General features: G+C 36.1%; 2 protein-coding genes, 1 non-coding gene and 4 pseudogenes across 12 annotated transcripts; 2 read left to right on the forward strand and 5 right to left on the reverse strand.

Annotated features, from left to right (window-relative positions):
- Positions 1 to 295: 295 nt before the first annotated feature.
- On the reverse strand, positions 296 to 52,214 carry PPP1R21 (protein phosphatase 1 regulatory subunit 21). 2 transcript variants are annotated; one of them, XM_039887198.1, is made up of 22 exons: positions 51,992 to 52,214; positions 43,358 to 43,426; positions 40,523 to 40,669; positions 38,263 to 38,364; positions 36,800 to 36,964; positions 36,556 to 36,614; positions 35,455 to 35,549; positions 31,718 to 31,770; positions 31,069 to 31,218; positions 28,655 to 28,756; positions 28,479 to 28,567; positions 26,187 to 26,323; positions 21,946 to 22,038; positions 18,162 to 18,289; positions 15,547 to 15,699; positions 13,266 to 13,358; positions 10,571 to 10,813; positions 7,674 to 7,706; positions 6,386 to 6,502; positions 4,163 to 4,261; positions 3,005 to 3,133; positions 296 to 930 (listed from the first exon to the last, which is right to left on the reverse strand). In XM_039887198.1, exons 1-22 carry the CDS (start codon positions 52,046 to 52,048, stop codon positions 901 to 903), a joined length of 2,343 nt encoding a protein of 780 aa, XP_039743132.1. In that variant the 5' UTR covers positions 52,049 to 52,214; the 3' UTR covers positions 296 to 900. The 2 variants fall into 2 exon arrangements, with proteins under 2 accessions (XP_039743132.1, XP_039743133.1); XM_039887199.1 differs by lacking the exons at positions 40,523 to 40,669; positions 43,358 to 43,426; positions 51,992 to 52,214 and having other exon boundaries at positions 38,170 to 38,294.
- Positions 52,215 to 63,793: 11,579 nt separating this feature from the next.
- LOC120622503 (uncharacterized) lies at positions 63,794 to 63,909 on the forward strand (annotated as a pseudogene).
- A 17,443-nt stretch (positions 63,910 to 81,352) lies between these two features.
- FOXN2 (forkhead box N2) lies at positions 81,353 to 136,693 on the reverse strand. Of its 9 annotated transcripts, XM_039887210.1 has the most exons (8): positions 136,564 to 136,689; positions 135,368 to 135,462; positions 129,643 to 129,709; positions 105,582 to 106,132; positions 94,211 to 94,335; positions 92,007 to 92,071; positions 87,035 to 87,103; positions 81,353 to 85,720 (listed from the first exon to the last, which is right to left on the reverse strand). In XM_039887210.1, exons 4-8 carry the CDS (start codon positions 106,116 to 106,118, stop codon positions 85,182 to 85,184), a joined length of 1,335 nt encoding a protein of 444 aa, XP_039743144.1. In that variant the 5' UTR covers positions 106,119 to 106,132; positions 129,643 to 129,709; positions 135,368 to 135,462; positions 136,564 to 136,689; the 3' UTR covers positions 81,353 to 85,181. The 9 variants fall into 9 exon arrangements, with proteins under 9 accessions (XP_039743144.1, XP_039743145.1, XP_039743146.1 ...); XM_039887211.1 differs by lacking the exon at positions 135,368 to 135,462 and having other exon boundaries at positions 136,564 to 136,693; XM_039887212.1 differs by lacking the exon at positions 129,643 to 129,709.
- On the forward strand, positions 97,227 to 97,345 carry LOC120622257 (uncharacterized; annotated as a pseudogene).
- LOC120622610 (uncharacterized) lies at positions 100,343 to 100,461 on the reverse strand (annotated as a pseudogene).
- LOC120622537 (uncharacterized) lies at positions 108,866 to 108,984 on the reverse strand (annotated as a pseudogene).
- On the reverse strand, positions 122,292 to 122,410 carry LOC120622557 (5S ribosomal RNA). Its single transcript, XR_005658493.1, has one exon. It is a non-coding gene; the product is annotated as a 5S ribosomal RNA (ribosomal RNA).
- Positions 136,694 to 144,179: the final 7,486 nt, after the last annotated feature.

Raw genomic sequence — 144,179 nt, forward strand, 5'->3', positions numbered from 1 at the left:
GACCCGGGAATGGGGGGGGTACTGGGAGAGACACCCTGAAGTGTGCACTGAAATGGTATAATGTTTATGAAATAAACCAAGGGGAGCCTGAAAGGGCTTAGGTTCCTAACTTGTAGAAGGGTTACAAATATCTCTCAAGGCAAAAGTCAAAGCCTTAATAAAGGATTAACCAAGTTATTCCAATTTGGTGGATTAGAAAGATTATATCTAAATCAATTGGGATTTGGTAAATTTTGTAAAGCCTACTTTAATAGGTTTCAGTTTTCTTTATCAAATTTTCAAGAGAGACTGAAGGTTTGATGTAAGTACGAATTTATTGACAACAATTTCCTTAAGCTATTATCCCAACACAGGGTACCGAGTAGCTGCAGACAATGATAATAAACCCACAAGATCTGGAGTTTGCAGAGAGAGAAAGAGGAAGAGAGAATGAAAAACTCTTCAAAAAGAATCTGGAAACGGCTTTCAATTATAGTAAGAAGTAATGACAGTTTGACAATGTAAGCATTTTATCCAGAAACATAAATCTATTCCATAGATACCAAATCGATTACCATATAGAGTTTGAAAATATACAAAATATTTGTTGTTCTTACATACTGAAATTAAAACCTAATCTTAAAAAGTGCACAGTAAAAACAGCATAAGGAAACCTACAATATCCATGGTATGTGTATAGTTTTCCATTTTACTGTCAACATCAAAATCTGTATTTGCCTTATTCGCCTAACTGGTTACAAATATATTTTAAATATTTCAAGGCCATTTATAACACTGACTAGTTTACTAGGTCCAACAACACTCCGGCTTCCTGAAGGCGGCCAGCGCTGAACATCAAGTCTCGGCCCTGCAGCAGTAGCAGCAGCTCTGGAAAGAAGTCACCAACCAGCTATGTGTAAACTATCGACTCTTGTTCTTTTTAGAATTTCCCTGTGCAAAGAAAAATATCAACAATAAGAACACAAACTTCAAGAACAATAACTCACATAGTTTATAGACCAAGCTGTCTCGAAGCCACATTTCACTTTGGAAAACTTTAGCTTCCAAGAGAAGAGTTGGCAACCTTGCATTGCTAAAATCACAAAGCAATTAGTTACTTTGTACTCTTCCCCACTCTCTAAAGTTCATAGACCCTATCCCACTGGGGGCTGAGGACAAGCAATAAAGAAAGAAAGGAAAGCTATCTTGGATTTATCAAAACTCAAATATTCCTTTTGTTCCAAAGACAAGGGAGTCTATGGGTTCATAAAACTGAAAAGAAATTTTTAGCCTGTTTCTCTGTTGTTTAATTAAACACCTTTTAAAGGCCTTAATAGGTACTAATTTTGCATATGTGCCAAATAACAACCAAATGGTAATGATTTTCTGTCAGAAGGAAGCTCAGATACTGGTTGAGAACAAGCTAGAGGGAAGATGTCTTAACTTATTCCCAATTCCCTCACAAATGGAGATTTGGACTTTCCACTTTCGCATAACTTCTTCTTTCTGGAGAAGTTCACTTTTTAGGAAAACATTCTAATTAAATTCCTATTCTTAACTCTTAGTACAAATACATTCTTTTCGTGTAAGTGGGAAATGTTTGCAGAATACAAACATTAAGAGCAAGATAATAACAAACAAATGGTTTCAGGATGTTTACTTGGTATCCAGTGGAGACCATGTCGACTCAGCCATAAGATAATGCTATAGCGACCTGAATTACTAATAGACATGGAGGGGTGGAAAGCAATAGGGATGACAGAATGATCAAAGAAAGGTTAACATATAAACTACAAAGTGAAGAATGATCTCTAAGTCAGTGTTTTATTAATTACAGGTATTTTAAGGACTAGATTAAAGAGTTCTGAGAGGGCTTGAAAATTCTCTAACTTTTTAAGTAGCGCAATGAGCTCTGCTGTACTCAAAATTAACCCTTCTAAATTCAGAACCAAATGGCCACTGCCGCTCTTGAGGCTGAAGTTTCCCTGTAGTCACTGCTACTTTCTTTCATATGTTAGGTGCTAAAACAGGCTTTCTCATACTACTCATTCTAATGTATGTACTTTCTAATGCCCAGCTGGAATATCAAGAGGCCAAAAGGGTTAATGGAGGCATTCTTCAAGAGGACCAACCTCCACCCGCTACTTCCAAGCTCAAGTTTCCTAAAATACAAGTAACTGAAGAACCATAATCAGAACCATATTGGCTGGTTACAATCATCACAATATGTCCCAAAAAAGCATCACAGATACTCTCTGAAGTATCCAGAGGCCAATCAATATAATGAAACTACACTGAGAAACAAAACTATATAACAAGATTCCAATATGTTCACGTATGTTTTCCAAGAAGATGCTAACTGAGCAGAATGCTGCCCTGCACCATCACTAGCAGATGCTAAAAGAGAGCTAGGGTTTATTCAACTCTCTCTCCTCCCCAGTGCCAGCATATAGCAGGAACTCAATAAATGCCTGCTATATCAACAAGGGGCAGCAGCGGATTTCAAAGAACACAGGCTGGAGACAGTAAATTCAAGCTGGTTGTGGTACAATATTATCTGAGATGATGCATGGAATCAAGTCCCTGGCCTCCTGAAACCTACTTTTCATGGTAAAGGAGTATATACATTATGTTACAACAATAAAGACATGAGATATGGATATGCATTTCAACATAAAAATAGTACCAATATCTACCAACCCCAGCCTGGAAAAGCAGAGGCTTTATGGGAAATGAAATCAAAAGAAATGTTTGGAATTAAAAGGATAAGACAATCCTACGTTATACAGATATATGAAAATAAATTTGCTAAAGAAGGTTACTACCTTCTCTTAATTTATAACTCAGCAAAGAAACTTAATTTTACTTTTGGATAAGAGGACAAATGATATTAAGAAAAAAGATTTATAAACACTTTAAATTTCCTTAACCTTTTGCTCCTGAAATGCACAGCAATTAAATACATTAAATACATTAAATATTAAATATTATACTGCAGAGAGACCACCTCCCTCCATTCCCTTACCTTACTGGACATCTTTAGTGTATCAATCTCTTCTCTCTGTTTAGACAATGTCTCATTCATGCTGCACAGGTGGTCACTCATCATACTTAACTGATCTTCATAACTTCTCTTGGTAGTTGTCAGCTCATCCTAAATGGCAAAGGAAAAGAGGAAAAAAAGAAAAAAAACATCAAAATCCCACTAGTCATACAACTCTAAAGCTTTTTTAATTTATAAAAAAATTTTTTAGAAAAGCAAATTATCTAAATGACCTATCTGATCAAATAACATTAAGGTTAAGCCACAGACCTATAACAAGAGAACAAAGATAAAAGAAACAGGTAAAAGTTTTTTCAGCCTTCAAAGTATGTTCTGAATTTCTTTGCAAAAACGAGTTTCCTTTTATGCCAGGAATAAAACTGTCATAAAAAAACGAGAGGGCTACTTGATTTTTCAATCCCCTCAGGCTTTCTAGAGCATTTGATGAGGTGGGGAAGTCAGTTTCTGGCACATTGCCACCAGCTCACACCTGGATGTCCCACAGTCCTCCCGGTAGGACTCTTCTTGGAAGAAGCACCTTCCTTTCTCTTCCCATCTCTCAGGCTCTCTTCGGCCCCTTAAAATCTAATCCAGTGCTCTCAGCTAATCTAATAAACTAATCTGAGATGAGGAGGAAGTGGGTGTTGCTGTGCTCATGTATTTTTTCTGACTGTATCATGTTTATAGGAGTTTTCTGGAAACAAGGCTTTAAAACAAAGCAGTGAGCAAAGAGGAATATTTTGCAGCCCTACCTTTTGGTTTAGGTCAGTTTTATGAAACAGTAAAGAGAATGAACATAATAAAAGTAATGTGAACAAAAGAAGCTTACAGCCCACAATGACAGGGATTAACAAGGAGGAGAAGAGAAAAAGGACTATGGGTAAATGCGCATTATTTAAAGAAATACTGACTACAATACTATTTTAAATTAAAATCAAGTCAGAGAAACAAACAATACAACCACTTTTTGCCTGACATAAGTAAGATGTTACTTTAAAATGAGTTAGTTAGAAATAAAGGGGTTAGAAAAAATATGTCCAAAGGTCGAATGCCACTGTTTTAGAAAGAAAATGCTGACCTCACTGCCCAAGAACTTTCAGTGAAGTATGAAAACTGCTTAGATAACACTTGTGAACTTACCTGAAGTCTGCTGATGTTCTGACTGGCCACTTTCATCTCTTCTGCCAGTGTCTCTTTAGACTTTTCAGCCAAGGCCAGTCTTTTAGAGAGTGCTCGGCACTGTTAAGTCAGAATGCATTCTATTATCCCAGGGAGAATTTCCCAAAAGCAAATTTACTTCAGGGAAAGTTAACAGAAAACAATCCCCAAAGCCAAAGCCCTTCTTCCCTCAATCCCTCCCTCCCCACTCCACTTCCTTTCTTCCACAAATATCTGCTAAACACCTATAGGCCCTGTTCCACATACTGATGTGCACGTAAGAATGATGTGGTCCCCACTCTCATAGTTTTAATAAGGAAAAAATTCTAAAATCCCAAGCTCATTGATGTTTTTTTCCATGCTCTAGTCAATGACCAGTGATTACGAAAAAACATTACAAGTTTTTGCATTTACCTAGGATTTATTTATACTCACACTAGACAAAAAGAGAAGTGGTTATTTCAAATGTTATCAGTGGCGTCAGACCACATAACATGAATTCTAAGATATTTTTCTTGTGTTTTAAGTCTATTATTAAAGACTACTTTATAGGAACAACAAAAGCTTTACAGCCCTACTTTATAGATTATGCTCTAAGCCACATGGAAAAAAAAAGTGAGTGCAAGACTCTAAAGATCTCAACTCCTTTTGGGAGGGTGCTACCAAACCTAGGCTTTCCAGAGACAGAAGAAGGAAAAAATCTATTCCACATTCTTGTTCAAAGAGGGTGTGCCATTAAAAGGATCACTAAACTTTCTGATAAGGCCATGAGACTGACAAGGAGGATCTGTTGAGACATTTGAATGCTGTGTCCACATCAGACTCTCAGACTAACCATTCCAGTAAAGTCATAAAGGGGGTCACCACTTCCTGTTTACACATGAGGGAAAACTAGGACAATTTAAAAATTTTTGTATTACATTATGCTGAAGACATTTACTAAGATAAGCAAGTCTCCTGGAATTAAAACAGCCTCAAAAATTCCCCACTCATTTCAGAAAAGTTCAGCCAACCAAATCAACTTTCCTCTATTAATCAAACAACTGTATGCTCAGCATTAAACCTAAAAAAGAGGGAGAGAGTTTTGCAAGGCACTGGTCTTCATGAAGATGACAATTAAGTCTGGGACACTAACTCAGAAGGTAGTTAGAGATCTAAATAAGGACAGGATTTTGTGCTTCGTCCTATGGCTAACATGATAAGTAATCTAGCAGTTCCATGTTAAGTCATCCAGTCTGCTGTTCTCCCTATTTTCCACAGCCCAACAAGCTGTCACTATTGATCCACTCATCAAACAGGTATGTTAACGATTACTTGTGAACAACATTGAGCTAGGCACATCATTTTTAGGAAAAAAGAAGCAAAACCCCTCTCCACTTCTAGCAATTGGCCTCCTATCAACTTCTCCATCTCTGCAGTTAAAGGAGAATATCACAAAGTCAGGTCCTAATAAAGGGTATTTATCTTTTTTTTCCAACTTCTTTAACAATTAAAGCTTTATAATTTTCTGTCTGACATCTATAACTGACCTTTTAATATAAAGTTTCAAATCAGAGACCTTACCAGGTATTCTTATATGTTGAGCAACATCCATTCTATCTTACCATTAGTTTCTTACTCTTTGATATCTGTACTTTCATCCTTTATTTTCTCCCCTTCTAATCAATGAATTGTATTATCTTGCATAGTGTTTTTCTAATTCTCTTAAAATGAATTATTTAATGAGCAAAGAAGAAAATGTAACAAAAAGATTTTATATATTTTCAAGGTTGAAAAAGATTTTTATCGTTTATAGGAGCTCATTTCCACAAATTGTCATTTAGAAATGGTAAAGTATAAATAAAAAAGAACCAGGCATATTTTGCTTTTTAGCTTCCCATAAAAATTCTTTGATCTATGAATGTTACCTGCTTATAACTCTCTAAAACAAGTAATCTGTAATAATAATGTTTCAATACATATGTTATATGACCATAAGAAAGGCTACATATGTCTCAATTATCTTTCAGTATCTTAGAAATGACAATGCAGTCCTATATTACTGAAATAAAGATTTCTTGGTATATAAACCAATCAAAATGAACTCCCACCATACGAATAAACACGGATTTCTCTCTCCTAGTGAACAGCAAGAGATGAGGACAGTGACCTAATTCCTAAAAGGGTTAGAAAAAAAACACCAAATCTAATTGACTCTCCACTCACCTCAGCATAAAAATGCACTGACTTACTGTCAGCCAGCTGCAGTTGAGACGTCAGTTCCACTATCCTTGCCATGTAGTGATTTTTAATTAAGTCTTCACGAGATTCCACATCTGGAACCTAAAGAAAGCATACATAAATAAATAAGTGCCAGTGAGATGAAGCAGTTCTAGAAAAAAAGGTTAGCATAACTTTAGGGAAAAAAAGGAACAATATTTTGTACATTTTCATTTGAAATGTGATAGGAAATCATAGTTTTCCTACCCTTTGAAAAAACCAGAGAGGGCAGGTACATAAATATTCCAAATTTCTTTTTTCAGCACCCTGTCTATCTCAGAAGGAAGCTGTGGCTTCAAGAGAATAGAGAGCAGAAGTGAAGCATCAGGAAGCCGTGGGGGCACAGGCTTTTTTTAAATAGCCACAAACCTGACTTCCAAAATCTCCATCTGTCTGACTTCTGAATATCCTCCTCTAATTAGAAGACGGCAGAGAAAAAACGACCCTTTATTGGAACCCTTAAAATCCAAACATTCTTTTCTCCAATTATCTTAAGACAGCTTTAATGCTCTTAAACATACTAACCAATTAAACTATTTCTATAATAGTTTATCAAACTTGTCCCAGATTAGTATTTCTTCTAGTTACTCTAGCAATGACACAGTATTGAATTTAGTTAAAAAAGATACGCAGAAGTTCAAATTACCTAAAGAATAAGGCCAATAAAAGAAATCAAAGAATTTACCAACCTATTTTAACTGTATTTACCAGTTTGCCATACTGAGTGGTTAGCTACATGACTTCAGTGTTCTTTCAATGGTTATTTGAAAGTTACATCTTATAATATTTCAAAACTCAATTGGGCAAACCTATGTGACAAGCCAAATCTGACCTGGGTTTGTTCACTCGAGGGCTGGAAATAACTAGCAAACAGATTGTTGACCCTGAGAAGCCCTGCTTTCCCAGCCTGCCCACTGGGAGGGCTAAAAGCTCTCGGCCTCACACAATATGTCAACTTACAAAGGAGCTCAAGCCACACTTTATCAAACTTCCAAGTCAAGTCATTCAAGGAGGCAATTACAAAAGCAGGCTATAATTTGTTGGTGACAATCAAAATAGAACCAGAGAGAAAAGCAACATGGATCCACTGATGGAGGGGGAAAACACTGGTTCCACACTTGCTAGAATGGTCGTCAGGAAACACAATTAGACAAAGTTGACTTTTGTAGGACTTTGTCAATAACATGCGGCCAGATATTTACTAACAGACAACATGATGCTAAGTACACATTACCTCATTGTCAGATGTCCTGGTTAAAATCCCAATCTAGAACATAGAGAAAAAATTCTTTAGAACAGACTGTTTACATTTCAAATGCAATAGTTTAAACATTTGTAATATCTTCTCTTCTTAGTTCATACGGTTTTGAAGCTCACTGGGCCTGAAGTACTACATCACCCCCAGACTGTCCTTTACTACAAAGAAGCAGTCCCTGAAGATAGGTTAACAGCATTTGCTCTTTCTGCCATGAGGCAATAATAAATAATGATCACCACTATTTCCTCTATCAAGATACTGTTAGCCATTTGCACCATAACCAACAAATTTGGAAGAGAGAGAAAAACTTATGACTTCATTTCCATGCCTACTTCTAAAGCAGTAGCCAAAAAGGGATATGTACAGGTGACCATAATAACAGAACATTCCAAATGGAAAACAAATGAACACTCTGGCTGAAAATTCAAAAAGAGAAAGAAGAAACACATTCTTGATACAAGGTTATTGTGATATCAGTATTAATTTCAGATTTAAATTAATGAAAATGTAATTTTAGACACATTAAAGTGCTGCCAGGTTTTTAAAGCTTGCTTTTGTGGATTAAGATTTAAAAAACAAATAGCCATGATTACTGAATTCAGGATATTGTTCAAGGTGGAAGGGCATGTGCTTGGGCACAATAACTGAAAAAAACTATTGAAAACTCAATTTCAATGGATTTTGTTAATCAAAGATGACACTCAGTAAACAGTTTTCACAGATTCTAAATAATATCTTCAAGAGTATTACCTCTGAACAGTGAGGAGTATTATCAACTGAATGTGTGTTAATGAATGTTATGCCCACCTAGCTATAAAAGAGTCTTTTGTAAGGCTTTTTTATATATATATATATATATATATATATATATATATAGATATTTTTATATATATATATATAAAAATATATATATATATATAGAAGAGCCATAATTTTCTACTCACAGAGGCAGGAGTAGCAATTAGTCTTTCTCTTTCAGTTAAAAACTGTTTACAGTAACACGCCAATCATTTAGTTTTATACATCCAGATATGACTACAATTGGCATCTATTCTGCCTCCCCACCCTTACCCTCTCACTCTCTAGCTATGGTTTGAGAATGTGGAAAAACACACAGTTTCTCTATATAGATGTCTATCTAAGCTCTGATTCCATTAGATTGAGAACAACTAAGGGAGGGGAATAAATTCCATTATACAGACTAGATCATGAAAAATGAAAGGAGGCTGACCATATTTTGGAGACTCTAATCCTGACCATCTAAAAATAATAGCCAAAACTGGGGTTTCATGGAAAAAGGTTGCAAATGTGGCATCTCAATTGTACCTTAAATGAGAGGTGATAAAAAAAATGCTGAAAAGTGGAAACATCAAGGAAAGCAGAAAACGCCATCTCTTTTTATCTCTAAAGTCTCCAGGTCATTTCGCCAAGAATCTACCATTCTTGGGCAAAAGCAAGGAGAAATCCATGGAGAGACCCTTCTCTCATCCTGGAATACTTTTCTCCTGCCAGGGAGTCCTGCTCATTTTCTAAACCCACTCATGTTATCTTTTCTGTGATAGCCTCCCCAACGTAATGATTATTTAGGAGAGCCCTCCAGATACTTTTGCTGTGATTCTACATCATTCTATACTGGGTTCACTATAGGATCACCCTGTGAGCATGGTGTCCATTCAGTCAAAACTGTGAGAAGTCTGGTTTATGTTTTTTGCTTTTAAAAATGTTTTAATTTTTTTCTCCCTTAATATTTTATTATGAAACTTCTCAAACATATAGAAAGTTTGGGGGAAAAGTATAAAAAGCATCTGTAAATCAATCATCTACATTCAATAATTAACATTTTGCTAACATTTGCCTTATTTATCTGTGTGTGTAAATTCATTCTGAACAACCTGAAAGTAAACTGCAGACTTTATAATACCTTACCCTAAGCACTTTGGCATTTATCTTCCCTAATTAATATATTCTCCTAAATAATCGTAATACCATTATCACACCTAGGAAAATTAACAATAATCCAAGTTTCTGATACTGCTAAGGTGAGGTCTGTATACATTTTGAAAGTAAAAGCTGGTTTGCATATTTTACCTTCAGGTATGCTCTGAATCAGATGCAAGGTAATTCTGAAGAGGACCATGACTTCTTCAATAGCATCGGTGAGCTGCAGGGGTACAGTCACACACCTTGGAACAAGGCCTATCAGAAGTGCCATGGCTCTCAAACTCCTTGAGAAATGCTTGTAAAAATACATCTAATGAGACCCTTCTAATCACGAGGGGTTTTATCCCCCCTTAGATTTTCTAATTTTTTTTAAAAGTGGGCAGAATATTATAATTACTAAACTTCTCTCAAAGTAACTTTGAATTCTTTAAGTCCAATAGAGATGTTTCTTCACTTTCTAAATCACTGCAATTAAATATAAGGTAAGAAACATAACGTTGCAAGATAACCTGTCAGTATACCACTTTATGAAATATAATTAGCCGGATGAGTCTCAGTATTAAATGTATGTCGTAAAGCTTACAGAATCTAAGAATATATTATATAATTGGTTTAAAATTATACTTGTGGTCATTTCAATAAAGATCTAGGCATTTAGCCCTCGGTCAGAAACATAATAATGTGTCTATGGAGAAACAGAATCATCTTAAATTTGACTTATTATATCTTTTCTAGGAATATAGCCCTCACTGTGGGGAAGTCTCATGCAAAATCAAAGGGAATTTAATGGAGATGCTTTTCGAAGGAGGCACCCTGCTTCTTCTAGAACACGTGGACTATTCCTGTTATAAATTGATGTATAATTTAATGGTTAACATTGAACACTATGTTAGCTCCTTACCGATTAACATTAAAAAAAAGATGGCACTTACCAGATTGGTGCTGTGAACTGGCTCCTGCACAGCTTTAGCTGAGGCTTCTTCCTGGCCCGCAGCATTCACCACAGACGCATTTTCCTGGGCCAGCCCAACCACCTGTCCACTACTTGTACTCTTCAGTTTATCTGCAATTCGCTGGTTTTCTTTCTCCAGCTTGATTTTGGCTAATTGTGCTTCCAACATCCAATGTTCTTTTTCCTGCTCCAGTTTAGAGATCTTCTCCAAACTCTGCTGAACCTTGAAAGCAACAGAGAGTTCTGCACCTCAGAGGATAATGCAGATAAAACTTAGTGGCCAAAAAAATACTTTATAAATATAAATCAAAACTACCTCACAGAGGTGAAAACAAAAGGCTTGACCCTGGTATAGGGAAAGATTTATTCAACAGGAAACAAAAAGTACTATCATAAATTAAGAAACTGAACTATATAGTAAAATCAAAAATCTCTATGCATCAAAAGGCATCATAAAGAGAGTAATAAGGAAAGCCACAAAACAGAAGAAGCATGTATCTAATAGAGGACTAATATCCAGAACATATAAAGCACTTTTATATATCAATAGAACAAGACAGACAACCCAATAGAAAAAAACGATAAACAAAAAACTAAAAAGGCTTGAATAGGCACTTGAACAAGACTATAAACATAAAAAAGAAAGTACTCAATGTCACTATTTATCATGAAGAAGCAACTTAAAACCACCCAAATGACTAAAATTGAAAAGATAGAAAATATAAATGTGGGCGTGTTTGTGGAACAATTTTAACTATGTATAGTGCTGAGAGGAGTGAAATTTGGGACAAACATTGAAAAACTGTTGGGCAGGATCTTTTCAAACTGAACATATCATGCCCTGTGACCTAGCAATTCCCCTTCTAGGTATATACCCAATAGAAATGCATGCATGTTTACCAAAAAATATGTATAAGAATGTTCATAGAAGCATTATGATAGCCAAACACTTAAAACTACCCAAATACTCATAAGCAGTGAGGATGGATAAATTATGTATATTCACATGATACTGAACAGCAGTGAAAACAGACAGATTACAACTACAATATTCACAAATGATGAATATTACAAATATAATGTTGAATGAAAGAAGCCAAACCTGAAAGAGTATATACTGCATAATCTCATTTTATAAAAAGTTCACATCAGGCAACGAAACTAATTTATGATATTAGAGTGCAAGATAATGGTAATCTTTGGGAGAGAGGAGAATAGTAATGGGAAAAGGGCATGAGGAAGGCTTCTGGGGTCCTAGTAATTTTTTAAAGGTATAACTGACATAAAGAAATAAAAAAATTTTTAAAAACTTTATCTAGGTGCTGGTTATATTAGTGTGTTTACTTGTGAAAATTCGTTGGGATATATATTAATGATCTGTAGACTTTTAAGTATGTTATACTTCAGTAAGAAGTTAAAAAACTAATTCTCAGGGCCAAAAAAAAAGCTTGAAAATTACATAAAAATAAAATTTTATAGTAAATTCTAAATGCTTTATCAACTATCATGGTTGAGCAATAACTAAGTAAATACCAGGCACTGTTCACAATACTTTCCTCCTGTTATTCCACCAAGACTTCCTAAAAGTCCTACAGCTCTCATCTCTCAGAGGAGAACCAAAGCTCCCAGCAGCTCAACCATCTGCTAAGCTAGCAAATGACAGAGCCAGGGTTTGAGACCCCATCTGTCTGGCTCACATATCTGATTCTTTTCACTATCACACCGCCTCCCATTGGCTCAATTCATCCTTACAAGACCGTGAAAGGGAGACAATATCCTCACTTTAGAGAAGAAGGAAGTGAGACCTAGAGTGCTTATCAGACTAGCCTGCAATGGCAGAGTAGGAAAAGCAATAGCTTTGAAGTCAGACAATTCTGTCGCTAGCTACTTTGGGTAAAAGTTGCTTTATTTCTTTGAGCCTTGTTTTTCTCACATAAAATAAGAAGAAATTCCAAAATAACTGCTTTAAGTATTCCACATTTTATTGTCTGTCTCAGGAATTTTGTTTTTCAGGAATTATCCTGTGAATAAATTTTTTAATTCCTACATCATAGCACACTAATGTTGAAAAGATAAGTGATATGTATCCAATGAAAACAAGGTCAACATAGACAAAATATTGTCTGAGATGAATTTCTGTTCTCTTTAAAATAAACATTTCCAAAACTAAAAGCAAGCCAGTGTTAAAGTGAATAAACCTCTAACAAAAACTAAACTGGTGTAAAGCTGTACCAACTTATGAAAAAGACAGTACCTCTTACCTCCATCTGCCCCCAAATTCAACTAACTGAATATTGTTTTCAATTTTTATTCTTTAATGTTTCATTAAGAACTAAAATAACTCATTGAGTCTCTAACCCCTCCCCGCTTTTGCCTTATTATTTCAGACATTTAAATCCAGTACCTAAAGAAAGAATTAATCATTGTGGCCCATGTGTGTTGATATTACTTTACTGGCAATTATAACACCAACTGACTCAAGAGGACTTATTTAGAGTACCAACAAATGTTTTTCAAATGAATTATGCTTATAGTGCTTATGGTGCGTTAAACAACTAACTTTACATGTTTACTTATATAGCCTTTTAAATCACTCTACGTATATTAAAAACCTTTTCCAGGGGATTTAACATTTGTGCTCTTTAACAAAAACCATGATTTTTCAGGTGCCATACCTGTTGTGCAAGGCCTTCTCGACTTTCAGTAGAGCTGAGAAGGACTCGACGGTTTGCCAGTGCTTCTTCATAAGGCACAGACTCCGAGAGGGGCTGTGGAAAAGCATCATAAGAATTAAAGAAAAAGATCTTATCATCCTCCTGATTCTACACACACAAGTAAGAATGCTAAATGAGATTTGATAATAAATTCAGATGTATGTCAACATACACTATTTCCTTTAATATATGTAAAAAGGAACTTCTTTAAAAAAAATAATAATGAAGGGGAACTTGTTACAAGCTACACTAACTAAAATTATATCGACTTGCACCAAAATAGAAAAATAAAGGAACAGGACTGAAAATCTAGAAACAAAAGCACATTTAAAATATATTATGTTGCATTTTTAAGTCAAGAAAGGATACACTGGATAAATGGTACAAGGACAACCAGTTAATAATTTAGAAAAGTATTTAGATCCCTATTTTTGTATTTTTTAAAATTACTACAGCGAACTAAGGTAAAAATATTTCTAATATAAATAAAAGATTAAAATCTTTAATATAGAAAGTGTTCTCAACCCTAATTAGGAATATTTATTTAAAAATAGCAAAATGACTTGTAGGGAGTTAACAAAATAAATATTAATGATAACTTTATGAAAGGATGTTCAATTTCAATAATAAGCAAAGAAATGCAAAATAACAATAAGAAGTCTCTTATCTCTGAGATGGACAAATATTAAATTTCTGGGTTAAATTTATACTTCTATTGATGATAAACTATAAATTGGTAGCCCTCCTGAAGTACAGTCTGTAAAAATGTGTCAAAATCTGCAACAGTCACAGACTTTGAACCAGCAATTCTATTTTTAGGAATTAATCTTAAAGATATAATTAAAACAATTAGACAAATACAGGGAGATAGATAGCCTTATACATTGCTGCAAGTGTAAAATAGTGTAGCTACTCTTAAGGGCGATTTGGCAGTAAACATTAAAACTTAACATGTGCAAACCACATGATCCAGAACATTCCTCTTCTCAGTATTCCACACATGTGCCCAAGGAGGCATTTACAGAGCTATCCATTGCAGTATTCTTGTAAAAACAGCAAAAAATTGGAATCAACCTAAATGACCACCAATAAAAAGGTAGACCTAAATGAACCATGGAACATCCATTATTATAGAAGTCTATGCTGTATTTAAAAGGAATGTAGTAGCCGTCATATTAAATGATATAGACAGATCTCTAAAACATATTTTAAATGAAAAAAAAGTAAGTTGCACAATAAAACATGCATTTAGGTTAAAAAAGAGAGAAAAGAAAAAGGAAAGAAAATTCTGAATATTGTATTATTATCTGTAGGTTTATATAGATGTGTATAAATACGAAAGAGTCTGGAAGGTTACATACCAAACTGATAACTATAGTTACCTCTGGAGAGGAAGTAGAATTAGGGATTGTAATTTACCTATAATGTTCTAATGTAAAATAAGAATGAATTTATGCATTATGTGTCACTAAAAGTTAAAAAGAAATGAGAAAAAGGTAAAAACAAACACGCAAAGTTGCATATACAAGAACAACAGTGAAAAACAGGAAACCACCTAAAAGTCCACAAGAAATGGATTAATTGAAATATTACACTTTACAGAATGAAATACTATAGATGAAATTTATATTTACAGATATACATTTTTTGATATATAAAGATATCCACACTGAATTAAGAGGGAAAAAACAGATTCTAAAACAGTATACATATCCAGATACACTGATTTTAATAGCATGTGTGTCTGTGTATGTATAAGCGCATAAACACATTAAAATTTTTTAGACTCAATATACTTTAACAAAGTTAAGAGGAGTTAGCTTTGAGTGGTGGGATTTGGGGTGACCATAACTGTCTTCTCATGTACTGTTACACCTTCTGATTTTATTTTGTAATGATTGTGTATTCTTACTATATTCAGATAAAAATTATAAATGTATTTCAGTTATTTTCTGTTTCCACAAGTTTAAGGTTTTCTGAGGTCTGACATGTACTGGCTGCCTGGCTACCTCACCCTAAACACTCTGACATGAATCCGACATGGCCTATGCATATATCGTATATTAGGTGAGGTTTGGGTCTCTGTCACTTCCTCCTCCATGGCCCCCCAACACTCATCAAGCACCTGTGCCTCAAATTTGTATAAAACCTAAATAATATAAACTGTGGAAAAACTCTTGTCATTCTCTGGAATTATTCCTGATTTTTCCTCTGGATTAAATGTTAACAGCAGCTCACAAACCTTTCTCAAAGCCTTCATATAGGCAGCAGCTTTTTTCTTGTACTGTAGCATGCATTCAGCTGAAAGAGGACTAATGAATCCGCTTGCTGCCTTAGGCCCATAGCTCAATGAAGCAATGAAGTAGTCCACGTTGTTGCTGAAGAAAGATGCAATCTAAATGAAGTGTGACAAGAAGATAGATTTTGTTTTCTAATAATATATCTAAAATATATATCTAATAGCTTTCAAAGCAAAATTAAAGATACTGAGAAGGGAAATAAAATTTCAGCACCTGCCCAAAAGCCCAAATTTATTTATTTGAGAAAGGCAATGATTTATAATGAAAAGATAACACCGGTATAAATATTGAGACCAGACTTCTGACAGGTTTTAATCTAGACAATTTTTATTCTTCCTAAAAACCAAAACCGATTCTGATTTATTCAGAATATTCCTAGATGATGCTCTTAATCTCATTAATTCTGCCACTGCTTTCAAAATATATATTTAGGTTCATACATTCCATTTGTATTTTAACTTTGAATGTTTCATATTCCAACATAAGACATGGCACAAGCCATGTCTTATGTTGGAATGAAGATTACACATCTTCAATGTGTAATCTCTACTTAGATTTAATTCTGTAAATCTCAATCTGTACTTTACAAACATAATATAAAAGACTGAAAATTAAGTAGACCTTTGACATTTTCCATTTAACATTTATTAAATCTACATAAGCAGCCACAAAGATCCATGACTGTAATTTTGCTGAGCCATGATTCTGAATCTACAGCATTCTATAAAATGGTGGTATAAATAAAAACGTCTAAGAAAGTTTTTAGTCGGAAAAGTAAAGTCTTGGGTATCTTAAAGAGTATTCTATTTTGATAAATAAGAAAAAGTGACTTATGAAACAGAGTATTCTTCCTTGGCAAAAACTGCTTTAAAAGTAGATAATTAATTACTAATGGTCTGAAAGGTTATATTTTTCATTAATATTTCACTTTGTCAAATGAAATTCTATGTTAGGTAGTATCCAAGAAAATGAGGATCTGAAAAATCTTGAGCTATATGTCCCTTGTAAATGACATAGACAATCATATACCCAGTGTTTGCATTTAGGTCATGGTAATATATGGTGAGGTTTATTTTCTTTCCTCTTCCTATGTCTATATCTCCCAGATGTATTTTAATATGCGTGTTACACTTTCTTACTGGTTTTTTTAAAATTACAAACAATAAAATTTATTTTAATTAAATCACATTAGCTAAGTATTAAGCAACCACAAATTTGCATCAGTTCAGATACTACTTTAGTTAAAAAGCACTTATAAAAATTCAGACTGAAAATCTAATACCTTTCCTTGAGACAAAATTTTAAGGTTTCAGGCAAAGCAAGTCTAAAATAAGTTATGAGTATTCAGGTATTTAATATTCCAGAGTTCTCATAAAAGGTGGCAAATGCAGAGACGCCTATAAAATGCCAACATTCTCTTTCTCTGGAATTTTTAAAACTGAATCAAAGTTAGAACTATCCTCAGAAAGCTTCCAGCATGCCTGCAGATAAAAGCCTTAAAGTGGAGGCACTGGGGTTGGTGTTCTGGTGAAGGAATCCTGTGGGCACAGATCTGAAAGCTGACAGAACCTAAAGGTAACACCTTTTAATTATGGCCCTAAACTACAGTGAACTGTCATAAAGACCAGTCTGAGTTTGGGAAAGATAACATTAAATCTGACATAATCTATGATCATTTCTGATTAACTTAAATCACTAGACAAAATGTTTCTATTATGGTCAACCTGTCAGAAAAATAATGGTATATAAACACAGATAGGGATTAGCATTTCCTTGAGAAATGATGTGGAGTCTGTTAAAATAAATGGACTAAGACAGTTCTGAATACAGTCCTTTTAGTTGTATACATGTGGGTACTTCTCACAGACATCTTAATCTCTAAAGGAGTTGACGGCAGCTACATGAACATGCATTGTTAGAATGTGAATTCTGCTGAAACTTCCGCTTGGATAGAAATGAGTTTTAAAGAAACTGCACTTTGGTCACTTTATAATAACAATTAAGAACTTAATGATCCACATGGTCATGACCTAATATTGAGTTCAATGAAAAAATACATATCAAAGTCACTTTAAAAGTACTTAAGATACAAAACCACGGAGGTAGACTTACCACAAGTGTTACCAAAATACAAATAAAAAACTTGGAAAGAAAAAACCAAAATATTAACAACAGATATTTTTTTCTTTTGGTTTTTTTTTTCTTTTTATATATCCCAATTGTTAAATAGCAGACCTTTGATATACACAGGATCAATATGGAGACCATCTAGAATCTTCAAATCATCAAATATCTCATTAAAACATAGTGAGTGATAATATCTCATTAAAACATAGCGAGTGATATACTTACTCATCACAAATGCTTAACAGTTAACTACCATATCGTTGTAAATATTGGGTAAGAAGAAGGAAAAGGGAGACAACTTTATTTTACAAAAAACCCTGATATCCCAAAATCCTTTACAGATCAACTTTCCTATGTCATTTAAGGGGGAAAAAAAAAGAGTATATTTAAGAATTGAATTTAATGTCAATATAAACTAGAGAAAAATTACCTTTCCTGCTCCACTTGTTAATGCCACTACTGATGACAGGATACAGTCATTTGTTGTTATGAGCTTCTGTGTTGCTGTTGGAAGTTCATGCTCTATTGTAGCTTTCTGACTATAATGTTTGGAAATATCTATAAAAGCAATCAAATCGAAAATCATTACTATCTATATATAAGTGGAATATAGATAACTAGCCCATTAACTTCTCATATCTACTCTTACAAATTTACAAAATAAATTTCACAAAAAAAACGGTCCCATATATCAAGACTGTGCTGAATAACAATTAGGTCACAAATCCACATGGACAGAACAGAGAAAAGTGAGGTTCTCTTAATACTATCTTGCTATCTCTGTTACAGCCACCAGCTTGTGGGTCCGACTCTCCTTCATTCGAATTCAACACTCTCCCTTAGTGTAGTGTTGGTAAATGAGCCTGACCAGTATCTACCAGTTAAAAGCCCTGATTTGATAGTCCAGCAGGCACAAATGAGAATTTATCCTGCCAGAACAGGACAGCAACATAGGCATGTTGTCCCATAATCCCTACTGGATCTTAGCTAGTTTGCTAGTATACACTCTAACTAACAATGAGAAATGTTTGCACAGACAAATAAGGATTGGATATTCCAGTGTCTGCCTTCACATGCTGCTGCCTCCAGTCCAAGAATATTACAACCAAGGCCTGTGGTTAGAAAAGCATAGAAGAAAGGTTTAGACATAAAAGTGCTAAGAGAAACTGTAGTAGGTGAAACTAACCAAACAGTTAAGCTTGGGGTTTTCTGGGTCTCTCAGAAATAGAATGATTTTGTCCTGGTAGCAAGGGAAAATAGGAGAATTATTAAGATAATGTTGATTTACAAGGAAGGGTAATTATATTTTAAAATAATGAAGTGTTTACAATACAGTCCCCTTTAAATTTTTTTTAGAATACTTCTAACAGCATTATCATTACCAAAAAAGCTGAAAGTAAATCACGCAATATAAAAATTAACTTTTATAGCAGGTGTGTATACAGAGATTTTCATTTATTCAGAATCAAGATAGTTGATTTTAGACTGTAGCTAATTAAAAAAAAATAAGACTATTTACAAAGAAATAGTATTTGAGATACCTGATGTAATATTTTGACATAAAATTACTGTTTTAGAAATAAAATTATTTTTACTAAAATTTTAAAACTAGGGAATTGTTTTATTCATATATTTTATACGCATACATACACATATAAACTTTTAATTTCATATAGTTTTAGATTTATAGAAAAGTTACAGACAGTTTCTGTATACCCTTCAGCCAGTTCTCCCTATTGTTAACATCTTACATTACCATGATACAGTTGTCACAGCAAAGGACAACTAATTGGTACATTGCTATTATGTCTAATATATTTTTTAAAATAAATGATTACCCTTTATATATTCATAAGATACCAAGTGAATAAAAACTTTATTGCTAAATGTAAAAAAATGCTAAACTTTTTTTGTATACTGAACTTGCTAAACCCTAATGCAGACATTTTCTTTCTATATACCAAAGAAAGTTTTATTCAATATTTTACAGGAAGTGTACGATGCTATAATACAACTTGGTAGGTAGGCAATCTTGGTTGATTGGAAAGTAACTGAGATGCTTATGAAAGATGTACAATACTAAGAACACTTACATGGCTTCTATTGGCTAGTTTGACAATAATAATGCTCCCAGTCCAATTGGTTACTCTTTACTGAGTCCAAATATTTTAATTATTTAGGGTCTTCCTTGACATTAAATTTAACTCCAAAAAGATCAAAGAAATTGTGTGACCTGGACCAGAGATTTATTTTTCTTTTGTTTCCTATGAGTCTACCTGCTTTAGACCTGAGACTAAAGATCAACAATTCTCATCTACAATGCCCCTTGTTAAAAGATTAATTCACTCTTATTTTAAATCTATGTAGAATACACATTTTTATAAATTTCTTTCTTTTTACACTGAAACCAGCCTGCCTTGCCTGCCTGCCTGCCTGCCTTCCAACTGAGATCAAGCCATTGTTCAGGGCAAAGCAGGAAGGGAAGAGGTTTGAAACAAGAGTTCTCTTAAACACATAGATTCTTCTGTTAATGCCAGTTAATGCTCACCCTGAGTTTTCATGACATACATAATAGTATTCCAAGCAAGGAAAAGAGATTTGAAATGTAAATCTAGCAACAGGACCCCATAATCTTGCCAACCAATCTTCATGTTTCTCAATATTCTCTATTTATATTATGTTCATTTTCAATGACAGAAACAAGTGGAGGCACAAATGGGGCTTAGGAAGCCTCTAAACCTCCCATAATCTCCATCAGTTCATGCTAAATAATAACAGTAACAGTGTTTGATTTGGACCACTTGGCATCTTTTCAATCTTACGTAATGTATGAACAAAAGCATCCTTAGAAAACTTTGTATATTGTAGATTAATTAAAATAGTAATAAAAATAAAAAGATTTTTGTAATATAAATGAAGCTTTAAGACCCCTCTCATTGAATAGCTACCCTCCACTGCTCTAGCCTCTCCTTTATAGGAATGTGGTACAAATCACTAGCAGAAACAAATCATGATATCAGCATAGGAAAATTTAGAAAACAAAATTTAAAAACCTGTAGCCACAGAGCCACTTGTGGTTTCCATAGCCTAGTTCTAGGTTAAGTAAAATTCTGGAATAGAGAACTATAGCTAAGTTTGAGCTCCCCAAACTAAAAGCTTCACAGGAAAAAGGCACCAATCCCTTAAGTTTTCTACAGACCAGACTATGTTCTGCAAGATTGTGGGGTTACTATCGTCCCCTGCCACCAAGACTGTCTATTCAAGCTGTGATTCCTGCCACCAAGGCTAGCTCCAGAGGTAGAATGACTTTTAAAGTTCCTTATAATTAAAGACAAGCCACAGGAAAGATCATTCTCCAGACTACTGCTGAGACTAAGAATAATTCCCAGTGCCACAAGTAACATGCCATTCCATAGAAGGGCCCCAAACATACCCACCTAATACATGCTACCTAACATGGTTTTAAGTTTTTAAAAATTATTTTCTGTGAAACTAGCAATTGGTCACTAATTGTTAACTAAACATCACAATGAATAATCTAGGCCCCTGGGCTATTTCCAGTAGTCCTTAATTAACTGCTGCAGCCCTCTTCTTCTTCCCCTACCTCAAAATGAAAAGAAAGAAGCAAAGCTATGCAGAGCTATAGATTAATCAGAATCACATGCTCCAAAGCATATGAAACGCCCTTGAGCAGACTATGGTCTTAGAAGCACAGGCAACTAAAAACTGAACAAAGCTTAAAAACAGACCTTCATTTCTTAAGGCTTAAAATGGGACTTAAAATGGGCACTTTACACATAAAAATGCACAGGTTGGTGGAAAGTTAGTGCATTCTTTCTGAGAACTTTAAACTCTGCTTTCCTCAATTCTTTCATGCTTGGCCTCTACCAAGTGCAATGTATTTTTGCTAAATGCCTCTGAATAGCATGTCTGGTTTAATAAAATTCACACACCTGCCTTAAGTCAGCATAATGCATTTTTGGTTAAAGTACTGTGCACAAGGGTTTCTCTTCAATACTTTTTTTACCTTCAGAAACAAAACAGATGGGAAAAGCAGAAGGCAGTGAGCTATGTACTTCAACATAAGCCAAATGCTACTAAGCCTTTAGCTGGGTCTATTAGCCTTGGCAGTATTTGTTTAAATCTCATTCAGGCAGATCTGAGAAAGTGGGATGAAGGTTTTAAGCTTATTTATGTTCTTTTTCAAGCCTTACCTTTCATGACATCATGAAATCCATGCAGAGCAGCACCAACATTTGTTAAGACAGTACTGTAGTTTGTCCGAAGCAGTCCATCTGGCTCCGTACCTAGGAAACCAAAATCACAAACCTAAGCATTTCCCCAGAAGACTGTGTCTGAAAAACTGACAGCCCACCATCTCCCTCTACTTTTGGAAAGAGGGAGAATGAAGACTGCTTGTGATATGTTGAAAATAATGGCTCTTAAAATCATTGCAGGCACATTCAAATATAATGGTGATAAATATAGACATATCTAACTGATTTGCATCCCCCACATCAAATATTTTTAAGTTAAGAATCAAAATTAAATTGCTAAGTGGGATTATATTTTTCATGGTTCCTTTGGAAATTAAAGTCTTTGTGAATTTTCACCTAGTTATTATATAAGACATTTCTCATTTTATTCTTTCCCTGCTCATTATTTTTTGATAAACATCACTAAAATCACTATTATTCAAACATCACAGACTTCCACTTCTGGCATAACAGCATGAGTAGCTCCACAGATCCACTCTCTAACACCTATGTGAAAATTATTTTAAAACAACCATTTAAAACTCTGGAAATGGTCCTAAGAACATACAGCAAACGAGAAAACATTTACTCAAGAAAAGCTATAATAATTTGGTAAGAACAGAGTGTCTGTGGTGTTTGAACTCACTCCCTCCCTCCCTTCCCCACCAGCTCTTAAACTAGAAATCCCACTTCAAACAGGTACAGCCAGTACCACAGGAATCCCTTCCCCCTAATTCCCAGCTGGAGGGCTTCCTTTCTCATCTCAGGTACCTATTGCTGAGGCTAAGTTCTGGAAAAGCGTGACTGAGGTACAAGTTCCCTTCTTTCACCCAGCCCCAACTCATGAAGTAGAGGCTCTACCTGAGCACAGTGCTGTTGAGAATCTGGGGCCCTGATCACCCATGTCCTGCTCATCGACAGGAGTTCCACGCTGAAAGAGGCAAGCCAAGGAGACCTGGAGCTGCTGCCCTCCCTTCTCCACAGAGTGCACAGCTACTAATGCAGGGGTGTCACTCTGAGAGAAGTAAATCACTGTCCCCACCCCAACACCAGAACCATGGCTCAGAGATTTAGCCCGAGTGGTAAACAGGCATTAAAACAGAAAAGCTCTGAATCTCTTCCTAAAGAAACTGACTTAATTCGCAACAGAGTATGGAAAAGTTCAAGCCTAAGGGTGCTCTAAAAAATGACAAAGCTTATGGTGAAAGCAATTAAGAAGGTATCAGAAGAGTCATTAAAGATATAAGCTACACTGTAGGCTAGTTGGTTTACTAGAGAACCAAAGAAAGAAACAGCTAAGAAGAGCCCTACTAGGGTCAGAACAAATCTTAAAAACTATACCTGCTAGGCACATGCTATATCTATAACTAACTATACCTATAAAGGAGCCCAAATTTAATTGGATCAGTCTGTGGAGCAAGTTTTGCCTCTAAGGCATGGTTGAAAACAAGAGCGTCATCAAACAGCAATTAGTGGAGCTTAAATCTGGGTTTAATTAGGGAAGGAGACAATGAAAGAGAGCTCTGTCAAAACCACTGTAAAAACCAGTCATGTGACTGTGCACATGCCCAAATATGAACCCACTGAGAAGCAACATCACGGTGTAAAACTTATACTCTGAAAACTACAAAATAATGTTTAAAAAATTAAAGACCTACATAATTAGAAAAACACACCGCGTTCACAGATCAAAAAACTTAACATTGTAAAGATGGCAATACTCCCATATTAGTTTCCCAGGGCTGCTGTAACCAAATATCACAAATGGAGTGGCTTGACACAACAGAAATTTATTCTCTCACACTTCTATGAGGCCAGCAGTCTGAAATAAAATCTGACAGTGTCATACTCCCTCTGAAGGCTCTAGAGAGGAATCATTCTTTATCTCTTCCAGCTTCTGTTGGATTATGTGGTGGCATAACTCCAATTCCTGCTTCTGTTTTCATACGCTTTTTCCCTTGGATCTCTGTCTGTCTTCAAATCTCTCCTTACAAGGACACCAGTCATAGCACTGGTAGGGCTCTCCCTAAACCAGTAAGACCTTGTCTTAACTCGATTACAACTGCAGAAATCCTATTTCCAAATAAGGTCACATACACAGGTACTGGGGAACATATCTTTCTGGGAGACATATGTAACCCGCAAAACTCCCCAAAGTGACCTACAGATTCAGTGCAATTCACATCAGAATCCCAGCTGACTTCTTTGAAGAAACTGACAAGCTGATTCTAAAATTCATATGGAATTACAAGGGGCCCACAACAGTGAAAACAACCTTGAAAAAGAACAAAGTAGGACTCCTCTCACTTTCTGATCTCAAAACTTACTACAAAGCAACAGTCATCAAGACTGGCATAGGATAGACATATAGATCAATGGAATAGAGCAGAAATAAATCGATATATCTATGGTCAAGTGAGTCTTAACAAGGGTCCCAAGACCATTCAATAGGGAAAGAACAGTCTTTTTAATGAACGGTGCTGAGACAACTGGATAGCCATATGCAAAAGACAAGCTGTACCCTTATCTCACACCATATACAAAAATTAATTCTAAATGAATCAAAGACCTAAATGTAAGGGCTAAAACTATAAAACTCTTTGAAGAAAACATAGGGGTTAAGTCTTCATAACCTTAGATTTGACAATGGATTCTTAAATATGACACCAAAAGCATAAACAACAAAAGATAGATTGAATTTCATTAAAATTAAACTTTAGTGCTTCATTATCAAGAAAATGAAAAAAATAGCCCACAAAATGGAAGAAATTATTGCAAATTACATATCCAATAAGGGACTTGTATCTAGAATACATAAAGAACTCATACAACTCAATAATAAGATAAATAACCCAACTGAAAAAAATGGAGAATAGATCTGATAGGCATGTCTCAACAGAATACATACAAATGGTCAGTAAGGACATGGAAAGATGCTTGACATCATTAGATATCAGGGAAATGTAAATCAAAACCACAATGAGATACCACTTCAAAATATCAGTTAACAACAGGTGGCTGAAATTAAAAAGTCAGATGATAACGACTGTTGGTAAAAATGTGGAGAAATCGAACACTGTTGGTAAGACTGTAAATTGGTACAGCCACCTTGGAAAACAATCTGGCAGCTCTGCCAACAGTTAAACACAGAGTTACCATAGACCCAACAATTCTACTTCCAACTATATAATATGCCCAAGAGAAGTGAAAAGATATGTCCACTCAAAAACTTGCTCACAAATGTCCATAGCATCATTATTTATAAGAGCCAAAGGATATAAACAACTCAAATATCTATCAACTGATGAGTAAATAAATAATACGTGGTATATCCACGTGATGAAATATTACTCTGCAATAAGAATGAAATAGTGATATATGCTATAACATGCATGAATCTTGAAAACATTATAAGTGAAAGAAAATCACAGATGACCATATATATGATTCCATTGATATAAGATGTTTGAAATTGGCAAATCTATAGAAAGAAAGTAGATTCTATTGTTGCTTAGTGCTGGGGAGGGGCAAAAAGGGGAAATAAGAGGGCGACAGCTAAAGTATACAGGGTTTCTTCTTGAGATAATGAAAATATTGACTGTTGTAATAGTGTACATAGCTTTGACTATACTAGAAATTGTACACTTTAAGGGGTAGGTAGTATGATACGTTAATTATATGACATTAAAGCTCTTATAAAAAACCACAAATCACAGCACCAGAAAAATCACAATATTTTTAAAAACATCATTTAAAATGAGGTCCATTTAATTACCTGAAAATATTCTTTTCAAATTAGACCAAAGGGAAATACATGGTATTTTTACTATTAAACCTCCCCTATGCTACTTGTTGGAAAGTTTCTACAAATTCTTTTGCTTGGCCCATCTCCATTTAAAAAGAGGAAAGAAAGAAATGGAACTAAAATTCACTGCATGTCTTCAATGTCTAATATTGTACATTCTTAATTTAATTTAATAATCACATTTGCCTCTATATTATTAATGAGAAAAGAGGTGCTGAAAAGGTGATTTGTCCAAGTTCATAAATGTGTAAAGGGCTGGAGGATTTGAATTTGAGCTTTTCTTACTCCAGATCCTAGGCTCCTCTCACTCACTCAAGCTAAATCACCTCCCTTCTTCCAGCCTCTTATACTCTTAAGTTCTTCAAGCTGAACCAAGAGTGACAAACACACTTACTTGGCAAGGCGAGAAGTTTGACATAAGTCTGCAGCTTCTCAAACACAGCTGTCATCTTTTTCATGTCCTGCGACAGCTCTAGATTCCTGGCTCTTAACGCAGATGTACAAAGAGAAGATTCACATTCTTCTTCTAAACTAGGAATGGGCAGATATTTTTAAAGTGAGCATCCTGAAAAATTTTCAATTAGTTATTTTAAAAAAATCTAAATTCTCAAAACAACTATATATCCAAAAAGAGACTTTATAAAAAATTATCTAATTTATAAGGTTCCATTTTTTATACCATGATATATACACTTGCTTGGTGCAAATGTCAATGGAGTCACAAAGGACTAAATGAAAAAAAGATAAAGGCAGGGGCCCATTATCTTTTCATCCTGAGAACAGCACAAAAATGCTTCCTTTAAAAATATTTTCAGGACAAAAATATTTCATGAACTAAATTCCTAAGAGAATTTATTAAATAAGAACTAGTAAAGAAAATCATTAAGAACTCTTTTTAGTATATTAAATTGCTAAAGCCATACAGATCGGAGAAAAACAATCTGTAGACTCAAATCTAAAAGTAAATGGTTAACATTCATAAAATACATCATATTGTTTTCATTTTTATATGGTTACTGTGGAAAACTAATTTATAAGGTTAAAAAAATCATGTGGACTCTTAAAAAAGAATTCATAAAATGTGCAGGTAATCAAGTAAAATGCTTTTTACACAGCGCTAGAGGAGTTATTAACACGAGAATGATAATCATATCCATTTCCTTTACCTTGCCAATTCTTGTCTTCTACTCTATTTATAGCAGACAGTTTCATTCAATACTAAGCCCATCTACTACTAAAGAATATGTCATCTTGTCAATTAGAGTGGTATTCAAACCAATGACCAAAAAACTGCATAAAAACATGAATACCTGATGAGGCTGGGCAAAAAGGAGATGGGACAGAACATTCTAGAATAGAAAACTTAGATCAAGAAAGGACTTATCCAGAATTTTTTAAAATGCAATAGTGAAAAAATAAAGAAAAAAAAGACATAACTGTTTCAAGCAGTAAATATCACTTTATGATGGTTCTTAAACAGATTCTTCTTAAACATAAGCCAAATCAATGATATATATATTCAATTTAGTGTTATTTAAACTCCTAGAATCAATTTTCAAAAAAAAAAAACTTTAATTATACTGAACCATAACATGTAAGGATCTGAAAGAAACTGTAATTCATAATTATTAAGTCACAATTTCCTGATTCCTAAAATTTTGTCATATGCACAAATCATAGAATACAGTTACTGAAATACCTTGTTAGGTTAAAATTAGGAAATGAGATGGCGCTTAACACGTATTATTTTTTTAATAATAAAATTTCATTTTTTTTAATGCCTACAGCACTTGGTATTCCTAGATGGTCTCCCATCCAAGTACTAACCAGGCTCGACCCAAATTTCATATTTTTGAAACATTAAAACCTACTACTTTAGCTTCATAAGGGCTTACAAACTATAATTACTTATATATTTTCAATATCTGTAAGCAATTCATTTACATATTTTCTAAATCTTATTTTGCAATATACTATAATACATGTATGTTCTTATTTCTCTTATGTTCTAGTCATATTATTCTTTGATTTTTTTCTTAAGGCTAAATCTTAGGATGAAAAGATTTAGAAGAATTAGGCATCTTGATAGTTCTAAACTAAAAGTATCAAAACTTTCAAGCAGTATATCAAACTTCTAGTTACATAAATTATTTTCTCTTACCTTTCCAGAAATATTTAGGATGGAATATTTAAGATTACTAAATAACATATCCTATGAGTGCTACAGCAGATGAAGTTTTTATTTTATAGCTTAAATAAATGACTAATAATAAAAATAATGTACCATTTCAAAGAAACCTAAGAATTATATATCCGAATGTAGAAGTTAGCTTTTGTAATCCCCACCTAGATGTTTACTGCCAAAGGATAATAAACATCCCAAGCTGAAGTATTTTTTTCAATAAATGTGTCATTCACAATCATTGAAAATACTGATTCACAAAGCCTTATGTATTTATAGTAGTAACCACTGTACATAACTAAAAACAACTTAGCTGATGGACAATTTAAATAAAAGTTTACAATGCTTAAGCATGGTTTTCCTTTTTCACAGGAGTCCAAATTGGTTGTGCTACAGAAATGTCAGGCAGATCACAAAAGACACATATCACTATTTTATTAATTCCAGTGCAGGTCGGGTGACACCCACAATTCCCCAAGCTCCCTGGCCTTGAGAGGTAAGTACCTTTTTAACTGATAAGGAAGAATCTTCCTAAGAAAACATATGTAAGAGGTTAAGTGCTCTGAGAAAGTTTTCAATTTCACAGTTGTTTCCTAGAAAAGAAAAACAATTTCAAGGTTAACAATGTTATTTGATAAAGAGGAGCTCCCCGTTCCAGGAGTAAAAAAGAAGAAAATTACCAGGACAGTCACAGTATCCTCAGTAATACTTTCAAATAAATGAAGCATTCCTTCCTCAAGAGGGCGGACATAGGACGCATTTTCATGGAGGTATTGTGAGAACTATGTAGAAAAGAAGAAATAGTGAGTTAGATTACTGAAAAATAACAAATATCAACACATTTGTAAATGAACTTACTAAGTTACAAACCTAAATTCTTTTAAAAACTTTTTTTTGGGAAATTTAGTCTTCATACAGAGATTCTCCCCTCTAACAGACCTAGACACTATCCCTAAGTTCCCATCTAATTTCGGACCTAGGAACTAGAAGAGGGGTGACAGTTAACAACCAGGCAGGGGAGGAAAGGGGGAGTGGATTACAATCCAGCACCAACAGGCCTTCTTTCCTAAATGCCTGCTTTTCCATAAGGGTACTAGTTTTAAAAGAAATAAAAATTAAAGATTCGAAAACCAAAACTCTATAACAAATTTTTGTGTTGCGTACCTAATTTTTTAAAAACAAGTCTATTACGGACGGCTTCTTATTTTTACTGTGTACAATGTTCAGGGTTAACAAATTCTAGGAATGTACTTATCCAAAAGATGATATAAAAGCATTAATGACTATCACTGATACTTTAACATTTACAAAAAACTAATTCAGTATGAAGAATAATTCAGAAGAAGATCCTATAGGCAGTTAGACAATTTAGAAGGAAGAAATTAATTTTCATTTATGAAATATCTCAATTATCTAAGTATTGTATAATGGCGCAAATTTCAATTTCTCAGGTTAGAAGTATAAGGTCTCATTCTGCAGAAATGTGATTTAATTGGCCCTACTGCAAACTACTCAAACATATGCCCCTGAGCAATTCACTTAACCTCTTCAGGCTTTAATCTTTAGGGTTGTAAAGATGGACTCTAGGCTTACAGTTATAAATGTCTACTTTATGATTCTATGAATAAGATTAAACACTCTGGTTACCTTTTAACAAATAATTTCTGACTCTTCTTCGATATTATAGACTTACCAGAAAAATCACATAGGGCTTTTTACAGGCCAAAACACCAAAGGTAAAATATTGAGAAATATATGAATTTTTCAAAGTAATGAAGTATTTCAAACAAGACTAACATATTTGATTCTCACCATGTGGGCATAATATGACAACAAGTCAAAATAAAATTCCAGTAATGGACAAAAGAACCAGTATCGAATAGAAAATATTTTTTGATATTATAAGAAGTATAAAAGAAAACATAATTACATTAAAATGTTGCAGTATTGTTTTTCCTATCCAGATCTTTTGACAGCTTTTTCCACAGTGATACTAAAGAATATTTCAAAGATCCAGAATTTAATTTTTATGAACTTCAAAAGATTTGTGGAGTCAAAAACTGATGAAAACCAAGCACCTACTAAAGCTTCTTATGTGTAAGCCGTAATGATAAGGATGATGTGAGCTAACTTTTATTAAGTGTCGTTCTTAGTGCTTTACATGTATTATCTCATTTAACCTTCATATGTATATATCTGTAAGGTAGGTAATCTCATCCCTCATTTGAAAGATGAGGAAACCAAAGCACAGAGAGATTAAATAAACTGCCCACGGGGCTTAGAAAGTGGCAGAACTGGGCTGGGACCCCAAAAGTCTGACTTCAGAGTCCAAGTCTTTGCTATACTAATACAAATGGCAATTAGGGGATCCGTGCACATATACACTATTCAATCTCTGGAACTACTACTGCTTGATGCACAAAAATAAGCTGGGAAGAATCAGTTAAGTAGAAAAAATGGCATGACTCATTTCAGACTGCCACATTATGAGGCACTTAGAGCACACATTTATAGCAAGATCCCTCAATTTCTTCCTATGGGGACCATCTACAGATGGCCCCAATGACCTCTGCCTCCTGCTTTTGTGGCTCTTTGCAGTTCCCTCATGGACTGTCTAGGGTTGGTCTGTGTGACCAATACAACACAGCAGGAAGTGATGGCATGTGACTACACGAATACTCTCTATGCTTTCCTATTCCATGATTTTGCTCATGTCTTTCCAATTCTTCTGGGGGTAAAAATACCTATCCCATTTCTCTCTTCCTATTCAAATCATGCTCATTTTTCAAAGTCTATTCAAATTGCCAGACTCTCAGACACTGCCAACAACAGCAATCTCCCCTCCTTGATGACCTCTTATCACTTACTGGCCATACCACTCACTCACACTAAGGTCTTTTAACAACACCCTAGTATTTAACTTCTTAAGAATCTCTATGTTTGTCATATTTTATCCTGAGGGTAAAGACTACGACTTAATTTTTTTTTCCCATGCCCTCCATAGTATCTGGTTGATACAGAGAAGTGGTCTGAAAATAGACATGATCTCTCTCTATTTATTTAGGTCAGATAAAAGGTATCTTGAGTTGTTTACCTTTTGATTCAAAGGCGATATAGTGTCAATGGCAGAATCAACAGGAAAAATCTGAATCCTCTGTTCTGTATAGGTATGAAAGTTCAGAAGAGCCATCACAAGATCTTGAACAAAAGCCAGGGCCTGCCCGGCAATGTCCCGCATCTTCAGCTTTAAAATGAAAAATATATAATCAACTATCAAATTTTTATTCTCAAACTACTTTATTAAGATTACTTTTAGAGAAAACATTTTAATTCTAGCATAATTATTCCTTAATTTATATTTATTTGTTCCTACTTGGATTTTAGTATTCCCATCTAAGTAAATTAGAAAGCCACCAGTTTGGGCAAATACCCCTCTTCCACTTAACCAAGACCTTTTAAGTGAAGGTCCACCAACCTAGAAGGAAGGCATGGCTCATAAAATTAGTGCATTCCATAATTCAGTTCTAATGTTATCAGAAAAAGAAGATAACAAAAATCTATATTACTTATTAATTCAATAAACAGCAGGTTATGCACTTTAAAAAAAAAAAGTATGAAAAAGTAAAGCAAAAGTTAAACACAATGGTTTAGTGTATTAAACAGAAGCCCAAACAGCTAATTTTTGTTTCTGAGAAGTTTGAAATGCACATTGCTGAAAACAAAAACATGTACTTCATCTTTACCTGATGTCTCCTATTATGGAGTGGAACATTCAGAGCGTTATATTGACTATATTCTACAAAACAAAAATGGATGTATGTTAAACCTCTAATTTTACATTTATAGAAAAAAAAGCTTAGTTACAAAATAACGATCTGCAGCAAAATCATCTTTACCTAGAATTTAAAATTATCAAAGCCACAATTACAGTATAGGAGAATAATAGAATTTATAAAGAATTAGTTGTTTCTCAGATAAAGTAATACTTATACTTTACCTTTAGAATAAAAAAAAAAAAAATGGAAAAAAAATCCCTGTGTTTCTGTTTCTAAGAAATCATTCAAAAAGTTCTTTGGGGCCTAGCAAATAGATTACTTAGAAAGGCTCATGATCATGTTATCTTCACTCATTCTTTCTTCTGAAATACCCTGCACACAGCTGCCACACTAATCATCCTAAAATACCATGTTGTCATGACACTATAATATTTGAAAATCTATCACTGTCTGCTACTGGTAATCCTAACTTCTCTGGGTTGGTTTCCCTATCGTTCTCACAGTTCTCTCCTCTACCCTAGTCTGTCATCAATCTCTGACAGCTTCCCAATACCTGGCCTCACACTTCTTTGTTCTCCGTATTTTAATGACCTTCACCCTCTACTAATCTCTGCACACCATTTCAACCACTCAAACCTTCACTCCTCTGCCTGTAGTGTCAGTTAGAATGATCCCAGTGCCAAAATCTGATTTGGAAAGTCGCTAAAACCATTCTTATCTAATTCTCTTATGTTTTCAATTCTATTAAATCAAATTGGTCTCCAGTCCACAACCAGTCTCTATTTTCCTATCAGTCTTCTTAGAGCCTTGCTTGTTTTCCTTCCCAGCCTGGTCCACCATTTTCAACAATGTTCTTGCTAATGCAAAACCTGATCAGGGTCCATATTCTACCTAACTTAAGGGGAGTTTTGACATTATTTAGCAATCCATGATTTTATCGCTGTGTCCCTATCATACTTCCATGATTTTTACTCCAAACCTTTCCCATTTTAAGCATCTAATACCATTCATTCCTCTCCTTCATGAGTGAGTTGGCCTTCCCTACAATGCCAAGAAGACTAAAGCCAAAGCACAAGGGGTTCCTTCACTCCCTACCCTCCACCTCAGAATCTATGGCTTCATATGTCCTCTACTCAGCTAACCTTCCTCCTAACCCCTAGCAACAGCTCCTCCCTCAGGGCCTAGTCCATCAATAACCCCCTCCTTCCTACATCTTCAAAATTACCTCATGACAAAAAAAAAAAAGAAAGCATTAATTGTAACTTTATCTCTGCAGTGATTTTTCCTACTTTATTTATATCATACTTAATTCTCTGCCCTCCCCCACCCCTTGCACACACGACCTTTTCTTTGACTCCACTAGAGTACTGAGCTCTCATCCTTTCCCACCTCTTTCATTCCCACTGTTCAAAAAACAGCATGTCTCTGCCTGTTTCCTCAACATCCATTTCCCTTGTGCTAGCAAGCTAGTGTCCACCTCTACCATGCACAGAAGCAATTCTTTCAAAGGCAACACTAGTTCTCTCGAAGTCACCAAACCTAGTCGCCTTTATTGTCATTACTCTACCTGACTTCTCCACAGCAATGAGTAGAAGTGACTGGCACCACCAGGGCGAACACTCCCTTCTCCAGCTTCTATCTCACCTCCTTTTCCACCTCCACTTCAGCCTCTCCTCTTCCTGATCACTGTCAAGGAGAACTCTCTGAGGATCCTACACAACCCTCTTTGCACTTAGTACTCCTTAGTGCCATCACTCTCAACAGGGGAGATCAGCCATCCTAAGAGTGTCAACATCATTTCCTCTCTGAAGGTCTAGGCTTTTATTTGTTAACGCAACACCAGTAGATATATACATATACAACAATCTATCTGACAGAATGTTAAACACCAAAAAAGTTAACCATATCATCTTTCCCATAAACCTGCTCTTGTTTGCCTCTTGATTTCTGTCAACTACACTGCATCTTTCCACCATACTGCCTTCTCCCTCTCTGCTGCCTCCTTGCATCTCCCTGACAACTCGGGCTCAAGTCTCCATAACAGCATATCAGGACTATCATCACAATAGTCTGGGTCCCCTTTCCCCATTCCAGGTTAGTCCCCATTCTTGCTAGATTTACCTTAGAAGTACACAAATCTCATAATGACATTCCCTGGATCAAAAGGTTCTCCAACAATACCCACTGCCTTGTGAATTAAATCCCAGGTCCTTTCCCCAGAAATCTGGGTCTAGTCCACCCACCCTTTTAGAACCTACTGTCATTGCCTTCCACATCCCACTCAATTTGGTCCCCTTTCATACTTTACTATTTACTGATCAATAGGCCATGACAACACCTTTTGTCCTATGTACCACAGACCATGCAATTCCCTGGCTCATTCTCCCTCATCTCTGCCCAGTAAAACCTACCCATGCATCCAGGCCCAGGTCGAAGCACAGTTATTCCAAAAGGCTTCTCCCAAACAACCCCACCAGCAGTAATCTGTCCTTCCACTGAAACCCCAACAGGTTCTCTATGGAATAGTTTAGCTTACGTTATAGACATTTCTATATATTATTTCTCTTCTACTGGACTATGAGTTCCTTGAGGGTATAGATTTTTGTTACAAATTTTTGCATCTTTTATGCTCCCTATCCATCTGGGCAAATGATCTCTAAATATTTCAGAACTAAAACAAGTAGCCCACAACAATATGAGGATCTAAAGCAGAGAGAAAACTAGTATTGGAAAAAGATAAACCCAAAAAGAGATTCAGAAGAAAATTATTAGAACCTGATGACTAACTGATACAAAAATTAAATGGAAAATAAAACGCCAAGGTTTCAAGTCTTGTAGATAAAAGATTGCTAGTGCTATTCACACTAATGTAGAAATTAGGAACAGGTCTATTTCAGAGGAATTTAGGTTTCTAATATAATAATGACATGAGCTGATCTTAGTATTAGATCAAACTGCTACTTTTATTTGGTGTCTTTTCTTTCTTCTTTTTTTAGGTCTTCTCCAAGAAAAATTTTAGGGGAAGTAAAAAAATTAATTTCAATCATGCGATTGTAAAAAAAGAAAGCTGTACTTATTTGAATATAATTTTCAAAATCCAAACAATTAAACATTTGTTTTCAAGGTTCTGATTTAATTCTTGTCTAATGGTTACTATTATACATGTAAGTTGATTTTTTTTAAGTCCTTTTTATTGCTCTTGGCTGTATAAATTAGCAGGAAGAACAGGGAATGGGATTTATCCAAGTCATCTCCCTATCACTGGGGATTGTCCAGGGGGCAGCAGATACCAGGCTCAGAGGATCCACCTCCCACCCGCTCCACCATGAACAACTTTTCTTGTACAAATTTTCAGGTATTTTATGTATAGGTTGGTTTTTACCTTGGGATATGGTAAATATACACAATTTTAAAATGTGAATTTGGGTTTTTTCCAAGAAGGCTGGTTTTGGAGTAGTTACATGACAATTTAAGATTTCCTATGAAAAAAAAAAGAAAAGAGAAAAAAGAAAACAGAAGAAAATGAACAAAAAATTTTTAAAAACTCCCTATGAAATATGAGGGCCCAAGCTAATCAAAAGAACAAAAAGAAAGCAGCCTTCTGTTTGGCCAATGAAGTTTTTTGCTAAATTGATTAGAAATTATTTTAATTAGTTGGCTACCACAGAGAGGTTCAAAGTCACAAATGTACACATAATACCTACTTGTATCATTAAAAGGTACTTTTTCATTGATGATGGATAAGGATTCCTCTAATCTACCTGACAAATCTTCATGAAGATTCTTTAACTGTAATTGGCTGAGAGAAAAAAATATAAAACCACATTATCACCAATCAGACAGTGGATTCTCATTTGCTTGTTAACTCAACAGTTAGCACCAGATTTTCAGAGAACTGAGCCTGACATCTAGGATACTCTTGGTGGTAGAGAGTTATTAAAAGATGAAGATAAGAAAAATAGTAAGTCTTGATTCTAAATCCCCTGGAACTTCTGTTTAATGATGTTGAAGTTGAAAAAATTTATCATAGTCTCAGTATCTTATATAATCTTAAATTTATTTCCCCAAGCGCAAAGTAATCTCAGAGTCACTTCAAAATCATAAATGTTCTCTTTACGACACATTTGTTCAAGCATTATAGTAAAGTTCTTTTTTGAAGTATTATATAATTTTTTCCGTCAGTTCAAAATCAGCTAACTTTCTTGATTTTGATTCAATTATGAAGTATACATCTAAACAATGCATGTTATTCTACCAAAGCAACTAAATTGAAGAAGCTTACTTGACCGAGTCTATTGAAACCTAAAACAGTGTATCATTTAACAAATAAATGTTTAAATAAATAAATAAATAAATAAATGTTGGAGTAAGCTTTTACCACCAATGATAGGCAGTATTTTAAGATTTAGGTATCTCTAAATTAGATCACATAACTTCTATCTTATTCAAAATGGGCTGTTAAAAGGTTGGCACAGTGATTATCAGTCAGTTTTCCTGCCTGGGATTACCAGAGGGCTCTCTCTTTAGTGTAGTCTGAAACAGAAAGTATCCGGTCCTTAGTACAGAAGCCCCAGAACACTATCTGCCATGGCCCAAAACATCTGTAGGCTCAGGACTAACACACAAGCCACTCTATCCAGAATGCGTAAGGCCCAAGAGATAACAGAATTGAAAAGAACCCTGGAGATTACCTACTCCCATCTCATTTCAAATGAGAGAAAATAAAGACACAGGAGCAGCTAAACCAAAAGTCAGGTCTTCTGATTCTTACTTCAGGGCCCCTTGGAATTCACGTTTCCACATACCATTCTTCTGTTCGAAGCCGACATTCCTTGGCCTCCTTTTCTAGAGCCTGAGATTTTACCTGAATTTTAGAAGAAAAAGAAAAGCAGATGGCTTGGGCTATAGTTGAGAGCACACTTAGGAGACACTGCAGGCAACAATCTCACCTTTAATGACTAACTTTGTGCTCTATTAAGCGCACAAATGATTTATTTTACAAAAGCCTTGACTATTTCTCAAGGTGCTCTCACCAACAGTGGGGCTTACTTCTAGTTTAGCCTTGTCGTTCTGCAGTTTTTCAATGGTTTCCATGTACTTCCGTGTCAGGCCATCAACCACAGCTTGGTGCTGAGCTGCATCTGTCTCCAGAGTGGCCAGCCGACTCCTCAGCTCTGCTTCCACATGCTTATGTTGTTCATCGGCTTCAAAAAACTGAAAAGAAAAGATCATTTTCTCTTCTCACAATATCCTAATATAAACAAATGAAGAGAAAAACAACAGCAGGGACTATTCACTGAGCAACTTCCATACGGTTCCAAATGCTCCCTAAGCATGATCGCAAAAGCATGATCACACTGAATCCTCACAGTATGTCAGAGGTGGTGCTATTGTTAGTCCTCCAAAATTTAAGGGGGGCGGCTACATAACTTGTCAAATGTTACCAAAATTTAAGGGGGGCTACATAACTTGTCAAATGTCTCACAGCTGAAATATAGTAAAACTGAGATCGGAACAACGGAGACCTATTCCAAAGGCTACACCTCTTTCTTCTTAGTCTCATAAATTTCTATTTCAAAGAGTTTCTGGCACACAGATAATTCAACTGACCAAGGTATAACCTTTCTACTAGGCTAACCTCCATAATTAAATAATCAAAATTCGAACAGATTTTACGTCAGTTTAACGAACTTTAAAAATTAATAAATACATCTAATTAAGTTTTAAAAAAAAATAAAACGTTTATAAGATGAAAAAAAATTCGAACACATTTTATTTCTAAAAGGTAAAGGTCTTTTCCTTAATGAGCATTTGATACAAATTAAGAATTATGACTACCTAACACAAAATGCACTGAGGTCAGAAATTCATTTTTTTTAACACTTCCAAAGATTGAGAATTAATGCATATTTTCCACTATTTGACTATGTCCATCATTTTACCAAAAAAAAAAAAACAGGAAGCATAACTGGATACACTACACTATGACTCTTACAATATGCTGAATGTTTAGAGGCAAACATTAATTAGTCAACATTACATTAATATTTGAGGTCCTGCCCTGAGTGAGGCCCTATTCTAGGGCTGGGCATACAAAATCAACATTATCTATACCCTAATAGGCCTTACAGACTAATAGATGTACAGATAAAAACCAACTAAACAGTAATAAATTAAAAAGCAAACACTACTTATTGATAAGCCTCTATCTAAATGATCCATCCACTTATTTCCTATATAAAATGAACAGTGCCCAGTATATTTCTCTATTGTTGTTACAGTTATTGTTATCCTCTAAACAAATGTATACTTCAAAGCACATGTCCATATTAAAAAATATATGAGATTTAAGAAATGAATAAATAATAGTGACATATATATCTAGCAACCATAGGAGACATTAAAACACCCATACATACACGGAACATTCTATCTTGAATTGGTTTTTCCACATTCCAGATCATATGACCCATTTTTTTAATTCATATGGAAAAACAGAAAGATCTTCTCACTTGTATATGCAACCGTTCATTCTCTTCTATCTTCTTTTGCAGATCTTCATCAAAAACACTCTTCTGCTCTTGACTCAGCTGAGAAGAAGAGTCTCCACTTTTCTGATGGAAAGAATAAGTTATGTCCACATAACTTTCATCCTTTAGAGAGAAACATCCTAAGGTACACAGACTCTCTATCACCTTATTAGCTTGTCTCTTCTACATGTTCACCATTCTCAAACAATTCTGCAAAAGGTATACAGTCCATCATTTTTTCCTATGTGACATACAGTCCATCAAATTTTCCTATGTGACACAAGTTGAAACTGCAAATATTGCAATGGGCAGGAAAGCTTAAAAAGAGAGAGAGGAAAAAAAAATAGAACAGATAAGGCTCGCTATTCTTTGCAGATGAATTCAGGAGTAGTTCTATTGAAAGACAAAGAAGACCCAAAAAGCTAGCGATATAAATATTCTTTTGGTTTGGGCAATGACAATTTTTGCAATTCCATTAGTCTTGAACTGTTAAACTCCTCTAAGATACTATAATAAATTACTTAACATTCACAAAGATAAGTTCATACAAAAGTTCAGGTAAGTTTCTAGTTAAAAAATATATAAAGCTGTTATAAGCGGAAGGAAAAAGCTCAAAGATGATGAAAAATACCTTCCTTTTGCTTTTTTTTTTTTTTTAACCAATATTAACTTTTCTACACAGAAGAATAGCACTATTTAAAAGAGCCAATAATGAACATTTGTTTTCATGGAATACAAGAACTGAGACTATTCAAGGGACAGCCTAACAATGAAACTGTGTTGAGACATCCTTTCTCTGCTTTTCTTATGCCCTCACTCCTCACTTCAAATGAAGTCACTTACTAATCCAATGTGAACTAATGATTAGACTAGCTATATTTTTAAAAAAGAAATTAAATATCCATCCTGTTTGGGACATAAGAGGTACAAAGGAGCACTGCTGAATGACATAATCTGGGTCCTCGGTGCTTCCAAACTTGGAAAAGTTTAACATGAATTCAGAAGTGCTACCCTTACACCTCTACTACAACAACCCTGGGAGGGGACCTCGCTAAGCTGGGAAGCACAAGTGAAGTATAGATAGCTATTCCGTCTTCAAGGGTCTTTCAGAATTTCCAGAGCATGTGTATTTTGAGACAGTTTTCTAAGTGATTCTAATACATATCTGTTTTGCCCTCTCAGTTCCCATTCGAAAATTACCACTCTAGAGAATTCTTCCATGTAAAGAAAATGCATATGGAAAGGCACTAACATATAATTACGTCAACTGCCAATCATATGGCAAACACAGTCCTAGGCACTTTTACATAATTCCATGATCACAACAAAAATGAGAGTATCATCCTCATTTTTCTGATAGAGAAACTGAGGTTGCAAGGCTAAAAAAAAAAACAAACTGCCTGAAGTCATAGAACTATAAATGGCAGACAAAGAATTCAAGGCTGAGCTTTATTTCAAAGCCTGCACTCGTCCTTCCATACTGTGCTACTACTAAATTACTGTGGGTCTTCTTCCCTCCTACCATTCTATTATTACTGTCTTGAATCTACATATTTGGGTGGGGTTCTCTAAATACACAAATACACACACACACACACACACACACACACACACACACACACACCTTAAAGATTCAATCACTAGCCCTTACCCTCAAAAAAAAAGTAACTTCTTAATCACCAAATATTCAAAAGTATCAGATCATCCATCTTAGAGCAGTAAGAATCTTGCCTCACTATATAAACCATAGGGGAAAAGCTTAATTTCTACATCTTTGGACAAGAATACCAAATTGGCCTCATAATAAAAAGCAATAAGAAAAAATACCTGCAGTGAACTTACAAGCCTAAAGTATATAACTGCTACTTTCACATGAGCAGTTACACTTTGACAGTATTTTTCATTTTACTTGCCCTACCTTGAGTTAATGGAGATTTGGTATTAACTGAAAGGCATCAATAATTTTGACCAATCTCAGATATTCCATTCAGTTTTCTTAGCCACTAAATCAAATAAGTACGTTTATTCCCAATAAATTCTTTTAAACTCACACTCATAGGAAAATGCCTCTAATATTCAGTACATATTAATAGCAAATATCTGGTTTCTTGACCCAAAATCTAGGTGTAATAATAGAACATTAGAGAATTTGGAGATAGGGTCTTCTGTTACAACCATGATGGCCTAGAGAATGTCTGTAACTAATGACAAGTTCATACTAACTTGCTCTTATCTGACCTACCTTGTTTTTCTTGCCTCGGGGTTCACTTAGAGCCAGTTCATCTTGAAGCAGTTCTACTCTCTTGGCAAGCTGCAGATTTCGAAATGTCAAACTGTCCATTTCCTGCTGTAATTTTCTCAATGACTGATCCTTCATTTTTAGCTGTTCCTACATCAAAGTAAAAACAGATCGTTCTTTGTAATTTAGCCTGAAGGTTTAAAAATAATGAAAAAATTATTGTGTTTCAACAAAATATAATCAACACCAATTTCTTTAGGGAATTCAAGTTGTATGTTTATCATTTTAGTTCCTATGTTTTTAGCTTTATTTTGTGACAAAATTGTTTTTTGACCAAACTAAGTAAATTTAAAAATAAAAAAGTATGTATATCAGTTTAGTATATACTAAATTTATAGTCATCAACTTACAGTAAAATATCCACAACTATACGTTGTTATATAATGCTATTACATATGAGTTTGGTAGTGAGAAGACAGAAAGCCTGAGGTTACAATTTTATAAACTTGAAGTTTTAAAGAGAATCTCACAATTATGATGCCCTTCAGTAAACAAGAACAGAAATACAATTGTACTCATTTTTTTCTATAAATCCTCCCTGAATTTTAAGTCAGTTGAAATGAAGTCTTTTCTTAATTTTACTTTGAACTATTCTAATTTGTCAAAGATAAAAATCATTGTTATCCGAACCCAAGAATATTTTCAGTTGCTGTTCTGCAACAATTCATTTTAAAATTAAGTGAAAAGATACACAAAATCTAAAATCTAAACAACGCATCTTGTGCCTACCATTCTGTACTGTTTATACCATAACAGGATTAAGAAAATGGGAGTCTTGCAAAATATCTAGTGTCACTATTTTTAATAAAATATTATTCTAACTATATTTTACTTAGGACGTTCTGACATCTTTGTGTTCACTGGTAATCAAACACTAATGGTGATATACTACTGTATATTTAAAGAATCAAACTTTTATTACTTTCACTAAAAACCACTGTAAAGCTAAGAAGAGGTCAAGTTTAAATGAATAGGTTTACTAAAACAGCAAACCTAAAAACCATCAGCTGGTATCTGAAGTCTACTGACATTATTTACATGTTGAGAACAGGACTAGAGGGACAGAATAATGTTTCTATTAAGCAGAAAGACGCTTTTCTCTTCTACTGTTTGTTTGTAAGCCCTTAATATTTACCTGAAGTTCAATGGTAAACTTAGGCCCACCCCATGTCTCAATTATCATATATTTCAAATTAAAGAAATTCAAATGAATGAATGCTACTGTCTCCAACAACCCACTGAAGAGGCAAACCCAATATAATCAAAAGCCTACTATAACAGAAGACATCCTAACATTCCTGTTGAGCAAACCGGCAAATTGTCATTCTTACTATAATTATGATGACCACTGCAATGAATAGTAAAACAAAAAATAATTGCTTTACATTCTTATTATTAGTTAATCACCCACTGACTAATGCTCCAACTCAATTAACCAATCAGTTTCAGAAGACATCTATCCCAATCTCTCTGCAAATCCTAGTTTCTGCAATGGGGATGACAATGTTATCTGCCCTCATGAGTTGCTCTGTAGGCTGAGATCATGGATGTAATGTGCTTATTTAGGACAATGCCTGACAGTCAAGTGAGTGCTCAATAAATAGAGCTGTCACCATCACCAATGTCACCACCATCAGAGTTACTCAAACACAACCAGCAACAGGGGAGTATGATATACCAGAGTGGGGTACAAAGACAAGCTAGGAAATACTTTGCCCAGGAATAGGTTTTAAACATCATTAAGAGAAATAACGATCATTCCTTTAATGATTTAGGCAGAATAATAAGTTGACTAACACATCTTGACTACGAAGCTTATTTTTCATTATCTTGGTTTGGGCGCAGAGAGCTTTGGAAGTATGGGTAAGGTGTCCTGAACGATCTCTGCCCTGAGTCTGTGGAACAGCACCCAAGGAGGGAGCACTCCCAAGAGGCAGATTTCTCCAGTAAAAGGTCCAACACTGGCTAAGTAAAACAATCTGCTTCTGGGTCTTGATTACCTGAGTGGAACTACCCAGCATACACACCAGTTGGGGGCAACTCTACAAAGAGATAAGGGTAAAGGGAATCCTAATCCCTTTGGTGTAAAGAAGGAGCAAGAGAGAGAGAGCAAGAATGAGGCAGGCAGTATATTTAACTGAGAATTGGCCAAGAAGGAATCCATATCCTAGAATTAATTTATCAAATTCAAAATATCACTAAGCCATATTTATTGCCTACTAGAATGAGGGAGAAACAAATTCCTACATATTTCTCCCCTTAGTTAACAAAGATGCTGATGATAAAATGCATCACTCAGTGTCTCTTGATTAACACAGGTTATTACTATTAAATAGCTCAACCCAAAAGCAAGATTAATGGACTAAATGATTCACACTTTCGAATCCATTTATTAGGAGACAACCATCTGCTGAATGCAGGATATAGAAACATGAATATGATATTGCCCCCCTCAGAGTGCTGTCTACTGATTTAAACAGATAAGAAGCCCATTAATTCAGATGAATTTAGCTAAATAAAGGCCTTGAAATATAAGAGAAATGCATTAGATAGTCAAATAATACATTTTTGTAACTTTTAGCTCAGGAAATCGAAGCACATCATATTCATACTGAAGCAAGTAGGAAAGTTAAACACAAAAAATATATTACTCATTCCTGTACCTAGTGAATCAGCATCAGAATTGCGACTTTAACCCAAACAACCAGCCAAATTCCCCGTTTTGAGCATTACCACTCACTCGCTTAACCCTCACAATACAACTGTCTTGTTGCATACCTTTAAAGCAGCAGAATTTGCCTGTTCATCCACAACACCTTTTTTCAGGACCTGATTCTGTGCTCGAAGCTAAAACAGAGTAAGCGATAATTAATTTTTAATATAAAGCAATCACTTAAAACAAGAAAATCACTTAACATTACAGGAATCGTTATGCTGAGTAATTATCTTCTCACATATAGATTTAAAAAATATTAGCCTGGAGGAGGATAGTAGGTATTATCATTCTGCCATTTTACAGATATGGAGAGTGCCTGAGCTGCCAATAGCATAATACTAATCTGTTGCAAATTGAGACTAAAATCGAGGTCTCTCAACTTCCAGGACATGGTTCATTCTAAGAAATCAAGTCACCTCCCTAAATAAATACTATTTTCCTTGAAACTCTAGCACACCATTCATCTCTAAAACACATATAATTGGACCAATAATAAGAATTCTACAGAAAATCAAAGTGTAGGTTATCAACATACCCGGCAGGACACTGGGCCTCATATTAGTCATATAAATGTCATCAGGAATGGAAGACTTGTTTTCAGGCATCAGCTGAGGCAGTGTATGAAAGCAACTAAGAAGCAGGCTGAATTCAGAAATTAATAATAACAGCAGCTAACTTCTGAATGCTCATTACATACCAGGCACTGTTCTAAGAGCTTTACATGTATTATCTCATTAATCCTTATAACTCTATGAAGTAGGTACTATCTTATCTCTATTTTACTGATGAGCAAACTGAGGTACAGAAAAGTGACAATGCTGAGATTCAGACTCGAGTCAATTTGACTCCAGAGTCATAATGCCATTAGACAATACTACCTACTATTTTATAAAGCTACATATAAATGAGAAAAAGAGTGAGTTGGGGCGGGGGGGGGAAGCCTTTGAAGAGATAGGACTTGGTTATTTTTCATAGCTAATTTTTAAATTGAGGTCTAACTTTATTTTACATAAAGTAGGCAAATCAAAAATTATACAGCTTGATGAATTTTCATCTGTGTATGCATCTATATAACCACCACTGGCAGGGCTTTGAAAGATAAAACTTGAGCAGTAAGTAATCCACTTCTGCAATAAGAGGAAAGTTCTCAGCAAAGATAACACAGAGCACAGAAGTATAAATATACCAGTTCAATGTAATTAAAGCAAAAGGTTTACAGACTAATAATCTGAGGGTTCAGACCATTAAAGACCAGGTTCTTCTCTGAGAAACTAAACAAATGGGATGATTTTATTGAAGAGCTTAAAAAAATCTAAGTCTGCAAGCTCAGACCTGTCTCCTGAGAACAGAAATGACCTTTTTCTATGTCAAAAGAGCAGGAACATTTGAATATTAAAACAAACTGAGTATCTGAAATGCAACAGAAAATTTAGCTAAGATTTTTATGAAGAAAAGCAAAATACTGCAAGATATTCAGTTTAAATGAGTGACTCAAAAGATGAACTTCTATTTCTAGAAAGTTAAAGATCGCAGTTCACTAACAACAGAAAGAAGGCCCAAATCTTCCATTCACTAGAAATATAAACTTGGGAAATTCACTTAACCCTCTGAGTCTCAGTTATATGGTCTATAAAATGAGTAAACACACCTACCCTATCTTCCTTCTTCTGAGGTTGTTGTGAAAACCAGATAAGAAACCTATGTCAAAACACTTCCTAGACCATAACGTGCTCTACAAATGGAAACAGAGCTCTTATTAGAATAGAATATAAGGGAGAACAGATATATTTATAATAGTTTGCCTGTGTAAGGCATTGAGCTAAATGATATTGGGAAGAGAAAGAAATAAAAGTGGTCTCTGTTTTCAAAGAGCTTACAGTTTAAAAGGGAAGATAAAAAGGTAACTAGCAATCCTAGTATGTTCACTTAAAAAGAAAAAAAGCAGTACAGACATTAAATTCTCTAGAACCAGGAGTGGCAAACTAAGGCCCATTGGTCAAAATGGCCTGCAACCTATTTTAAAGTTTTACTGGAACAAAACCACACTCATTATCTAGGTATTATCTATTGTTGCTTTTGAGCTACCATGACAGAGACAAGTAATTTCAACAAAAACCATATGGCCCCAAGCCTAAAATATTTACTATTAGGCTCTTTACAGAAAAAGTTTGGGGACCTCTGCTCTAGAAGTTAATACCCCTTTAATGTTGACTTATATCATGCAGTATTTTACTTTTTAAGCAATATCAACATACTCTTGGATAATGTGCTAACAAAGTAACAGAATTCAATAAAAACTTTCAAACCCATTTAGCCAAAAGACAGCAATACTACTTGGATATTTAGGTTTCATTTCATACCCCTGTTCTAATTTTGATCTATGGTCTCTTACATGTCTTCTTTGTGTGGTTTTCAGAAGCTCCTAATGACTGCTTCAAGGCTTAAGGATGAAGCTTGAACTCAGCTAATTTTCTGTAGGACCAGAACTACAGCAATTAAAAAAAAAAGTGGGGGGAGAATCATGGTTCTGAGGTCTGGTGTGGACACTGGAATGACAGCACAGAATAATCTACGACTCCCAGTACCTTAAAAAAAAAAAGGCACACTTAAAAGATACCTAGAGCAAACTGAACAGCCTACTTTGTTAAAAAGCAAAAACAAACAAAAAAATGTTCAAATTACTGTGGTTTGGAATTTAATCTGATAACAAGAAATGATCTTGATCTTCCTTTGGAAAATACTTTTTGCTACATTAGTAACAATTCAAAAACAGTTTGAATGAAACTGCTTAATATGAAATGCAGCTTTTAGAAATATTTATCTAAAATGCCTTTCTAATGTTTAGTAGGTAGACAAGGATGACGATAATAAACCATATATTCCATTGCCATGTTAAGTACACTTTGCTGCATTTGGTGTTTTCCTGCATTTCAGCATCACTACTGCCACACTTCTGCATTACTGAACCAGCAGCTTGTCAAATGCTGATGCTGCTGTGATCGGTCTGGTCTTTTAGAATCTGTCTCCTCACCAGCATTCACCAACAGAGGGGAGGCAAATGCCCATTGCTCCTGTTTTAGAAACAGATACACCATCACCAAATGGTTCCTAATGCTGTTAGGAGACTCCAATGCACACGGAGGTAACTGAAAAACAAATGCCCTGGTCTCCATTGGGACAGGAAAACTCTCCAGAAGATGATGCTGCCTATTTCCAGCAGCTGTGCACCAAGCTATTCCATTTCCTTCAGCAGAGGAACAGTACCTTTGAATCCCACGCTAAAGCGCTTAGTCTGTTTACACCTTATTTTCCATTGTGTTGTAATCTTATGATTAACCTTACCTTTACTCTGAAAGCACAGCCCTTCCTCATTTTGACCAACCAAATCCCAGCTGTTTAGTCTACTTCCTACCTCTGTCCTACTTCCTCCATAAACTTTTCCTAACTACTCCCTGTGGTCTCCCTATGATCTACAGTGAGCTCGCCCCTCAGTTCTCTGGCATTTACCAGTATAGTAACAAAACATCTCTTATTAAACTGGTTTTAATTTTACTTTTTAAAGTAGTAAATTTTACATTTACTAATTTATGTATGATTTATGATTAACTTATGATTTCTCTACTTATCTCCCACCTGCCAACTAAACTATCCTTCACAGTAGAGACTACAGTATAACTCTTCTATCTCCTGCCTACAATGAAAGATCAATGCTATGGATAGAGAAGGTATTCAATAATTTTTTAGATAATCAGATTAAATACTGTATACAAAAGGTGTTTCAACATAATGCATTATACAACTATAAGAGACTGTCATTACTTTAACAGTCCCTAAGACCCTTCTCCAAATACTTTGAATCTCATGGTCCTACTGGACTCAAAGTATGCTCAAAAGCCCTGAGCCTAACTCTCTAACAACCACTGTCCTGACCTCTTCTATGAAACTTTGGTTCAGGAACAGCTCAGCCTCAGTGAGGCTTATCACAAAGCTGTTTCTCTAGGGACAGAGAGTGGCAGAGAGCCAAGTATGATCTCTCTCATGCCACTTTGACAATCTGTGGTAGGATAATTGGTCCAAGATTAAGGATTTACAAACTTCGATCATAAATTGTTAGAAGAGTTTGTGGGGAAAGCAATGAATCATCTATAAACATTTTCTCATCTAGTCCTCAACAATCTTCTGTGTAAGAACCACTCTTACATAGATATTTTCCTGCAATGGACATTTTGATATTTGTACATGTTTTACAACCCTATAAAACAAGTGTTTAAACATACAGCTTTTCTTCATTACAAAGTAATGTGTGCAACAGACAACCTGAAGCAAATCCCTAATCTAGGCCTCACCAAAACCTTGATTTGCAGCTTCAGAATACTGAAGTCATCTGCAGGCCCTAGCTTCAGTATTTCTGGCCTGTATGATCCCTAAAACTCATTCCAGATCTAATATTTTAAGTATTCCAAAGTGCTGGGAATATCACTTAGTCTTTCTCTCTCTACTTACTTGTTCCTCCCCCTGGAGGGGTATAAAGTATCTTTAGACTATGTATTCTACGCATTAGTGGCTGAGGTTATTTTGTCATTGAGGCAGGAAAAAAAATCCCTCTCCTCTCAGACTTACCCTTTTTCTTGCTCCTGCTCCTGTTCCTCTGCAGGGAAACGCATTGAGACAAAACCCCCAAGCCCCAGTCTAGATGCCTCATCAGCGACTTGGATGGGTAAGTCCGATGAATTAAAGAGGAAGACTGGGATACTCCTTGTCTTTCTAGGGCCTTGCTAGTCCAAGTGTGGTCTGTGGACAGCTGCAACAGCATCACCTGGGAGCAGAATCTGAGGCCCCACCCAACCAACTGAACCAGAATCTGCAGTTTAACAAGGTCTTCTGTGAGTCACATAGACATTCATGTTTGTGATACACTGATCTAGGAGCTAAGCTAACAGAGCAGCAAACAGCTACATGTACCTATTTAAATTTAAATTATTTTAAATTAAATAAAATCTAAAATTGAGTTCCTCAGTAGCGCTAGCCACATTTCAAGTGCTCAGTAGCCCCACATGGTAGTGGTTAGCCTACTGGACAGCACAGATACAGAGTATTTGCACTCTCATGGAAAATTCTATTGGATAGCACTTAACACAAAGCTATTTTCCAATCCAACTTCAGTAGTCAATCCTATACATCAGGGTGAAAAAAAGCTGATACTTGATTTTAATCCCAGCTCCTGAATCTGTTTCTCTTAGGAGGGAGAAATTAATCAGGTTTCCAGGCCCTACTATCTGGAAAGCAAACACATAGAATCACACCTGGCCCTTTCCCAGTATGAGTAGTTCTATACTAAAAGAATAATCTGAAAAGTTCCCAAAGGTGATATCCTTTGTAACTAAAAGCATCAATTGCAAAGTAAACTGTTAGAGAAATAAAGGATGTCTGATTTTCCCATTGGTTTTTGTTTTGAAAAGAGTTTTTAAAAGATTACTTTTGAGCAAAAGCTACAGTACTGATATCATTCCTTGAGCAACCATTCTCAAACTCTGATGTGCATCCAAATCACGGTGGAGGTTTATTACAACATAGATTGCTGGTTCTGACCACCAGTTTCGGATTCAGTAAGTCTATGGTGGACCCCAAAATTTGTATTTCTAACCTGTTCCTAGATGTTAATGATGCTGATCCAAGGGCCACGTTTTGAGAACCACTGACCGAGAGTAACACAAATACTGGAAAGACAGAACTTGAAATGTGCTTACACATGTAGTACCAGGCAAGAGTGCAGGAGCCCCTACAAAGAAAGCAGGCTGAAATCAAATGAGCCAACACTGAGTGCACTTAGCTTCCCTTCTCTATAATGAGCTATACCAGAGCATCAGAAGAAAAGCAGGTAATAGATGAAACACCAAGTAAGAAATGGTCTTTGATTCATCTTCAGTGTACTAAGGCCCTAAACAGCTTTCCCTCAAATCTTAGAGAAGTAGCATCCATCTATTACCTATTAAATTCATAAACCTCTGAAAATCAGCTTCTACATATCTTTCCCTTTCCCCAAACTCCATTAAACCTGAAATTTTAAAAGTTTCCAATGATCTCCTAATTGCGATTAAAAAGGATATGTTCGGAAATTTCCATCACATTGTCATTAAAAGGATGAAAAATGGTCTGGCCCAAAAGGGGGAAAAAAGCTCAACTCTGGCAGACCTGTTACAGTCTCTTTAGCATCTTCTCCTCCTCTTGTCATGTCCTTCCCCCAAGTGTTCCTCAAAAAGTCTATCTAAAATGTTCTTCCCTAATTAACTCTTAAAGTTCCACTATTGTCTTTATGGGAATTTTTCCAAAAGCTCTGGCCTTTGTCCCAACTTTTAGGTAGTCCATCTACACCAGAAATTTTCAGCAATTACTCCAATATTATCCCAAGCTACTAAGCAAGTAAGATAGCTTTAATATGCACTCCAACCCAAAAATTCTATGATCGCATCTATCTTTTAATCCACCCTTTCGCTTCAAATTGATTTGCCTCCCTACCCACCCTCCTCTGTCAGTGTCACTCATGTTCTGTCATCTCAGAAATTCGGGGTCAACTCTTAGCCTTTCCCCACTCATCACGTCCTGCAGAATGAATAAAACACAAAGATGGGTACCTCATGCATTCCTTGTATCTGTCTTAAGTTTAATGCTATGCAGAAAGCAGGTATTTGGAAAAGAAGCTAAAAGTATTTTTAACCATGATCTAGGCCCCTTCTCCACCTCAACTGTCACTATATTTAATCCTATATTACTCTCCCCAAAACTATACCAACAAACTACAATCTGGTCTTCTTTTCACCAATCTTCCCTAGTACAATCCATTCTCCAAATTCACCAATTTCCCTCCTAAAAGTATTGTCATTCCTGTTTAAAAAGCTGTCTCTCTATTACTCAAAAGATAAAGTTCAAACATCTTATTTGACATCCACAGCCCTTCATGATCAGGTCCAATTTACCTCTCCAACCATATTCCACCACTCTCTGCCATGTATCTTAATATGCTTTAAGAATGTCAGCAATCATAGCCTGTTCACTTTGCTTATAATGCTACCGTCCCTCCCTCCTTCCTACTTCCGTACTCCCCAGAGTAACTTCTACCCTCACCCTCCATGTCTTCTGTGCTCCCACTGAACTATCACTTGTCACACTGTATCATAATTATGTACAATATTTGACCATTCTGTTAAAGGGATCTCCTTAAATTGGAACTCCACCTCACTCAACCAACTCTGGAGGACTGTTCGCAGGGGCACCTAAGTGTTGAATGGAACAGCTTACATGTTCAAAAGGATAAAATCTTTCAAATTTTTTATTACTTTGAGAGGTTATACATTTATTTAATTTTTGGCACTCTTTCGCCATTTGGAATTGCCTTCTGAGTTTGTTTACTCTCTGGAGAAGAAAATCAGTCCCCTTACTTTATACTTATGAAACATTTTCACTCCAAAATAGTAGAGCCAATTTTGTATACTACTGCCATTCTCCACCCATCCCACTTCATCATAAGGGTTTGTTCCAAACAACTTCTGGCCCCTTTCAAACAAGAAAATATTCCTTCAAAGGATGAAAACTTATCACTGGCATTGTGCCATAGACTCTCAAGACAATTTCAAATGGAAACAAAGTTTTGCCAATGGGAGCACTGCTGGAGTAAGTGTAGTATCTCAACAGGCTCTCATTTGTTGGTGAAAAGACTAGTATGGTTAGGCACAGGTTTTATTTTTCAAAGGATATTTCATTTCACCATGCTGAATATTAAAGTCGTGAGAAAAAAATTTGTCTGTTTCTCCAAATTGTAAAAAGGGAGCTGTCTCCCCACTGTCTCCATAAATGCCAACATCACTGAAAACTAAACTTAATAACTGTTGACTCGACTTCTGAAGATGTAAGATTCTGCTTTTATAACTTCATTAGAATATTCTTAAGACAGAAACACCCTACCCAGAAGCAGCACTGCCTTTTTCCAAGGAAAGAATTCCATCATTTAAAAGACTGATGGCATAAATACGACAAAGGGACAGGTCCCTATTTTGCTTAATTCAACATGTATTGAACACCTGCTGGGGGCTCTGTCCCACTCCAGGTGACCGAGGGAATAGAAAGAGAAAAGGACACAGCCCTAGTACTCAAGCTTTCAAAATCATTTCCAGACAACATCTTGCTAAATCACTGAATATATTCATAACCATCCATGCCTGGTGAAGCAGTTTACATGCATGACTCTATTTACTCTCCGAGATTGACTGGGGGCAGATAAATTTCTTTATCCTCATAACATCCCTGTGGGAAGGTGAAAAGCTTGATCTTCCCCATCACTCGGCTGGGAAAACTGAGGAAGCAGCAGACGAGGGGTGGTCCTCACCTTCCCCTTCCCCTCCGGGCCAGCACCAAAGACAGAAGCCAGATTTCTGACATCCCAGTCCCATGCCCACTAGTTCAGTGAGAAGGAAGAATCAAACTCCTGCTCCTTCCCGCAGACACGCACACGGACTCAGACACCGCCCGGCCCCATCTCTTGGGAGCTGCAGGTGGAGGCATGGTAATGGTGGACATGGGCGGCGGAGGAGAGAGGAAGGGTGCGCTCGTGGCCCCTCCGCAGTCCCCCACCGTCTCGACAAGTCAAAGCAACCCGAGGCCTCAGGGCCGGGGACCCCGTAATCCCCACCGACAACGGGTACCTTCGAGTACTCCTGAGCCAGCTTCTGGTACTTCCCCTGCAACTCTGCCGAGGCCATGGCCTCTCCCGCCCCGTCTAGGCCAGGCTGCCCAGGCCGCTCAGCCCCGCCCCCCGTCCCCAAACCCAGACAAGCTCCAGGGTACGGCTCCGCCAGCGCCTGGCCGCTTCGCCACCGCCGTCGCGCCTCCTCCTCCACTTCCGGGTTCGCCCAGTGGGAGGAAGGTGGAGTGGGACCAGGGCGGAGAAACTACCGGGGGCGGAGCGACGTCTTAACGTCACGCCCCACCCACGGCCCCCGAGCACGTGCGTGCGCAGCCTCTCTGGCGCGCCTTGGCTCTTCCTCTGGGACCAGGGGGCGCCATTTTGCATGGCCCAAGATGGCGACCTAGGACGTAGGAGAGAATCAGAAGGGGAAGACAATGATGAGAGACCACAGAATGGGCGGGGAACCGAGGAAAGGAGCGGTGGTTGCGAAGAGCGGAGGCCCGGAAGAAGAAAGTCTAAGCGTACCAAGAATTCTGGCTGATCCTCCCTCCCCTCCCCGCTGGTTACCAGGGCAACCGTCTGGAATTTGATGGTTACATCTTTCAGAACGCGCACAGAGAGAAAGACCACTAATTCCGCTGTCTCGTTATCCGGATGTGGTAGCATGCCCTGCGCAGTAAACTCTCAGACCACCTCCTAATTTATAATGCTTGCTGCTGCCACCTTCCCCTGCTCCACATTAAACAAACCTTTGTTGTCTTATATTTTGACATTGAGATTTCTTTGTATCCTTTATCTATCCACTCCATCTGCCCACTCCTCCCATTCGCAGACCACAACAGAGCCTTGGGTAAAAAGCGGTGGGGGAAATATCAGGAATGACGCCTGCCACACATGCAGATAGGGTGAACATTAACGACAGATGCATGGAGAACTAAGACAAAAAAAGAGTCGATCTGAGATATTTTAGGCCACTTTTGCTTGTATTAAAAGCCTGTCTCCAATAATTTCTGAGTACCTGGTTTATGTTTAATGTTCTAGGCATTTCATTTGTTGCTACACAGAAATGTTCATTGATAGAGGAATGAATAAATAAATTTAGAGCATATGTTTGCCATAAATTACAACATGGCAGTTAAAACTAATCTAGATCTGTATATATCTGCATATATCAGTAGATATCAACATGACAAAACACTTTAAAATCAAGTTGCAATATAACATGAAAAGATATTTTAAAAATGTGAAGCAACATTTGTATTGTTCATGAACACATGAATATGTACTAAAAACAAGAACTGGAAATGTACACATCAAATTTGGATATTGGTTGCCTCCATTAAAAAAAAGGAGGGGGGAATGAAACAGGAGAACAAAGGAACGTAAACTTTATTTTGTAGAAGTAAATATGACAGGATGTTAACATTTATTATCTAGGTAGTAGGTACCAGGGATATTACTTATATAGGCATTTTAGAATGCTTGAAATTTTCCATGATTCGAAAAAACCACTTGTGATTTCCTGGTTTCTTGTTTGGCTGTAAGCCTGATATTTTATAGTGAAAGATTGAGCCCATATGCATTTTTCAGCCACTTTAATATGTAAAAGGATTACAAACTTTTACAAATGTTGTTTATATTTTTCAATTTGCTAATAGCCAAGTCCTATTGTTCCACAAACTTTAAGAACAATTTTTGTTATTATTAGTTTTCCATGGCACCACCAAGCGGCGAAATTAATTATTGTATGTATATTTCTGTGGTTTGAAATGTAATGGAATTTTCAATCATTTAAAAATAAAATGCCATCTCAGAAATAACATCTCAAAGGAAGAATGTGAAACTTTAGCTATAGAGCCTGTATGAGTTCATTTTACTGATTTGAGAAATTTATTTTCCATTGCTTAATCTAGTTGTTCTATCAAATGAATTAAGTTCAAATACCAATTGATAAGTCTGAATACATTAAAGACTCTCTTCTTCAAAAGACACCATTTAGGTGAGTGAAAAGGCAAGCTACAGAGTGAGAGAAGATGTTCGCAACATATGTATCCAACAAAGGTCTTACGCAGATACATAAAGAGCTCTTACAAATCAAAAAGGAGAAAGATAACCAAATAGAAAAATGGGCAAGAAAATTCAACAGGCATTTTACAAAAGAAGATACACAAACGGCCATTAAACGTGCAAAAGGGTGTTCAGTTTCATCAGTAATCAGGAGGAAGTGAAAGTAAAACCACAATGAGATACCATCCACACCCACACAAATGGCTAAAATTAAAAAGACTAACAAGTATTAGTGAGGATGTGGAACAAGAGAAACTCTCTTAAAATGTTGGTAGGAATGAAAACTGAAACGATCATTTAGGAAAACAATTTGATATTATTTTCTCACCTGAAAAGATATATACTCATGATCTAGGTATATATATACTCAAAAAAATGTGCATGTATTCACCAAGAATATTCATAACAGTGTTATTTATAAAAGTTAAAAGATGTCTATCAACAGAATAGATAAAGATTATACATTCATATTATGGAATACTAAACAGCAATTTAAAAAAAAAATGAACTGCAACTACAGTTAACTACTGGATGAATCTCAAAAAATAATTTGGAACAAAAGAAGCCAGATCCGAAAACATGTGTTATACACATGTATGACTTCATGTGTATAACATTAAAAGGGGGGGCAGTTTTCAACTACAAATTTTAGGGATATATGCTTGGGAAATAAAACTAGAAAGAAAAATAAAGAAGTGATAACCATAAAAGTAGGGAGTTTGATTACTTTGGAGAGAGAAGAGAATGATAACTATTGAGAAGGAGGACGAGATGGGCTTCAAGGGTGTTGGCAATGTTCTATTTCTGTGAGATAGTTACCGGGGTACTAACTTTGTGATAATTCCTCATGAGATACATTTTTGTTTTGTACACTTCTTTTATGGGTGTTACATTTCACAATTACAATTTTTTTAAAAATCTCGACTCTCTCATATACTTGCCAGCAAGTAGTTCCCAACCTATAAACATAGTATACTTGTGGGGAGTGGTGTAAATGAAGGTTGCTTGGAATTATTGTAAATATACAAGTGCTGTGATAATCATTAAAACACTTAAAATCATACTGTTTTGGTTTTTTTTTTTCACTTGCAGGTGTCAGAACTGATACTAGATTGCACTCAGAGTGGGTATTTACTAGAAGGATATATGACTAAATCACAGAACAAAAGGAAGAGGACGCTGAGTGAAGCTTAGACCAGAGATCTGAATGCCTCTGTAACTTTCATACTCTGTGCATCATCCTGCCCATCTACCTCTGCTTCTTCTGGGTATTAAGCATAGCAGCCTCAAAGCCCTGAGCCTCTCATCTCATAATTTTGCCTCCGAAGAGGAACTAGGTTGCTTAGTTCCAGTTTGAAAAATCCCAAGGAAGTTCCCTGCTGGTCCCTGCTCGGTTGAGGTACATCCCTGGGTCAGTCAGCTCTGGCATGAGGTCTCAGTCACATTAGACAGGCCTGTCTGCTGGGAGAACCCCTAGGCCCTGACCAAATTGAGAGAGACTAGATCATTCTTTCCCCAAATGAAGACTTCTGTGGCCGGTCAGGCAAGAGACCATCACTACAGAGGCCACTGAGGACCACAAAGCAGCACCAGGACCTGCTCGATATATATCCAAGGTTCCCTGTGCTGCCCTCAAAGGCAGTGTCTTCTCCACAACCCCAGAAGTCATCTTGGAAGGTTAAAAGGGAGGGAACAAAACTCAGAACAAATAAGCATTTCCTGAAAGGAGAGACTGTTGTAAACTAAAGAAAACTGCTTTGACTGAACAGACTAGGGAATTAATTGATGAATTAGGCTTTCCCCTTTAAAGGAGAGACTGTGAGGAAAACCAGAATTGTCATAGAGAAAAGAAAGGCTCCATTTTCCCTATACATTTAAGTATAGTTTGAGACAATTATGGTCTCACAGAGTAAGCAAGAAAAAGTTTGAGGTTGCGTCATTTATACTCCATCCTGAACAATAAAAGATCTGGCATAAAACAAGACTTGAGGACTTCTTTATGCATTGTGAAGGAATAACGATAGAGAACAGAGCCATTGGCCATTAGTTCAATGTTGATGAATTGACAGTATATCTTAAATAAGGCATCTTTAAACAGAAACATACCTAAAATAAAGTGTTGATTGGTTGATGAGAAGCTCATAGAAACCTGACCCTTTATTTTCTCTTGGAGCAATATTATTTGCTAATTCAGTGTTTGTGGTGATTTTATAGATTTTATGAAACATAACTACTGCAAATAATGGGAATCAACTGCATGTAGATAGAGAACAGTGTGGAATTTCCCTTAGTCATATGACAGTGATCAATTATGCCAGCAGGTTACTTAGATAACATTGTCAGTCTCTGAGTGAACGTTATTTCATGGTACAATAGAGTCATGTGTTTTCCACCTTTGCATACATCTGAAAATCAAGAACTTCTTTCAAGTTTCAAAGCTCTGTCTTTTGAAATTATACATTCTACTTCATAATAACCTGCAGGTACGTAGCAGCTACTACAGTGATGTCGGAAGACCAGCTAGCCCCACCAGCATCTCCCTACACAGTCATTAAGATAACTGAGTAAAGATTTTCTCTGGCATGGTTTCACAACCCCCATGGCTGGTCACCACTCTTGATTACTGAGATAATGGACAACAAAGAGTGTTTATATAAGGAAAGGATTAAAAAAGGCAACTTGTGAGCCTTTTATTATGACATATTGTTCTCGTCATTATTTATATTTTTAATCTGGTGGAAAAATGCATATCGCTCTACCACGAAATTAAAAGAAGGAGGTTGAGGGTAAAAAGGAACTTTCCTCCACATGATTTTCTCTTGAGCAGCTGGCTCCAGAGTTCAGGTTTTGTAATGAGTACGCAATGAAGCAAAATCTTTAGATTTGCAACTTTGAGGAGCTCTACTAAAAATAGAAATTCTGGACTTTGAGATTTTGCAACTTCTTCCTTTAGCTGTGCTCCGATGCTTTGCCTATCTCAGTCACAATGAGACAGAAGAATGACAGAATAGGCACAGAGCCCGAACATATCTTGTCAGAGTCACACATAGCAGACACTGGCAGAAGCAAAACTAGAACCCAGGTCCTTTGCCTTTGCTGCAGTCTGTATTTTCTCTGTTAGGTTAAGTGCATACACATGGGAAACCCTTTACCATTTAGCTTAAATGATCAGAAGGTGATCCTCACACCTAGCCTAGAGTCCTAGGCTAGGTGTGAGGATCCAAAAGGTGCATTATTCTCCTTGATGTTTGTTTGGACTTGTCCCTTCATGAAATAGATACCATTAGAGCTGTTTAAAGTGAAAGGAGCAGCAGCAAAATGTTAATCTTGATTATCTCGAAAATCTCTTAAATGTTAATCTTAATAATCTATTACACTTTGATATTAAAGAATTGCATTTTCTTAAGCATGGTGCCTTCTCTTTCTCCAGTTTTCTACCTGCAAATCTTGATTTTTGCCCTCTCTAGTGGCGTGTTAGTCTGTAAACTGGCTGTTAAACCAAGGAAGTGTACTGAGGAACGATGGGTGATAAAACTAGATATAGGAAGACAGAATGTATTGGCTTTTTAAGTTTGGCCTTTGGACAATGGGGTGGAGGGAGGTACAAGAGGAGGAATGTAAGGATTTAACTTTCATATTTCTGGAAGTCCACTCCTGAATTCTACGGTATGAGCATCATCAATTTGTGTGTCTGGGTGTGTGTGTGAGTGCGTGCATGTGCACGCACGTGTAGTAAACATGTCTAACATAAAATTTACTATTTTAACCGTTTTAGGTGCACAGTTCAGTGGCATTAAGTATATTTACATTGCTGTGCAATCATTACCACCATTCATCTCCAGAAGGTTTTCAGCTTTTCAAATTGAAACTCCATATCATTAAACAGTAACTCCTTATTCCCCTCTCATCCAGCCCCCAGTGACCACCATTCTATTTTCTGTTTCTATACATTTGACTACTCTAATATCTCATATAAGTGGAATCATACAAGCTTTGTATTTTTGTGCCTGGCTTATTTCACTTAGCAAAATGTCTTCAAGATTCATCCATGTTGGAGCCTGTGTCAGAATTTCCATTTTAAGGCTAAATAATACACATTTTATTTATTCATTAATGCATAAATGGACCTTTTTTTTTTTACAATAGCAGTCCTATTGGGTGCAAAGTGGTATCTCACTGTGTTTCTGATTTGCATTTCCCTATTGATTTGTGATGTTCAACATCCTTTCATGTACTTATTGGCATCTTTAATTATTAAAGATGTTTTGCCATTACCCATTGTTTATTTGCTTACTCTATTGCAAATTTAAACATTTTATTCCTTCCCAGTACCACACAAAGGAACAGAGTAAGGGCACAGGCCTTTCTGACTCTTTAAGTGGCCCTTTTGGAACAGCCTTTCTCCACAGCTCTGCAAATAGTACCAATCATCAGTCCTCACCTGAGGCAACTGGTCTACCTAAAAATGGCCTCCTAACTATCTTCCTTGATTCCAAGCCACCCTCCTTCTTACTACAGATTGCTAGCTTCATAAATCAAAAATAGCTTCCAATTTCCATAGGAAAACACATGAATTCCTGGGCCCCACTTACCTTTCCCACATTCTGTTTCACTGGTTGTGATTTCCCATCAGCTTTTCCAGAACCCCTCTGTCTCTGTGCACACCCCCTCTCTTGCTCTAAATGTCTTCCTTGCTCCCCACCATCTAGACAAATGCTTCTCCACATTGACTTCTTCTCTTCTGCCTGTTATCCTTTCTCTGATGTCCTTTAGCATCAGATTGCAAAAATCTGGACCATTATTGGCACTTATTTTCTTTAAATTGTTAATTGCTTATTATACCAGGTTTAGACATGGGCCCTCAACTAAACTGCAAAATCTTTAGGATGAGAACTATCTCTTATTTAATAGTCCTTTAAGGCAAACATCATTTGAAACCATTAGATGAAGGGTTGATGGGGAAGTTTACACTGGGGGGGATCAGGCTGTCACCCCCTGGGTCTACTGATCAGTCTTGGTATCTTAATTAAGAGTAGCCACTTATGTGCTTTCCAATGAGATGTAGAGGAAATTACACAGCATTATTTCTCAAGCATTCTCACCAAAGTATTTAAACTGAATCTCATCCAGGTTTTAGACAAAACTTGTTTACAGAAAACACAGGGGTTAGAGGAACAAGTTAAGAGATACCACAATGTAGAACTATTGGACAATTGAAAAAGTGCAAGAGCAGGGAGTGCTTATAAGAAAATTTTGTAAGAAAACCCTAAGTTTGTAAGAAAACTTAGGGTTTTAAATATATACCTTCACTGTGACCAGTTATTTTACTTTGGAGTATTTACCCAAGAGAAATGAAAACGAATGTCCACATAAAAATTTACACAAAAATATTTATAGCAGCTTTTTTCATAATAGCCCAAACTGGAAATAATTCAGATGTCCAGCAACGGGAGTGTGCATAAGCTTATTGTGGTACACGCATACAACGGAATACAGCTCACGACAAAAGGAATGTGCAACAACATGGGTGAACCTCAAAAACATTATGCTGAGTGCAAGAAGCTACACACAAAAAGGTACATACTGTATGTTTCCATTTTATATAAAATTCTAGAACAGGCAAAACTTATCAATGGTGAAAGAAGCCATAGCACTAGTTGGGGGTGAGGGGAGAGTTGGCTGTGAAGACACAGGAGGAAACTTTTTGAGGTGATAGAAATGCTCCCTATTTTGATAAGGATGTAGGTTATCAGACATATGCATTTATCAAAACTCTTCGAACTATATACATAATACCTGTGCATTTCACTACACATAAGGATAAGTCAATTAAGGGGGCAGGGGAGTGGGGAGGAAGGGGTAGAGAAACCAAACAACTAAATGCAATGGGTGAACTTGGATTCACAAACAACTGCAAAAAGACAGTTGTATATTCAAGGAAACTTGAATTTAAACTGTTTGTATGGACATTTAGATGCCTTCAAGGGATTATAAATGTTTAGATGTGATAATGGTATGTGGTTATGAAACAAAATGCCCAGGCTTTAGAAATGCATTCTGAAGTACAGCACAGTATTTAGGGTAAAGTGACATAATGTCTGGGTTATAAAATTTATGGGGAAAAAAGCAACCAAAAAATTAATGAAATATATAATGCAAGAGTGACAAAATCTTGATAACTCCAGAACCTTAGTGGTGAGTATACAGAGATTTATTGGTCTTGTCTCTATTTTTGTGTATATTGGAAAACTTTTGTAATAAAAAAAATTCAACTGCCCTAGATAAACAAAGAGAAACATAATACCCAAAATGCAAAAGCAGAAAGTATATGGAAGCTCTCAAAGTTATGTTCTCTTTCCTTATCAGACCAGATATCAATTCTCCCTGCATTTTTCTCCCTTGGTATTTTCACTGTTGATTAAAATTCACACATTCCAAGATCACAATTACGAATGGATTATACTAATCACTTTAATTTTATATCTCAACCAAGAAATGTTTGTTGAGAAATAATCATTAATATTCCTCTCTGAGAACGTTCCAAAAACATCACCCACGCTTTAAAACACTACCCAGAGGAATCGCTCACTCAGCAGAATGGGTTTTCTGACTGGTATAGCCTCTTCTTACCAGTAGGGGGCGCGCCTTCACCAAATTTGCTTTGGGAGAGAGGAAAATCAGATCCACAGACTGAGTAGCTGGTTACCAGCCTTGCCGCACCCATGACCAGTGTTTGTAATCGTTTAGGCACGTCTCTGGTGACTTCATCCTAGCTACACCTGAGTCTTTTTGAGGAAACAATTAGCCTGTTTGAACAGAACAGGTAAGGCAAATTAGTAACTGGAAAATTATTAAGTTGTTCTACAGGACGTGTTAGGACATCCTGTATTCCCTTAAGGCTTAGAGTTTGGGTGTGGACACTTCTTCCTCACTTGATGGCTGGGAAAAGAAACAAGTCACCTCTCTCCACCGGGTGCAGCCCATTCTTTGTCCTGAGTAGGCAGAGCAGGAGTAGAGGGGCCCCTCCAGCTACCAGCTCTGGGGCCACAAGATACAGCTTTCAGAAGCCTCTGTGGAAGAGAGGACCTCAAAGAGGTGGGGACTTCTCCACACTGCCATGTGCTCTGAAAACCCCAGAAGAACCAGCTCTGGTTCTGTCTGACCATGTGCTGAGACCAGTGGGTTCCAGGCCACGTTCCTGCTCCAGGAGTAAAGCCTTTGAGAACACAGGGCTTGAGAGAGAGGACGAGCAAAGGAAGACTCTCTCAACTGCAGTTTGATCCTGCTACTTATTCCTCAAGTAAATCCTTCAGTGAAAATGGGATGCTTTGATGGCTCCCATTTAGGGTAAGGCTTTTAGGGTAAGGAACAGATCCTTGTCATGGTCTGCAAGGCCTGCATAATCATCCCCTTCCTACCTCCTCAGTCTCATCCTAACCACTCTCCCCAAGTTCCCTGCAATCCAGTCAGTGTGGCTCTCAGTTCCTGGGCTGCCCTGTGCCTGCCAATATGCAGCTTCCTCTGCCTGACACTCTTCTCTGCCCACTCCCTGTCCGCTCTCCCAGCTGAGCACCTCCTGGGAAGAATTCTTCCCAGACCCAAGATTTTCCTGTAAAGCTTTTGCCGCAAACCATAATCCCCTACTCCTGATTCCTCCACTAGACTCTAAGCGACATGTAAAGTATTTACATAAGATTTTTTGAAAAATTAAAAACACTTCATACACCCATCACTACCCCAGTGGCAAACCAGTAAGTGAAAATACTGAAGGATCCTGGCTGCCCCCCACCCCAAAGACTCCAAAGAGACATGGAAACAACCTAAGCGTCCATCATCAGATGAATGGATAAAGAAGATGTGGTGTACATATATAGACACAGTGAAATACTATCCGTAAAAAGGCTGAAATCCTTTCATTTGTGACATGAGTGGAACTTGAGGACATTGTACTAAGTGAAATAAGTCAAACAGAGAAAGATAAATACTATAAGATCTCACTTATATATAGAATCTTTAAAAAGAAAATCAAACTCATAGAAAAAGAGGTTAAATTTGTATTACCAGAGGTAGAGAGTGGAAGAATTGAATGAAGGTCGTCGAAAGGTACAAACTTTAAGTTATAAAATACATAAGTCCTAGAGGTGTAACATACAACATGATGACTATAGTTAATGTTGCTATATAGTATATTTGAAAGCTGTTAAGGGATAGATCCTGAGAGTTCCTACCACAATGAAAAAACATTTTTTTGTACCTCCATGAGACAATGGATGTTAACTAAACTGACTGTGGTAACAATATCATAATATATGTAAGTCAAGTCATTATGCTATACACCTTAAACTTATCCAGTACTGTATGTCAAGTATACTTCAATAAAACTAGATTTTAAAAAAAGGAAGACGCTCAAGGAAAGTGGCACCAAAATAAAGTGTTTAGGAACAGAGAGCCTTCCCAAAGGGCCCAGATCACACCACTGAGGCTGCTCTCCTCTCCCTGCGCGTAAAGCTGCCCCTAGCCTGGGATCGAGGCAGATCAGAGCTTACGAAAAGCAAGAGTAATGGCTGAGGCGAGACAGTGCAAGGAGCTTAATAGAAAGAAATATAAACAACTGGCTCAGAGCCCGGAGCACAGAAGACCCGCTCTCGCCCTCCACACTCAATGTTGCTTCTCCCTCGGCGGTAGCTCCCAGCCCTTCCCACCTCAGGCCTTCCCAGCAGAGCCATCACCGGAGAGGGGCTCTGGATGAGAAAAGGAATCCATGTGAGAATTACATTCTGATTAGCATTCGTTTATATGTTCATGCATTCATTTAACAGATAGCAGTGGGGGTTGTGTGTGCCAGGCGTTGGGATAGGTGTTGGAGGTGCCTTTGAAGAGCCTACAAACAGCCATCTGGTGGGGAAGGCAGGTAGTAAAAAAAAAAAAAAAATCATTATGATAGGGCAGAAGTATTTTAGTAGCTACAGGTACAAAGAGGACTCTATGCTAACAAAGGGAAAAAATCTGGATCTTTTGCAAATGGAGAGCAGGAAAGTACAAAGTTTAGGGAAGTTTGCAGAGGAGGTGGGCATTTGGAGATTCCGTCAGCCAGTCAGCCAATACGTGCTTACTAGTTGCCTTCTGTGTTCCAGGCACTGTTCTAGACACTGGGACGCATCAGTGAAGAAAACACTCCAAAATCCCTGCCCTCATGGAGATGGCATTTCAGTGAGGGAATGCAGAGCATAAACAATAAATCAAATCAATAAGTAAATTTTGTAATAGGTTAGAATGCTTGGGGGGAAACAAAACAGCTAAGGAAGGTGTTAGAATTTATAGTGAGGAGGTTAGATAAACCTCATTGACTAGTCGACACTTGAGCAAGGACTTCCAGGAAGAGAAGGACTAAGCAGCCCCCAGGGGGCAGTTATCTGGGTGAGTCCAGGCACAGAGGCAGCCAGGGCCAAAGGTCCTGAAGTGAGAGAGTATGCTGGCATGTCTGAGGAAGGGCCAGGGGGCCAGTGTGGCTGGAGCAAAGGGGCGGGAAGTAGGAGATGAGGTTGATTAAAGAGGGCATTGCAGGCTGTCATGACAACTTTGGCTTTTACTCCAAGAGAAATGGGTCACCATTGGAGCCGTGGTGTTCTGGTAAATTGAGTCTTAAGGAAAAAGAACCCCTGAGGACGTGGTTCCAGAGTGTAGCGGTTAGCACGTCTGCTTTACACGCAGAAGGTCCTAGGGTCACACTCCAGTGAAGCCACGGTCCCTAGTCTATGGCCATGCCACCCTGAACAAGCCCAATGTCTGAACTTGGCAGCTAAGCAGTGTCGGGCCTGGTTAGTACTTGGATGGGAGACCACCTAGGAACACCAGGTGCTGTAGGCATAAATAATAAGAAAGAAAGAAAGAAAAAAAGAAAGAAGCCCTGGTTCTTTAGCATTTGCCAATTTCCATAGCGTAAATACTCCCACCATGTTCTATTCCAAGCTACCCATGTGACAGCACTGGGCACAGTAGGGAAGGCGTGTGTGTGTGGGGTTGCCTCTCACCAGCCAGGACAAGCCATTCCAGCCCACCATCGCTTTGGAGGGTTTCGAGCAGAAGTGTGACATGATCTGACTTGTGTTTTATGAAGGTCCTTCTGGCTGCTGTGTTGAGTGGACCATGGATGAGGGGAGGACAGAGGCCAAAGCAGGGGGCCAATTAGAAAGCTAGAGCCACGATCATGGTGAGAAAGGACAGTGTCAGGGATTAATTAGTACTAGTGGAGACAGGGAGTCCTAGACAGATTCTGGGCACGTTCTAAAGGGCGTATGTTGAATTCCACCTGGATTTCTTGGCAAATCAAGTATGGAGTGTGAGGGAAAGAGCAATACAGGATGGCTCTGGGGTTTAGTGGAGGGTTTTGGGGGAGAATGAGAAGAAAGGCATTCCAGGCACAGGAATAGTACATGAAAGCCACATATGTAAGTACACATTATGTTTCTGAAAAAGAAACAAGGGGGTGTGGCTCATGAGCCAGTTATGCAGGTAGAGGTGGCAGGCAGGGCTGGAGAGGAGAGTCCTAGCAGGTGCACCACAGAGAGGAGCTAGGATTCAGTGAGACAATGCAGTGCTGCTGGAGAGCCACTAGTGGGGATTTAGCAGAGAAGTATGTGATTAGGTTCATAATATTAAAAAATGACTGGAGAAGCTGGAGGCAGTGAGGCCAGTTAGGAAGCTGTAGCATTGGTCCAAGAGAGGGAGAAAGTCTCATCTGGACAGAGGCCAGAGAGAAGAGGAAGAGATGAGAGTCTGAGGGTCGTGGCACCAGTTCCAAGGCCAAGTGTGCATGTAGATCATGGAATGCTGAGCACTCCACACGCGTTTGTTCAATCGATGAACTAATCAGCTAGCTAACTGATGTAAGTCCTATCCGTACAAACCTCTTCCCATCCCCACAGTGATCTCCCAACCGATAATGTCTTTTCCTGAAGACAAATAAATTAATTGTATGTAAATATGGTTCAAACACATATGCGCCCATGAAGGAGCCAGAAATGTTTTCATTCTCAACCAAGGTAGTTGCTTGGTTCTTCAAATTGTACAAGGCAGATCTGTGCACCTCACTGGCCATGGTTCCTGATGGAGCGCAGAGCCCTTCCTCAGAGCCCTCGTTTCCAGACAGGAGAGACCAGAAGTATTGGGCTAAGACAGAAGGAGAAAAGGGAGCATAGATAGAGCAAAACAGACTCTAAACTTTCCCCACTTGTTTGCTGTTTAAAATTCATATGGCTGGGGTTATCTGTAACATCTACATCTTTCAACTTAAGTAACACCTAGGTTAAGGTGTGTTAGGTGGGGAGAAAGGACTAGGCCAGTACTTGGCAGCTGGCACAGCATGCGACACGCAGAACCTACATTTGTCTCTTACCAAAGCCGTGTGGAACCATGCCAAGATGCCATTTTTGTAGTGCCATAAACCCTGTGTCAGCTCCCCGGGTTCATCTATCCTGGAGGAAGCTGACTTTCTCTCAAATCATTTTCCACCCCCCAAATGGCTTCTCTTCTCCAAGTCTGGGGTATAAGTGTCCCCCTCTTCCACAAAGCCTTTCTGCACAGCACTTGCAGTCATAGACCCGGAGACTGTTGCAAATGGATCATGGAGGCCAAATCCTACCTACACCATAGGATCCAATTATCACTTACTCAAGTACAGTCTTGGGTTGTTCTTCATACTTTGAAGGTTTGTTTCCCCAGTTAGCTTGGAAGTGTGAGTTCAGCGGCTGACCTATCCAGGGCTGGACTCTCAGAGGCTTTAAGAGATATTTCCTGTTCTCAGATAATGATCAAAGCCAAAAAGAACAAAAAAAGTTACCACTTTTCATACTCAGACTCTGAAGAGAATATTCGCCCATCTCCACTAGAGTTGGATTCTCTGTAAAAGGACCAGAAGTGTGTGTGTGTGCGTGTGCACACTTGTGTGTTTGCTGGTTTGTAGGTATGCGTGTCTGTTTTTGAGGGTATAAATACATTAATAACTATTATTTCTTAGATGCCTACTGGGTGCCAAGAACTTGATATTCTCATCAAATCCTGAAAACGGCCCAGTGAGGAAAATGTTATTATAGAATCTCTGATTAATAAATTTGTTTACAAGCCAGTCATGGGAATGACATATAACTTCCTGATTTGTTTTCTCTTTGGAGATGTTCAATGATTTTTACGGCTAGGCCAAATTTTTTCCACTTTACTACTTTTATGAGATTACATTGTCTATAATTCAGATTAAGCTATGCATGATAACCAAGCTTAATAAGAAAAATACAAGTGCATTTCTGCATTTAAACATTTTAATGAATGGTAATATTAGTCATGAACAGCGTTAAGTCAAGTGATTTTATTAAAAGAAAATGCTCACTTGAGTAACTATTAGATCATGAAAAATAATCTTGAGCAAAAAGCAAAATAATAAAAATAATAATACTGTCTGTTACAAATGGGTATTGGTGTACTTTGATAATTTGTCCTAAATTTTCCCTGAAGAACACATTACTAAATGCCACAGTTTCTACACTGATACTAAGGGAAGTAAAGAGACTTGCCTGGGGTCACATGGGCTCAGTCTCTTGGTTCTCTTTTTCTACCTCTTACTGGACAGAGAAAGGCATGCAAGAAATACAGCCATCTCTGCCCTCCCTGTGGGCATAAGCTGGGGACTGGGCTCCTTGCTGTTCACGATGGAAATCCCTGGGGAACAGTCATCATAAACCAACCCCAAGCCAGGAGCAAATGAGGATGAATCTTTCAAAAGAAGTACCATTCCAGAGCTCACACGTGAGGCAGGGGTGGGGGTGGAGGGGTAGGGGGGTGGTAGCGGGGGACATTGTTCACTGACCTTCACTTCCTTTTCTGACCTGAGCACATGTCCCAACAAAGGGCTTTCTAAGAATAAAGATTCTAAAGGGTGGCTGGGAAAGAGCCCCTGGCAGTCACAGGGTTGTCATCCGGGGATCACTTCACTTACCACATCCTCAGAAATAATGACACCTTCACTGGTGTTTGGTTTCTGTTGTCCTGACAACGGCCATCTCCAAGCAGTTCCTCTCCCAGGCATCTCTGAAAGCAGATGGGCTTAGGACTGGGGCGGGATATTTCCTAACCTGAAATCAAAGTTGTTTGAGATTTATCTGGGGAGAAGGTGAAGATTTAAACCACCCTGCAAGGATTGTTTATGTTTATTTATTTTACACCCCTCTCATTCCCATAGGGGTTCAAGGAAGCAGGTATAGCCCCTGGCAGAATTCTACCCACAGGGTAGGCATTTAAGCCTCTGTGGATTGAATGGAATGAAGTGACATGATTTTAAAGGGGCTTTAACATTTCCCGTCCCCCACCACCCAATTGTTTTACAGATGAGGAAACAGAGACTCAGAGGTTAAACTGGTTAAATTGCTTGCCCAGAGTCACAGGGCAGTTTAACCACTGAACCCAGCCTTAGAGCTGCAGACCATCATCTGCTTCAGCTGTCTTTCCAGGAGGCTCTCACCCGCCTGTGGTTTGCACAGGGTTCTCCATTCCCCCGGCTTTGCCTGGGCCAGGCTCCATAGGGGACACTGTCGCTTTGTGTCGCCCTCCTTGGCACAGGATGAAATCAGGTGGTCCCCATTCTTCCTGTTCCACTCAGCCAAATCTATCTGAACACATTTCCTGTGCACACAAGCCAGCTCGCCAATTATCTGCTCCAATTAAGGAGTGCGAGATGTGGTTAATTCAGTTACTTCAGTGGGGTAACCAAGGCGAACGGTGTGCTGGCCGTGCTGCTTCAGGTCCCCTTGGTGGCCCGGGGCCATGCTGTTTCCCCTGGCATTCTTCCCCTTCCCCCAGATGGCCACTGAGGTTTCTTCACCTCCCTTTTCCTTCCTTTCTGAGACCCTGGAGTTGCAGAACTGTGCCTTGTACTGCCTCCCCCTCTATCAACAGACTATTCTGTCCTAAATCTGTGTACTTTGAGAAACTAATATGTACAGAATTATCAGTGGTAGATCATGGATTAATACTCAACTCTCTCAGAGATAATTGGCACACACATGAGGCACCTTCCGCATTGATGCCCAAAGCCAGGCTTGCCACAGATGAATGTAAAAATCATGCCTGTTTTGTTTTGGTATACAGACCTCAAGCACTCAGATCTCTGTTGCTAGTCCTTTCTGCTTCTTAGCACTAAAGGGAAGAAAGCAGATGAAAGCTGAGTTGTGTGTTAGTGCGATCAATTAGGACAATAAGCACTGTCCTAATGGCCAATGGCCCCTCCCTCTGGTAGAATAAATATTATTATCCTGAGATGAAATGTGTAGATAATATAACCAACCTATACCTACCTTCTCAAAAATAAAATCAGCACAATGCCTTGACTGGAAAGATGCAAAGGAGATATAAAAGGAATATAATTTATAATAAAGTAATATATATTTCATCATGGAAATGCTTGGGCCCAATTACCTTAAAAAATTAAAACGAAGAAGTCAAATGCTATAATTATTCATACATTTACCATAAATAGAACAACTATAAACACAGATCAATACAGGTGTGTTATACTGCATACAACTAGTGTTGTCATTGGTCATGTAATTTTGGGAATGGTGAGCAAATCTTAGTAAGTCTTAAAAATTAAAGAACGAGACTTTTTTTTGTTTTACATGGCAGTTGCAGTCCTGGAATAGTAAGTGTAAGTGAAACCATGCAAAAATTACATTTCATTTATATGTAAAATATAGTTAGGTTCAAGACACAGGTAATTGTAAACATTTTGTTGTTGTTGTTTTAAATCTGCATGAGCTTCTGAAACAGGATCTTGTCTACTACATATGAGTAGTACTTCCATTTATTGTGACGACAAAAAAATATATAACCATCCTCCAACTTTTTTTCCCCAAAATGCTCCCAGAGGGTAGTACTGTGCCCTTAACCCCATAGAAAGTCATTCCATTAGCAATTACCTTTGGCCTCTACTAACAGAGTCCTCAACTGACAGTAGCTTAAACAAGATAGGGGGTTGTTTTTCTGTCAAGTAAAATAAATCTGGAAACAGGCTGTCTTGGGCTCATTGGTCCAAGGCTCCTATCTTTTCTGCTCTAATTTCCCTAGTATTGATTTCCATTCTCAAGTTCATGGTCACGAAATGGCTGCTGGAATTTCAGCTAGCATGTCTGTGATCTAGGTAAGAAGAATAAAGAAGAGAGGAAGACAGTAAGCGTAAAGCCACCTAGCAGATGAATAAGGCTCCTTTAAGATTGTTCCTGAAAGTTTCATTTGACAATTCTCTTTATGACTCATTGGTTATCTCTGTCCTCAAAACAAGTCTGGGAATGTAATTTCTTTAGTTAGGTGCTTTGCCATATTTAATAACATTGGGTTTTCTAGTGCAGAAACAGAGTGAACGGAGATTGGGTAGGCAGCCAGACATCTCTACCATACTGTTTCATCTAGCGACAATTTCCAGGGAACCTGCTGAAGCCCAAATGCAGATTCAACACACAGGTCCCAAGAGAAGTATGCATTTTTTTGGATTGCTTAGCTCAGGGTCTCAAGCTTATACGGCCTTCAATTTTTTGTCTGCTATTCCATGCACGGGAGCAGAGTGAAGCCTCATCACAATGATCTCTTCTGACTAGATCCTGGTACTGACCAAACCTGGGGATAGCAGACTAATTGAAGAAAGGACTCAAAATCCAAAATCTGCCTGAGCTTCCAGTGTGAGAGTCAAGATGACAGTGGTTTAGCTTCTCACATTTGACATTAGTCATTTAAATGTATGTATGTTTTCCAGAGTTTGTGCCAAACCCTTTAGAATTTTCCTAGGGAAATTCTGCTCAGTTTCACAAACATGTAATCCATCTACTGCATTTCTCCTGCTGTGTGCCAGGGATGCAAGATGAAGCTGACAAAAGCTGTTCCCTGGAGAGTCTGGGCATGGGGGAGGTGGGGAAGTGGGGAGGGAGGGGAGGAGGCGGCAGGGACAGGCCACTGCTCTCTAAAGTGGTCAGTGCAGTGGAAACAGATATGCTGAGTATTGTCTGTCCGAGACAGCCAGCTCAGTGCCACACTTAGTAGGTGTTCAGTAAATAGCTGTATTTTGACTTGGAACTCTTCTCTGTGATGCTTGGAGAGGAATCTGTTCTATTCCAAGCAAAGTTTTCCTGAGCTGAGCAGTTATTTATCACTGCTTCTATTGCTGAATGCTGTTTTCCCTTCTGTTTCAGTGAACTATGCCCTAGAAAAAGTTCCTGAAATATGGTTTTATTTTCAACCTTGCAGAAATCCTTCTTAGGTTGAAGCCATGCCAAAACTCTTGGAACTGGGAAATATCCAGAGATATGCAAAGATGATAAAAATAATGTTTCTACTTAGAAATTCCTAATTCTTTGTTAGCCTCCTCAAAATCCCTCCAGAGGACAATTTGGCAACAATTTTCAAAGTTTTAATGAAACATTCATATCCTTTGACCCAGCAATTCCTCTTCTAAGAACTTATACCAAGAAAATAATTAAGGATATACACAAGATGCAAAAATAAAGGTATTTGTTCAAGCCTGGTTTGTAATATGAAAGATTGGAAACCACCTAGATGTGGTTGTTTTCAGTGTATTCTAACCAATAATAGATCAATGAATAAATGTAGTACATTGTACATAACACATTTCATCTACTTGAAAATATTTCATTTAACATTGATTACCTGCTTATACCAGGCACTGTTGTAATAGAAGGATATATTAGTGAATAAAACTGTATGGATCACACCACTGGTTATATAATTGTATTTATTGACATGAAAATACATTTAGGATATATTGTTAAATAAAAAAGGCAGGTTACAAAATTATTATTATCATAACTGTTAATAATAGCTAACACTTACATAGCATTTATTATGTGCCAAACATCATGCTAGAAACTTTACACATATTAAGTCATTTCATTTATATAAAGACCTAGGTATAATCCAATACTTGGTTAAAAATACTTTTGTATTCATTACTATTTTGTTGAACAAGATGAGCACTAGTGCAATAATAAAGCAACTGTTCCTTTCTCTCACATTTGCTTCAAACCCACTCTCTGGATTTGTCCTTTTCCTGCCCTTGGATGAAATCTCCGGCAGGTTTCAAAGCTTTTCTGGTCCCTTTCAATCACCTGGACAGTCTTACTTCAAAAATTAGACCGTCCAGTCCAATCTGAACTCCTTTCCACTGAAAGGGAATCTCCTCCTCAGGCCAATCTACTGAGAGCTTTGAGTCCTAGAAGGGTTAGTGATTGCTGTCTCCCTCTCATAGCTCCTCCTCTTCCCTGTCTCCAACACCCCCCAGCCTGAGCCTGTGAGAGGGGACTGGGGAAAGGGCGGTCTTCCCTGGCAGGTACAGTCTGGACCATCATTGTTCCATGAGTTTGGCAGATGCACCTATGAAGCCTCTTTCTCTGGCAGGTGCCTTTACTGGTTCCTCTCAAGATTCTTTGTTGAGGATGTCATTTCTCCTCCCAGTTCTGCCTTCAGCCTATGGGGTTTCTAGGAGTCTCCCTCATACTAAGCCTCTCCTTTGGGCCTTTTTCCCTCTCACTCAGGAGTCCTCTTGTGTGGTTCAGTTTTAAAACAACCCAGGTCTTTCCTCGGGTCCACATGGGCCTAATGAAGCTCATGTGTCTTCACCAACCACTGTGGACGTGCAGCCCCTCTTTCTCCTTGCTGGTGGGTAGGCTGAGTTCCGGCTAGTCAACTACCTGTAGGCTTCTCTTGGCCAAAGGGATACCAGTCCCTAAACTCCAGGAGACACATACCATGCTTTCTGTGAGTCTCTAGAAAGCCTTCTCACTTGACTTGGGATGAGGGGATGTACTCCCTTCTGTTCCCTCTGAGGTGGGCCAGGACCCGGGCCACTAACAGGCTTCTCTCATTACTCACTTTTATAAGTTGGACGGCTGATTGCTTAATGCTGGCAGAACCTGTTTCCTAATCTCTCAATCTACCTTGCATAGATTGTGTAGGAGTCATAGAACCTCACTTTGGATATTTAGAATGTGGGATCCTTGTGCACCTATTGCATTATTATCAGCCTTTAGGGCATCAGCTAATAGAAAGCAGAAATATCCTGTTACATACATATATATGTGCACATATTTGAAAATTGCACTTCATATTGTTATCAATTATTTTCCGGTCATGGAGTTATTATTTTTCTTTTTTGTTTATCTGTACTTTATCTGTACCTGGACTGAACATGTATTAAAAGAAATTCTTAAAAGGAAAAATATTATTTCACATGCAAAAAAAAAAAAAAAAAAAGAATCTACACCCTTCACAAAAATTAACTCAAAATGGATCGCAGACCTAAATGTAAAACGCAAAACTGTAAAACTTTTAGAAGATTACATAGGAGAAAATCTAGATGAACTTGGGTATGGCGATGACTTTTTAGATACAACACCAAAGGCATGATCTATGAAAGAAATAATTAATAAGCTAGGCTTCATTAAAATTAAAACCTTCTGCTCTGAGAGACAATGTCAAGAGAATGAGAAGATAAGCCACAGTCTAGGAGAAAATATTGACAAAAGACAATCTGATAAAGGACTGTTAGCCAAAGCACACAAAACTAAAACTCAACAATAATTAAAACCCGATGGGCCAAAGACCTTAACAGACACTTCAACAAGGAAGATATAAAGACAAAATAAGCATATGAAAGATGCTCCACATCATATGCTATCAAGGAAATGCAAATTAAAACAAGATACCACTCCCTACCTATTAGAATGGCCAAAATCTGGAACGCTGACAACACTAGTGCTGAGAAGGATGTGGAGAAACAGGAATACTCTGCTGGTGGGACTGCAAAATGGTACAGCAACGTCGTAAGACTGTTTGGGCAGTTTCTTAGAAAACTAAACATATTACCACACAATCCAACAATTGAACTCCTTGGTATTAATCTAAATGAGTTGAAAACTTATGCCCACACAAAATCATGCACGCAGATGTTTATAGCAAGTTTATTCATAATTGCCAATATTTGGAAACAACCAAGAGGTAAAGTGAATGGGTAAGTAAACTGTAGTACATCCTGACAATGGAAGACTATTCAGCCCTAAAAAGAAATGAGCTATCATCCATGAAAAGACGTGGAGGAACCTTCAATGCATAAACTAAGTGAAAGAAGCCAATTTGAAAAAGCTACATACTGTATGAATGATTCTAACCATAATACATTCTGGAAAAGGCAAAAACATGGAGACAGTAAAAAGAGCAGTTGCCAGGAGTTGGTATGGGGGAAGGGATTAATAGATGGAGCAGAGAGGATTTGAAGGACAGCGAAAATACTTGTTGTGTACTCTAATGATGAATACATGTCATTATTAATTTGTCCAAACCCATAGAATGTACAACACCAAGAGCAAACCTTAAGGTAAACTGTGGACTTTGGGTGATTATGATGTATCAGTGTAGGTTCATCAATTGTAACAAAGGTGCCACTCTGATGAGGGATGTTGATAGTGGGGAAAGCTATGCATGTGTGAGGGCAGGGGTATATAAGAAATCTGTCCCTTTTTCTCAATTTTACTGTGAACCTAAAAAATAAAGTCTTTAAAAAGAAGAAAATATTCTTTTAGAAAAAATGTTTATGCACACGCATTTATTTTCTATTTCTTCTTGAGTCAGTTTCAGTAATTTGTGTCTTTCCAGGAATATGTCCATTTGATCTAAGTTATCTAATTTTTAGCATACTGTTCTTTAAGTATTTCTTTATAATTCTTTTAATTTCTGTAAGGTTGGTAGCAACGTCCCTATTTCATTCCTGATTTTAGCAATTTATATCTTCTCTCTTTTTGGTCATTCAAGCTGAAAGTTTGTCTATTTTCTTGATCTTTTCAAAGAACCAACTTTGATTTCATTATTTTTCTCTATTGATTTTTAATTTTATTTATTTCTACTCTTATCTTTATTATTCCCTTTCTTCTGCTTCCTTTGGGCTTAGTTTGCTCTTTCTTTTCCGGTTTCCTTATTTTTACTTTTCAATTAGTGTTGACATTCAATATTTTATATTAGTTTCAGGTATACAGCATAGTAATTACTGTATATAATTTATATAATTTATAAAGTGATCCTGATTAATCTAGTACCCACCTGGCACTATACATATTCATTATAATATTATTGACTATATTCCCTATGCTGTACTTTATATCCCTGTGACTATCTTTTCCAATTTCTTAAAGTAGAAGGTTAAGTTATTGATTTGAGATCCTGACTTTCTAATACAGGCATTTAGCTATACATTTCCTTTTCAGCATTGCTTTAGCTGCATCCCATAGGTTTTGGGATACTGAGTTTTTGTTTTACGCATTTATTCTCCTACCTTCCTTATAAGTTTCACTTTTAAGAAAGCTTAGTTGAACAGACTCAAATTAACGAAATGGGAAGATAGTCTAGATTCAATCCACCTAGTAATGCCCTTTATACAGTGTCCTACCCTGCCATATTTTGGCTATATGGGCTCCCGCTGGGATTGGTTTGAACAATGGATGCTGTTTAACACATCTATTTGCTGCTTAAAATTATTCTTAGGGCTTCGAATCCCTTTCTGTTCACTGGTTCACATGGCTATAGGCAGCTACCTCCTCAGCACTAAAATACTGGTAAATCGCCCATATATCGAAAGCTTTGAAAATTTAAATGCATTTTTGAGTCTACTCTTTTATTTTAACCTTTTATTCTCTGAAATATTTATTAAGCACCTGTCTTAGGCCAAGTACTGCATCAATCCCTAGAGGCCCAAAACTCTCAAGGGTTTTTTTTTGTTTTGTTTTATTTTTAACATTGGGGACCATATTAAAATACTTAAATTCATAAATTTTAAATGTGTAACACATTTATCTATGCTTCTACATGTAGAAATTTGGAAAAACTCTTTTAACTCTCAAAGAATTTTAATAAGTTATAGACATCACAGAAATCAGTTTTCCAGTGACTTTCCACATATATTTGATTTTGGCTATACAAGGGTTAAAAGTTTCATTTAGACATTTTTTTGTAAGTAAGCTAAACATGATACAGATAGACAAGGACACCAGATTCAGACTTGTTATGTACACCTATCTAATTTACAATAGTTAAATGCAAACAGGGGGCATAGGGACCAGGAAACAGACCAAGTGTTACAGTACGATAGTGCCATGTTCGGGTGCTAAAGGATCATGCAAGAGGGATGCCTCGTTAAAGTTTTGGGATTAGAGAGGAAATGACATCTATTGAGGTCTGAAATTTGCTTGGCAGTCAGCCCCTGGAAGAAGCTAGGGCTGCGCAGAATTCTCCCACGTGCCACAAAAAGTGTCACCCAGAGATAGCTCAGTTCACAAGTTCAGTTCAGCAACCAGACTGGTCTAAAAACTACACACACAATTTTAGAAGCTCATGCAATGGTTGAACCCAATGGAGACCCTGACCTTGTGGTCCTTCTATCCCTACCCTGTCATCTCTTCATGAGAGAAATTCTGTAAGACATTTTTTTTCCCCCTAGAAACAACCCAAAACAATTTGAATGTGATGATTCTGTAAATCCACTTTGGAAACAACACCACTGGTCACCTCTGGGTCTGTCCAGTCCTGTGCTAAACTCTCTAGCATAATCAAGTGAAAAAGAGGAGGGATAATCTTGTAGACCTTTCTCGCTAGTTGCAAAAAAATAAGCTATATTTTCAGGGTCCTGCACCCAAGAGCTCATACAGCAACTTTGTGCATATTAAGACAAAGCACCCCCTCAAGGCAGACAAATTACAAAGTGGCATCCCATTAGGGCAAAAAATTAAAGACATCTTTCTTGAGATTGCTTGAACAAGGGTGTGTCTTGGTCCATGCAGTATAGGCTGATTTCAGCTCCCTTGCACCCTTGTAGCATGACCTTGTCTGAGGCACAGACGACATACATGTGTGACAGCCTGGCTTATGGGGAGCAACTCAGTATCACTTCTAAACACACTGAGGAGATAATCATGGGCTTATACTGTGACCCTTGTGAAAAAGAGGCTTTAAAGATTTCTAACTTTACATAAGTCTTTTCAAACCCAGCAAATCCAGTCCTAAACAGAAAGATTCCTCACATTGCCTCTAGAAACATCGCTTTAGAAAAGAAGCTGCATGATTCATATTAGGCCCTTTGTCCAGGGATGACTGCCATGTCAGCAACAAGAAGCCCTGACGGCGTCAGGGTTAAATGTTTGAAAATTCTCTTCCAATGAAGGCTAGATTCTGTTGCTTAGTGACTGCTGCCATTGCTTGCTGCTGTCACTCACCTTGTCTCCAGAGAGTTATCCCCCACTCTCATAAGGAAGGTTATGATTGGACAAAGGTGACATCATATTACATAGAGGAATGGTATCTCTTTGTCAAGACAGCACCAATAAGATGACTCAAGAGTTGGTAGTGAAGTGTTTTGGTTCCTTTGTTTTGTTCCTTTAATATAGAGCTAACAAATTTGATTAATTAAACACTTTCTTCATTTCTTGCAGAGCCAATTTTGCAGGTGTTAGTAGTAGATTTTTGCCCATAAAAATATTCCTTGATAGCATATGGATTATCTTCACATTCATATAATCAACGCTAGTCTAGCCAAAGCCTTTTCCTCCGCTCATGCACTTGGTCAGCACTTGCGAAGCTGAATAGATGATAGGCAGAAAATGACTACCCCTCAGCTCATTATCACACCATTGGATGCAGAGTGGAATTTCACACAGGGTAAGTTCTTCTTGGTGCTTATCTGAGAAGTACCTAAAGTGGTTCCAAAGCATCAGTTTCAAGGACAGCCCCATAATAAGACTTCAGGATACATGCATAAGGCTTCAAGGAGTGGGGGAAAAAAAATCATTTAAAATAGAAAGCACATCTACTTTGAAAATCAAGCAGTTGGAGAAATTGCATGCATTTTAGATAATAAAAAAATCAGCTCTTTGATTACTTTTGAAATTTACGTAACACATTTGTACTGTTTTGAAAATGAAGCCTGATAGTCTTGTTTTTTGCTCTGACATGAGCTACCAGTGTATTCTTCAATATTTCAGCCCTTGAAGACACTAGCTCTGTGACTGGAGTGTCGGTTGCAGATTCACAATGCCAGGCTACTATATTAAATCATCTGTTAAATGTGCTCTTTTCTTGGTAAATATTCAGTATATAGCATATTCACAGCTGGTATAATTGGGTAATTGTTTCCAATTAATGCTGTATTTTGAAAGCTGCAATTCCATATAAAGCTTATAGTTGAGCTGTAACAAAGGCAACCCCTTCCTGAGAAACAGAAGAGTAAGAATTCCTTTCTGCCAATTCTACTGGAAAGCAATTAGAGAGAGAATACTGATAACATTGTATATGGCCTTGTATATTTACCTCCACTGATAAAGAATCTGTAGTGTGTCAGTCGAAATGTATAAGAATACCCCTGCCTCTCCCAAGAGCTGGCTGCAAGTATTTGAACATTGCAATTCCTCCTTTGAATAATCAACATTGTTCTTAAAGTAAATTACAGCTGATGATACATTTTGTGGGGAAAATTCATCTAAAAGAAGAGAAAGATAGTATTTACACAGAATCAATTTTCAAGGAGTCATTTATTCTCAGAATTATCAGCAAACGCATTCAGGAAAAACCAATTTAATATATAATTTCCTTTAAGAATTCAGATTGGTGGACAAGTGAAAGCAGAAAGTGAGTGGGAGTTCTTTAAATGAAATCTTAACAGGTGTGAGAGGAAAGTTCTGCTGCTGCTGTGGTTCCTGCTCATTTGACTAGAAAGATACCAAACATCCGGGTTCTTAAAGTGTTTGCTTGGTAGCAGTAAATTATGGTGTTCTGAAATCAATCGTGCTATAAATTGATCAAGATTTGGTTTTATATTTACTTTACCTATTAAGAGATTTAATACTGTAAACAACAACATGAACAAGGTGCAAGCAAATATGTCTGACCTTTGCCCTAGAGGGAGCCATTATCTTTATTACACTAGACATCAAATGAACCTGTTCGCTCTGGAGGGAAACAACTGTCTTCTATGGTTGTTCACTATATAAACATCCTTGAAAATAAGTCTGGAAGATTGTCAGTGCCTCTGTTTTCAAGACACACAAAAATGTGAGACCCCTTACTTCACCTCCATTAGGATGACTATTATAAAAAAAGAAAGAAAGGAAGAAGGAAAGAAAGAAAACAAGTATTGGGGATGATCTGGAGAAACTGGAACATTTGTGCATTGCTGGTGGGAATGTAAAAGAGTGCAGCACTTGTGGAAAACAAGTTCCTCAAAAAAGTTAAACATAGAATTATCATGTCATCCAACAATTTTACTTCTAGGTATACACCCAAAAGAATTGAAAGCAGGAATTTAAACAGATACTTGTACACCAATTCGCATAGCAGCATTATTCGCAAGAGCCAAAAGGTAGAAACAACCCAAATGTTCATCAACAGATTGAGTAAACAAAATATGGTATGTATTATGGTATGTATACATATATATACACACAATATATATTATTCATATTAAAAAAGGAATGGAATTCTGATACATACCATCACATGGGTGAACCTTGAGAACATTAAATAAAATGAAACTGGCACAAAAGGACAATTATCATATGATTCCACTTATATGAGGTATCTAGAGCAGGCAAATACAAGGAAATAGATTTATGACTGTTGATATTGACCAGTCACCAGGCTAAAGTAGTGTCTGTCAGCCTTCTCCACTGTGAAATTACCTCTCCACCCCTTGCCCCACCTCCATACTATACTCCTTGGCAGGAAGTCATTACATGAAGCCCCTACCTTTTCCTTTAGAGTGGGGTATTTACATAATTTATTTGGAATTCTTCTGCATGTGAAATTTGTCTCTTTCCCTCCATTTAATTTATCCAATCATTATTTATATCGATGTGAACTCATGGCTATTTATTTTATATTTTGGGTTATAATCCAATACCATTTAGTTTGTTTTGTTACTCAAATTGTTCCAGCTTTGGCTATTGGGAGCTCTTTCAGTTGCAACATTTTTTTTTGTTTTTGTTTTTGCTTTATTTTTAATAGACTTTATTATTTTAGAGCAGTTTTAGGTTACAAAAAGTAGAGTTCTCACATACTCTCTTCGAGCCCTATTCCCCACACCCCAAGTATCTCTTATTATAAACATCTTACATTAGTGTGGTGTACTTATTACAATTGATGAGCCAATATTAATGCATTATTATTAACTAAAATATAGTTTACATTATGGGTCACTCTTTGTCTTGTACATCCTATGGGTTTTGACAAACGTATAGTGACATGTATTCACCATTATAATAGCAGAGTAATTTCACAGCCCTAAAAATTCCACTTTTTTCAGATTGGCTTCTTTCACTTAGCAATATGCATTTAAGTTTCTCTCATGTCTTTTTGTGGCTTGATATATCCTTTATTTTTCCTTCCTTACTTCTTTCCTTCCTTCCTTCCTTCCTCCCTCCCTCCCTCCCTTTCCTCCTTCTTCCCTCCCTCCTCCCTCCTGTGGCAAAATACACATAAAATTTATCATTTTAATCATTTTTAAGTGTACAGTTCAGTAGCGTTAAGTACATTCGCGTTGTTATGTAACCAATCTCCAGAACTCTTCATCTTGCAAAACTCAGACTTCATGCTCATTAAACTCCCCATTTTCCCCTTCCCCCAGCCTCTGGCATCCACCCTTTCACTTTGTCTCTATCAGTTAGACTACTCTAGGTACCTCATATAAGTGGAATCTCACACCATTCATCTTTTTGTGGCTGCCTTATTTCACTTGGCATAATATCCTCAAGGCTCATCTGAGTTGTAGTATGAGTCAAAATTTCCTTCCTTTTTTAAGACTGAATATTTCAGTGTTATGCATACCACATTTTGTTTATTCATTTACCTGTCAATGGATGCTTGAATTGCTCTTTTTTGCTATTGTGAATAATGCTTCAATGAACAGGAGTATACAAAGATCTCTTTGAGATCCTGTTTTCAATTCTTTTGGGTATATACCCAGAAAGATAATTGCTGGATCATATGGTAATTTTAGTTTTAATTTCTTTAGGAACTTCCATATACTTTCCATTGCAGCTGCACCATTTTACATTTTCACCAACAGTGCAGTGCACAAGGGTTCCAATTTTTCCACTTCCTTGTATGAGGTGGTATCTTATTGTGATTTTAATTTCCTTTTATCATTATTGGTGATGTTAAGCATCTTTTCAGATGCTTGTTGTACATTTGTATATCTCCCATGAAGAAATGTCAATAGCTCATTTCTTTTTTTGGCTGAATGATATTCCATTGTATGGATGTTAGTTTTTTTTAATCCATTCACATATTGAAGGACATCTTTGTTGTTTCCAAGTTTTGGCAATTATAAATAAAACGTCTGTAAATATCATGGAGTATGATTGTTGGGTGATAGAATAAAAGCATGTTTAGTATTGTAAGAAACTGCAAATCTGACTTCTAAAGAGGCTGTGTACCATTTTCCATTCCATACAGCAAATGAACGAGAGTATCTGTTGATCCACATTCTTGCTAATATTTGTTGTCGGTGTTCGTGGATTTTAGCCTTTTAATGGGTATGTAGTGGTATCTCATTGTTTTTAAAATTTACATTTCTCTAATAACATATGTTGAGCATCTTTTGCATAATGCTTGTTTACAATCTGTTTATCTTCTTTAGTGTTTATTGAGATATTTTGCCCATTTTTAAATTTGTATTGTTTGTTTTCTTATTGTTGAATTTTGTTTTTTGTATACTTTTGGTACTAATCTTTTTTGGTGTTCTGCAAGTATTTTCTCTCAGACTGTGGCTTATTGTCTTATTCTCTTAACTTTCAGAGAGCAGAAATTTTTAATTTTAATGACGTCCAACTTACCAATTTTCATAGGTTTCATCTTGTTGGAAGGTTTTAAATTACTAATAATTATTAATTCAATTAAAAATTGGCACTAGATTATTCAGATTTCTACTTCTTGGTTTATATTTGGCAATTTGTCTTTAAAAAATGTGTTCATTTCATCTAAGTTGCTGAATTTATTGGCATAAAGTACTTAATAATATTCTTTTATTATCCTTTTAATATCTGTAGAATCTGTCCTTATTTCTTATTCCATTTTTTATTTTAAAAAATTCTGAAATTGACACTTCATTTTTCATTTGTATGTCTCCAACTTGATAACATTAAAATGGAAAGTGTATGTGTGTATAGGAGTATGAGTCACCCATGTCTACACTATCCACCCCCAAAGAACAGAGAAAGCACAAAAATGTTATAAAACAAGCTTTATTTTGCAATACTTTATCATAATGAATTGCATCTCTTTGGTAAAAATAAACTTTATAAACACTTTAATAATCAGAGATTAGATACAAAAACTAAACATTTGTTAAGTTGTTTTTAATATGAGCAGTGACTGGCAACTGAGAAGTGGTTCACTTGGACTGGTCATCTACTGGCAGTTAAAACTCAAACTCAGGGGAAATTTTTATGCTACATTAGAAAAGAGGATAAGGAAACAGTTTAATTCAAATTTCTTGAATCAGACAGCATTCTTACACTTTCGTTAAAAATAAATAACAGTTACAATGAATTGGCAATTATACATTTTTATACATTATTATGATAGTAACATCATACTTTAAAATTAAGCACTTAGTTTAATAAAGAAACGTACAACAGTTTAAAAACAAATTTTGACAATGGCACTGGCAGTTAGATGCAAAAAAATATGCTTTAAGAAAATAAAGGCAGGTACACATTAAAATACTCTACTTTGTTTTTCAATAAATATTTTGACTACATCATTAACATAATGAAGTAAACTTTGTTTAAATCAAAGCTTACACATTTCAAACTAACAAAAACTAAAAAATATATGTAAACCAGAAAGCCTCAAAGTTTCTTATTTAAATGCTATGGTCTTCACAAAAGGTAGTTGAATTACTGTAGTATTTAAGACAATAGTCTTATAGATTTGTGAAGCATTCACATCTGTTGCTTAAATTGCTGGGAAAGGCCTCCTGGTCTACCAAGACACACACATTCCCTCTTTAACACTTTCTCTAGCTTTGAATTTGCACTAACATAGATTTAACTGATCAACTCTTTACATAATGCCTCAGAAAGTAGCGAAAGAAAAAAAATATATATTCTAAACTTTACTATATACAAAGAATTCTAAGAGAAGTCATGCTGGCAAGGAGAACAGGAAAGGCTCAAAGGTGGAAAAAAAGAAAGTGATCCACCAATAATTAGCTTTTGCATGAATATGAGTAATATTTTCTTTCTCTGAATTTGAAGAGTAAAATAAAATTTAACTAATTTAGTAATATATTGCACAAATATATTTCAAAAATATATAGTATTCAGGAAACACTGATTCTATTTGGGATGTGAAAGATGAAGATTTTTTTGAGGCAAAATTTTTACTAGGGATCTATTTATAAACTGGAATTGGTTGTAACGATTTATGTCGATGTAAGGCAAATTATAGGTTTGCTTAAATCACAGTTTTAAAATGTTGGAAAATATATAACTTCTCCAGGATTGCCAACTTGTTTTTATTACAGTAAAATTTGTTAGTAATATACTATTGGAGACACAACTTCCAGTCCATAGGACTTGAAATGACTTTCCTTAATTGGGTGGTTATTAGCCATGTTTTTATCTCAATACACCTGAGAAATGGTATCATAATGACTATGGAATGTGGGGGGCCGTAATTAAAATGGTTCCTCCCCTTGAAAATAGCTGTGTTGGTAAATCAGCAAATGGAAAGTGAAGCACTGAATTCTGTACAAGAATTAAGTGTAAAATATGTGTAACTTCTTACTGTTAGCTTTCAGTGCAAAAGTTTTTATTGCCCTTGCCAGTGATGAATATAACCTAAACTTTTAAATTTGTGGGAGGAGTACACGAAGAGGGAGAGAAAATCAAGTTTAAAGAGCTACTGTTATTTATATTAAGACAAAATAATTTTGAAGATCCCTATTAGAATTGGGGACAACTCTCCCTCCTTATCTGAGATCATCTTCCTTTCCTTACGAAGAATAATGATCTAATGGACAGGAAGCAGAGAGAACATTTGTAGTACAGAATTTCAGTAGAGCAAAATAAACTGGAACCAGATCATTGAAACATTGCTACTAAGTTCTATCCAGAGGGCCCTAGTAAATAGCTTAAAAATATTGTTACTAAAATGATTTTTATAAAAATCTGTGTATTATTTTATTCTGTGTACTATTTTATACTGTGGTAAAGCAATTTTTGGTGTTATATTCATTGTCTACAGCAAAAGGTGTTAACTTGGGTTGGCCACTTTCTGTAGTAGATGTGACACATACAGAAAAAAAAAAAAATCCAAATGCCTCATCCTGCGTACTTAAGGACTATTTTTCGTCATTGACAAATTTAAAAATTACCAAATTTCGATAGCACCAATTCTATTAGTGTGGCTATCCAGGTTCAATTACAATTAACATAGAAATAGGACAGATAATATTAATGTTATCCCTGGCTTAACGTCTTGCCAATTGAAAAAGACGTTTTCATTATGCTTCTCATTTGACAGTTTTGCCCTAATAAAATTTAGAAGTTAAAATATTTCTCTTTAAAAAAATCCAAGTAAATGCTTTATAGTCATAGAAATAGCTGAAAGTAACAAATCAAAATCATGAGCCTATGTGTGTGTGTATGTATGTATACATATATGAAATTATCAGAAAATGAAAACAGGGTCATTGTCTCTGAAACAGGAGAGAGCATAAGACTGAACTTACAAAAAGTTGCTTCTGTCATTGTAAAAAAAATATAATGAATAAATTTAATTTTATTAGTATCCTGTATTCCTTCCGAGTAATATAGTCAAACTATACAAACGATATGAAAAAATGTCTCATACACGCAGGTAGGTTTGTTTGAATACTTAAATGCCTTAGTCAATCACGTTTAGAACTGTAATATAAAATCTTTTAGCATGGGTTAATAGCACATAATAGGTATTACACTGACACCTCAAAAGGGTGAATTATATAAGATTTAATTTTATATAAATTTTGAAATCCATAAAGGTATTTTGTCCCTAATTTTGTTACATCCTTTTAAATTTAATTGGGTATACATACAAATTTAATTCATATAAAGCTTGAAAAGAAGTTTTTTCCTAAATAATCCACCTTTACTCATGACAACATAAGTATTCAAAAGGGTTACTTTATACTCCATTCCTACTACAAGATTCTCAGAATGTAGAACACTTAAGCAAATGAAAGATGCTCATTGCAAAAGTGTGTCGAAACTCCATAACACACTCTATGGCTATATCCTCTCATTGGATAGTTTCAGTTCAACAAAGACAGCTAGTGGCTAATATTTAAATGGTGGTTGCAAAGCACTCTAGGAAAGAATAAAAGGCCCCAGTAAATGCTGTGCAATATCTGGGAAGTAAAAAAATTTCAAAGATAATATTGTAATAGGAATTGGAGTGCTCTTGGATGAAATTACACCACAAAATTGCCTTTTCTAAATCTTAGAAATCTTTGCTGTACTACCTCTGTAACCAAAAGAAATTTTTGAGACATCAAGGATCTTTTACAATTTATATTCAGCTTTGTCATACTTCAACAAAAAAATTAAAAACAAAAAAAAATTCAAATATCACCCTAATAGATTGCATATGTCAGAAGAGGAGTATATGAGAAAGACATGAGCAAAATTTTTAGCTGGATCAGTAGTTAATTACAGATTGAAAAAGAAAATAGACACATTTTGACATATTAATAGAATAAAAGAATTTTCCTAAAAGTCTAAGATAGAGACTAGGGATTTTCTTATATAAAAATTTCTAAATCTTGGAGACACTTATCACAAAAATTATGCCTTTAGGACTTCGCATCGTATTTAGGTGGGGCATGATCCTAACAGCAATTACTTAATAAAGTTTAAAAAAGAAACAAAATACTTTAAAATAAACAAGTAATTAACACCCCTCCCCCACCCTAAAACAAAGGAAGTCCATATGGCTTTAGTATCCCTTGTAAAGAATTATGTAGAAGAGTATTGCCACACTTTAAAATAATTTCACACTAATAGGTATTTCTATTTTTTCCTCAGCTTTTGATTTTGTGTCTTTGCAGTACTTATTAGGGAACCCAAACATGTACGAATTCCAGCCAGGTGGAGCAGAGATCCAGCTGCCTCTTTGAGCTCCTCATCGATTTCTTGACATGACTGTTTTCGCATCTTTTTGCCTGACCGCCCTTTTTCAGAGGTATCTGCACAAGCCTGTGATGCAAAGCCACTGTCTCCAAGAGGATCATCTTCGTAGTCAACATCTGTATCTTCTTCGCTGTGAAATCCTTCGCTGCCATCACTTCCCACGTGGCTACTCTTTGGGATAAATTCATATACCTCATCCACTGAGGACAGGGAAGACATACTAGACCTGGACGCACAACGCTGTGCTGCCATGCTACTTGCACTGTAATTGTGGTCTTCTTTTGGATCAATGCTAGTGGCTAAAGAATCACTCTCTTGTAATCGCATAGCACTGGGATGATTAAATGCATTGCCATAACTCCTCTTTTTCTGCATTGCTGTTTTAAGAGGAAGAGGCTTCTCACCTGTGAAAAATAAAACTTCCACCAATAGGTCAGATGTATTTGACTACAAAAACAAGCCATTTAAAACTACTATATCATTCCTGAATAGTAAGTGCTACAGATTAGTAATGTTTTATACTTCCTTTATTTTTTAAGGAAAGAAAATATCATTCTGTAGGTATTAATCTGAAATATTTTTTTAAAATCTGAAACATTTTAGACTACTTAATGATGTCTTGACCTTTCCATGGAAAACAGAATTATTTTGAGCTGTTTGCAAAGAATTCCTCAATATAAATGTATCACTACACTTAATGTACCACTACAATGGTTTGCTAACCATTTCCTTGTTGATATTTAGGTTTGTCACCACTACAAATGACATTGCAGTGAAAAATTCTTCTAGATGCCTTTTCTCACAAATATGCAAATATTTTTCTAGGAGAAATACCAAGAAATAGAATTATTAAGTAAAAGGATATATACATTTAAAATTGTAATTGGTATTTCCAAATTGCTCTCCAAAATGGTTGTACCAATTTATATCCTGCAGTGTATGACAATACTCAGTTCCCATACTTAACACCTAACAGTGTCAATTATTTAAATTTTTCATAACCTCATGGACAAAAAAGGAATATCTCAATATTGTTTCATATTGTATTTCTTCAATTTCTAGAAAGGTTGCATATCTTTTCAAATGTGTGTTTTCCACACGTTTTTCCTCCTCTAAACCCACCTATTCACATTTTGCTGGCTTTTTTGCTGAACTTGTTTCTTATATCTTACTTATAAATACATATACTCAAAATTAATCCTTTGTTTTATATAGTAAAAAAAAAGTGTTCTGCCAGGGTTTGCTTATGTTACTTTTCTTAAAGATAACTTTTGTTGTCAGAATGCTAAAAAATTTTTTTTAAATAAATTTATTTATTTAGTTTCAAGTGAACACTAAAAATTTTGGTGTTTAATTTACCTACCATTTCTTTCATGAATTTTGCAGTTTGTATTTTAAAGAAGGTTTTTCCTATTCCAAGATTATACTTTCTTATATTTTCTTGTTTATAGCTTTCATTTTTATTTTTAAATCTTCTAAATATGCTATTTCTAAATATGCTATTTATTTCTTCATTTCTTGGTCAATGTAACATTGATAGCATTAACCTCAATTTCTCCATTGCTCACTAAGTTAATGGATATATAATAAAAAAGAAACTAAGTTATTCAGATGACAACAGTTTAGCTAGAAAGAATAATTTTACTGTAACATTTAAATATCTTGCATTCTAAATTACATTTGAAAAGGCAGTAGCAAAAAAGTATTTTAAAAAGAAAAGCATGATTACTTACATTCTAGAATTCCCTGTTCTATAGAAGTATTTAAAAGCATCATTGCAGTGGCAGCATCAATATCAGATTCTTAAAAAGGAAAAGAGTGACAATATTAATGTTTTTTATCATAAGGTTTTGCAAAGAAAAAATATATTAAACAAAATGAGGCATACCTTGTTTTGCAATCTGTATTTGTTCACTTAAAATTATGAACAGTTTTGTGAATAGTACTGTGTAAAGGAGAATTGAGAGGTACTAGAGATAATAAAAGTTCTCTTTAATTATTCACAATGAAAATAAAAACATGAACTGCATTTCAATAAGGTTTGCCCCTAAACAGACAAAAATTACCTAAGAATGTGCATTAAGGCATTATTACTTTTTTAGCATAAAAATGCTAAAACCTTTTTAGCATTTAAAAAATATTTTTACCTATATATATCTGCAGTTAGAAAGTACTGCATTAATTACATGCTAGTTACAGGAGATAAAAAATATATGTAATTGATCAGTCTAGATCATGTGAGTCTACAAAAGCTAAATGAATAATTATTGCTGGCTCAAAAATATCAGTACTAACATCTTTCATTATAATTTTATTTGAGCCTGTAAGTACTATAGATTTATATAATACTCAAGAGATCAAACATAATTATGGATAGTCCATAAGAAAAACGGGCTTTAAAAGACTGGTAACGTCAGTAGGTTCTATTCCAGATAGGATCTTTATGCTCTTGTATCTACTTTTACACTGAAATTTCCTCTCCAGCATGGTGCTCTATTAGTCCAAATAATTGTCATTGAATAAAAGTAAAATGGTATAATCCAAAATGTGAAGGAAAAGTTAAAAAGTATTTAAAAATTTTAGATTATAAAGGATAAGTTTAAAATAAGACATGAATATAAAACCTCCCATTTCTATCTCAAAGTTGAAAAATTTTTACTATCCCAAAGTTTTCCATTTTACTTGCAATATTTAATTATAATGTTATTTTAGATAATAAAGCTGTGAAGATATTAACTTGTTTTTTTTCCCCCAACTTGACTGTAAACTTTGTGAAGGCAGGAAATATTTCTGTTATTGACTTTTTAAATAAGCCCGAGTAAATCAGAGATGGTTGCTATGAAGGAGCACATAATATTAGAGGTCTTTTCCCTTAAAATGTCACCTCATAAAACAGTGTCTCTACATGATCATCTTTCCAATTAGACTGTCAGCTTCTTAGGGTAGAAACCATGTCTTTATCATCCATGATAGCTGGGACAATAATAGGTTCTTAATTAATGCATAAAGAATAAATATATTACATCTATGCCCTTCTTTCCTTAGATTAAGCTGATTATCACCAAATTACAAACACTGAATACTTTCAATAATCTTGGCATGTTTTAAGTATTATTAACTCATCTAATCCTCACAACTTTGTGATATGGGTACCATTAGTATTCCCATCTTAAAGATGAGAAAACAGACACAGAAAGGTCTCTAGGAATGCCAGAGGTAGGATTTGAACTTCAGTAGTCTACCTCCAGAACTCAGGCCTTCAATTTGTTATTCATTCAATAAACTGAGTGTCCTGTTATGAGCCTGACATCATTCTACGTTGCGGGAATACAGCAGAAAACAGACAGGAAAATGCTCAACCTCTCAAAACTCAAAGAAATAATTAAAACACAGTAAGTAAGAGAGTGTAAACACTAGGGAGAAAAATTAAGAAAGAAGGGAGATAGAGAGTATTGGAAAAAGTGGTTTCAATTTTAAATACAGAGGTTAGGGAAGGTCTCAAGGAGTGGGTAATGGTTGAGCAAAGACTTCAGGATGGTCAGAATGAAGCCATGTGAATATCTGAAGGGAAAGCATTTCAGGCTAAAAGAACAGCAAGTAAAAAGAATTTGAATCAATGATTCCCCACATATCATAGCCAAGAGGCTAGTAAAACAAAGACTTCTCTAATTTCTGTCTTTTACAATGAGACCTGACAACAATTTGATAGAGTTTAGTATTCTAATGTGTCTTTGAAGAGAAAAAGGTACAGCCACTAGCCCATATTGTATCTCTGTGTGAATTGGAAAAAAGGCAACTCTGTCTCCAGGTGAATGCTTCCCTGTATCAAGGCACACAGCTTGAAAACTGAAGTGTGGGCTGGGTTTCAGACCCCACTCATTGTCTCAGCCAGGTGTCCTTGTGTAGGGCACAACTTGCATGACAGTATACAAAAGCAGTGAGAGGTTGCTGTTCCATAAAATAAAATTTTTCTTTTAACAGAAAAAAATCTTTCTTATTTCCAATTACACACACACACACACACACACACACACACACACAAGGAGGTGGTGGTGGTGAGAGAGACTCTAACACTAAAATGCATTATAATGAGTAAAGTTTCAGAAAATTTAAAATCTTATAAATGAAGCATCTATAAAACCTTATTAAAAAATTTAGTATATCTTTAACTTGTAGTAAACTTCCACTACAATTTAAGGAGTCATATTTCTGAAAACTACACCTAAAACTAAAGAAAACAGATAAGAGGCTTATCCTGACAATATAAGAAAGCTGTATGAACACCATTTCTTTTCTTAGTTTCCAAATATTTAAAGTGATGACAAAATTAGGTACTGTTTCTATAATAGAATGATAGTATTCCTTAAACACATTTATTTCTTGTTGAAAATTTATTATAGCTTAATTAATTTAGACTCTCCCCATGGAATTAACTTTATGGAACCAAAAACTTCTTTGCAAAAGGATTTTATCTACCTCTGATTTGCTTGGTTTAGAACATTTGTAAGTATGCTTCCCACAATGTCTTGCCAATTAATGCTGATGAAAAGTATAACTTTATTAAAATATGCTTTAGAGAAATGACCCATACCATTTGGTAATCAAGAATACCTGATTATCATCAACTTGTGGTTCCTAGCAGCTACCTTCCATCAAACCTCTACCCAAGGTTAAGTATCCTTCCACCTTTTGAGGTCCAGCTCAACCATCACACTTTCTTCTCTTAAAGGCCTTTCTTGACTTACCTCTAAGCTTAATGTGCCACTCACATCCCCTCCCACTACCCTCTCACGCCCGCCCATGTACTCTGCATAATTCTAGCCAAATTACTTCAATTAAACTATATATTTTCTGAGATCAGGGGCCTTGGTCTTTCATTTCTGCATATCCCAAAGCACCCACTATAGTGCCTGGCACCATGTAAGAACTCAGCAATTGTTCGTAGAATAAACAGGTTAAGTGTTTAATCCATTTAGTATTGTATTTTTTCAAACTTTTCCCTAGAAGTAGTATCAAGAGAGAAGAAAAAGCAAATTTCCTCTAAAGTCTATGAATATGCCCTAATGCAACCTGATTTAAATATAAATTTCCTTAAGTCTTATGTTTTTCTCTTAAAACTCATGAGAATTTTGTATTCCACTCCAAGTCAGACCTGCATTTGTTTTAACCCAGAATACCAACTACTCTCACCACCAAGTTAATTATTACTAGGGGAATAGGTCTAAGACTTATGAGTATAGAGATATAGGAGGGATGTAAGGTATTAGCAGCACTGGGGACATGATGCGTAATATGTATAAGTCATTAGATGAAAGAGAAGTACCTACGCTCTAGTTATGAAAAATTGTGACTGAAACCAGAAGGAGAAACTTGTGAAAGTGTCTGCTCCCCAAAGGAAGCAGAACTTAGATGAAATAGAACAAGAATATGATAAGATTCTAAATAAACCCCAAAATTCACAAAGAAAACATTCTCAAAATGTGCACATGAACCGATCTTGAAAGATTAAGGATAACAAATTAATGAGGTAATAAAAAAATAAAGAAAATTTCAGCAATACCTAAATGTAAAGAGAAACCACATTTACCCATTAGGTATGAGGAAAATGGATACCTTACATTATAGTTAAGACTGAACATGTGTGAAGTAGACTCCATAGCCACTTAACTTCTTTGTAGAGTTCTCTTAAGCTTTTTCACATTCTTCTCTCCCTTATTGTTACAGACCATCATTACACTGCTTCCTATGCTCAGCTTAGGGTAGCTCCAAAGAGCCAAAATGTCTCTGATACACAGAAAGGTTTTTGTTCTAAGCATTTCTATTTTTAAAGGTTATAGAAATGTCTCTAGATGCCAAAGCAACAATGCTAGAAATCTTTATGTGAATACATTACTAATCTATAATATTAATTATGAGTAGGAGAAAAAAACACTAATTCAGAATTTTGAAATACTTTCAAAAAGAAGTCTATGAAATTTTAAAAGTTAACGTATTGTCTTCTTAAAGTTATTTACACTTAAATAAACAATAAAAGAAATATTCTAAATTACATTCTAATACAGGGGCTAGCAAACTTCTTCTGTAAAGGGTCAGTAAGTAAATATTTTAGGTTTTGTGGACCGAGAGGTAAAATCAAGGATACAATACAGAGGTCTCTGTTGCAGCTACTTAATTCTGTTGTTGTAGCAAATTTTCACAAGCCTTGAAATATTATTTTTATTTTTTTCAACCACTCACAAATGTAAAATCATCCCTAATTTACAGGCCATATAAAAACAGGTGGCAGGCCAGATATGGCCTATGGACCATAGTTTGCCAATCTCTTAGTCTAGCCTAAGTTGTACCTGAAAAGATAACTCAATATTACTGATGAATATTTTCCTATTTTCAAAGGAGAATACACATTAAGGAAATAAAAAATGGGATATAAAACAGTATATACAGTATGAGCTCAGTATTTGGAGAAAAAGCATATGTGTGTGTCTGCATGCATGCAAACTTAATCTACTCATGTATAAGCCATAAAAAGGACTAAAGCAATTATATCAAAAGGTTAACAGTAAAGAGTAAGTTTTAGTTTTTCTTTTATGTGTTTTTATGTTCCAAATTTTCTGCAATAAACGTGTAATTACTTTATAATTAGAAAAGTTTTTTAATCCTAACTTTTTACCATTTTTATGATTGAAATACTGATCTTATACATACCTTTGAGGGTTCGCACCTGGTTCTGTGTGAGTACAGAACTTAAGTAGTGAGGTGATAAAGAGCCACTGAAAAACAGAGATACGACAAATGTACTTACAAAAATTTAATTTCACTTTTTATAGAGCTTAGTCACAAATATGACTAATTTGTACAACCGCCCCCTCCAAACTATTTTACCTTGTTTTCTTTGCTAATACTATTCAGTTTAGGAAGAGTCTGCCAAAGGAGAAAATGCGTAAGATCTAAGATTAAATCACAATTTTTTGTGATTTAAAAATATTTAATATTTGGATATTCTTAGGCAAAATAATTAATCTGTAAAATAGGAATAATTAAACCTCCCCACATAAGGTTGCTGTGCTAATTAAATAAGAATAATGCATTTAACATGCCTGGAACAATAGACAATACACAATAGTCACTATTTGGTGTTGTGTTGGATGCTTAAGTTTGATATAACATCACTACAGGTGTTACCACAGAAATGAAAGTGTTTATTAAAACAAATGTTTGAGGAGGACTTCATGGTAATGATGGAAAATAGGTAAGTTCCTGATTTTATTGGTAAATATTATTATCAAATTCAACTTTCTATATTCATGAAAAGAGACCAGTATTTTTTTTTTAATTCCAAAAATTAAAATACTTTTGAGACAAACTATTTCTGTTTTTGGAGTTTGTGATAGTATAAAAAAAAATCTGCTTTGCTAACTAAATTACAAGTCTATTTCTTAGTCACGGTTTTATGTACACTGTATCACATTCTCATCTTCAGACTTACTAATTATGACAGGAAAGGACTACACAAAGGCATGTCAGAAGGAACTGTCATTTTGCCAAAAAATGAAAAAGAGAAAATGTTTCTAAAAGTATTAAGGTAATGTTTTAAAGTCATAGATTATAATCTTTATGCTGTCATTGTTTTATCTACCTGTTTTTAATCCACAAAATCATCTTTATTTACCTCTAAACATATGATAAAGCTAAAAAATATAAACATGAAAATGCAACACATCAAAGGCGCATTAAAGTATGCTTTTGATGGTATACAAATATTGCGCCAATTCTCTCATTTAATCTTAATAAAAACACAGCATAGCTAAATAAAACACATAAGTGACCATCCCAGAGCTTACCATTAGTTTCTAAATTATTATTATTTTTTAACTGGAACATAAGCACCAACATTAACTAATAAAGAAGATATTGACTCTCAAATAATGAGGATAAAAACACTGATAAATTCTTTTCTAGATTTCATTCATAAAGATAAACCACTCAGTAGTTCTTATTACAATGATCCTTCTATCTACTTAAAAATCTTAAAAGTACATATATACACATATATATTAACGACATTTCAGCTTTAGCCTTACTAATTTTTTACTATTTCAGTTACCATCACACCTCTAAAATTTATAATACTTTAAGAAATTAACCAGTATATGAAATGGTGATAATTGTTGCAGCTGGGAGCTCATTATAACTTTGTATTTTTGTGTATGTTTGAAAATTTCCATTCATTTATATATTAAAAAGCTTTACATTAAAAAAAATTATTAAGCATTATAGACTACCCTTAAAAGTATCTTGGCAAAATGTGGCATTTTTAACTCAAATGAATGTACATAATTCAAAAAGATTATGAAGGCCTCTTTAGGAAAATGAAACAAAATTAGATTTAAGGAGGTCATATTATTTTCAGATGTGACTTAAAATGAGAAAGCCATAAGACCAATAAGAGTCACTGAGTTTGAAAGCAAGAGCCAAGGAAATACATTACAATTATATTTGCCAGCAAAAACAAAACAAAATGTTACAATGACAAACTGTTAATATCTTATTTTAAAATTATTAAATATACTTTTAATATCTCACATCTTTAGGTCAACATTATTGCAGGCAAATAAAATGATTTAACCATTTGTACCTGAAATCATATAACTTTCTTTAGAGTTCAGTTATAATACATTCAGTATTGACTACATTTTCTAGAATTTATGTTCTTACCTATTCAATATCCTGTTTCCTAAGAACACAAATTAAGATTATAAGTAAAAATCCCTTAGGCTAGTGTCTTATCCATAAATAATTCTCTATACAATAAAAAACCCCAAACCCCTACAACTTTTTTTTAAGTTTCTCCATCTCATACAAGGAAATCTTATAAATCACCACTGACAGTAATATGGAAGATCCTGTACCTTTGTGGAGATGCAGGAGGGGTGTAAAATGTTAATGCTGAGGAAGAAGGTTGCTTCTGCAGTGCCTGCATAAGGTTGGGTTTATATTCTGGATTAACACACCATAAAGAACCTTTTCCATTAACCTAGAATAAAATACACAAGAATTAATAACCTGGAACTTTAAGACATACACATCAGTATCTGAATGTTTTTAATAAATGTATGAGGAAAAAAACTCCTATTGTACCTTTGGAATACAATGCAAAGGATGAAACTTGCTAGGTAATCACCCGATTTAAAGCCCTGGAGGCAAACTGCCTGGGTTCTTAACTCAAACTCTGCCATTTACCTGAAGTGTGACCTTAGAAAAGTTAACTAATCTCTATCCCTCTGGGCCATTATTCTCTCACTTGCAAGGTAGGATAGTAACAGTACCTACAGATACTCATAGGATTGTTAAATTATACATAAAGTATACTGCACAGTGCCTGGCAGTATACATAGGGCCACAGGAACGCAGAACTCCAGGAAGTCCCATTCACATCACAGTCTGTGAGAATGGTACAACCCCAAGGTGTGCAGTGAACAGCATGGAGGACAGTACAAGGTGCTCCTCCACACACTAAGATGTCAATAAATGTTAGCCATTATTATTACTGTTACAAAAAATAGGAAAAATTAAACTTTCTATACAGCATCATTTCTCAAAAAGTATTAAAGAATATGATACTAGGTGAGGCATCAAAGAATAATTTTTACTTTTAATGACATTAACAGTAATGTTTTAAGTTCCCATTTAAAATAAGTTTGTATTTAAAACACAAACAATTTAATGAAAAACATGGGAACTGAGTGAGGTATGGAAAAGACTCCTGTAAAAAATAGAGGAAGAAGCATCATTCCTTCCCTCAAGATGGTTAAGTTACAACATTTGAGGAACTTCTGGATAATATGGCGATGAGCACATAAGCCCAGATGCCACTGAAATAATCAAGAGAATCTAAAAATAATGAAATTTTTATGATTACTGGAAACTAGAGAACATATAAATAAAAGTGCCTGCTAAATTACGAATGCGAAGTGCCTGAAAGAAGGGCCTGCCTGATCCACAATTCCAATAATATGAAGGAACAGCTTACCAAGAAGGTAAGTGGACAAGATACCTAAAGAACGTCACTAATATTATCTAACATGCAGAGAATAGGCCAAGCTATATGATAATTTCCTTGAATAGGTTTGAAAATGCTGCATATTTTATCTCCCTCCTTCTTAGGTCATACTACACATTAGCAGATTAAGGGATCTAAGTAGTGCTGCTATAATTAAACCTGCTTTATGTGGTTTCCCAAAGTTATCTGACACAGAATCTCTTTCAGGCAACATTGGAGGAGTTAGTGTCCTACGGATTACCTAAGAGAAAAACTGATGTAATTAACGAACTCTTGTAGAATATATTTCCAATTATTAATGGGAAAAATCTACAATGATCATGCCATAAAGAAAAATAAATTCCCTTTTAAAGATCATAATTTTAGACTCTAGTATAAGAAGAAAAAAAAAATTAACAATCCCAATAACAACAAAATTCCCTAACACTTGGAAATTTATACACTTCTGGACCGAAAAGATTTCTAAGCTACAATTACAAATTATCTAGTAAATTAAGGGTATAAGAAACATTGTGATATCAAAACTAAACCGATGTCGCCATAGCTCTACTTAAAGGCAAATTTATATATCCTCGAACACTCTCATTCTTAAACCAGAACTGAAATAATTTGAAACAAGCTTTTATCATATCTAGGAGGAAAAACGGAGAATGAAAATTACATACTATTATATAATATAGACATATTACATAAGATTATATAAAAAGAAAATTGATAACTTGATAAACTAGGAATTAGAAAAAGAATGGAATTGATAAATAAATTCAAGACAATATTCTAAAAAACTATCAGTATGTTATACACACACTGAGCTAGTGAAATGAAATAACTGAATTTTAGGAACTGTCTATCACCTGCTAACACTTTCTTCAGGATAAACCTTTGCTGAACATCCCTACCTCTGCACATCCTTAACAGAAGCCCAATTACAAGCATATCCCTACAAACGTACCACATCGACACAGTTTACACGCAGCACTTCATAGCCATGTAAGGCGGAAGTCCAACTGTAACCTTACCCCACTTCCCTGGAGCTATTTGTAGAGTGGTTAAGAGTACAAGCCTTGGAGCCAGATGGCTTACTTTGGAATCCTGGCTCTATCACTTAACAGCTGTTTAACCTTTAGAAAAATGTCTATGTTCTCTGTATATTAGTATGCTCAAAATATACATATAAAATAGCACCAACTTCAAGAATTACTGTATTATAAGTTAATTCACACAATGAGCTTTAAACACTGCCAAACACATAAGCACTCGATAAATGTTGGCTACTAGATATTTTTTCTCTACAAATATTGAAAATATAAGGCATAACCCAGTCCCCTCTCCCACCTGTGATAGACAAAACTTCTCAGAAACTGAGAACTAATTAATGAGATGAGTGAGATTCAAACTGCTAATTTTTCTATTTCAATACCATTTCTTAAAATTTGAATTACTTTAAAAGTACATTAACAATTTACTTAGACAACAATAATATTTATATGTTTTCTCTTCCTCTGCTTTTTGCCTATATAAAATCCTATATGATATAAACTATTACGATGCTGAAGATTTAACATGATGAATTTCAGAGTGCTTCCATTTCCCAAACTTTTTTTCGAGGTAATATTAGTGTATTACTGAGGCTTTTTTATTTTTGAATATCATGTTATAATTGTTATAGCAGAATGACATAATGAAAGAACACTGTTCTGCAGGTTTAAAAACTGAGGTCCTTAAAGCTGCTTATTGATTGGCTATGTGATATTGGACAAATCATTTAATCTCTAAGAGTTAGTGATCTTATTCATAATTTACCTATAAAATAAGAAACCAGGTCACTTGACTGAGTTGTGAAGAGATTCAAAGAAGGTAATTTAGTCTATGGCCATGCCACCCTGAACATGCACGATCTCCTCTGATCTCGGAAGCTAAGCAGGGTCGGGCCTGTTTAGTACTTGGATGGGAGACCACCTAGAAATACCAGGTGCTGTAGGCATTTAAAAAATTAAAAAAGAAGGTAATTTATATGAGTGACATGGAGCTGCGAAATAAATATTAAGGGATTATTCTGAAATCGGCATTTGTATATTCCTACTCCTTTACTTTTAAAAGTTGAAGGAGTTTTAAAAAATCAGTAAGAACAAAAATCAATTAATTCTGAAAAAAAGACAAAAGTTAGGTAGTGAAGAACAAAGGATAAACTAAATTTGGAAGGGAAAAAGCTCTTGTTTGAGGAAAAGTATGGTAATTGAGTGTTAGGCAGTTTTTAACATCCTAGCAACTTAAATACACAGGAAAAGAAAAACCATGGGTGTCATATCACACTGTAATATAGAAAGAAATATACTATATTCCAGATGAAACTTTTTCCCGGCCTTCAATGGCAAGATATCACATGACCTATGCTAAACAAGTATTTGAAATTTTGTCTTTTTCCCCAAAGGAAGTCAAGTATGACAAATGTATTTTTAGATTAAATGATGAAACTTCTTATATTAGATATATATTCAGTCACTTGGTCCAAATGATAAATGTGTTTTGATGATAGAGAAATAAAACTTTAAAATGTTAGCACTCACAGCATCATTATGTTTCATAGAGAAATAATATGCATGATTTATTATTCATTTATTGACTAAGACAATTATTTTAATAATTCTAGCCATGTTCTATCTTGGTATTCCTGAGATTACACTCCTAGAAACTATATACTTCAAGACTACTTTTCAAATTCTATTGTGCTTTCATTTCCCAAACTCTTTTTCAAGGTAATATTAGTGTATTACTGAGGCTCTTTTAATTTTGAATATCATGTCATAATTATTATAGCAGAATAGCATAATGAAAGAACACTGTTCTGCAGGTTTAAAAATTGTGAGAGTTGCAAATTGTTTTGATTGTGGTAGAATTGCCATTTCCTTGAAACAGCAAATTAGAAGAACTGGTACTAAAAACTTGCAGTTCAGGGAAGTTAAGTATCTTGAATAAGGTCTCCAAATAACAGTCTGGTTTATGTTACCATGGCAGTACTTCCTTTCACTGGGTCTGGTCATGAACTAGCAGTAATAAGAGATAAACCTATGCCTTTGCTAATCTGTTTTAGAATCTACAGCAAAAAGAAACTTACTTTTAACTAACTCGCACCTAAAAACTTTGCCTCCTTATTATTGTGCTTAGATAGAAAACAAATAATAAAGAGCTTTAGAAGTTAAGAATTGTTTTAAACTAAATTCGCTTAGAACAAGATAAATCTTTTGTGCAATGGAAACAGGAAATGTGCATTATTTCATTTACTATTATGCATTTTGGAACTCTAAGGCTTCTGGACTTATTTGGTAGAGAACCACTGAAGGTTTTGAAGAAATGAGGAATATAAGAACTGAACTTTAAAAAAGGTTTATCTTAATGGAAGTCGTAAAGAACAGATTGTGAGAAGAGGCAACGTTCACTACTCCTGAAATGTTATGTACTTGCTTTGTATATTTTAATAGTTTCCCCCCTTTGATAACCTTTACTGTGGTTTTTAGAACCACTGAATTAAAAAGAATTAACTAATTAAAAAAGAGTATTCATAACTCTTGCTTATAGCATGAATTTTTACAGTGGCATGACATTTTTTCCTGGGATTTAGCTACTGAAACAAGTCATCGCCATACAAATGTACAAACAAAAATTGTACTAAGTTAGGTAAAATGTCTAATTTCATGTTTTCCAGCTAAAATCTTACAGTTACAATGTTTTAGTTTGGCTTTAAAAAATTTAGAAAGTAGATAAAAGACTTGGATGTTAACATTTAAAACATTAAAACAAAAACAAAACAAAAACACATCATGTCTAACTTTTGTGACTTTAAAATCCCGAGACAGATAAATAACAAACTGATTTTTAGACCTGTCTTTTGAGAGTAGTAACTATGGTATGGGTAATAGGGGAAAATCTAAACAGAAGCTATATCAGCTGATTTGGTATCATTACCACTTTGTAATTCGAGCCAGACCTTGTCATTTTGCCTTCTTTTTGAGATTATCATCTCTGCATAACAGCTATTCATCAGAAAAGTGCTGTCAAGGTTGCCAAATTCATTTCTAACATTTAATGGAAGTTAGTGCAACCTCCTTGCGTTCTGCAGACTGGTAGAGAAATACTGTCATTTTGGGGCTTTGATTCAAGAAGTATTTCATAAAATTAAAAATATCCATAAACATTCTCAATCCTACTTGAATGTGTCACTTTCTGTCCAAATTTGAGCAGTGGTCTATTGATATTTGTGAAGACCATCACCTTCCCTCCCACTCTGACTTGTGGTGATAGCTTAAGTTTTGTTCCAATATGTAACAATTTCTGTATTTATCCTCGTATTCTTATCTCATAACATGATTTTTTCTTTTTACCACACTCTTCCTAGACTTTATGCTCTAGACTCTGTGCTTTCCCATTTGCTAGCTCTCACTTCCTTAATTTCTTTTTTTCTCTGAGCATTCGAAAACACTCGGGAATAACGCACACATTTAAAAATTATGGATAAGAACAAGTCTCATTTGATCACTACTACAAATCCTACCATATTGGACATGTTGTTCTACAACTTTTAATACAAACATCACAGTGAATATTCTTATATATATCTCCTTGCATGAAAGTATGAAAGTTACTCTAGGGAAGAAATCAGAATCTGGTCTGTTAGATTAAAAAAATGCACATTCCCAATTCTAACTTCTGCCAAGTTGCCCTCAAGAATGATAATACTAATTTACACTCCTTTGTAATCAAGTGTGAAGCTACTGATATTTATTTCTTCATTTCTTCACCTAATTTGATATTATCAAACATTGAATTTTTACATGCTAATAGGTAAAAACTGATCTTTTGTTTTTTTAATTTGTATGTCCCTGATTACTAACAAGGATAAACGTCTTTACATATGTTTGTTGGCCATCTATATTTCCTCTTCTGTGAACTGTTCATTTTTCTATTAGGTTTTTTTTTTTTTAAACGCCTACAGCACTTGGTATTCCTTGGTGGTCTCTCATTCAAGTACTAACCAGGCCTGACCCTGCTTAGCTTCCGAGATCAGATGAGATCGGGCATGTTTGGGGTGGCATGGCTGTATAAGGTTTTCTTTTTCTTATTGAATTATATGAGTTCCTCAATACACAGTGCTATGCTGATTGTAAACATCTCATCAACTTCACATTTAAGGTTGGTAGCTTGAGACTGGCCATGATGGAAATGTTCATACCTTGGAAATCTGCAAAAGATAAATCTCCATCCCCACTCAATTCTTTAACATTTACCAGCACACCATTGCTTATATATTTCGAATCCTAATATTTTGGCTGCTATTTGTCTCAATGACTTCATCTTAGCCAATCATTTTCAAGTTTTCTGCAACATTTGACACTATTACTCATTCAAACTTAAACTCACCTTTCTTGGTTTTCATTATACCCTTCTTTTCCTAGATTCTTATACTGAAAAATCAGTGCTGAATTCCACATTTAGAGCTTTCATCCCACAATATCATTACTATTTATGTACCATATTTCTAAATACCTAGTAGACAGTTCATCTTTTATTTCCCATCATGTGTAAACATACACTAGAAAATAATTAAATGACATAATTAAAAAATAAAATCTCATGATGCACGTTGGAAAGGACCTATCTAATATTTCCAACATTATCAGTCATCTGAAAGGAAAGTTAGACTGGGGCGGGGGAATCTGCTTCTAAGATGGCTCATTCACATGGCAATCGGTAGGAGGCCTCATTTCCATACAACATGGGCCTCTCCACAGGGCAACTTAAGTGTCTTTAGGATATAGCAGCTGGCTTCCAATATAACAAGTTATTTAAGGGTTCAAGATGGAAGCCATGTTTTTATGACCTAGCCTCAAAAGGCACGCTCCATCATTTTCACAAAATCCTCTTTGTTATGTAAGTTGGCATTGGAGGAGACTCTACAAAGGCATGAATATGAAAGGCAGAGCTTATTTGGGGGCCATCTTTGAGCTGACTATAACAGAGATTAATCCTTTGAAATTCCTGAGGCTTTTTAAATGGCCCAGTACATATTCAAACTTCGTACATACTCCATGTATAGCACAGAATGTGTAACGTAACAGTTTGTTACAGAGTAATAGGTAACTAATACAACCTCCTCTAAGTTAACTATAAGATGATGATGTGTCTTGATGTCTTGCTAGTCAGGGTGTGTCCATGGAATCAGGATCACCTGGGAACCTGTTAGAAATGAGAGCCTTAGTCTCCATCTTGGGTTTGTTGAATTCATAATCCACATTTTAATAAGACTCCCCAGGTGATCAGTACATTCAAGATTGAATAGCACTATCCTAGAAAATCCTTCAGTCACCTAAAAATATAATGATTTACTCTTTTAACTTTTATTCCAAATAAGAATAGGAGACTTCTGCTACCACTTAGGGTACAGAAAGCCATAAGAGAACATCACTCCTAGCCTAACAAGAAAAAAGTAAAATGATGTGCAAAATCATAATTTTTTTGTGAGCTTATCTGAGAGCTAAGGCTACAAAGCAATGGAAAGAAATGAATTCTAAAGTGAGACAGGGTCCTGTGAGGAGAGATGGAATATATGAACTGTTTTACCTGTGGCAGAGCATGGAAGAAATGGCAGTCACAAAAGAAGGTAAAAAAAAAAAAAATCTACTCAAAATTTAATAAATTCTTAAAAGCCAAGTGTGAACCAGCAAGATAATTTAGCCTCCTTGACACTCTAGACAGAAAGTCTGCATCCACTAGCCAGTATTTTCCCTTGGGTCTCTATCAGTGCTCCAGAGGAACATTGTAAGCAGGGCAGGAGACCTAAAAGAGACACCGATGGAGATGAAGATAGATATCCAGAATCTACCAAGGTTTGTGGCTGGAGCAAAGATATCAGTCAAAGTTCACCTATGCTCTAGGCCTTGATGAGCATAAGGTGAGATCAGGTATTGCTATAGGACAGATACTCTACCCACCTCAGTCCCAGGCAAAGGATTGGCTGCTGCCAGGAGAGAAGTGCAAAACTAAGTTATCTTCACACTTCACTGACACTAGGCAATGTGCCAGGTGTCATTAGTTGGGCAGAAAATCTACTCTTGCCCAGATCCTCTGAAGATACAAAGCAGAAATCTGCTGCCACTGAGAAAGAAAATGGTCACTCACTTGTACCCAAGACCTCCCACTGATATTAGCCAGAGTTTACCTACCGTGACAGGAATGAGTAGGAAATTGGCCTGAGCTATGGAACAGCACTGTCCAATACGACTTTCTACAACGTCAGAAATATCCTACATCTGTGCTGTCCGATATACCAACCACTAGCCACATTTAGATAGATAACTGGTTATTAATGAGTGCAACTCTAGATTCCACTCCAAGTAGATGGGAGAGATTGTCCGCTCCTAAAAAGACCCACTACTGAGGCATAGGCATATAGAACCTGCTTAAGACTAAAACATGACCAGAAGAACTAGGAAAACCACGCTACACACTGAAAGCCTTACAACAAGAAATAAGCAATAACAATCTATTGCTATGGGAGGGGCAAGAGCATAGAGAGAAATGTCCAAACTCCCTCCCTGCTCCCAAGTGTGGCACAAGCTGAGAAATGAAGATAAAGTAGAAATGCTGAGAAAAATTATCTGATGCTCTAGTCCTCATATGAAGCACAAAGTATCAGTAGTCCAACTCTGTAGGAATTTGAAGCCTGTGGTACACTAAAGGTAACTATGACAACCACAAAACCCAATCCCAGTACAATTATTAACTAGATTGACCAATACCTGCTCACACTAATGACCTGAAAGAAGTAGAGGCATGTCTATTTCAGGGTAGAAATATTACTTATCTCAGTCTCTACCATTCTTTTACAACTGACATTCAATTCAAAATTATAAAACACATACAAAAACAGGAGATAAAATAATCATCAAAAATCAGACCCAGAGATAGACCAGATATTGAAAATATCAGATAATATAACTATGATTAATATGTTTTTAGATCTAGTGGGAAATTTTAGTAGAGAGAGACTATTTTTTAAAAGGCAAATGCAAATGCTAGAAATAAAAAAATGTAAAGAAGTCTTTTATCAGGCTTATTAGCAGAATGAACATAATAGAGGAAAGAACCTGTAGAAAGATCAATAGAAATTATCCAAACTGAAACAAAGGAATAAAATAGGAAGAGGGGCAGAGCAACGAAGAGGTGAGACAATAGCAAGTAGTCTTGAAGAGGAATTTTCACTCAAAAGACTAACCTTATAATCTGCTCTTTGTTCTGCTTCTGTAGATATGCTGCCGCATAGGCCGTAGGGCAGGGTGACCTCGAAATTAAGTAAAGACGCATCCTCCCTTTTGCGTGTTCTGTCTAAATAACAAATGTAACTGCTTGCAACCCATAGCAACTCCCGTGCTCTGTAACCGTCTGAGGGCAAACTAACCAATCGGCCCATGCCAAAGTGCTATAAAAGCAAAGTTGCTCCTGAGCTCAAGGCCCAGATCTTCAGGGCGCTAGCTGTTCTGGGACCACCGGCATAATAAATCTGAGTTCTCCAACTCTCCAAGTGGTGCTTGGTTTCTCACTGGTCCGATTTTTGCAACATTTCTGCAATAGTCTAACATATTTTTACTTGGAGTTCCAGAAGTAGGAAGTCAACCACAAAATATATTTGAGGAGATAATGAGCAAAAATATTCTAAATTTAATAAGAAAACAAACCATAGATCCAAGAACCTCTGAAAAACCTAGACAGGATAAAAATAAAAATACACCTAGGTGCATCACAGTCAAACTGCCGGAAAAATGTGATAAAGAGAAAAATCTTGAAGACAGTAAAAAATGAAGCATTACAGAGAAACAAAGATAAAAATGGCAGCCTACTTCTCATTAGAAACTATGCAAGCCCAAAGACAAGAGAGCATCTTTAAAGTAAAGTAGTTCCCTCTTATCTGTGGTTTTGCTTTCCATGGTTTCAGTTACTCTTAGCCAACTGTGGTCCGAAAATATTAAGTTTACCCAACCACTGACATCATCTGATCTTGAGATCCAACCATCAATGTTGTCATGGCTCAATGATCCAGGATCACCAAAGCAGATGATTTTCCTTCTGATGTATCTCAGAAGGTCAGCAGTAGCCTAATGCTAAGTCACAATGCCTATATCATTCACCTCACTTTATCTCATAACGTAGACATTTCATCATCTCGCATCATCACAGCAGAAGGGTAAGTACAGTACTATATTTTGAGAGAGAAAAGAGATCATATTCACATAACTTTTATTACAATATATTATTTAATTATTCTATAATATTACCATTTATTATTGTTAATCTCTTACTGTGACTAATTTATAAATTAAACTGTATCATAATTTGTATGTATAGGAAAAATGTGTGTATGGGTATGTGTATATAGGGTTCCATACTATCCAGTTTCAGGCATCAACTGGGGGTCTTAGAACATATGCCCCAACAGATAAGAGGGGACTACTGTACTTAGAAAAAAAAACCTGTCGACTTAAAGTTCTATATCCCTCCTCTACAAAAAGGTTTAAAAAAATTTCATTGCTAGCAGACCTGAACTATATAAACTCCTCCAAGAAAAAGGAATCGATCCAGATAGGACATCAGAATTAGTCAACTAAATGAAATGGTGTAATAGTATCTGAAGGTAGACTGTTATAAAGATATACATTGAAAAATTTATAGTAACCACTAAAAAAAAGTAATAACTAATAAGCCAATAATAGAGATAAAATTGAATCATAAAAAATTACTCCACCTAAAAGAAGGTAGGACAAGTGGGGAAAAGGAAAAAACAGAGCAAAGAGAAAACAAATAGCATGGTAACAAATTTAAATCTAACCATATCAATTAATGTAAATAGTCTACATTCCAATTATAAGGCAGAGGTTGTCAAATTGAATAAAAATAATATATTGATAAAAGGACAGGAGCACTATAGAAATTAATACAAAGTTGGAACATTAAGAAAACTAATTTATGTATTTACAGTAGACTGCTAGATTTATATCAATATTTCAGAAATTTAAAAACATTTCAAATGAAAGCAAATAAATATAATTACGCTCAAGCTGAAGTAATCTGACTTGGCTATTTCTTCCTTTGATTTCTCCATATTTTAAGGTCTCCATGTTAATTAACTCTCCCCTACTTCCCCAAATATAGCAACATTCATAAACACTGACCTTGCCATGGCTTCTTTCCACTTTCTGAAAACATTTATTCAGGGACAGATTATTTCGAACAGAATTCTTCCAGCCTGTTGGTGCAGTAGCAAAATATGGGAAGCGGTCCAGAATCCAGCTATAAATTTCTTTGACGGGCAAACATTTATTTGTAGAGTGTTCTATAGCCATATAAATCAGAAGACTAAAGGAGTATGGGGGCTTTGAAGTTGCTGATATTTTTTCTGGGTTCTGGTAGCAAGATGGTCCTAAGGATGGCACATCATCTCCCTCTATGTCATATAAGGGACTAACAATTGGAAGACCCTCACTTCCGAAGCTGAAGTTTGTTAGAAGATTAGTACTTTCATGAAGCCAGTTCAAGTTTGTGAGTTCATCATCTGCTGGCTCACTGTCCACTAGAGTGGCCTTTGGCCTGGCAGCATCAACAGCTTCAGGCAAGCTTCCCATTTTGTAAATCTGGCTTAATCCTTCAAACTTTTCAGCTCCTGGAGTTTCAGCTCTCTTTTCTGGAGTCATTCCAATTATTGGACCCATTTATTCTTATAGTTCTGCAACAAAAGAAACAATTATCAATCAGTGTAATGCCTAAGATTCTTAGGCTAATGGAAAAAGAAAACACGTATTTAAATATCCCCAAATCAGAAAAATTTTGCAATCAATTATCCCACATAATATTTAAGCACAATCTTTGTATAACAAAGACACTAAAGGTTATAACGCAAGGAACTCATTTCATATTATTTGAAATGACTGTAAATAAAATGTAGTATTATAGCACCATATGTATGGGTGATAGAAACAAAATTAAATAATGTATTTTGAATACTTATTAAAGTCCCAGATCAAAGTAACTGCCTAATAAGTAATTATTATTGAAAACAGACTATTTCTTTGAATTATAACCTTATAATCTATGCATTTTAAGAATCTGTCTTTAGTATAATAGTCATATATGTGGCTCAATACAGAAAATAACCAAATTTCAAATGTTGCTTAAACAATAATTCCAAATAAACCCTTTTCGCAAATCTGAAATATTTACTATAAACCATTTCTAATATTTATAGCATATCATTCAAAAGAAAATTTCTTTTTCACTAAATTCACTATCAGCAAAATTATATTTACTATAAATTGTTTCCTTTGAAAAGTCAAGTATTTAAAAAAAAATTCCAGTAGTTTTAACTGCATTCTATATAATTTCATCAAGTACTGACACTGAAATGTTGATATTCTCTTAAAAAAGTTTGAACTGTCACTATATTTTCAAGGAGAAAAAAACCATTTCTAAACTATCCTTTTTAATTTCTATTTTCTCAAATAGAAATTTGTTTTGCTTTTTAAGCACACTTCAGTTCAAATCACTTATCCTAGGACAATAACTGATCAAAGAGGAAAGTGATAGAACTAATGTGCTATTTAATTCATTGTCAGTGGTTCATAAAGTATCTCATTTCTGAATTCAGTGAAAAACCTCTGTTTTCCATTATCCTATTCAATCTACTTATGCTTATGGAACTGAAATAGGAGAAGTACCACCAAAGTTTTATTTTGCTTAAAATCTTGCTGGCAAGTTATTCGAAGAATTATGAAAAGTGGTCAATTTTAGATGTAGGACAATCTATCTGGATTCTGGTAGATACTAGTAGATGTAGTCTCAGAGCACTTAATTATCAATAGCATTAGTTACTAATCTGTGGGCCAGCCATTGTGCTAAATACTATATTCTATATATCAATTAACCATCAACTAAACTCTATCAGCAGGCACAATTATTAACCCAATTTTATAGATGAAGAAAATGACTCAGAGAGATAATATCCTGTTTGAGGTTGCCTGACCAGTAACTGGAAACACCAGAGTTTAAACTCAGGTGGACTGATTTCAGAACCAAAACTCTAGCCACTACATCATTCTGGTAATAGTATATACACACTACCTATGAGTACCAATGACTCAATCCTATCCATTTTAAATTTTGTCATTGTTCTCTCCATATCTAGTTCCTATCTCTCTCACGTACACCTGTCTCTATAACTTCACACACCAAGACACTGTAAAAAGGAAAAGATCAAACTATAACAAATTTGGTTTCTATTTCAATTATGAAAACCACACACACGTGCATATATGCACATAATATATTTCAGAGATGACATCCTGTCCTATATGTGTAACTGATCAAATCGTTCATTTACCACCAAAGTCTCTCTACCCATAATTTTAAAAATATGATAGATGAAAATTCATTGAAGAAAGTCTTGCTTTAAAAAAAAAAAAATTCAGCATTTAGTTTAAGAAGAAAATAACTAATTTCTAACTGTCCACTTTTGTCTTTTCACCTTTATCTCTAGTTACCTTCAATTACATATAGAAATTAGAGTGCCAAATAGCAATGGCTAACATTTACTGAGATTTTACTATAATAACAGACTCTATAGACTTTAAAACACATCATCTCTATTTATTCTGAATCACTACTTAGCTCTATGCATGGTCCTTTCTTCCTGACTGAATTCCATAAGGGGAAAGTCTTACTTTTGTATTCCGAATAAACCTTAACAAAATGTTGGTGTGAGTAAGCACTCAAATCATAATTATTTCAAACTGAAATTAACTTACAGTCAGCATGTATGTCCACTCTGTAACAAGCGATGTGATACCTGCCTTTATTTTTAGATACAAATCCTTAATGGTAGGAAACAGCCTCACTAGTAACAATCAGAAAACTGAAATTCACTGTTATAAATAAGGAAATAGAAGTGACTTAAGTCATTTGCCTAAGGTTCTAAAACTAATAAACATTAAAGCCAAAATTATAAACCAGGCCGAGTTCAATATTCGTTTTGTCCATTAAAGTACACTCAGTCTCTTAAGGAATTTATATTTTAGCAATGCTACTTACAACAGATACTATTGACAGATATTCTCAGCAGAAACTAATTTAGATGATTGAAAATACATTATTCCTCTGAGTTACAAGTTTAGGATAAAATCTTATTATCCTAAGATGTAAAGTATATAGGGAAAAAGATTTTCTCTCCTCATTTTCTCCCTCTTTTACACAACACACACCCCCCCACACACAAAGATGTTCATCCAAGAATTATGAAAAATACATGACTTACATAAAAATTGTTAAGTAAACTAAATATGTAGTGGTCATTAAAGATGACTGTCTTGAAGACTGTGAAATAAACAAAAGTTTATTAAAAACTGGTATAAAAGTAGAAAATACACAAAAATTAACAGTGGTTTATTTTATTTTAGTTTTTTTTTTACACCTACAGCACCTAGTCTTCCTAGGTGGTCTCCTATCCAAGTATAAACCAGGCCCAACCCTGCTTAACTTCTGAGATCGGATGGGGTTGGGCATGTTCAGGATGGCATGGCCATAGTTACAGTGGTTTATATTAGTAACTTGTTAATTTTTTTCCTTTGTCCTTCTACTTTCCAGTATTTCTTTAATGTGTTTATTATTTTTATAGTTTAAAATTAAAATAAACTCAAAGGGGAAAGGTTGTGGTAGATTAAGTTAGTTATAGTATTTCCATTTCACAAAAAATCAAATCACAAAAAGGTCACAAACTTATCAAAGGCCTCAAGTCAAAAACAGAAGCTACTTCTTATAGTCTTAGTACAGCCTATTCTGTTACCCAGTTTTTCTGTTACATGAATTAGCTCACTGATAAATAGGGGAACAATTTAGTATAATGTGAAAATCATACTGGTCTGTACATGATTTTTCTCAGTATGTGTTTTCGTACTACTAAATAACAACAGCTGAACCCGAAATAGACTAACACAGTAGAAACCAGCGAGCTGCTGAAAATACAGTACTGTACACAATTCTCATTCAATCTATGTTCCTCTTCTTAGCACAGCTTGGCCATATGCATTTTCCTGGAAGTGCTTAATGAGCTCTTCTCTCAAAAATCTTTATGCATTTTACTCTGGCCTGCATACTCCTGTATCTGCAACCCTTTCTTACACACACTTCCATCAAGATACTTCCACCTTTTTCTTTTCATCCTAAAATGATTGTTTTTTTATTTATATATTAAAAAAATTTAATATATCTTTTAAAATACTCTAGTATTCTTATTAAGATTTATTTTTGTTAGCATCGTATGTTTTGGACAAGGTGTCCCATCAGCTGTGCATAATTTTAGTATTTTCAAAAATATATAATATGTAATATTACAATAGAAAGGTCTATATATTTCATACCAAAAATCAAGAAACATTTAATTTTATTTGGAAAATTCTAGTTTTATGAGAAACTACTTAAAATGAATTTAAACCATTCAGCAGCAGATCATTAATAATGTGTATGAAAGTTTGCTTCATAAAGCAAAACAAAGAAATAAAAGGAAATCTTGGCTAGAGAGTAACATTTCCTTTTATTAATCTTTTAAGAACAATGCTTCAACGAACCACATATAGTTACACATAATAAATGTCACTCAAAATAATCACTTAAGGTCAAGAGAATATGACTTGGGATTTGAAAAATATTCTAATTTCTTAGGTGTATAATGAGTATAACCCAAGTTATGAATATATCCACTAATAAACCAATTTTCTAAAACGAAGACATTGCTACCAAAAAAGTAGGTAAATGTACAAGACAATTTAGCAAAATACACATTTGTGTTAAGGCTCCAAACTGTCTACATTTCAGAAAGAACAGAGCTTCTTCTCAAAGGAGAATTTTGAAAGTGGAGAGTTCAAATAAACTCAGTACAATCACTCTGGAACCCTTGTCTAGAGCTTCAGGGTATGATGGCCATGGCAGTACCTCGAGAAGAGAGCTCAAGATAAAAAAGTACCATTTTTCCCACGGCTGTGCAGCTCACTCATCTCACAAAGGTTTCTATGTACCATGTTCAATGTTACAGTGATATACTATTCTAGGACAAGAAAAACAAAATTCCATATTGAAATTCTTAGATCATTTCCCAAAAGGTTAGAGGAAAACACTTTTACTTAGGTTGATATTAACAATGGTGTGAGAAGAAATGCTTGACGGAGACTAAATGAGAAGGAAACTAAGGCACAGAATTTTCAGTATAAAACATAAAATGCTACGTTATATAGAGGTAGAGGTGTTGCCCAAAATAACGAAGGAATCCCCTAAACAGAAAATGTTAGTTATAACCACTTACCACTATCTTTGATCATCATTCCTTCTTGAATCTCAGACTTTCTATGACCCTTTTCCTTCCACTTAAAAAGCAGTCTGCTAGTGAACTTTCAGATTTTATTTCTCTGAGCATGTGTTTATTTAGCTCTTGTTCTTGAAAGATATTTTTGCTAGCTATAGAATTCTATCTTGAACTACAATAGGTCATAGTTGTTAGATTTATTTTCACTGAGTACATCATTTGATGGTCTTCTATTTCCATTAGGTATTGAAACCTGATAGTCCTTTGAAGGTGTTCTGTTTTCTCTTTAAAATTTCCCTTTTATTAACCTCTTCTCTATTTTCCACTTTGTTGTCTCTCCGTGTTGCAGTCTGAATTTCTTCAGATTTATCTTTCATTATATCAATTTTTCTTCACTGGGGTCTATTTGCTTTATCTATCCCTTGAATTTTAATTTCAATTACAGTATATTTTCATTTCTAAAACTGATTCTTTTACAGAGTGTTTGCTCTTTTCCTCATTTTTAAGCTTTCACAGAATGTTAAATATATTTTATATTTTACATCTGTTAATTCCAAGATGTGCACTATCTGCGGGTCTGATTTTGCTGATTCTCTTATATTGTGTCTTGTTTCCATTGCTAGTTCGTAAATTTTTATTATAAGCTAACCATTTTCATTAAAACTTTACCAATGGGAATTATATGATGATGATGATTTGTGTTGCTTCTAAGCAACACAAGTTCCTGGGAACAGTAACAATCCAGGATCATTTAAAAATCTTAGTATAAGGTTTAGTGTGAATTCAGACTGCAAACTAGTGTGAGGGCTGGTTTGTGGTAATAAATTTTCAGTAGAAATTCAATTTTTCCAGTTAGCAGAAATATTCTAGAAAGATACTTTTGTTATCCTTGGGGACACTAAGTCAAAGAATTTCTAAATCACTCTTGTACCTAGAAGGTATAGTTATATGAAACTCTAAGTTAATGGGGAAGACTATTTTATGCATGATGTTTTACCTTGGCTGGGTTTGGGCTTTGCTTCCTGATCCCTGAGCCCCACAAGGCCATGTAAACAGAAGCTCACTAGATTTGGTAAATACCCTCAAGGCAATAGCCAGCTTCGGCACTCAGCTTACCTCACTAGGTTTCCAATTAGTGTTTGGTCTAAATATTCTTTACTTTTGTGCCAGAGCACTGATGCATTTTATCCAGCATTTTAGGTTGTTTTCAGCAGAAAGCCTGGTCCAGGCATTTAGCTCACCATGCTGCTAGAAAACAGATGTTTACATTAGTTTCTGATGGCAAAATCTCTAATGTACATTACCCTGTATCTTAGACTTAAGAGCATTCGTTCTTAGAGCATTGGTTCTTAAGTTTCTTCTGCTTCAGCACACTAGAGGAATTTGACTTAGTCTTATCAGTAAAAGTTGCTCATGACAAGGATTCCCAACTCGAATTAGGTAGAGAACACTTTCCTGGAGGTTGAAGGTGGTTATCAAAGACTCAGTGCAATTTTTAAAAAGAGGGTACTTGTTCTCATCCTTTTAAAAAACCATACTCTTAAAATAAAGATATTTTAACCATTTAACTACGATTCAGGTCCATCATTATAAACAAAGACTTGATAAAGAGTAAGGGGCTGCTTAAGTATATAGGACTATATGCCACTCTATTAGTGTTTCTCAATTCAGGTTGTCTCACGGGTATATACTCAGGGAACCATACATTTTGTCAATTTTCATTTTGTGTTTTTATTTCAATAACAGTGTGAAAATGTATTTTACCATTTTCAAAGAGAAAAATGAAAAGACTTTAAAAAACTACGTGAGGAACTAAAGTCAGCGATTCCCAAAATGGGATCTATTTTTTTTAGAAGAGATCCATATTACTCAAGTTGAGAAATATCTCCACACTAAAAGTCCTCCTCACATTGCTTGAGTTACTTAATTAATCTTAGTTCTATACCTTAGACCTCATTTGTACTGTAGTCATTTTACACCTTGATTGTACTGGTATATACTCTGTTAACCAAAATTCTTGAAAGCAGATACATTTCAGAATTCAGAATATTTTGGATTTTAGAAAGAGACTGCAATGCAAATATATGTTATATGGTATGTCAGTGAAGTTTGATGCAGCATTCCATAATAAACATGTTAAAATTTCTCCAGCACAATGTATATTCACATTAAAAGGGGGATGGTTCATAAAGAGGGAGTCTTTATAAATCATCAGTAGTCTTATTATCAGTTTAGATCATGTTTTGCCACTAAATAGGTTAAGAGAAAACTTTTGGTCTTCAGAGCATTTTAGATTTCTAGACCTTGGGGATGGAATTATATAACCATTGTTTGCTATAGATTGGTAAGCCAGATAACTTTCATTAGAATTTCATATAAAATCAGAGTAAGATCTGATAAGGGCTCACCTTAAGGTGCATGACTTTAATTCACATGCTCTGTAATTCCCATCCCCCCATGACATAAGTCTCTTTTTGTCTATTGGTTGTTTAATAGTTGAAGATACAGAATAAGTAAGCTCCTAATAGACAGAAAATGTATTATATTATGAATTTGAAAATGTCAGAAGTATATAGGAATTTAAAATACATTCCAAAACCAACATATTAACCAGATTGAATTATGATTACAATATCTCTATAGTTAGCAATGTGGAATAAAAGGTAGAGAAAAAGAAGTACAAAAAATATACTATTCAGAATAAACTCTCCCCATCCTTTTCTGAGAAGCTTCAAGGAGAAACCTCTTACCCCTACTACACTCATGGCTGTTGTCATGGTTGTTAGATGCTGCAATAACAAAGTGTACAACTATAAAATGAAAGGCATCTTCCTTGAGAAAATAATATATGTAACACTAGGAGATAATAAACAGAAACTTGAGGGAGCAGTATATTTGAAGTTGTCAGGGATAAGCAATTCATATAAAAATCTTAAAAGTAAAATCTAAATCATTATTCTTGATACTAAAATCACATTTGTAGGCAGTGAAGCAGAGGGTTAAGAGCATGAGCTGTGAAGACATATTGCCTAGGTTCAAATCCCAGCTCTGCTACATAGCAGGCCATAAGACCCATCAACTTAGAATTCTAATAATACCTACTTTCATAAGATTATTAGTACAAATTAAATGAGAGTAAATTTAAATTACTAAGAATAGAGGTAGAGAGTAGTATAAAAATAAATACTATCTTTAGAGATTGTAATTATGTTATTAATTTTTTAAATTATTACTAGCTTTCTTCCTAAAGAGGATTAGAAATGTTATATATTACAAATATAAAAATTAGGGTAAAAATCAGTAACTATACTTTATTTCCAAGTTTGGAAATTTAAAAGAAAATCTAGTATTAAAGATGGGTCTCCCTCATGACCAATGACACCCACTGGCAAGGCAGCTAAATGAAATTAGGCCTTCTCAGAAGAGTGATGCAAGAACAGTTTCATCATTTTCTTTATGACGCGATTTTCACTTCCTTATTCTATTTGTGTCCATACACTTTGTTAGTTATGTCCATATTTTACCAATCATGATATATGACAGAACCCTTCAAATCTTTCTAGTTTAAATAATATAAAAGGACTTAAAACCATATAAACGTTCAGAACATTTTTTAGTATTTTATTATTTAGTGGTCCCAAAAAATCTAAGTTCCTTTATTAATACCTTTACCTGATACTAACATTCTCACGCACATATGCAAATTTTATTTTAAAAAAATAAAGAAAATAACTACACTATCACTGAAATAAAAAATGTTGAGTTTTCACTAGTAATGACATTTTCAATAACAAAAAGAAAGGGCAATATAGTAGCAAATATAATGTTATAATCAAAACAGGATAGGAATATAAATATCTACATATATAGTTACTTTCATTTGTATCCAACTAATTCAGAATCTACTATCATGTTAAAGAATTCTTACAAAGTTAAATTATTCAACATAATTTTCTCTACTCTCAAGATATTACTTATATTGTGAATTTCAGCATTATTCTATAATACATTTAAAAATTGGTTCATAAATATAAAATTTAATGACAAAAAATCTGGTTCTCAGTCTAGCAATTGTCATGAATGTAAAAGCTTTTAAGTATATACTTTAGTAAGTAATATAACTCCACAGCAAATATGGAATAATTGCAATTAACTCAGTTCTATTAATGATATTTAAAACTTTTAAAAAGTGCTTTTCAAATTATATTACTGAATCTCTTCATGTTACATTTTTCAATTTTAATTAAGTTTTTATCTTATCCATATAATTATAAGAGCCCTAAATCTGTTATTTGAGATAATTTTTTAATTGCTAAAAATTATATTTTATTATAATTATTATATCTAAGAATTCTTATTAGAAAATAAAAAATAACACTGAAAAAAGATTAAGATCAAAATAAAATATGATAATCAAATCTTGATATCCCAAAGTAAATTTATTTCAATTTATTTTTTCCTTGCACCCCTGAGGCAATCATTGAATATTACTTTCCTCATCACCTGGACAAGGTAATAAGGACAATCAATTTTACTGTTTTTAAAAAGCTTTTAGTACACTGGAATGAAAAGCAACATTACATCTGTAATGTTCTACTAGAACTGGGAAGAAGTTAAAACCAACACTTGAACAATTGTTCTGAGAGGCCCTGAAGATGACCTGTAGTCAATCACAAGCTAAGCAAGGGAGGACTAACTATATGGCAACATCTGACTTAGAGATAAAGTTGTTTCTCACTATTTTCACCCCACTATTCTAGCTTCCTCCTTAAAATCAACTCATTATAAATATTTTAAACATCTAAATTCCTGAAGCATGTAACAATCATGTTTTTTTGGTTATATTTAATTAAATGCATTTATGATTTCTAATTCTGTCTTTTACATGGTCTTAAACCATTTGGAAACTTTTTTTTTATTGTCTAACCATTTTACCTCCCACCAAGAACTTAATGTCATCAGTGAATCAAATTATAAATGTAAAAGAGCAACCAGAGAGTAGGCCTTATGTCAGATTTGTGGCTTTCTCATCCAATCACTTTAAATTAACCAGTATTAAAAACCATTTGACTTGGGCTAAGGCAACTCTAGCGAAGGAAATAGGCAGTCAGTCATTCACTTAGTTCAGACCACTAAACAATGTTTTTCATAGAAAAAATATCTACGACAGAGCTATGGCACAGAAATCCAAATGTTTGTGCATTTTATTAAAACTGCCTGGCAATTACCTCAATTCTTTAGTAAAATTGAAGCTTTGTCTCTGATTAAGATATATTACATAATAAAAGAAATTTCCATTCAATTTCCCTCTCCTTACCTCCAATTTCTTTAGGAATGAACCATTTTTATTAATTATAATAAGAAATAATTTCTCGACTGTAAACCACTGCATTATATTTCCTAGACTTTTTCAACAGTATAATAAGCTTTATTAATAAACTCAACATGAAATATTTTGGCAGTTTACAGAAACATTATATTCTAAATCTTGGCAGTTATTCACTTTTGTAAAAAGGAAAACAATTTTATTTTGTTAATTTATCGCTTTGGTAGCAAAAATAAAGTAACATTTATTGAGCACATACTATTTGCAAAGCAAGTGTAATAAACCTAACAAATGCTAGAACTTTAAACATATTCTATTAAATAAAAATATCTGATAACTTTGATAACCCTTAGTAAGAAAAAAAATAAGACATGTAAAAGGAAGGAATGCATAATCTTTCCCATTAACAATACATTCTTTGTTTTGATTAAGATTCTCCATTATTAATACTGTCCATCCCATAAAATCCAATACTGAGATTAAAATCCCAAATGTACTGCAAAAAGACGTATGCTTGATTATAACGCTACATGATGTCATGTATCCAAGACAACTGATGCATTATGTTAGGGATAAAACTGCCTCTTGGTCATAGATTTAGGTGACACAGCATGTGATCCATTGTCTCTAAACAGAACAAAAAAAATGTGTGCAGCTGCATTTTCCAGTCAAGAAAGGGGGGTGGGGAGCAGAATACAAAAGGGTCAAAGATTTGTCTCATTGGGAAACTGTTTTTCACATAAGAGCAAAAAAAAAACCCCATAAACTTGAGTGGGGTGAAAAACCTTTCTCCAATTCATGCTAAAAGCAGAAAACACTAAAATCTGTGAGGGAAAATTTCTGTTGTGGTAACCTTCCACTAAATTCACTTTTCTCCCATCCTAACTTGCTCAGACACATTGCGTAAACCATGGTTTAAATGCATCTATCTAAATAATTCTGTACTATTTGCACTCAATGTATAGAGTTCCTCTATACGTTGTTGCAGCACTTGTCTCAAAAAAAAAAAAAGTCTAAGTGTTCATCAATTTCTTGGAGAAGTTAAAATGAAGCAATAGTTTTATAAGTAAAAATGAAACATATTTGCTTCTAATCAATAAGCAAACCTGGTATTTTCTGTATAAAGATCAAATACTTCTCTTTACAATCAATCCCTACCACATAACTTTTCTTTGCACAGAAAAATACTGATTTAAAAAAGCAGGTCTAAATTCAGTGACAATTATTTTCTCTAATAAGGAAAATGGCTATTTCTAATAAATGTTAAAAAAATGTTGATGATAAAGTAACTTGTAAACTCCTATTAGTATCTAAAATATAGCACTAATTTACCTTACATGTTATTAAATATAATTAAAGAAAAGGAGCACTACTGAGTAAATCTAGCTTAGAAAACTTACCTTCTCAACTTCTAGGATTATAATCAGTGCCGTGTTTTGATTAACAAAATATCTTAAAGGCTAAAAAACTGACTGCAGAAATCAAAGGCTAAAAAACTGACTGCAGAAATCAAAAAACAAAAATAATCACTAATGGAGGAAAACATCCTTACCATCTAGAATTAGAAGTAATACCACCTGTGCTACAAACCATATAGTGACTAGTTAGCCAACCAGCACTTTGGTTCTTTTACAGCCTTGTACTGCACTTGAAAAGTAGTGTCAAAAGGAACAAAGTTACAGAAACCTGAACGTCAACAGATCTAATGTCCTAAAGTAAAAAGGTAAATTTGGTTGGCATTTGAATAAAAACAGGTGGCATTCTTTGTCATCAAAATTTATTTATGTGTAATATGATTTTCAATGCCTTGAATATAAGCCATAATTAGTCATGGAGTAAATCTCTTACAGCCAATTAAACTGTTACACTGAAAATAACCATCTCTTAAAAGCACATTCATGATCAGAAATACATTCAAGAAAGGCATAAATGATATGTTACTAACATCCTCTGGTATCAAATTTGGAAAGCAAGAGTAAAACTTAATATAGTAAAACTGTAATGGTTGATTTAATATACCGATTTTATGTATAATTTTAAAAACAACACAAAAGTATGATTAACTTAACACAGAATTGTCTATTTTAAACAGGACTAAACTAACCCTATATGTACACTTATTGAAGTAAAATATATTTATGCTAAAAATTATTAAAGATATTTGTTATCAAATAGATGATCTCAAGAATACTTTAGAAAGTAACTTACCCTAATAAACATTCAAGTTTCTAAATAAACTTACATAGAATATAGCCTAAATTCTAAGTAGCTATATCAACTGCAGTTAAATATAGCTAAGCCACGTAGTTAGCTGTCACCACGAGGAGACAGGATCAGCAACTGTTAGTTCCACTTGATATAAAGAATATTGAAGGAGAAAATGGCTGTTTTTCTTCTTGGAGGTAGGTCAATGTTTGTCAGAGATTTTTTGATTTTTGTGTTTTTTTGTTTTGACCTGCCGAGTTTGAGATGCTTGTGAGATATTCAAGTAGAGTAGGCATTGAGATATATATGATCTAAAAGTTCAGGAGAGTGGTCTGGTCCAGAGATAAATTTTGGAATAGTCAAATCTGAAATCTGCCCATCTCTCTTCATTTTCACAGTCACAACTGTAGTCCAGGTCAACATCATCTCTCATCTACACCACCATAATGGGAGTCTATATGAACGGTACCCACTATGGTTGTGTTCTGCATAAACATAAACAGTGGCTCTGACAATATCTTCCTAGTCTCCCTGCATCTATGCCTGAACCTCTCAATTTGTTCTCTAATATATAACTATAGTAATCTTACAAAATGTAACTCTAACAATGTCCCTTTCTTGCTCAATCCATCAAAAGGACCGTTAGGTCAAAGTCCAAAGTTCTTAACATTGTATATGAGACACTGCATGACTTAGCCCCTACCTAACCTCTCTAGCCACATCTTTTGCCACTTTCTCCCTTGTTCTACCCACTTTAGATTTCTGAATAGACAGACCATGCTTTCTCCTCCCTCAGGGCCTTTATAAATGCTACTCCCTTTGCCTGAAACACTCTTCACTTCATCCAGCCCTGGCTAACTATTTATCATTCACATCTCAGCTTGAAAATGTTAAGGGAAACCATCTCTAATATTCCATACTAGAGAATATCCCAAATTATATACTTCCATATCCTGAACTTTTGGATAACATTTATCACACATCTTTCCTAACTGACTGAAAGCTCCATAAGGGCAGAGTTGGCTGTCTGTTTTGTTTACTGCTTAAATATTTGTTGTCTCACAGATCTTGGTTCTAGCTCAGCTACCATATAACTCTGACATCCATAAAAAGAGGGTTTTACTTTCATTCTACAATAATCTAAATGCTATTAAAAACTTTAATTTAAATATTAATAGCTTTCCTGCAAATACATATGTGGTAAGACCTACATTTCCTATCCATAAGTATATATCCTACATGTGAGTATGTGTGCATAAATTATGTGAGAATTATAATATAAATGTGAGAACTAGTACTTTCTTATATTAAAAAATTAATTTAATGTATATTGATACCATGTATCATTTTAAGTGCTTCATTAGTATTAACTCCTTTAATCTTCATAACAACCCTACCAGGTAGTTTCTATTATTAGTGTCCATTTTCTATGAAGAAACAGATACAGAGAGATTAAATGGTATGCTCAATACCACGAACCTTGAAGTGGCACAACTGGGATACAAGTTCAGTGAGTATGGCTCCAGAGCTCACATTCTTCACCACTAACACTACGTGACATCCTGCCTAACTTGTTTCATAAGTACAAAACAAAGACTGAAAAAAAGCACACACTACCATCAATAAATGTGATTCGATATCTACATCCTCAAGTTAATGCTCCTCTACTTAAAGTTAGTCCAAACTAGACTAAGCCAGTTCAAATACTTCCTGTGCATTTCTCTATTTATATGCTTGCTCCTGCTATTCTAATATCTGGATTATCTACCTTCCCTACCACCATTCAGCCCAAACCCTAATATTTAAGGCTTAATTTAATGACAACTCCTCAATGTTATCCCCAAACTTCTTTTAGAGATTTTTTTCTCTATTATATTCCAATTGCATTTATATGTCCTCCTTTTACTGTAGTGTTATGTCTCAGTCGCGCAAAAGAAACAGTAGATATGAAATTACTTTATAAACGCTAAAGTTCTATACCTTATAAAGTACTTAATTCAGACTAAATAAAAAAAACCAGAGAATAGAAAACAATGAATATGGCACCTCTAAGCAGAGTACTTCAAGCAAATACGACCTGGCTCTAACTTGCCCAGAGTAGAACAGAGTCAATCAGAAAGCCATCTACCATTTTTTTACATGCTAAAAAAAAAAAAAAATAGGACTCTGCGATGTTAGAAGAGTTACCTGACCAGGCCTCCTCCTAGAAGTTCAAGAAAACTAGTTTCATATAAAGAAAGGAGTAAAAGTATTGATGTTGAGTATCGTACAAAGTTATAATAAGTTATAATATGGAAAATAGTCAAACTCATAGAAACAGGAAAATGGGGAAATGGGGGGGCTGTTCAATGGGTATAAAGTTTCCATTATGCAAAATGAATCAGTTCTAGAGATCTGCTGTACAACAGTGCCTGTAGTTAATGATATTGTATTGTACAGTAAAAAATTTGTTTAAGATGGTAGATCTCATACTAAATATTCAAACCACGATTTAAAAAATTAAAAGAAATCAATAAAAGAAAAAAATAGGGAATAACATCCCACAGATAATGAAAGCATGCTAGAAAGAGATGCTCACAGGAGAGATAAAAAGAAACTTAAAAGAATTATATAAGACATGCAAGAAAAATATGTATCCCATTTAGAAAAGCTCAGAAATAAAGTGACAGAGCTCAAGAAAGAATTTGAAATAAAGTGAAAAAAAAATCACATCAGAAATGAAGACTTAAGTTAAAGGAATATAAGACAAACATAAGAAAAAGCCTTAAGAGAAGCAGACAATGAAAAGAAAAAAAAAATAACGGTCAAAAAGAAATAAAGTGATCTTCAAAAAAAAGTCAAGACTGGTTATTTTTTGAAGGAAGGAAATTATGTTTGGGAAGCGAGATATGGAAGGGCTCCTCAGATGGCTGGCAAAATTCTATTCCTTAACCTGGAAGATGGCTATATGGGTATTGGCTTTACAAAAATTCACTAACCTACACATTTGTTTACGTGGTTTTCTATATCTATAGTTGATTTTACAATAAAAAAGGATAAAAAAGGAATTTAGGAAAATAAAAAACTACAGGTAATATTAATTTAAAACTACTTCTAGGTATCAGTAGAAAACAATAACAAAAAGCTTTTGGAATAATCTTCAAGCCAACTTAATAAAATTACATGGCAAATCAAGACATCAATTTTCCCATGATGTTTTGTCCTGATGTTTGGCAAACAGAAAAGTTAATTAAAGTCTATTATCTTATTATATAGTAGCTACCTGTTCTGTTTCTCATATGTAACACATGCTTTAAAAGTACTCGACATTTTCTTATTTTTAGAATTGCAACCAATACTTAAAATGTATAAAAAAGTTTTTAAAAAGAAATGCATAAAAAATGTATAAAATACATTTTTAAGAGGTACTCTAAAACTGAAAAGAAAACTCATCTTTGTGACAAACATGGCAGTCTTAAAAATAAATGAAATTAAATTCAATAATCATCTGACTAGCACATATTATATATGAGGTATTTACAATTTAGTTGAAGGGATAAGTAATACATATATATGGTAGTACTTTGAGAAGTTTTATGGTTCAGAAGCAGAAAAGGACATCTTACCTGCACTACTGCATTAAAATTCCAACCAGATCCTTCTCATATTCTTCTAATCTATCCTCTTCAATACTGATAGAATCTTTTCAAAGATCAAAATCCCCTTTTAAAAACACTTCACCAAGTACAATACGTAACAGGCAATTCAAATGCCTTACATGGACCAGGTAGGGAACAAATGATTAGAGCTTACTGGTATAAGACAACAGAGAATGATGGAGACTGCCAAAAAGAAGTCACTTACTTATAAGCATTAGCCAATTCCAACTATGTAGGAATATGAAACCAATTCTGCCACAATGTTCAATCTTTTTTTTTTTTTTTTTTTTTTTAGGCGAGGCACCCCTTGGTTGACTTCACAGATTGCAAAGACCCTGTTAGCTTACAATCCCTTATTTTTTATTTTTTATGCCTATAGCACCTGGTCTTCCTAGGTGGTCTCCCATCCAAGTACTAACCAGGCCCGACCCTGCTTAACTTCCAAGATCAGATGGGATCGGGCTTGCTCAGGGTAGCATGGCCGTAGACTCAATTTTTTAAGAGCTGACAGAACTCTAGATATTTTGTGTGAAATATATCAATATTTAAATGTTGGGAAATAATGCAAAACTTGAAAAAATATTACAAGCCATACAAAACATAATTGTAGTTAATATTTGCCAACTGAGGCTTACAGAAATGGGTTTGATATTAATATTCCAATAACTGGCCCCTAAGTGTCCTCAAAACTGAATAATGGTTGTCTTCCTAATTCAAAGGAAAAGAGAACAAACACCTTTCTCTAATATAATGTTTTCTTAAAACTTTAGTACCTGCTATCGTTAGTCTGCTAGCAATAGCCAGCAGATGACAAAACACACCAAAAAAAAGCAGAAAAGGAACTTTTTACAGTCACCTCATAACTGCTCAACCATTTTTTGACTATGATTGACTTTACCAACAGTTGTGCATATAATCACCATTTTATACTGCATATATGTTATATGGCAAAATTTTCTGTTCCTAAAATTGTTTCTAGATTGTAGAATAGAATCAAATATGTAAATATATTTGCTCTTTAACAAAAGAATACCAAGAGACTCCAGAAAAACCATGGGTCTAATAAAACCTAAAATCTTTGGTATAGTGGTCTACAAATTCTGTAAAAAATCTGCCTCCATTTGCCACTATTTCACACCACCCCAGCTTCCTGAATATACTATACTCTTTCACTCTTTCATGACTTTAGATGTATTTAAAGCCAACTACTCCATGTGTGAGAACTGCTCAAAGCCATTTCTCCGGGAGCCTTCCTTAAATTATTCACTTTTTCCATTACACATCCTATTAAAACTCTATCATATAACTTACTTGCTATTTATGATTATTCATAATTACTTGCTTATATTACAATCTCTGCCACTAGACCAGTAGTTTTCAAACTATTAATGCTATTCCCCAATAAGAAATACATTTACAGAGATCTACTATACATATACACAAATAACTGGAAAAACAATGAATAACACATTTACCCTCATCACATACAACACATGGAAATTTTCTATTCAATTTTTTAAAAGAAATGCTAGTCACAATTTACATCGATTCTACTGTCTCCTTAAGAAATACTGAACTAGAATATAAACCCTTGTAGGCAGAAACCAGTACATCCATTTTAATGCTCTAGCACAGACTATTTAGTAAGCAAATGTTTAAATGAATGAGTAAATATAGCAGCATACTGTTCTAAAAAAGTGAAAAGAGTAAGGCTTTGAAATAAAGCAGATGCATCAGCCACCAACTTACTTATACATCTTTGACAAAAGACTTTTAACTTCCTTTGTTGCAGAAATGTTGCAAAAATCAGACCAGAGAGAAACCAAGCACCACTAGGAGAGTTGGAGAACTCAGGTTTATTATGCCGGTGGTCCCAGAAGAGCTAGTGCTTTGAAGATCTGGGCCCTGAGCTCAGGGGCATGCTTGCGTATATGGGGCTCATCCGTGCAGTTACAGCTGGCCAGTTGGCCTAGGCCAATTGGTAATTTGTTCTCAAATTACAGAGCACAGGAATTGCTATGGGTTACACGCAGTTACCAAGCTCAGGAGCTGCTATGGGTTACAGGCAGTTACATTTGTTATTTAGACAGAACAAGCAAAAGGAAGGATGAGTCTTTGGTTAATTTCCAGGTTACCCTGTCCTTTGGCCTATGCGCAAGCATATCTACAGAAGCAGAACAAAGAGCTCATTATAAGGTTAGCCTTTTGAGTGAAAATTCCTCTTCATTTCCTCCTTTTGATGCTTTAAATTCTTATAGGGCATCAACTTCCCAATTTTTTTGTCCTAGGGGCTGATATAAGGGTGGTCTGGATGTCACAACCATTTGTAACTTTACAGATTCTAGGCTTGAGGAGACAAACTTGACAAGACAGTTCAGGATACAGGGACCAATCAAGAGAGCTATGAAGAGCATGAGGAGAGGACCTGCAAGTGGGAGAAACCAGGATCCCCAACTCCATATTCTGGACCAGGACTGCCGTGACTAGTTCAATTGTTGGCGGATTTTCGAGGCTCTATCTGTAAGCCTCTTGGCTGCATCTCTAACTATACCAGATTGATTAACATAAAAACAACATTCTTCTTCAAAAAATAAACATAACCCTCCTTTTTCGGTTGTTAGAAGATCAAGTCCCCTCCAGTTTTGTAAAACTACTCCTGCTAAGGAATCTAATTGGCTTTGTAAAGTGACAAGGCTTTTGGATATGTCTTCTAAGTGTCAAATAGGTCCTTAGATAAGCTTTGGTAATAAGACAGGCAGGAGGCTAGGCCAGCTGTGCCAGTGCCTACTCCTGCGGCGATGCCAAGGCCTATAAGAAGGGGAATGAATTGCTCGTTTGGTTCTTGTGTGTATTAGAGGGACAGTCATAGACTGGTTGTTGGGAGCGATGTTTATGTCAGGGGCCAAGTAAACCAAGGTACAGGTTCCTGTCCAGTTAGCTAGGAGACAGAGATATGAATTGGTTCCACAAAGAAAGAACGTACCTGGGGTTCCAAGGCAAAAACTCATCTCAATGGTAAAAAGGTGATCATTTGGCCTTATGCTGTTTTCAGATTCCCAGGTCAAAAGTGTCCCTGCTAGAACTGCCCCTGTGAGGGTTTGGAGGGGTCCACAGGAATTATCTTGAGATGCTCCAGAGGGTCCATTCAGTGAGGTTTTCATATGCTGGTAAGAGTAGGTATTCTTCTTGGGAGGGTTCAGAGCAGGATTCCCAAGGAAAAATGTTTAAACTATCATTTGGCTTCCCTTGACAGTAATCTGAATTTTTGTTTAGTAACCTTGTAGTCTTTATGTTGGGTTTCCATGAGAATCGTACAGGTTTCTTAAATGGAGCAGCCTGTGTTACTTGGAAACCAGACCAGTCCTTTGAAGATTGTATTTCTATAGTATAATTGCAATGAGAATCTTCAAGGGAGCCTAAATTTTGGCTCTGGCTCAGGTCTTGACTTCTCTTGATACAAAGGGGTGCCTGAAACTTAGGATTTGTATGTGTTGATATTGGTCCCCAAATTGGAGGCTCAGGAGAGGCTGCCTGAGTTAAGTTGGTTCTATAGGGCATTCAGAAGCTAACTGCCTGTCCTGTCAGTAGACCTTTAGTCATGTCAGTGATTTGGAAATCAAATAAATTTTCTATATTCAGTTCAAACAGGTGGCCTCCCCAATACTTGTTGCCCAATACCAGATGGGGATGGGGACAGCTGAGTAGCAGGCAGAAGATGGAGATAGGCAGAACCAACAATCTTTAGCCAACTCACTGGTGGAAGAGTTTAAGAGATGATAAGCTAAATTAAGAGTCTTATATAAGTACTTGGTATCCATAATTCCCTTGTAGGGTGAGTTAAGATACACCATTACCTGAGTATAAAATCCTACTAGAATTAACAAAGAAAGGATCTTCCTCATGATTATAACCAATGGCAGTTAGACAAAGCCTCTAGAAACGTATTGAAGAGGGGTTTAGCCTGAACATACAAGAATTGAGAGGATCCCAACGTAGGCTAAATAGGTCAGGGCTAAAGTGACTCTTTGACTCAGGATCCAATTGGAGGGTGCTACTGAGGCCAACCCTGAAGCAAGCAGCAGGACAAGTGTACTAAAGAGGGTTAGGGCTAAAGGATGATAACAATACATCTGGACAGTTCGGACGGTTGGTTCTCAAGCTACTGCTATGTGTAGACTGGCCTGCTTCCATAGGTGGCTAGAGCAGGGCCGAAGGTCACAGGTGGATCTCTGTTGCCCCTGGAACGGGACTCGGATCGGCTGACCAGGAAGAGACTCTGCAGTTCATGTCTCCCATTCTTCCGGAGGTGTCGCTCTCTTTACTCCAGTTTGGTGGTGATACCTGCAACCTTAACAGCAATGGGAGTTGCTACTATAATAGTGTGAGGGCCTGTCCAGATTGGCTGGAGTAGCTCCTTCTTCCAATCCTTAACTCATACTTCATCTCCTGGAATAGACTGAAGGTCTTGCGGTGCACTGTGCTCGGAGTAGAGCCAAAGGCAGCAAGTCAATCCAAGGTAACTGGGTTTCCTGACTAAGCTTAGCTAGAGTAGTCTTGAGGATCTGGTTCATGAGCTCAACTTTCCCTGAACTTTGTGGCCTATAGGCCATGTGGAGCTTCCATTTGATTTCCAGAACTTTGGACAGAATCTGGATTATCTCAGACACAAAGGCAGGTCCATTGTCAGATCCTATAGAGGGGCCGTCCATATCTTGGAACAATTTCTCTCAACAAAGCTCTAGCTACTTCTCATGCCTATTCAGTGCATGTAGGGAAAGCTTCAGCCCATCTGGAGTAGGTGCAAACTAACACAAGCAAGTACTGGTGGCCCAGGCAGGGGTAAAGTTCACTTCTAGGTCTTTGAAGGGCATAGTCTCAATTGTTTGCAACCCTGGATTGGATTTTGGCCTTTGGTCGGCATTGTTTCGTACGCAAGTTACACATCTAGCTCTGATCTGGGTGCACAAGGTTGAGAGCTTGGGTATGAAACACCAGCGGCCTAACAGGCTTTCTAAAGTACTCTTCCCTAGGTGAGTCAACTCATGGTGTTGTGTTACCAGCTGAGCTGCCACCGCAGTGTGAAAAAAGAGTCATTGATCTGGAAGCTCCCACAAGCCCTCCTTTCACTTGGTTCCCCCTTCACTTAAGGCCTACTGTTCCTCTTCCTTGGTGTATGTCGGGGATAGAGGCAATTCTGGAGCTAGGAAAACCTTAGAGATGGGCCCAGGACCCATTGTGGCACTTGGTTGGCTGACAGCCTCCCTAGCTGCTTGGTCTGCCGGTCAGTTCCTCTCTGGTGGCCTTGCAGTGAATGACTGCCACCTGAGAAGGCTTCCAGACCACCTCTAACAGTTGAAAGATTTATTCTTTGTTCTTGATTTCTTTTCCTCCCACTGTCGGTAGTCCTCTCTTTTTATAAATGGCTCCATGTACAAGCAAAGTAGCAAAGGTGTACCTTGAGTCGGTATAGATGTTGGCCCGTTTCCCTTCAGCCTGCCGTAGCACCTGAATGAGTGCCCTCAGCTCTGATCACTGCATCTGTGGTTATTATTGCGTAGCCGGCTTTGCACTGTCCTTCATGGATGAAGCTGCTCCCATCAGTTCTAGATTCTGAAGAGGAACATCTGTCAGTCTGCTTGAGTAGACTTCATCCATGACCTCTTCGCAATCATGGTCGGAAATCCCTCCTCAGTGGGCAGAAAAGTAGCAGGGTTCAACGTCCGCACAGTCTCGAGGTGGACACATGGATTTTCACAAAGCAGTCCCTGAAAATGAGTTATCTTGGCACTGGTCAGCCACTTAAGTCCCTGGTTATTCATTAATGCAGTAACAGCATGGAGAACCTTTACATTTTAGATTCTGTCCCAGCATGAGCTTGTCAACTTCTCTGACCAGGACTACCACGGCAGCTAAGGCCCAGAGGCACAGTGGCCAACCCACGGCCACCAGATCTAACCATTTGGACAGATATGCAATTGGGTGCTGCCATGGCCCGTGTGAGGACCCCCAGTGCAGTATGATTCTTCACATATATGAAGAAGTTAAAGTCCCGTGTCACGTCCGGTAGTCCTAATGCTGGAGTATTGGTCAAGTCTCTTTATTTCTCTGAAAACTTTTTCTTGTTTGGAGCCCCATTCCAGGGGGTCTTTACTGGACCCAGCTGTGGCCATGTACAGTGGCTTGGCAATTTCAGAGATACCTGGTATCCAGATCCGGCCGAATCTGGCGTCATTCTTTGGTGTTGAAGAAAGTTAGGAGGAGTTGGCGATAGTCATCCCAGGTAGGCTGATGAGTCTGGAAAGTGGACTCGAGCAAATCAATCATTGCCTGGGGTTTCTCCGAATAGGATGGGGTGTGCTGTTTCCAGTTGAGGAGGTCAGTTGTGCTGAAAGGCTGATAGTAGAGGGCAGGGTTGCTTGGCTGAAATGTGCTGTTTTCTCTAACCTCAAAAGGGCCTCGCGTCTCTCAGAGAGGCTTCTGGAGGGTCGCAGGCTGTTGGGCTGGCTGCACGGCTGAGCGAAGTTGCCATGGACTTGGGCTTGGCAGCTGCTCTGGCTGTTGGGGCGGCGAAGGCACCAATGGAGGAGGGCTGTCCAGTAATTGGGGGTAGAGTGGCTGTGCAGGGACTGGAGAGCTGTTGGGATGTATGGCGGTGAGAAGAAAGGTTCTTCCTCAGGGTCCCACTGGTAGGTGACTTTTGCTGGCTCTTCCTTGTCCTTTCCCTGAGTCAGTAGGACCACAAGTACCTAACTCTGTCCCTGCCTATTTGTACTGGCCCAAGGGGCACTACAGAAGCGATCTGCAACCATGAGTCTATGTATGGAAACTGGTCTGGATTTCCAGGGGTCCCTGTCACTACCTGGTACACAGCTTTAACAGTAGGGAGGTCCAGGGTCCCTTCTGAAGGCCATCCTACCCCTGAAGATGGGCCACTCAAGCTCACAAAGAGTTTTCCTGGGGTCAGCTTAACCCCATAATCCCCTGGAAAACCTTTCTTAAATTTTTTCAATATACATTTAAGACAGTTGGCTTAGAGGAACCTCCACCCATATTGCCTCAGGGAGCTTCCTAATAGAGGGGGAAAATAGACCTTAAGATTTCAAGAAAATAATTCGATAAGGGCCACTATGTCAAAAGGGCTGTTTGGAGATAGATAATTCTTAAGCCAAATCAGTAATTAATTGCCCGCCCTGCCTCCATGTATATCACCCTGTGTCAGTGACACAAAGAAAAACAGAAGTGAGTGCCTCCTCTAAAAAGGAGACCACTCAAGTGGCTTGTCTTGCCGTGTCTTGAAGGGTCTTTGGTGACGTCTGGCCTTAGCATACTCAGCTTTGTGACTTACAATCAGATATTAGTCCAATGCAGCCCTGGACCGTATTCCATGCACCAAAGAATCGCAGACGAGCCCACTCAGACTCCATAGCCTTTAGGGTGCCTTATGGGTGCCCTGCCGTGAAGCCACAAATTCATACCTGACCAAGTTAAACCAGCTAGGCCACTCATTCACTCCCACATTCACCCACCATAGGTTAAAACACTGCCTCACCCCTTTTTGGAAGGCCCTGACCTTTGTCTTCTCCCGCTAGAAAGACCCTGATGTCTTTCCCTGCTGGGAATACCCGTACCTGTGTCTTCTAACTGAAGACTTTAAGAGGTGATCAAGCTCCTTTTCCATCCGGAACAGAACCTGACTGGAGTGCTGAGCCCCTGGGCTTTACCTTATCCTGTGGCCGTTCCTGGTGAGTTGGTCTGTCCCTCCTTTGAGTCCAGTCGGGGCTTGGCCATCTGGAGAGTCAGAGCGCCAGTCCAAAAGAGAACCCAGAATACCGTTAGGTGGTGCACCTCCTCATTCGTCTTAGAGCCCCTCTGGCCCGGCCCGGCCAAGCCACCGGTCCAACGGCTCAAAGGGCCAGTATGGTTTGAATCTCACTGGGGCCTCCAGAAATGTTGCAAAAATCGGACCGGCAAGAAACCAAGCACCATTCGGAGAGTTGGAGAACTCAGGTTTATTACACCAACGGTCCCAAAACAGCTAGCGCTCTGAAGATCTGGGCCCTGAGCTGAGGGGAAACCTTGCTTTTATGCTTGCTTGTCCACACAGTTACAGTTGGCTAGTTGGCAAGGGCCGATTGGTTAATTTGTCCTTAGGTAGTTATAGAGCCAGGGAGCTGCTAGGGGTTACACGTAGTTATATTTGTTATTTAGACAGAACAAGCAAAAGGGAGGATGAGTCTTTGGTTAATTTCAAGGTCACCCTGCCCTGTGGCCTATGCAGCAAGCATATCTACAGAAGCAGAACAAAGAGCTCATTATAAGGTTAGCCTTTTGAGTGAAAATTCCTCCTCACCTTGAGACCCAAGGAATAACACCACTTACTTAACTCACTATAACAATAAAGTAGTAGCATTCCTGCCACAGAATGGGGTTCTAGAAACATCAGTTTCCTCGTCTTAGCCTGTATTCTTCCTTACTCCTTCTGGGGGACAGATCAAGATGTAAGCAACTCATCCTGGCAAAATCCATTTTCAAAGACTTTAGGTTACAGTACAAAAAATATGAATTGACAGACTTGGGTTCAAATACCCAACAATGCATTTACATAACATCTCATTATGTTTCTTTAGCTATAAGAATAAAACACTTCCTGTAGGGTCGTTATGGGGAATGAATTATATGCTCATATGTTTAGCATAATATCATGTCAGAACATAGTAGGCATCAATAAAAGTAGCAATTGTTGCTATGATTATCAATAAATACTGTTCAGTTAGCATAGAGGAGGTAGCATTTAAATTGAACTTTTAAGGATGGAGGAGCTGGACAAAGGTACGGGGCAAACAAAAAGGACAGTAAAATCTTAATTTATAAGAAATCTCTTCCCTTTTTTTCTGTGTATCCTCTTCTAAGATAAAGAAACCACAAGGATTTGTTTATCAATTTCCTCAATTCTCTACCTCCAAAGTTATAAACATAACTCAAAATTATATTAACTTTCAAAGTTCTAATTTAAATATTAAATTATACTCATTGGGCTGTGTGATATAGTATGAACGCTGCAAATGTATACATTTTTGAAAGAATGAGTTCATTTGAAAGAGTTCAAAGAGTATATTGCAGTTAATCCAGTTAACTAGAAAAAAACTGAAGTCCTCACTCAACAAGTCTAGTTAATCAGATTTTATTTTCCAATAAAATCAGTATTGTTTTATTAATATTTCCAATAACATTTCCAATGTTAGAATGACATTACTTTTCTACTGTTTTATTAATTATCTGATTTCCCTCCAAAATTCTTTTTAGCACTTTCAAAACTTTGATTAATGTTCTTTATTTTCCTCATTTTCTTATACATAAATAATCACACCCTCTCATAAAGAGAGCTCAGAGTCTCTCTTCTTTTTCGATGTATTTTCCCCAACAAACCTTGTAAACGCCTTCTCAGAAAAAAAAAATCTTCTAAGTGGCAAAAGCACCAAATATCTATGAAAATACAATCAAGAAGCTAAGAATTTTCTTATGCAATATGCAACCTTTATAAGATATGAAAATAATTAATGGTAATTAAAGTGTCCTGGTAATTTAACACTAATACATTTGCTTAGAGAAAATAAAAATTTTCCATTATGTTGGTAGCAAAAGGGTGGTTATTTTTATGGTACATATACTTAACCTTTATAAAAATAGCATATCTTTGAGTGACTATTTACGAGCTTTATTTAGAGTTTTAGGCCATACAGTAATACTATAATTGTCAATGAAGTCAAGACCTATATAGGTGATAGGACAAATTCTACTTTATGTTTATATCAGGCAGACTCCAGAAGAGTAGAAATGAAATCTCTTGCTCACCACTATATTCTTAGCACTTAAATACAGTAGATGCTCATAAATAGCTGTGCAAGTTTAAATGTTTATTTATGAAAAAGAAAATTAGGTTGAGGGAAATAAAAAATACATGAATACAAATTAGGTTAAGGCCTAGAGCATGGGCTGTGCTTAGTGACTTGCTTTCAAAGAGTGGAATACAGAAGAGGTAGGGGGTTGGGTGTGAAACCTGGCAAAGACCTCAAACAGGTATTCAAGGTTAACATAATCAATTTTACCATAGTGTTAGTATGTATCCTTGATGTAATGTGATGAGAATGACACTTCATTTGTTGTCATTCATGATCTCTGAAACCCATGACCCCAGTCTAATCATGAAAAAAACATCAGACAAATCTCAGTTGAGGGACAGTCTATAAAATTTCTGACTAGTACTCCCCAAAATTTCTGACTAGTACTCCCCAAAACTAGTACTCCCCCAAAAGAAGAAAAGTCTAAGAAACTAGAATTCTGGGACAGACTTCTAAGGACACTAAGGAAAAATTAGTGAAATCTGAATCAAGCACGTGGTGTAGTTAATAGTAATGCAGCAATTGTTTCCTTCGTTGTGACAAATATAACACAGTAATATAAAAAGTTAACAATAGGAAAAACTGGATGAAGTATACTCTGTGCATTATTTTGCAATTTTTCTTTAAATGTAAACTTTCGAAAATAAAGAGTTCGTTTAAATGAAAAAGGTTAGGGTAAGGAAAATAAGGAATATATGAATCAAAATCCCTTGGAAATGAATGATGATAAACATTCTTTTGGTCCTTTTATATTTGGTGGTAAGACAGAGATAGCATTCTCATATAATAAAAATAAACTATTAATAAAACAATAACATTAATATTGTCCGAGTCTACAATATTAATTAGGAAGTCACATTTGACCAAAGCAAATTCCCCTTGAATTTTAGCTTCTCAAAGTATCATTCTTAGTTCTCAACACTTGAATTATGAACTCTGTGACAAAAATTCATAACATTCGCTCTCAGCTCTATATTGAATGTATTATCCCACACCTCTAATCTCTAGTCACTAAAAGTCAAACTTACATTGATATCTCCCATTTACCTTACACTCAACTAACTAAACTCACCATCTTCTTCATGATGCTCCCCTTCTAAACCTCCTTCTCAAGGTTATTTTTTCTTTAATAGATCTCTCTTTCCTATTCCTCTCCATTCCTACAGTTAATAATTAGTCTTGCACACTGCTGTCAAATGAACCTTCCTCAAAGATTTATCATATCATTTCCAGGCTCAAATGCCATCTTTTGTTTTTTGTTTTTGTTTTTTAAATAATAAACCATATTTAAATTTAGAAGTGGTGTCTTCAAGGGCATCCATAATTGGCTAATCTTTTGTACCCTCTACTTGTAAAGAGAGACCTTTCTATCCATCTCTCTGCCTCATACTGTAAGTTCTGCCTTTCCTTTATTCAGAAAATAATCAAATAGCCACTAAGCATATAACATATCTGAGAAGATAAGACTCCTCTGGGTGGTCAAAGACTTTATAATCTTCTTGGGCTGATAAAAACCTAAAAAGATAACTAACAAAGAATATGGGAATTTGTCTTATTCAAGGCTGGATCCTCAGTGCCTGGTACATTTAGTAAATGAAAGCAAGGCAGAATGTTAATGCCCAAAAGGATTATATGCTATTAGAGAAGGGAAAGAATTTTCGGTTGGAGAGATGAAAGCTGGTCTAAGATTCTATTATTCTAAGGCTCTTAGGACAATCAAAATTTCAGCCAAGCCTCAAGCTTGAGTAGATCTTCACAGTTAAGAGGTTAAAATGTGTATAGGTACATTTCAACTGAAAAATGTTATATCAGTAAAGGTTAAAAGAAGTAAAATTGTTATACCATATTAAAGTAGTGAATAATAAACAGTTCTTACAGGTTAGTGGAAGATAAGATGGGAGAAGACAAGAGCCAAAATTTGAAGTCTTGAGAAGAAATTTGGTATCCATGCCTAATATAAAGGCATCATTAGAGTGATATAATCTTCAGAAAAATTAATCTAATGGGAGTTAACATGAAGGTTAGATTTCAGAAAGCAAAGAGCCTTATTTCTTCAAGAAGCCTCCCCATCTACTCAAACCCTCTAGTTTTCTTAACTCTTACAGCACCTGCCTGCATCATATAATTTTTCCTTATTCTATTTCCTCACACTGTAAACTCTTATTTTCATGTGTGCTAGTCTCTTCAAGAATAGGGATCAAATCTTAGACCTCTTTTTCATTCTTAAGAAATCAGTAAAGCATTGGGCCATCCAAACTTAATTTTTGGAGGACTTGTTTGCATTTATGCAAAACCCAGTTACTTCTATGACAACAATCTAAAAGTGACAGACACAGAACGAGTAGCTAAGCAATAAGTACCATAAAAATAAGATTAAATCTTGTTTGGATGGCACTTTTTAAAGTTTCATTTGGATCCCATAACTAATACTGTAGTTACCTTCCAGCATACGTTTTCAGTGCTTTCTGCTTTATGTATTTCGTGACCTCATTTACTCTTCTTTCTCTCAATGGTCAGCACGCATACTCATTTTTCAATTGCATTCATTGCCTTTCCTGCACTGAAGCCTCGCCAATATTTTTATCTATTAACTTCACTGATTAAGAACCAGTGTTATGGAGTAATTAATAAATGGTGCTCCTATAACTTTTCTACACAATTCTTTTACACATACTAAATGTTTCCTGTGGTTTAGCACTCTTCAAATAAAACTGATTCAAATAAGAAAACCATGTTACAGAAATAATTCAAATCCACCAAAGCATTCACAAAATGAAATATGTATTAGTAACCAGGGACTGTACTTAAATTCTAAATTTTTCCAAACTTTCCAAAAGTTTGTATTTTTTTTTATCTTCAACCCTTTGACGTTTTACATTTATATATTCTAAAAATTAAATTTCATGGCTTTAAAATAGTCTGTTCACGTTAACATTCATATTAACTGTTAACATTTTTCCAAAAAAAAGAAAAAGCTTAAGAAAGTGAACACGCAAAAATCAAATAAGTATTTATTTCACCGCTAAAGAACTATATTTCACTTGTAATATAGTTATCTTTTCAGATAATTTTTATGTAAAAAGAAATTTTTTTTTATAAAACTACAAAAAAGAAATCCTCCAGAATATGATTATTTCTGATTACGTTAGAACCTCTCATTAATGGTTTTGAAAGTCAAAAGATTTCTCCTCCAGATTTGGGAAACTCCATAATGTACTATTTTATTCCCCGCCATTCCTTAATGGTACTTAATACTGCTGAGATCTTAAAGATGAATCATCAAAAAACGGCAATATATACGTTACAAAGGCTGTAAGGAAACAGGTAAGTCTTAAGATTTGGACACGCACAGGTCAGCTTTTTCCACTTCCGTCTCAGAAAACACCCAAATAAATGTGGGTGCAAAGCTACGGGAAGGTTACAAAGCCCCTGACTACTACCAGGGAAGCCTCAGCCCTAGTGGTGCTAGGGCAGTCTCTTATAAAACTCAGCCGGCCACGTGGCTGTCACAATCAAAAGGAAGACAGGAGAAACAGCGTAAACTAACCTTAAATAAATAACTGCCCTCCTCCCTCCGCAACTTGGAGTTGGAGTAGAAAAAAGTATGTCATTTCTTTGCACGCTAAGGCTAAGACTTTTTTCCTGTAAGGAGAAAGCGAAGTACAGGGCTGATTTAAAGAGACTTCAAACAGAAATCAGGTCAACGAAGACCCCGAGAGTGTGCCCCCAAATGAATTAGATACCCCAACTTCCGTGAGCTGCGGTGAGAACAGAGGCATTCTGCAAAAGGGTAAAAGGGGTGGAGAGTACTAAGACGGCGCATTAAGCACATGGGCCGCTTTATCCTGACTCCCACAGTCCTTCCAAGTTCCATACTCGCTGCTGCTTTGGTGGAGCGAACTCAGAAGGCTGAAAAGACTTGTACACGCCCTTAAACCTCTCACCTTTCCAGGAGGGCAGAGGTAACCACGGCCCTAAGAGAGCAGGCGAACGGGAAGTGTCCATATTGCATAACTGAAACCCTAACTTCCACCTCGCCAAGAAAGCCACCCTCGGAGGCCCGCAGGGCGCTCGCTGGAGGAGGGGCCAGAGGGTGCCGGGGTCGGCCACCCCCACATCCGGAACCCTAACCTGCCCACCCCAACACCTCGCCGCCGAAGTTAGGTCCCGGCGGCGCTCAGCGCCTCCCTAGACGCCACTTGGCCGGGCCCAGCCAGTCCGCCTGCGGCCGGACGAGGACTCCACGCCCCACACGTCTCTAGCTCCACTTCAAGTCGGGGGAGGGGGCGTTGCAAAGACTATCGAGGGGCTTGAGGCACATCCCTGAACAGCAGATAAGCCCTGAGTCGAGCCCTAAGCATCTTCAAGCCCACCTCCGAGCTTTCCTGGAGAGACGGCACCCCCTCGTCGAGGTTTTCGCCGCGCGACACCCGCTCCTGGGGTGTCATTACCTTTCAAGAAAAACTCCGAACTCCACGGGGCCGCACTCCCTTCAGTTCGACACCTCCAGGGAACCAACACACAACCCAAGCCGCGCACTAAGGAGAACCCCGCGTTACGGGACAAAAATGTCCGGACAAAAATGTCCGGGCGCGTCACGGGACAGCCGCCTCCGGGCCCCACGCCCGGCGCCCGCCGCACGCGCTGCCCTCCACGCCCGGGAGCGTCGCCGCCGGCAGGGACGGGAAGCGCCGACGGCGGGCAGCGCTGGCTGGGGAGGGCGTGGATCCGCTCCGGACTCACCGTCAGCTGGGCCGCCGCAGCAGGGAGGCGAGGACGGCTAGGGGAAGACACAATATGGCAGAGACTGCAGCTGCTCCCGGCAGCTTCCAGCAGCCGCCTCCGGGAAGAAGCGGCAACAAGCAGGCAGCGGCAGCTGCGGTGGCGGCCGCGGCAGCACCACATCCCCCTCCTTCTCGCTTCCTCCCTCACCCTCCACCCTCCCCCCGCTGCCATGGCAACGCGGCGCCAAGGAGATTAGCCCCGCCCCTCCCTTTCGTCTCCGCCTCCCGCGACCTCTCGGGAGGGGTGCTCGGCCCGCCCCTTCCCGTCTCCATCCACCTCCTACCAACGGGCCGGGCCCGGGACCCGGAGGCTACCTAGAACGACGGGTTGGGAAGAAAGGGGGGCGGATGCGGTGTCCGGAAGGGCGGGGCTCGCACGGAAGGTAGGGCGGTGACTTGGTGAGCCAGTGCGGGTTTCGGGTTGAGTAGGGGACGAGGAAGGCGGGAAAATGGAAAGGCCTCGCCTGTCTTGGGAAGGACCTATAGGAGTGCGGCGGGGCGCGGCGCGGCTGCTGACTGGCGGAGAAGGTGCAGGGGCGGAGCGGTCGAGGGTGGCCGTCCCGGCCCGTCCGACGGTGACGCCAGTCTGCTTGGACTGCAGCGACAACCCATAACTGCTCGAGCTTCTTTCTGTTGGTGTCTCCAAGATCTTTCCGCCACTGGCCAGGGTTTTTGAAAGCGGTTTAGAAACGATAAAGCACTAATATAAACTTAGAGTATTATTGCCCTTGCTGACTGAAATTTTATGTGGAATCTGAGCTCAGCGTGTTTGTGGTAAAAAAAAAAAGATTGTAATCAGAACCAAAATTTAATAAGCATATCATTTACTGAGCGCTAAGTGCTAGGGACTGAGTTAAGTCCTTTGCATACATTGTCGTAACCATAATACTAACAGCGTTGACAAATAAAATACAGGAGTACCCAGTTAAACGTAGCATAATTTTTTAATAGAATGTTCCCTTTAGGATATTCTTCCTGTTTTGTTTTGTTTTTTTGTTTGTTTGCTAAATTTGCCAACCCTATCCTGACGCTTACAAATTCCCACTTTACAGATGAGGAAACTGAGGCTTGAGAAAATAACCAGATATAAGGTAAGTGGCAGAACTAAGGGTCCATTTTACTATCATTATGATACTGATAATTAAATCTCAGAATATCTATAACCACATCTTCAAAAACTAGAGTAAGGATACATACCTCACAAATGTATTGAGTAGATTAAAAGAAAAGGCAAAGAAAGAATAAAAGATATATGAAAGAGACCTAGGCAGTCACTGGTGCATAGTAGGTGGTAATAGAAATTATTTCCTTCCTGAACAATGAATGTTAACTGGATATTCACTATGTGCCAGGCTGTAAGTATAAAGCGAGCTGAGTATGGAACAAGTTGCCTACTGACAATAAAACAAGCTGTGAGAATGACAGATATAGAATTATAGGCATCAGACTATATAAAAACAAGAATGGAAGTGTTTAATCCCTAGTACCACAAATGAAAACACTGCATTCATTTACATGATTTGTCCAAAGTCATCTATTCTATTCATTTTTCATTACACTGTCCTGAAGGGCCTCATAACGGCATTCAGAGTAAGAACATGGTGCAAATATACAGTGCTCTTCAACTGAAGCAAGAGTTGCTTAATTTTCTCCCTTCAAAGCAATTACTGTTGGCTGCTCACGTGGGCAAATTGAAGAAAGTTCCTGGAGGAGTGCATAGAAAGGAGGAAAGAGCAGAGGAAAGAAAGAAGGGAAGATTGAGAGAAAGTGGCTTCTAGAGAACTACCACCTCCTCAGACCTCAGTCTTGTTTAATCTCTGCTGGCCATGGTGGCCACTAACAATATAGGTCTTTACCGCCTTTCAGATTATTGTACTAATATTATATATATTGTACTTAAGTTACTATTTTTCCATCTATTTTAAACTCATGTGGCTAAACAGGCCCCCTCAACTCTAGAAGAATTACAGAATTTGAGAGCTGGAAGTTATATATATTTTAGAGATATATCATCCAGGAGTCAAATCTATCATGGATGAGGAAACAAATCCAGAAAAGGTATATAACTTGCCTAAAGCCAAATAGTGAATATACTGCATCCTCATCCACTAAGTTCTCTGTGCTGGTCCTCTCTACTCACTCATTCACCCCAGAGAGGCCGGGCGTGTTTAAATAATCTCTGTGGGTAAGGTTCAGGTCTCTTAGGAAATCTGTCACACTTAGTTTAGAGGTTTAATTTTTAGAGGACTTTGAACACATACCAAGAAAAAGTGCTGATTAAAAATAGTGATGATTCAGAGTGAGTAGCTTTTCCCAGGAGTTTATAAGAGTAAAATATCTAGAGAACCAGAATTTAGCTCTTTAGGAGAAAGAGGATCTTGGCATTTATGATTTCTTATAAAACTGTATTCTTATTTCTTCAAAAAACTTTAAAGGAACATATTCAATAATAAACTTTATTGCAGGATTAATGCATTAGAAGATATATTGTTTGAAATGTTCTCGTGTTTAGACAGAAAAGTGATAGGAACTCAAATATACATATTTATATTTAAATTTTTTAATCATTTTATTACATTCATTTAACAAAAGACTTTTTTGATTGTGAATTGATGACTCTAAAAATAACCAGTTAACCAGTATGGAATCTAGACTTCAAATCCCTTGAGGTCAATGACCATGTCTTTTTCTTCTTTATAGTCTAAATTCTTAGAACAGCTTTTAGAACAGAGATGATATTCAATAATACTTGTTAATAAAAAAGTAACTTGCCTCAAATTACATGATACCAGGACTAGCATACAACATTTCTAAGTGCTGGTCTGCCGCCTGGGCTAAATAGGTAAAATTATGAATGAAAATCTAATATTTTCCCTTTAAGGATCTTTTCCAGTGTACTTCTTCAAAGCAACTACCTATATTTAATAATATCTACATTTCTGTAAGCCCTGTAATTGGCAGTCATGTGGACAAATCTTCCTACTGAGGACACTAGAAAAACTCAAAAAATATTTAAAAATATTAGCTCAAAGGCATCAGATTGCTTACAAGGTAGAAATCACTAGGCCATGATCTGAAGAATGATGAAGCCTAAGGAAGTCCATTTATCCATTCCATAGTGGGTTTCTGAGAGGATGAGCAGAGATGAGGGATGGCAATTAGAGTTTGGGGTGTGCTAAGTGGGAAGAACTCTGTTGCAGCCCCATTGTTTGGACTGGGAATCCGAATGGCTACATCCTAGAAGTGAGGAGGCTACATCTATTTTAAATCATCTCAATTCCAGGATTGGATTAGTGTAATTCCTTTGACCTAATGCTCCCAAGCACTTGGCAAAAGCAAGCTAAAATCCTCTCTGTAGTAAGGTAATATCATTCTAGGCCTCAAATCATTTCTATAAACAATTTTGCAAATACAATGTTTAGTACACAGTGAAAAATAATCAGTCACCCAAGGAAACAAGAAAAACAGCAGAAACAACAGAGAACAAAACAGACACCAAAGGGCTTCGGATAGTGAAATTATCAGATACAGATTTAAAAATAATGCTTACTATGCATACTTAAATACAAGATTAAAATTTTAGTCAGATAACTAGAAACTTAAAAAAAGAATCGCATGAAAATTTTAGAACCAAAAAATTCACTAATAGAAAATAAGAATTTGATGGTATAATTGTATATTAGATGAAGATAGAGTTAGTGAAGTAGAAGATAAGTCAGAAGAAAAGATGCAGAATGAAGGACAAAAAAAGAAAAAGAATAGAAATACAGAAAACAGGAAAAGCTCATGGAAGATACCATGATAAAGTTTAATATACATATAAATGGAATTCTAGAAGGAAAGAAGACAGTATTGGGCAGAAGTAATATTTGAACTAATGAATCCCACTCAGGATATATATATTTTTTAATCCACACAACACATAGACACATTATTTAAAAACTGCTAAAATCCCGGACAAGGAGAAAAATCTTAAAAGCAGCTAGAGAAAATAAGTGTTAACCTTTAAAGAAACAATAATTAGACTTACAACTGACTTTTTAACAGAACTACCTAAAGCCAGAAAATGATGGAATGATAACTTTAAAGGATCAAAAGCAAATGTTTTAACAATGAAGGTAAAATTAGGCAATTTTCAAACAAATAAAATAGGGTATTTGTCACCAGTAGATTCATAATGGCACTCTTTAGGTAGAAGGAAAATAATCCCAGTTGTAAGGTCAGAGATACATGAGGGAATAAAGATAAATCAAAATGATAAATATGTGCATAAATAAATGAATTTTGATATTGTCTATATAAGACAATAATAGTAATGCCTTCTGTATTTAAAATTATATAATAATGGTATAAAACTCAGAAGAGGGTAAATGAAATCGAAGGTATTGTCTAAGGATGGAAAAAGTTATTAATAATAGACTGATGAATTAAAAATGCATCTTGTAATCTCTAAAAGAATCACTAAGAGTATAATAAAAGACTATATGTATAGTTAAGGTTCATCAGAGAAACAGAACCAACAGAATGTGTATATATACCAAAAAAGAGACACTTATTTTGAGGAATTTGCTCAAGAAATTGTGGAGGCTTGGTAAATCCAAAATCTGTAGAGTTGGCTGGCAGGCTGGAGAGCCAGAGAAGAGGTGCAGTTTAAGTCCAAAGGCAGTCTGCTGGCAGAATTCCTTCTTGCTTAGGGGAGATCAGTCTTTGTTCTATTAAGGCCTTCAACTGATTGGATGAGGCTTACTCATATTATGGAGGGTAATGTGTTTCACACAAAGTCCATCAATTTAAATGTTGATCTCATTCAAAAATATATTCACAGAAACATCTAAAATAATGTTTTGGCACTGTGGCACAACCAAATTGACACAAAATTAACTATCACACTGTGCAATATTCCAATCTAAAAAGGAGAGACAGGGAATGGAGTAATAAAAAGCAATCAATTTAAATGCAAGATAAGAGAAAATGAGTACATATAACAGGCAGGACAAATAAAAAGTACTTAATAAGATTATAGATTTAAACCTAAATGAATCGCAAATTACATTAAATGAAAACATCCCAATTTAATGAAAAAGATTGCTTTGGTTACCTATTGCTACATAACAAAGTACCCCCAAATTTATTAACTTTAAACTATCACCATTTTATTGTGTTTCATTATTCTGAGGATCAGAAATTTGGATAGGAAACCAAAGCATGGCTCATTTCCTCTCTGAGTGATGACTGCTGGGGCTGAAGTGTCCCAGATAGCTTTTTCACTCTCATGTCTGGCACCTCAGTGAGGATGGCTCCAGTGGTGGGGGTTAGCTGGACCAGCCTGACAGAGATCATATGTATGGGTTCTTAGTTCTCACTGTTGATTGGGTTCTTTGGTTTCTGTACAAGTAGTTCCACAACTTTCCTCTCTCCCTATGGCCTTTCCACGTAGTCTCTCCAAGGAGATAGGCAGACTTCTTACACACAAGCTCTGAAGGATTAGACTTGGAGCTAGCATATTGTCACTTTTGCCACATCTATTGGATAAAGCAAATTACATGGCCATCCAAGAGTCAGGAGAGGAAACTGTATGAGTATTAAGAGGTGTGATAGAACGAGCTACCAATCTGTGTAACCAGCTAGCACAGATCATAAAACTGGACCAAAAAAAAAAAAATCAAAATTCATCTACATGCTGTTTACAAGGGGTATATCTAGAACATAAAAATGCAGAAAGATTGAAAGAAAGGGATGGAAAAAAACAACCATGCAATACCGCCAAAGGAAAGCTGGAATAGCTATATTAATGACAGATTAAGTAGACTCTAAGACAGAAAAGCACTAGTAGATAGAGATTTTTCATAATAATAAAAATTTAATTTGCCAGGAAGATAAAAAAATCTAAGTTTGATTCCCCTAATAACATAACCTCATAGTACCTTAAGCAAAAATTACAACACTATAAGGAGGAATACAAAATCGACAATTTTAGCAGGAGACGTTAATATATTCAGTTACTAATAAAATAGGCAGACAGAAAATTCAATAAGAATATAGGTTTGAACAACACTGTTAGCAAAGTTAAGTATAGAGACATATTGAGTACATTTCTATAGTCCTTTACATAGGAACAAATTCATCAGTTTATGTTATTTGTTTGGGCTCGTTGAGCTGGAAGGGACAGCTGAGGATCCTGAACCTTTAGGCTGGTGAGAACCTATTCCTATTTTAGAGATATATTTACCATGTGTACCTTAACCTCATTTATTAAATAAACATATTAAGTTCCTGCTATGTGCCAGGCCTTATAATTAGCACAGAGATGAAAGCTATCATTAAAACTGCAGACAAGCAAATCAGAAAATATAATGTGGTATTATAAGTGCAGTGATAGAGCTTTACATATGGAGCAATTGGAACCAAGTTCTAACTAAGCTACATGAGATGATGCCTGAGCAAAGTTTGAAGAAAGAAAATGTGGAAGAGAAGTGGCAATGTGGGATGGAGAGTAGAACGGCACCTAGCAAAGCCTAGCTCTGTGAGAACATGACTGTTCGTCAGAGAACTGCCAGTCAATTGGAATGTCCAGAGTATAAAAGGATGCTGGAATTAGGAGTTATCTGATTGCAAGAAACAAGCTCATGCCAGTTATCTAAAGTAAAGGAGGAACAAATATGAAAATAGGGATTATGTGAGACACAACTGTGGGAAGTACAGCCAACATTACAAGAGGTCTTTTCGCTTACTCTTTCTCATTGTCTGATCTTTAGTTTCAGCTTTTCTTCATTCCTTCTGCAGACTGGCTTCTCTGCTCACTTATCTGCTTGCATGTAGGGCTACTATTGCTGTCCCAAATAGTGGCCCCAGCTCTCTACTCTGGCCTCCACCCAATTTGCCCAACTTTCTGACTTAGCAACGCGAAGTTATTATATCACAGCCTCAGCATTCCGATTTCAAATTCTGTAATCTGATTGGTACAGTTTCAACATGCATGTAGCTCAGGGGTCAGCAAACTATGGCCTGGGGCTAAGGGTAAGGGGTGTGCAATCTGGCCTGCCTTCCACTTTTGTAAGTAATGTTTCAATGGAACACAGCCACACACACTCATTCAATATGTATTGTCTATGGCTGCTTTGGCATTACGTGGACAGAGTTGAGTAATTGTGACAGAGAACCTGTGGACTGCAAAATTGAAAATATTTTCTTTCTATACCTTTACAGAAAAAGTTAGTTGGCCCCTGAATTAGATAATTGGATATGGAGACACAGTGCTGTGTAGAGGCTTAATGGGGGTCAGCTCTGGTAATTGAAGCTCTGAAAGTGGATACTCCCTCACCTTTTTTTTTTTTTTTTTGCAGAAAAAGGATAGTGTAAGGGAAAGGTAGCTGAGGAAGAACTTTGAGAAAGGAACTGTTTGAAGGTCTTAACGTAGGAAAGAAAATAATCAGTCTCAAGTATACACTAAATTTTTTACACAAAGGGCGGAAGAATGTACGAGTTACTCTTTAATCTGAAGAAGTTCATTAGGATACTAAATTTAGGAGAGCATGTCATTGTAACTACCTTTAAATAACCCACCTGTGGCAAATT

This window comes from Pteropus medius, unplaced genomic scaffold (genome assembly GCF_902729225.1).
Source record: "Pteropus medius unplaced genomic scaffold, Ma_sr-lr_union100, whole genome shotgun sequence".
Taxonomy (NCBI): Eukaryota; Metazoa; Chordata; class Mammalia; order Chiroptera; family Pteropodidae; genus Pteropus; species Pteropus medius.

Bases quoted from the DNA above. Each gene is read 5' to 3' on its own strand.
- PPP1R21 (XM_039887198.1), bottom strand. From the start codon at position 52,048: ATGGCCTCGGCAGAGTTGCAGGGGAAGTACCAGAAGCTGGCTCAGGAG. The intron at 31,771-35,454 runs GTAGGTATTATG...TTTGTTTTGTAG, and splicing joins AGTACCTTTTAATGATACAA to AATATAGTCAATATAACGCT. The intron at 3,134-4,162 runs GTAAGTTCACAA...TTTGCCATTTAG, and splicing joins AGAACATCAGCAGACTTCAG to GATGAGCTGACAACTACCAA.
- FOXN2 (XM_039887211.1), bottom strand. From the start codon at position 106,118: ATGGGTCCAATAATTGGAATGACTCCAGAAAAGAGAGCTGAAACTCCA. The intron at 92,072-94,210 runs GTACAGGATCTT...TCTGTTTTTCAG, and splicing joins CCTCCTGCATCTCCACAAAG to TGGCTCTTTATCACCTCACT. The intron at 85,721-87,034 runs GTAAGTAATCAT...TATTGGTGGAAG, and splicing joins AGAACAGGGAATTCTAGAAT to TTTTATTTTTCACAGGTGAG.